The 144,179-nt window shown below is 36.0% G+C and overlaps 5 protein-coding genes across 8 annotated transcripts; 3 read left to right on the forward strand and 2 right to left on the reverse strand.

Moving 5' to 3' along the window:
* Positions 1–5,336: 5,336 nt before the first annotated feature.
* On the reverse strand, positions 5,337–78,180 carry LOC126692543 (protein argonaute 2-like). Of its 2 annotated transcripts, XM_050388170.1 has the most exons (4): positions 77,628–78,180; positions 72,660–73,836; positions 70,487–71,733; positions 5,337–5,775 (listed from the first exon to the last, which is right to left on the reverse strand). In XM_050388170.1, exons 1-4 carry the CDS (start codon positions 78,070–78,072, stop codon positions 5,573–5,575), a joined length of 3,072 nt encoding a protein of 1,023 aa, XP_050244127.1. In that variant the 5' UTR covers positions 78,073–78,180; the 3' UTR covers positions 5,337–5,572. The 2 variants fall into 2 exon arrangements, with proteins under 2 accessions (XP_050244127.1, XP_050244126.1); XM_050388169.1 differs by lacking the exon at positions 5,337–5,775 and having other exon boundaries at positions 69,954–71,733.
* LOC126692544 (protein argonaute 2-like) lies at positions 13,948–28,855 on the reverse strand. Its single transcript, XM_050388171.1, has 2 exons — positions 28,288–28,855; positions 13,948–15,045 (listed from the first exon to the last, which is right to left on the reverse strand). The coding sequence occupies exons 1-2, from the start codon at positions 28,835–28,837 to the stop codon at positions 14,081–14,083; spliced, it is 1,515 nt and encodes a 504-aa protein (XP_050244128.1). The 5' UTR covers positions 28,838–28,855; the 3' UTR covers positions 13,948–14,080.
* Positions 38,875–40,156, forward strand: LOC126692545 (uncharacterized). The gene is made up of 3 exons (XM_050388173.1): positions 38,875–39,146; positions 39,450–39,622; positions 39,711–40,156. The coding sequence occupies exons 1-3, from the start codon at positions 39,036–39,038 to the stop codon at positions 39,799–39,801; spliced, it is 375 nt and encodes a 124-aa protein (XP_050244130.1). The 5' UTR covers positions 38,875–39,035; the 3' UTR covers positions 39,802–40,156.
* Positions 78,181–96,767: 18,587 nt separating the features above from the next.
* Positions 96,768–97,935, forward strand: LOC126690855 (non-specific lipid-transfer protein 1-like). Its single transcript, XM_050385977.1, has 2 exons — positions 96,768–97,195; positions 97,681–97,935. Exons 1-2 carry the CDS (start codon positions 96,852–96,854, stop codon positions 97,688–97,690), a joined length of 354 nt encoding a protein of 117 aa, XP_050241934.1. The 5' UTR covers positions 96,768–96,851; the 3' UTR covers positions 97,691–97,935.
* A 33,787-nt stretch (positions 97,936–131,722) lies between these two features.
* LOC126692546 (non-specific lipid-transfer protein 1-like) lies at positions 131,723–139,645 on the forward strand. Of its 3 annotated transcripts, none has more exons than XM_050388176.1 (2): positions 131,723–132,161; positions 139,394–139,645. In XM_050388176.1, the coding sequence occupies exons 1-2, from the start codon at positions 131,818–131,820 to the stop codon at positions 139,401–139,403; spliced, it is 354 nt and encodes a 117-aa protein (XP_050244133.1). In that variant the 5' UTR covers positions 131,723–131,817; the 3' UTR covers positions 139,404–139,645. The 3 variants fall into 3 exon arrangements, with proteins under 3 accessions (XP_050244133.1, XP_050244131.1, XP_050244132.1); XM_050388174.1 differs by lacking the exon at positions 139,394–139,645 and adding an exon at positions 132,576–132,810 and having other exon boundaries at positions 131,731–132,161; XM_050388175.1 differs by lacking the exon at positions 131,723–132,161 and adding an exon at positions 138,481–138,906.
* The last annotated feature ends 4,534 nt before the right edge of the window (positions 139,646–144,179 follow it).

A 144,179-nucleotide genomic window follows, 5' to 3' on the forward strand; every position in this document is an offset into this window, starting at 1 on the left:
TGGTCCGAGGAGCCATGCAGGACTTGGGTTCTGTTTAAAACTTATAAATAATCGGCTTAAGTATTAATTTCCCCCAAGTCTGTGGTCCTGATGATATTGGCAATACAAGTTCTGATTACGATTGGCAGGGTTTCCAGCCATCTTTCCCGGCCATCTGAAATAGGGTTCATCCCTTACTTTCTCCAGTACTTGTTGTACCGACTCTCTGAATACGGCATTCACTGTTTGCGGGGTGCTCTGCCCAGCCTGTCGCGGAAAATCTCTCCTCGGCTGATCAGGATTGTGACGTTCCATTCTGAAATCATTTGCTTTAAAGGGGATGACCTTCTCCTTTCCCTTCCCTTGCAGCTGATCCTCCTCCACTTTTTTGTACTTGTCGATCCTATCCATCAGCTGTTGGACGTCAGTAGCTGGTTTCCCGGTGAGGGATTTCCTTAAACCATGCCCGGTGGGGAGGCCGCTTGTGAACGTGCTGATAGCAACGTTATCATGGTTGTCATCTAAATCGTTATACACCTCCCAATACCTATCCGAGTGCGCTTTCAGGGTTTCTCCTTCGTGCATGGATAAGGACAGCAGCGAACTGAGAGGTCGAGGGACTCTGGTGTTTGTAATGAAACGGGAGCAAAAAGCCTGAGTGAGCTGCCTGTAGGAGCCTACGGAGTTTGTCTTCAGGCTGTTGAACCATCTCATTGCCATCGATCCCAAGCTAGAGGGGAAGATTTTGCACATCAGGGCCTCGTTTTGCGAGTAAATTGCCATCTTTTGATTAAACTGACTCACGTGCTCCACCGGGTCTGCTTTGCCGTGATAAATGGCGAACGCCGGTTGGTTGAAGCGTCCTGGCATCTTAGCCCCTTCGATTCTATTCGTGAAGGGTGATCTTGAAACCTGATCCAACGCCTTCTTCATGGCGTCGCTCCCCGAACCTTTGCTGGACGGGCGCTCATACTTCCGTACAAGGCGTGGTTCCTTTTCGTAAGAAAAGGTTTCGCTTGGGGGGGTCCTTGACCTTCGTCTGTAACTCACGTCTTCCGGATTAGAAGACTCGCCTGAGTCAGAGGGAGATCGTCTTCGCTGCGCACGTCGTAACTTCCTTTTTAGGTCATCTATCTCTCGCTGCATGGCCTGGTGACTATTTCGCCTCTGAGACACGTGACTTCCCATCTGAGTGTGACTCTGGCTCGTCTGGGTGGTATGCACACTCCCCTCACGATTCCCCCTCCCGCCTGGGTTGGTTGGGTTATTTTGCCTCTGGGACTCGGCAGGTCGTGTTCGTTGGGAGTTAGCTTGGTGAGGATCGTCCTGGTGTGGATCTAGTTCTTCCATGCTTGACTGTTGCACTAGCTGATGCCCTAACTCTTCCCACAGACAGCGCCAATTGTGGTTGCACGATTTTCCTGGCCCAACTTCTGCTGATCAGGCCTTGGCCCAAAGCACAACCCACAACCCACAATAAATACTTGTAGAGAATGGGTTAAAGAACTTGGCCTCAGTGAAACTAGCAGGTCTAATGCATGTAGTGTACTGTTTGCAGAAAGAAATAAGAACGTAAAGAAGGATTCCTCAAGTCTGATTTTATTTCTTTTTTTTTGTTTCTGATACAGTTCTCCCGTCCCCTTCTTTGAGGGACTCTACTACATTATATATTTTTCTTCTTTTCATCCCAGCCTTACACCTGTTAATCATCCAAGCATCCACTCGAGCACCTGTCCCATCAGACGCCCTCATCAGACCCTTTGTGAGTTGCAGAGGCCAAGGCGGTACTGTTCAGGAGTCTTTTCCTCATTAATGCGGCTAAGAGGGTGGTTGGGGCGCAATTAATGTGGTGGTAGCCTTCCGTGAGATATTTTGAATTTAATTCGTTTTATATGTTGGGAAGACGAGCTGAAATGGCTGGGGCAAGTTTCTCGTCTGGGCTTCGCAATGTCCGAGGAGGAGTTACTCCTCGGACAGGTTTCCTTGACGCTATTGGGGTTGAATAGCGCTTCATATGAGGCTTTTCGTTGGACAGGACGCTCCTCGGACGGGCCTGAGCTTGGAATAGCCCATCATTTTTGGGCCGGGCCCCACAGATCTCATACACAGTTTTTTTTTTTTTTTAAATTAATTTTTTATAATATTTTTTTAGAATATCATATACCCAAAGTTGTTCCTATTGATTACACGGGTTGCTTGCAATTAGGATGACTTGTTTTCATGCACAAAAGAATATCAAATGACCTTGGTGGCACTAGTGTGAAACTAGTTTTTAAGTCTTACTAAGAGTCTTATAGTTCAATTAGCATCTTTTGATATTTACAATGGAAACTTTTAGGATTCAAATCCTCCATCATTCAACCATTGAATTATGAAGGAAAAAAAAAATCAAATTAAGTCTCTCCAATGTTTAATTCAATACTCATGGTTTTTCTTTTAACGATAAGGGTAGTTTGGTGGTGTTTTCTCATACCTTGTGGTCATGAAAATAGCAGCATATATATAGAACCTGGGATTTCTTGATCTGTCATGCAATCTTAGCAACTATAATAACTAAGCTAACCTGTGCAATATACTTAATATAGTTAACCAATGTTAAATATCTTTACTTTGTTCAATGCTACAATGTTTAAAAAGAATGAAAATCAATAATTCTAGTTCCAATTAAAAAAAAAAAATTCTAGTTCCAAAGGACTGAATAAAACTGAATAAACCTAATAGGACCAAAGTAGATCAAATAAGACCAAATTAGAACATGTAACACCAAATAGACCGAATAATACTGAATAGAACTGAAGTGGACTAAAATGGACCGAAATTCCTAAATAAGACCAAATAAAACCAAAGCAGACAGAAATGACCAAATAGGACCAAAATAGACTGAATAGAACCAAATAATAATGAATGGACTGAAGTGGAGTTTATAGCACCGAAGTGGCCCCGAATAAGACCTAATGGACCAAACAGAACCAAAGCCGATAGAAAGGATCGAATAGGGCCAAACTGGACATAATGGACAAAATGGGACCAATATGGACTGTATAGGACCAATTTCGACTGAATAAGACATAATGGACCGAATAAAACCAAAGTAGGCATAATAGACTAAATAGGATCAAAATGGACCGAATAAGACCAAAGTAGAGTAAATAAGGCCAATGTAAAAAGAATAGACCGAATAGGACCGAAATGGATAAAATGGCAGAATTGGACCAAATAGGACCAATGTGGACCAAATGAGACTGAATTGGACCAAATAGGACTGAAATGGACTGTAATACACAAGAGAAATATAAGAGAAACAAGTTTGTAGTGATAAAATTTGGTTTAAAAATCAAATAAATAAAATAATGATGCGTGAAACCTTCAAAGTGAGGTAGTAAATATAGATATAGAATACATATGATATTAAATTTTATTTATTAATTCTTATTTAAACATGCAATTTATGCAACACAAATAAATATAGGACATCCAATGTTTGGCACCTTGTTGTCAATGTGAGTTTCGATGTATTTGGCATTATAAAAAAAGGTGAACACAGTTATTATTGTAGTTTGAATTTTTGGTTTGATTGCATGGGTTCTACGCATATTTGGCATGTGATTGGATGATCTTGCACATCACTTTTTTCGTTCTTCCAATGAAATGCCACTTTTTGAGGAGTTGCGGTATATTATTGATTGGGGTCTCCTCTCTCTCCCTTTCTACAAACTTGAGAACCATGGTAATATTGTTGCAACTGTGAGTGTATTTCTTTCTTGTTCCTCAGTTTGTTTGGTTACCACAAGAAAAACCTTCAGTTCCTTCCAAAGAATCTAGGCTGATTGCATATACATGCACCATGGAGCTTTTTTGTTTTTTCCTTAATAACGCATTGCCTGCCTCACAGGGATAGCCTCTTTGGCTCTCTCTATCCGTTTTGTCCAAGTTCATACCTAGTAATTGTTACTTCAAAGTATAACTTATCACTTTTATAAATTTTGTTTCCATACATTCATTCAAACTTAATTTCATGGGTGGGTGGTAGAGTAAAGAGGAGAAAAATGCAGACGAGGAGATAAACTAAAACAATAAGTCGAAAGGTGAAATTTTTTAATAACTTTTCATAATTATTGATGTATTTTCTTGTAATTACTGCATAACAAAAATGTTGGTAATGATAAATCTAGGTAAAAGTAATATTATTTCAATTATAATTTGTGAACTTAATTAACAAGATGCGAGAAAAAAAATTGTATCCATAGAATTTTGGTCGAATTAGAACAAAGTTGTCATTATGATTTTGTTAATGCATTTTTTTTTTTTTTGGTTAAAAAAATAAAAATGACATCTAATGCTACATGTAGAAGTCAAACAAAAAGGATTCTTCTAAAATCAATTCGAGGAGATTGAACCCATTTAGAGGAAATGGACTCCTTGAGAGTGCATCTATCTATTGGGCCGGACTAGAAAGCAAGCCTTAATTTGAGAATGCAGAGAACTGGGTGAGCCCTAGGCAGAAATGGGCTCAACTTGGAATACAATCTTCTGACCCATATATCTTAGGCCTCGTTAGACGCCACTGCCGCTTAACGTGGGCCAGGACCGCTTTGGCATGGGACTCACTGAGCCACTCTAATTCAAGGAAGAAAGAAAAATCATAATTGGGATTTGTATGTGCTCATCCCCGTTGGTTTTTGTTTTCTTTTTGTTTTTACTGTATTATTTTATATTTGCATTGTTTTAATTTATATATTTTTAATTTGCAAAAAATATTGGACGAGAGTAAAGGATGAACAGTTCAAAACGAATAAACATATAGATTTAGTGCCTGGTAGTTTAGTTTTTTTTTTTTTTTTTTTTTTTTTTTTTTTAATCTAAAATTTAGGACCAAATCTGTAAAACGTGGAATTGCATTTTTATTTAGCTAAAATTTAGGAGTTTTAAAATTTTTAATTTTATATATCTATAGGAGTCCAATTAAGGTAGAATTTAATATTTAAGGGTAGAAAAATGAGAAGTCCAAACAAGAGAAATTCATGAAATAGTAGTGTATATATATATATATATATATATATGATGCCAAACATCAAAATATTATTCATACACACGTCAAACCATTGCAATGCATTCTTTCACATGTCACATAACACGTAAAAGAAGAAGAAAAAAAACACATTAAAGGCCACATTGACTCCAAAAACCCAAACACATTTAAAAACCAAATATGAAAACTACAAAAATTCAATCCCTGTCCATTCATACAGATGAGTGATGTTCCACTGCACAAACCATGACAACTAATAGGAAACACAGACTCGAACATAACCAAATTATTCCTCAAAAAAAAAAAAAAAAAAAAAAAAAAAAGAACATAACCAAATTATTACAATAAATCATCCAAACAAACCATCTGTCTTTAGAGGAAACGGAAGACAAGACATACTGAGAATTGTTACCCATTTGCTAGGTTCATTCTCCATTGCCTTCAACTTAAAAAAAAATAAAGAAAAAAAGCGACTAATACCCATTAGATTCACGCACAAACTCCTTTACTAGTTCACATAGGAAAGGAAGGCGTCGGGCACTGTCTGGCCATGATACCGCCAGTTTAGACAAAAAACATTATATTTTCCAGGTCTGCGTGCAACTTGAAGAAATTTGGATCAAGTGATGCTGCTGAAAACGGAGACGATGATGAAGAAGAGGATGTTGCTGAAGCTGGAGATTGCCCTTCCACCACTGCCTCGTAGTATAGTCGCCCTCTATAGGCAACAAGGTCAGCATAGTACACCGGTGGGACCAGTGATACAGGTTTAGTGCACCGAACAAAGATGAAGCACATGTGGTATATGAGCTTCTGCAATTCATCAGAAGTAAATCCATGCTCGTCCTAGAGGACATAGTAGTGCGTGGGCTTGCTTGTCCCAAGTCTTCTACAGTGGCTACAAAGATAGAAATCAAACTCAAATGGGTGAACAATTGTTGTGTCCACAACTGTGCCAGGAGACGCATTGCCAGTGGGACCCCCATCCCTCTCGTTCTCCAGAAATAGACGAGTCCGGTGTCGCTTTTGGGCTACGATAAGTGTGATGGCTGGGGAGTTTTGCAGTGCCATCTTCAGATCTAGCAATTCCTCATTGAAAACCATTTCAAATTGGCTGTCACCTGCACCATCACGAAAAACCACAATATGGTCTGGCAAGACAATATTTAGCTGAGCATACAATTGAACAAGCTCCAAACACATATTCCCAAAATCCAGAATCCTCTCCTTCCGATGGAGTTGTGGGCAGACACGTGCTGCGTAGCGATTTGCAGAAGGCCAGTTCATGGTAGCAACAACAGCTGCGATGGATGGACTTGCGAAATCCCTAGCACCAGGATGACTAACATCAGCCCCCACGAACATTACTTGGCCTTCGCCTCCAAAATGGGGGAGCGGATCATTAAGCTCTACATTGCTGCCTCCAAGCTTGGCATTCATCCTGGTAGCAAGATTTGCAAAATACTGGACATTCGTTCTGCAAGTGGACAGACAACACTGCGTCACTATACCAACCTTGGTCTCAGAGATCCACTTCAAATATTTGTAACCAGGATCCCTCCTAGACATCACACAAAGTAGAATTTGTAAATGTCCTTTGCCTTTCTTATAAGCCTCTTCATTAACACTTTCAAGTAGTTCAAGCAACACATCAACCCTTGAGAGTTTATTCATTGAAGTGCACTTATATATGAGAGGCTCCTCCATGTGGATCCCCAGATTTATGCACCGATTGATAAGCTTTGGAATGAAAAAATCAGGATTCAGACTCGATTTATAATCATTAGAGCTGAAGTCAATAACACCCCACCTGTCAATTCTTTTGCCTTCCACAACCGATTTTCCAACAAGATTCCACTGGCATTTCTCTTTGTCAACTGTTATCTTTATCACTTTGCCGTTCTGAGCATCTAGCTTCAACTCAGGTGGCCCCTTATACCACAATTGCTCACCCTTAGTTTCATAGTCTTGGTTGTTTATGGTTCTCTGAGACAAGGCTTCACGCATGGCTGTTAATGTAGGATCAGCCTTAGCTTCACATCGGACAGCTTCTAGCCAAATAGGCTGTGGGTAGGTGATGGAAGCTAATTCTCCATTTAAGCGAGAGAGAGCATCTGCTGCCACGTTTTCACGGCCGGGGCGATATTCAATCTCATAATCATACCCCATTAACTTGACAATCCATTTTTGTTGGTTCATGGTCGAGATGCGTTGCTCTAAGAGGTACTTCAAACTTCTGTGGTCCGTACGAATGCGAAATTGGCGTCCCACTAAATAATTTCGCCACTGGTTTACTGAAAGAACGATTGCCATGAGCTCTTTTTCATAAGTGGATTTGCCCAAGGCCTTGGTGGAGAGTGCCTTATTGTAATAAGCCAACGGCCTACCGTCTTGCATAAGAACAGCACCCAAACCCGTACCAGAGGCATCAGCCTCGACCACAAATAGCTTGGAAAAATCAGGCAGCGTGAGCACCGGAGCTTGAACCATGGCCTGCTTGAGGTTATGAAAGGCATTCTCTACCGCTTCAGACCAACAAAACCCATCTTTTTTTAATAATTGTGTGAGTGGGGCAGCAATGCTACCATAGCCACGAATGAATTTTCGGTAGTAACTGGTTAACCCAAGGAACCCGCGAAGTGCAGTGGTATTAGCAGGAACTGGCCAAGTTTCCATGCTCTGTATTTTCTTTGGATCAGCAGCAACACCTACGGCACTAATAACATAGCCCAAATATTCCACTTCTTTCCGGCCAAATAAGCACTTAGAATGATTGATAAATAATTGATGTTTCAGCAGAGTACCCAAAACCACATGTAAGTGGGATAAATGCTCCTTCCATGAGTTGCTGTAAATTAAAATGTCATCGAAGAATACTAGAACGTACCTTCGCAGTAGAGGCCGAAAAATGTCATTCATTAGGCTCCGTTTGGGAGGAGGGAATGGAATGGAATAAAAGGAATATTTTTAGAATATTCTTCCCTCCCCTTGTTTGGGAGTTTTAACGGAGGGAATGAAATGTCCATTCCCTTATTTGGGAGTTTAAGTGGGAGGGAATGGAATGGTTAGGAGGGAATGCTCATTCCTCTCTTTTCCCTCAAAACCTCAAATTTTTGTTCCCCTCAAAATTGGGAGGAATGGGAGGGAATGAATTTAGGTTTAATGAAATTTTTGTTAAAATCCCTAAAATACCCCTTTAATATCAGCCTTTTTTTTCTCATTCAGCCGTAAGAAAAATAAAGCTATAATTCTTGCACAATATTGTCTGTCCTCTACAAAGTGAAGCTGCTGCTGCTGGTCTTTTTTTTTTTTTTTTGTCTGCTGCAATTTTCAGATATTGCTTAAACCAAGTAAGTCTATCTTTTTTTTTTTCTTTTCGGTTGTTTGCTAGTCTTTTTTTTTTTTTTTTTTTTAACTTTTATAAACTGTTTGCTAGTGATTCATGAGAGTGATATATAGTGTTTTTGTACTCCTAAAAACCAAAACAAACCACATTCTGTACAACTAAAAACCTTGAAAGTGAAAAGAAACGAAAAAACCTTGAAAGTGAAAAGAAACGAAAACTGCTGTTACCTGTACAGCTAAAAAAAAATTGTATTTAGAAATTTAAAAGTGAGAATTGCTGGAAAACTACTATAGAATTGCTGTGAATTTGAAACTAAGAACCGTTAGAGAACTCAAATTTGCTTTTTACTTTGTTTCCTCTTTGATTCTTCTATTATTTACGAAGCAAGTGGTGTGTTACGTACACTTGCAGTTTTAAGTCAACCATCCAATTAGTTAATAGCTCCAAGGCTTCACCACGTGTCTGGTTAAGAGGAAATGTCTACAAAAGCTAGTGTACAAGTTTAGACAAAAGACAGGTGTGTGGTTAAGAAAAAAACTAGAGTAAAAAAAAAAATTAAATGAGAAGAAACTAGAAAGTAATGCACTGTTGCAGAAAATCATACACTGAGTTAGCATAGAAATTTATTTTTTTACTATTAATGTTGAACATGAAAATGATTCAGCCTAGGACCGAGTAACATGACTTTGCCCAAATTCAAATCAAGGCATTTCATTGAATATATTCTTAGCCAAAAATAATTCAAACAAATTTATTGCCCACTACTTATTCATGAAATCACAATAGAATTCTTGCAATGCAAATAACAAAACCAATATTAGACCAAGATAGTTCCCTTTTCTATCCATCAATCTATGTTATAATTTATCAACGTCAATTCCCTTTCTGTCTAAACAAAATATATACATAATATATTTTATGCATTTGCTTACAACTTATTAAGATGTTAAAGCTAGTGTACAAGGACAGGTGTGTGGTTAAGAAAAAAACAAGAGTAAAAAAAATTTAAAATGAGAAGAAAATAAAATGAAAAGTATTTTAATTAAAATAATAGTAGTTTAGAACTTTAATAAGTTGGAGTAGATTATTTTTAATATAAATTTTTTTATGCCTGAGGCCTACATATTTTTTATGGAAAATCCAACATATAAAGAGATGTTCTTTGGTTGCCCAGATCATGAGCGCAAATGTGTCTTATTGACACTGATGTCTAGGCCTAAAAATTAAAAAAATGTGGGATTTTTTGGCCAACTTAGTTTTGGAATGGATTATGTTATTTTGTCTTGTTTTGGCATGACTCATTACCGGAGTTTTTTTTAAAAAAGATATTTGTTTGCATTGTTAGACAATATTTATTTTGTTGAGAATAAATATGTGATGCGTGAATTGCTTTACAACATAGAAATATACATAACTTGTTTTTTAGCTAAAATAATTTTTTTTTCCTTAATGAAATTGGGAGATGGAGATGTATTAAATTATCAAATCCATTGTAAAGCATACCAGCCAAAAAAGATCCAATCTAAAACTAGCAGCTCCTAAAAAAAATTTGCAAATTGAAATAAAGAAATTGTACTATTGTTAATTTTTCATGCCATTATCTTCATCTGTTAAATTATTGATTAGCGTGATACAATCTATTCACCTTGACAAAACAATATTGTAGTTCAATAATCTAACACAGACCCAATTGTGGCTAACTAGTTTCACATCATCCACTAAATACTAAGCATTTCAAAGCAATTATAAGTTCTCATTGATTATTTTTTATATTCTTTAAAATGAAGGGTATAATAGTAATGTTATTATAAAATGATTCCATTCCATTCCTTCCAATGTCACTCCCAAACGGTGTTACTTACTTTTCATTCCATTCCATTCCTTTATTTTATAACATCCAAACAAGATTTTTAAATCACATTCCATTCCATTCCATTCCATTCCTTTATAAACTCCCAAACGGACCCTTAGAGATTGAAATGTGGCTAGTGCATTGGTGAGACCGAATGGCATCACCCTAAACTCGTAGTGGCCATCATGAGTGCGAAACGCTATCTTGTGCACATCTTCTGGCTGAACCTGTATTTGGTGATATCCAGACTTAAGATCCAATTTTGTAAAATATGTGGCGCCGTGCAACTCATCCAATAACTCATCTATGGCTGGAATCGGATATCGATCCTTAACAGTGACTCGATTCAAGGCTCTGTAATCCACACAAAAGCGCCAGGAACCATCTTTCTTTTTAACCAATAGAACTGGAGAAGAGAAAGGGCTGGAACTGGGTTGTATGATTCCGGTGGAGAGCATCTCTTTGACCACTTTCTCAATTTCATTCTTTTGAATGTGTGGGTATCAGTAAGGCCGAATGCTCACAAGTCCGCTTCTTGGCTTTAGAGGAATGCGGTGGTCATGACTACGGGTGGGTGGAAGTGTAGTAGGAACCCGAAATATAGGCTGCTATTTGTGCAAGAGTGCATCCAAGGCAGTGGAATATGCTGGGTTTGGCTCTTCGACTTTAAGCTCGGTGGGGCCTCCAAAGAGTTGCATCACGCAAAATTTAACGTTGGCTGAATCGAGACGTGCAATAGATTGCAACGACTGGTGTACCATTGTACCTGTGCCTTCTCCCTTAATAATATATTTAGTCTGCTTGTGCCAAAACTCCATAGTGAGATGCTGCCAATCATGTAACACTTGCCCCAAACTTTGCAACCACTGTATTCCCAACACAACATCAGAACCTTGCAAATCAAGTGGATACATATTAGTCTGGAATTTATAGCCTTGAATCTCGATGGGAACTGCCAAATAAATCTCGTCACATCGTAGCCTATCTCCATTAGCCACCATCACCTGAAAAGCTGGTGCTGATGCCTTGCAACAATCCATACGTCTAGCAAATTTTAAGCTGACAAAGTTGTGGGTACTGCCACTATCAATAAGGATGTGTAACTTCCTTCTATGAATCATGCCGGTAACTCGCATTGTTTTGGGTGTGGTCACACCAGACAAGGCATGGAGCGAAATTTCTGGAACTTGCAGATGTCCTTCGTCTTCTTTGAGGGGCTCCACTGTGTCAAAATTCTCATTTGCTCCCTCCATCGTCTCTAAAATAAATATTTGCTGCTTCTTGCATCGATGCTCGGGGCCGAATTTCTCATCACAGTTGTAGCACAACCCCTTTTCCCTTCGAGCTTGCATTTCAGCCCAAGAGAGTTTCTTGAATGTTGGATTGGTTGTAGGTCGCATCCCAGTTGTAGGTGGGAAGGTAGGTTTGACTGGTGTTGGTGTGGGTAGTAAGGAAGGCTTGTATGAAGATGGTTGTGGCTGGGAAAATTTGGTAGGTGTTGGAGCGAAAATTGTGCGCCGCATTCTCTGTAATTTGTCTTCCTGCAATCGGGCTAGGCTTGTGGCGTGAAGCAAGGTAGTGGGTCGAAATAGTTTAACTTCTGATCGTATCTCCTTCTTCAATCCATCCACATAGCTTCCGACTAATGCCCGTTGAGGCCATTGATGGACGCGAGCATCTAAGCGCTCGAACTGCATTTGATACTCTCGCACAGTTCTTGTTTGCTGTAGCTTAGCAAGAACTTCGTCAAAATCTTCAAAATCCGAAGGTCCAAAGCGGATACACAAGGCACGGGTAAACTCCTCCCACTACACATTTGGTTGAGACTACTCATACCATTGATACCACTGCAAGGCTTCCTCCTGTAGGTGAAAAGATGCAAGAAGTACCTTCTCGCTGGCATCCGTCTTCTGATAGTGGAAAAATTGTTCAGCCTTATAAATCCACCCAGTTGGGTTCTCCCCATCAAAGCGAGGGAAATCCAAGCGTGAAAATCGGGTCTGTATGCTACCATGATGTGTGCCGTGACTCTGATGTCTAGAGCATTCTCCAGTATCATGATTTTGGTTAGTGGAACTATTGTCTCTGCCATTGTTGTTGCTGGGCTCATCGATTTGAATACCTTTTCCCTCCATAGCTCTAGTCATTTTGGCAACGGCAATGGTAAGGGCCTCCAGTCCTTCTTTCATGGTAGTGAATTCCTCTTTTTGAGACTCAAATTGTTGTCGAAGAGAATGGTTGCTAACCTCCAAGGCTGCCACACGGTCTTCATTGGTGGTTGATCGTGTATGTGGTGGGTTGGTCGACATTTGGCTCTGATACCAAATGCAATAAACTGCAATCTAATGGATAACTTAGTCATATTCGAGGCGACTACCCTCCTAGAAATTATAGGGAAAGAGAGAGATATTTGGGATTAAAGTTCTTCTTTCCTCTTATTTCACTTCATGCTCTTAAATACAAGATGGATTGGAATTCAAATACAAGAGATAACCCAAATCCTATCTAACAGAGCCTATCGCAAGATAACTCCTTATCCTAATTCATAATTCAAATAACAATCAATAATAATTCAAACGATAACATCTAAACTTGAGGCAATATCCTTATCTTCTTATAATTCTTATCTCTAGCCACTTTCTGCAACTATTTCACTACTTGACTGCACGTGATTCCCATTTGGCTCCATGTGATCTTGAGACATAACACTCTTGTCATGCTTGCGTTTACTTCCATTCCAAAATTTTGAGCCATTCCTCCACAGTATTATTCAAACTGCGTCAAGTGATTCGATGCAATCAATTAATGTAAGGAAATCCATATCAACTAATGAATCTTGAATCTTAAAATCTCAAGATATAGAATATAAAACAATTTTTTATAAGCTTTGTAGTCGGCCAAATGTCTTAAGCTTTTCTATTTTTGTCTATCAGAAGATCAGCATGATATAGGAGATACAAGGTTTATCTGTCCCACATTTATTAGTCCAGTAATAGCAGGTTACTTAATTGTAAATAATCCATTTAGCTCTACATTACTCACAATTCAATCATCATACATGCCTATCATAGTTGGTGTAGTGACCGAATCAATGTCAAAAAGAAAATAATAATGATGCTCAAGTCACTGCTTAGTAATAATTGAAGGTGGCCAGCATGAGTTAATAGTAAAAAATACAATATTAATTTTTTTTTATCAGTAAGTTAAGCATGCATGATGTATGTGGCGGTTTTAGCCCTTTTCATGGCTAAACTATGGCAAATAGTAGGCTACTAACAATTTTCTCTATTCTCCAAATGAAAAAAAGTGCGAAATTTATATCATTTTAGCATTATTTTCAAGTGTAATCACAGTGAAACAACCACCTACTAATACTGACGTCACTCGTGCACCCTAATTTGTTGTTTAAATGCATCAACATATAAAGCAACAATAGAAGTTCCATGCTAATTACATGCTATCAAAATAAAAAGAATGAAGTTTGAATGCACATACCCACAAGGTTCATTTTCTGAGCGTACCACGCTGCATATCTCTCTCTCCCTAACCCTTGGTGGCACTAGTGATAAGTTCTTCAAAATGGTACCCGTATTTCCATCCAAACGCTCCTTTGGATACCTTTGCCCCTCAACTAAGACACAGAACTCCATTGGTACAGCTTTTTGATTACTGGCTTTTCCTAAATTCAAGAAGGGAATATCCTTGTACATAATATCCTTGCCATAGTATGTACAAGGATATTTCCTGCTTGGATTTAGGAAAAGCCAATAATAAAAAAGCTGTACCAATGGAGTTCTGTGTCTTAGTTGAGGGGCAAAGGTATCCAAAGGAGCATTTGGATAGAAATGCGGGTACCATTTTGAAGAACTTATCACTAGTGCCACCAAGGATATTTCTCCCTGAAATAGTCAACAATTCTAACTTGTCTAGGTGGATTCTGGCATTCTGGGTCTTCCTTAATGATTGATACTTCTCGTGTATTCTCCCTTGTTGACCCCCGAATTATGTATTTTTGTCTGTTATTCCAGTGAGTAAAGTTAACTTTGAGACCCCCCAATGCATCCTTTACATCTCTCCTAAACCTTCGGAAATTATCTATATCAAAGTTTGGAATATGCTCCCAGAGGAAATCTAGAACTGACATTTTCTTCTGAAATGCCAGAACTGAGTAGTTTCCACAGAGTGCTAGACCCTGGGACGTGGACTTTAGGCTATGTTGAAATCCTCTAGATGCTGTGATGCCCCACCCAAGATCATCTCCTTCCCTAGGCTCTCTAGGGAAAAAACTCCGCCCAAAAGTGCTCATGTGCCTAGATGGATTCTCCTTCATTACAACATCCATTCCATGTAATACATCTCGGGGGATTGACAAGAGTTGTCCATTTAAGTAATCCTTCAACTTGCCAAACTTAAGCTCATTCACAAGATTTATGGTAACTACGTATGAACCACCCTTCATGACTTCACCCTCATGGACTTCCAGATCAATTTTTTCAGTGGGCAATGGTACGACACTGAATATGTTCTTCACATCATCATATACAGTCCTTGACGAGGGAAATTGTGCAGGATCATCAGAAGATAATTTGTTTCTAATTACTGAAAGAACAGATTTTGATATTCTCACAGGTCGACCATTCCTGGGGGGCACTGCGGGTTTGACATCAACACCATAGTGCATTATAATAATATTTGGGTTGAATTTGACAAGAAAATGATTGGCACAAAGTCCAACAGTCCTTATAGCAAGCATGCCACCTTTATCAGGTCGTTTTAAAGGGATAATCTTCTCTGAATCTTCTGAAATTTCTTTTAATTTCAATTTTTCAACAATAGGATCTGTAGAAGGGGGAAAATGTTGTTAATCACTGCGGCTGCTAAAAAATATTGAATTCAAATTGCTCTATTTTCTGCAATAGAAAGCATTTCTGTTGGCACATGAGATCAAGAAATTGACCATAGCATGAAAATTTTCAAATACAGAAGAAGACTGTACAACTTTCTTTTTTGAAGGAGAGGGGGGGGGGGGGGGGGGGGTGTGAGCCGTGCTTAAGCTCAACACATCAAAACCTCTCTAAGAGAGAGAGCGATAACAACAAAAGAAACAGCTCTCTCCAAAATTGATCACGCACTAGAGCAAAGCATAGGCTGCCCCAGAAAAATAAACACAGACATTATTAACAAAGTACTCATAGCACTGCAAGTGACGGTATATTCTAAATATAAAAATAGCCCATGAGAATAGCTACACTACAGTACATTTGTTTTATTCAATTCGCACTGTTATTCCCTCAAAAAAAAAAAAAAAAAAAAAAAAATCGCACTGTTACGCCTTCTTCTTCTACTTTTTATTATTTTATTTTATTTTTGGTGGTAACTTGCTAATAATAACAACAACAACAACGTAACAAATTGACATAATATTTTCACAATTGTTAAAGTTTTAATTCTTTATATGTCAAAATAAAATAATAAAATATCATATTGAAACTAGACATAATATATATTTTCACAATTGTTAAAATTTTAATTCTTTATATGTCAAAATAAAATAATAAAATATCATATTGGAACTAACCACAGCTAAAAATAAAAAAGTAATATGAAAAAAAAAAGATTATATTCACAACATTTTCATAACAAATTTTAGATAGTAAATTGTTATTCTAATTTAAACTTACTAATGAAATTACTTTTTTTTTTCCCCACTAATAACAACCTGTAACAACCTACTACTTATGATTTATAATAAAAATGTTATAAAAATAGCATTTCTCTTGTGAAAATGTTAAGATATTTTGTTATCGTTATAATATTTTCACAACTATCGAGGTGTCAATTCTTTACAAATCAAAGTAAAATATAACAAAGTTATAAAAATGTTGTGTCATCCTGTGTTTCTAGAATTTTTTTTTTATTAGTCAATTTTTGTTGAGTCAAAATTCACTATTTCATGTACAATTTTCTTTGGTTGAATTTTTGTAATTTTTTTCTTTATGCACAATTTTAAGTAAAAACACATAGTTTTACACACACACACACACAAAACAAAAAACAAAAAACAAAAAGAAAAATTTAGGATTAAAACACTTTTCACCTTTTATGTTTGAAGTAGTTCATAATTCCTTCTTAAACTTTAAAAAAATAAAGCAATTTCCCCCTTAATATTTTGGAAAATAGTAAATATGTCATATTGTTATTCTCTAAATTAAACCCTAATGAAAATTTATGATTTTTAAAATATCTCATTGTGTAATGTTTAAAATACTCCCACTAAATTTTAACATGTCAAAAATTTTCTTCACGTATTTTGAGTTCTACATGATAGTAATGCTCAGAAAGTTGAAATAGTGATATAATGTGTTTTATTTGTTACCTAAAGAACATTGATTTTCTAGGTTTAAATCTTCAAAACTTATAACTAATCTAATAGAAAATTCGATAACATATGCCTTTTCTTTTTGTTTTTGTTTTTTTGTTTTTGCCTAAAATGGGTGTTCATTAAAAACTAACTAAGCTAAAGATTTCATCTAGACTCATGTAGAATGATAAAGAAGAAAGTATGAATGACATAATTTTCATTGTGTATGGTTGAAGGTATTTGATGAAGATCTTCAGTTGTAGCATATGACATCATTCATTATAAAAATTTAAATATTGTGACAATGCTTTAGAAAAAAAACAATTGTTTATTGTTGAAAGATGATGATATTCGTTATCATTCTTAGAAATTTTTAGTGAGTAGATATTGTTTTTACCAAATAAGTACAAAGAAACTATTATAGTAAAATAGATATTCATATGTTAAATAATTACCATAATTTTCTGTGTGATCAAAATTCTTATACGAATGAGATTAACTTTGTATGACATACATTTTTTATGTATATAGTTTCATACTTTTTCAAATAGAAATTTATCTTTATTTTTTCACTCAAGAGGTAGCTAGCATGTGCCTTGCACGTGCCACCCTAACTAGTATATATAAAAAAAAGTCAATACATAAAGTTACAAGGACATGGCTACAGTAAGTTTGGTTTATTCAATTCTCACTATTTCTTTCTTTCTTTCTTTTTTCTTTTTTCTTTTTTTGGGGGGGCGGGGGGGTGGGGGGAATATCACCAATTGAACAAGCTTGTATTTTTATATTTTTTTTAATGTACATATGGGCTATTAGCTTAAAAAAAAATTAACACAACAAATTGTCACAATATTTTCACAATTTTTGAAGTGTTAATTCCTTATAAGCCAAAATAAGATAATAAAATATCATACTGGAATCAACCACAACTAAAAATAAAGGTATTATGAAGAAAAGAGTGTAGCATCCACAACATTTTTCACAACACTTTCATAACAAATCATATGTGGTAAATTGTTATTGGTTATAATTTGAACTTACCAATTAAATTACTTTTTTGCCCACCAATAACAACCCCTAACAGCCTACTACTTATGATTTGTTGTAAAAATGTTGTAGACATAATATTTCTCTTGTGAAAATATTAAGACATTTTGTTGTCATTATAATATTTTTACAACTACTAAAGTGTCAATGCTTTACGAGATAAAATAAAATATAACAAGATTATAAAGATATTACGAAAATATTGTACCATTATGTTGTGTTTCTAGAATTTTTTTTTGGTTTAGTCAACTTTGTTGAGCCGAAATTCACTATTTCACATAAATTTTTCTTGGGTTGACATTTTGTATTTTTTTTTTTTTTTTTTTTGTATTTTTATCCTTACGTGCCATTTTAAGTAAAAACACATAGTTTTACACCCAAAAAAGAAAAAGAAAAAAGAGCACTTAGGATAAAAACACTTTTCATTCTTTATGTTTGTAGTAGTTCATAATTCCTCCTTAAACTTTAAAATCAAGCAATTTTTCCCTTGATATTTTGGAAAAGAACAAATATTTCATATTATTATTCTCTTAGTTAAACCCTAATGAAAACTTATGATTCTTAAAATATTACATTGTGTAATGTTTAAAATACTTTCACTAAATTTTAACATTCCAAAAATGTTCTTCCCGTATTTTGAGTTTTAATTGGTAGTAATGCTTAGAAAGTTGGAATGATGATATAAGGTGTTTTATTTATTACCTAGAGAACATTGATTTTCTAGGTTTAAATTTTCGAAACTTATAATTTATCTAATGGAAAATTTGATGACACATGCCTTTTGTTATCTTCTTCTTTTTTTTTCTTTTTTTTTTCTTCCTAAATGAGTGTTCATTAAAAATTAAGCTAAACATTGCACCTAGACTCATGTAGAATAATAAAGAAGAAAGTATGAATAAAAAAAGTTTCATTGTGTATGGTTGAAAGTATTTGATGAAAAGTTTTAATTATAGCATATGACATCATTAATTATGAAAATTTAAATATTGTGACAATGTCTTAGCAAAACTTAGTTGCTTATTGTTGGAAGGTGATGATATTCATTATCATTCTTAGAAGTTTTTTGTGAGTGGATAGTACCTTTAGCAAATAAGTACTAAGAGATTATTATTGTAAAATAGATATTTATATGTAAAATAACTACCCTAACTTTGTGTGTGATCAAAATTTTTGTACGAATGAAATTAACTTTGTATGATATACATTTTTTATGTATATAGTTTTGTATTTCTTTAAATAAAAATTTTATCTTAATTTTCCCACTTAAGAGGAAGCACGTGCCAACCTAACTAGTTGTAAGGACACAAAATCTTTAACGGCCCGACATGGACGTTGGGCTCGCACACGGAAGGTCCCTCACAATAATATTTGTAGAGAGTGGGCTAAAAAGGCCAGCGTTGGGGCACGGGGCGACATTTCGAGTCGGACTACAGGTGAACTGATATGAGATAGAGCTTTGGGCTGGATATTCAGGCCCATCAATCTTGTTTCTAGGAGGATTTGGCTCCTCGGATCATGTCCGAGGAGCGTTGGCGCTGTCCCCGGTTACCCGTCGAAGGTTTTTTACGTGGTGTCCGGCGTGTATTATCCAGACATTCTCTTTCTTCAAGCCTTTTTCCAGAAGCTAGATGGAGCCCCCCATTCTTGGTCACATAACATTCTCTTTTATACTCGCCTACGTTCGTTGTCCTTCGTCCACGTGTAGGGTTGATCTTTCCGGGGCAGATATCTGTCCCATCAGTCTAATCCCTGAGTTGTGGGAGATGGTCCATAAAGCCTAAAAATCCGGATCTGTTTGGGGCGGTGTCATGTCAATGAAGGGTATTAAGGACTATTTCCGTGAGATATTTTCTGATCTTTCAAGTCTGCCTGCATCCCATTTTCGTTAATGGGGTTCTGGGCTTTCCGAGGACGGAGCGGTCCTCGGACGTGCCCTTGAACCACATCGGGCTCACTGTTTTTGGGCTTGGGCCCTGGCCTCCTTTAGTTTGGGGGCCTGTGGACTCCCTATAAGCGAGCAAGCCGGGCCCATAGACTCTTGGCCCCCACAATAGCCCCTCGAAACCCTGCTGTCCAACGTCCTGGTTGGAGAGGTGGGTTTCGGTAATCGCGAGCTTTAATTGCGGCTCATTTAATTCGGCCCTTGATCCACGTTGGTGACTCTTCACCTCCACGAGGGCTGCGCCGATCTACGAGCCGTTTTTCCTGGATTTACGTACGTTGCCGTTATGCCGCGTGGTTATCCGCAACGTGCCTTTAATCCCTTACCATTTACGAGACCTTCCAGATGTAACGGTTACTGATGGTGTGGGAGAGCGAAACGACGCGTCATACTCTGGATTTCCCTGAGGGTCCGAATGTGTCACATACCCTCTTCTTCATCCCCTATATAAAGAGAGAAGACAGGGGGTGACCTTTTCATATCAGAATCCCTCACGTTCTTCCCAGAGTCCATTTCCTCCTTCCGGTTACGCCCACTTCTATAGTACTTATTTCACAGTAATCCACCATGAACAAATCCCTCCTTTCCCAGAAACGCCATGTCCCAACAAAACTCGAGATGGCTCGGTCTGGGCAAGGATGGCGGAGGCTTAAGATTTGCCTCCCTATTCTTTTAGCCAAAATCCGAAGCAGGGATTCGTCACACCCCACTTCTGGTGTGACTGAGTCGAAAACTTCCCTTGTCATCTCCATCTGCTCTCTCACGAGCATACCTAATAAGGCTCCCCTTCTCCCTCTTTTGCTCCTTTTACTTTCTTTTCATTGCTTCACTCTTCTTCTCCTCCTTCCCGCTCATGTCCTCCATCTTCTTTTTCCCTTGCATTCTTCAGTAACAAGAGCTTGCTGAAGTGCTTCCATGTCTTCCAATTCGTCTTCCTTCTCCTTCATTATTTTTGTATAAGGATCTTCTCCTAATATGAGCAGTACCGAGGCATAGATTTCGGAAAGACTTTGAAGGCGAACACAGAAGGCACCTGATGGTTTACTTATTTGTATTACGGATATTGTTACTGTTTTAACAGTTCATTTTTTGTATAGGCTTGTTTAAGCCCTTCTTTGTACGTTGTAACAAATTTTCATATTAATAAAAGTCAGTGTTACTTTATTTCTTATGTCTTGTTTATATATTTTAACAAGTGTGAAAGCGCTGCTCGGCATAATAATATAGCATTTCAATCAATAATAACTAAGGCTAAAGTAATCCTTGATAAAAAAAAAAAAAATGCCACGATAACTTTAAAGAGATTACTATTCAACCTAGCAATCCGACCAGCGAAGAATGAGACCTATCTTAAAGTTAGCAGTGATGGGTGTTGAATGCTCGATAAGGTGTGAGAAGTATTTTTCCGAGGACATGTTACCCATCGGATGAATGGCCTCCTTAGGTTGACGATCATTAGGTTGCTCTGCCATCTCCATGACGCACAAGCCCTAACCCTTTCCATTATTTAAGCCGAAAAATTTCTTCATTAAGGCAATTGATTTCCCAAGAAGCCTGAGTCCGAGGACTTTGCAAAACCTGGGCTTTGTTCAGGACTTATGCGTTTTATCTTATGCACTTGACTTTTCTCTTAGGCTTGAGTCCGAGACTTGGGTCTTTACCGGTACTAGGTTTTCCCTTTTAGCTTGAGTCCGAGGACCATGCAAGCCTTAGGTTCTGTCCCAGACCATCGTCTGCATTAGTACTTGGTTTTCCCTTTTAGCTTGAGTCCAAGGACCATGCAAGCCTTAGGTTCTGTCCAAGACCAATGTCTGCACCAGTACTTGGTTTTCCCTTTTAGCTTGAGTCCGAGGACCATGCAAGCCTTAGGTTCTGTCCAAGACCAATGTCTGCATCAGTACTTGGTTTTCCCTTTTAGCTTGAGTCCGAGGACCATGCAAGCCTTAGGTTCTGTCCAAGACCAATGTCTGCATCAGTACTTGGTTTTCCCTTTTAGCTTGAGTCCGAGGACCATGCAAGCCTTAGGTGCCGAACAGGGTGTCCCTGGGCCTCCACGCAAAGCGGGCCTGGGCCGCGAATCCACTGGACCCGCAGATTGAGAGATATTTCTGCAGCCTCTGGCCATGCGGTATTTCACTGACGTCCCAAGGATCGAGGCGCGCCTTTACGAGGCCCCTCGAGTCTCTTAGTTGCAGTTGACGTTGGAAGTTGAGCCAAGACCACTTTGTCTGTAGTGCTCCTTGGGACGCCGCGTGAGTTGACTGACATCGTCTTGTCTTTTCAAATAAATAGGAGGGAGAAAAAGGTTGCTTTATATATACACCCCTTCTTTTAGCTTTCTCTTACATCACGCCTCCCATATCCGGAGTCCTCCTTTCTTGGCACAACATGTTGAAGGCGAGGGTTGGGAATAAAGAACTTCCTCCGCCGCGGAAGCACCGTGTCTTCATGAGGCTTATAACAGCAAGGTATGGGCACAGGAAGCACAAGTTCAGGAGAGCACTCCATCTCCACCGAGAGGGAAAGGAATCTTCCCCTCTTTTAGTCAAAATCCGAAGCAGGTTCTGTCCATGCCAGAGTTTTGGTGCGGCAGAAGAAGGGTTTTCCTCCATCAGCGCCTCTGCTTTGCGGTGGGCGTATATTTAGAGAAAGCCTCACCACCTCCAACTCCCTACACCTTTTCTTCAACGGTGTCAGGTTCAAGTTGGGTCTCTTTGGCTGCCTGAGTTATGGGCAGGCAAAGATGCGGGGGAAGAATAAGGTCTCGGAGCTGTAGCCAACCTCTCCTCCGACATACCTCCTCGGCTTTCTACAGCTTTCTTGTATTTTTCTTTTTCTTGCTTATGTAGTAGGCTTCGACATAGGCTGATTTCAGCTTTTCCTTGTACACTATACTATCTCTTCTTCATGATAAGAATGGAAATTTCTTTACTTGTTTTGAGCACTGTTTCTTTGACCACACTGTTTCTTGAATGGGTGTGCCCTCTGTGTACATTTCTTCAAGAGTACTTAGGGCCGTATAACTTGAAGCATAATTCAACTAACTCCAATTTATCGATCATACCAGGCATTACATTGATGATTCATAATAAATGAAACTTAAGAAAACTAACCGAGATATCAGTTGGATATTCTGTGATAAGCGCGTGAATATCGTCCAAGGCTGATGATTTCTAAGCAATCCATCTGAGCCATCGACTGGGATATAGGGGGTTCCGGTGATGTCTTCATCTTTGTACTTGGTTTCCCCATAGGCTTGGGTCCGAGGACCATGCAAGGCATTGGTTCTGTCCGTTACTTGTAAGAGTTCTTTTTGTATTTGGTTTCCCCATAGGCTTGGGTCCGAGGACCATGCAAGGCCTTGGTTCTGTCCATTACTTTTAAGATGTCCTCTTTGTACTCGGTTTCCCCATAGGCTTGGGTCCGGGGACCATGCAAGGCCTTGGTTCTGTCCGTTACTTGTAAGAGTTCTTTTTGTTATTTGGTTTCCCCATAGGCTTGGGTCCGAGGACCATACAAGGCCTTGGTTCTGTCCATTACTTTTAAGATGTCCTCTTTGTACTCGGTTTCCCCATAGGCTTGGGTCCGGGGACCATGCAAGGCCTTGGTTCTGTCCGTTACTTGTAAGAGTTCTTTTTGTACTTGGTTTCCCCATAGGCTTGGGTCCGAGGACCATGCAAGGCCTTGGTTCTGTCCATTACTTTTAAGATGTCCTCTTTGTACTCGGTTTCCCCATAGGCTTGGGTCCGGGGACCATGCAAGGCCTTGGTTCTGTCCGTTACTTGTAAGAGTTCTTTTTGTACTTGGTTTCCCCATAGGCTTGGGTCCGAGGACCATGCAAGGCCTTGGTTCTGTCCATTACTTTTAAGATGTCCTCTTTGTACTCGGTTTCCCCATAGGCTTGGGTCCGGGGACCATGCAAGGCCTTGGTTCTGTCCGTTACTTGTAAGAGTTCTTTTTGTACTTGGTTTCCCCATAGGCTTGGGTCCGAGGACCATGCAAGGCCTTGGTTCTGTCCATTACTTTTAAGATGTCCTCTTTGTACTCGGTTTCCCCATAGGCTTGGGTCCAGGGACCATGCAAGGCCTTGGTTCTGTCCGTTACTTGTAAGAGTTCTTTTTGTACTTGGTTTCCCCATAGGCTTGGGTCCGAGGACCATGCAAGGCCTTGGTTCTGTCCATTACTTTTAAGATGTCCTCTTTGTACTCGGTTTCCCCATAGGCTTGGGTCCGGGGACCATGCAAGGCCTTGGTTCTGTCCGTTACTTGTAAGAGTTCTTTTTGTACTTTTTTCTCTGCACTGATTTATTTTTCGAAGGTCAGCCCCTAGGCCAGGGAGGGAGGAGTTGGCTCGAGGCCGCAAGCCCCTAGAGCTGTCCGCTACGTCGTCAGTGCAAGGCGTAGCCCCTAGACGAAGCTCACGGCGAAGCAACAACTGCACGCCGCTGGAGATGAGAAAATCTCGTGGGACTCTGTTTGCGAGAGGGCTGACTCATGTGCCACTCGTGCCAACGCGCAAGCCTTCCCCACAGACGGCGCCAATTGTAAGGACACAAAATCTTTAACGGCCCGACATGGACGTTGGGCTCGCACACGGAAGGTCCCTCACAATAATATTTGTAGAGAGTGGGCTAAAAAGGCCAGCGTTGGGGCACGGGGCGACATTTCGAGTCGGACTACAGGTGAACTGATATGAGATAGAGCTTTGGGCTGGATATTCAGGCCCATCAATCTTGTTTCTAGGAGGATTTGGCTCCTTGGATCATGTCCGAGGAGCGTTGGCGCTGTCCCCGGTTACCCGTCGAAGGTTTTTTACGTGGTGTCCGACGTGTATTATCCAGACATTCTCTTTCTTCAAGCCTTTTTCCAGAAGCTAGATGGAGCCCCCCATTCTTGGTCACATAACATTCTCTTTTATACTCGCCTACGTTCGTTGTCCTTCGTCCACGTGTAGGGTTGATCTTTCCGGGGCAGATATCTGTCCCATCAGTCTAATCCCTGAGTTGTGGGAGATGGTCCATAAAGCCTAAAAATCCGGATCTGTTTGGGGCGGTGTCATGTCAATGAAGGGTATTAAGGACTATTTCCGTGAGATATTTTCTGATCTTTCAAGTCTGCCTGCCTGCATCCCATTTTCGTTAATGGGGTTCTGGGCTTTCCGAGGACGGAGCGGTCCTCGGACGTGCCCTTGAACCACATCGGGCTCACTGTTTTTGGGCTTGGGCCCTGGCCTCCTTTAGTTTGGGGGCCTGTGGACTCCCTATAAGCGAGCAAGCCGGGCCCATAGACTCTTGGCCCCCACACTAGTCTATATAAAAAGTGTCAATGCCTATATCTACAATGCTTTAGTTTGGTTTAGTCAAGTTCTTGTCTTTTTTCTAAGCCAAAATGGTGTGCTCTGTTTTGAAAAAGCAAAAAGTCACAATTTAGCAAACAAAACTTGATATAGAGTAAAGACATTTCTACAGTAGTTTTGGCCTTTGGTGAGCATAAACTCATCGTTTCATCATGAGCTAGCATTCTTTTTTAAACATATCACCATTCATATCAGTTTTCTTGCTCATTTTAGTTTTTCCTCTTTTAAATATTTATATGTGGTGATAGTGATAGTGTTTTGGTTTAAGAGTTGTTCAATTCCCATTGATACACTTGCCTTATTCTCCTTCTTCTTTTCTTTTCTTTTTTTTTTTTTTTTTTTTTTTTTTTTGGGGGTAATATCATCCGTTAAACTTGCTTATATAATAATAATAAAATATTAACACAACAAATTGCCTCAATATTTTCACAATTTTTGAGGTGTTAATTCTTTATATGTTAAAATAAAATATCATACTGGAACTGACCACAACTAAAAATAAAGGTATTGTGAAAAAAAGTGCTACATCCACAACATATTTCACAATATTTTCATAACAAATCTTAGGTGGTAAATTGTTATTCTAATTTAAACTTACCAATGAAATTACTTTTTTGCCTACTAATAACAATTCGTAACAACTTACTACTTATGATTTGTAATGAACTTGTCATGATCATAGCATTTTTTTGGGTGAAAATGTTAAGACATTCTATTATCGTCACAATATTTTCACAACTGTTGAGGTATCAATTCTTTACAAGTCAAAGTAAAATATAACAAAATTATAAAGGTATTATGAAAATGTTGTGTAATTCTTTGTGTTTCTAGAATTTTTTTTTATTACTCAATTTTTGTTGAGCCAAAATTTATTGTTTCACATACAATTTTCTTGGGTTAAACTTTTGTATTTTGTATTTTTTTTTCTTTATGCACCATTTTAAGTAAAAACACAGTTTTACACACACACAAAAACAAAAACTTAGGATTAAATCACTTTTCATCCTTTTATGTTTTGGGTAGTTCACAATTCATCCTTAAACTTTAAAATCAAGTAATTTCCCCCTTAATATTTTGGAAAACAGCAAATATGTCATATTGTTGTTTGCACAATTAAACCCAAATGAAAGCTTATAATTCTTAAAATATTCCATTGTGTAATGTCTAAAATATTCCCACTAAATTTTAACATCTCAAAAATTTTCACGTATTTTGAGTTTTAGATAGTAGTGCTGCATGTAAAATTGGAACAGTAATATAGAGTGTTTTATTTGTTACTTGGCTAATATTGATTTTCTAGGTTTAAATATTCAAAATTTATAATTTATCTAATGAAAATTTCGATCTTTTTTTTTTTTTTTTTTCCTTTTCTTGCCTAAAATGGGTGTTCATTAAAAATTAATTAAGCTAAAAATTTCACCCAAACTCATGTAAAATGATAAATAAGAAAGTATAAATGACAAAATTTTCATTGTGTATAGTTGAAGGTATTTGATGAAGAGTTTCAATTTAGCATATGACATCATTCATTACGAAAATTTAAATATCTAATGGTAGCCCTTTTTCTTTTTGGTGGCTCCACTCACTTATTAGTAATTTTAATCTAGCCTCTAAATCGCCCCCTCTAAGATCCGACCACAAAGCTGTAACTCATTTGATTTCATACTCAGTGAACTACATCCAATTACTCGACATGGTGGTTAATTTTGATACCAATTGTTAAGACTCAACTAAGATAATCTTGGATTGATAAAGAGGAAAGAATATTTCTGGTTGATTTCAAGGACAACTAGGCCTCCTTAAGAAAGATGGAGAGAACAGAAATGGAAATAGAGACTATTGTAGTGTTTAGTATTCATTCATCAATGATTTCCCTTTCCTATCATTACAATCCGACTTATACTCTCATGCTCACCATTATAGTATAACTAACTCTGATCATTCCTTGCCAACTGGCCTAGGTAACTAACTACCATAACTTCCATGCCATGTGTGTAATACAATTCTACACATGCCTAATACAATGCCAACCAATGTCTTTAACATTTTTTAAAAAACTCAGTTGCTTATTGTTAGAAAATAATAATATTTGTTATCATTTTTAAAAAAATTTAATGAGTAGATATCGCATTTAACACATAAGTAGTAAAATTCTTATACGAATAAAATTAACTTTATACAACATACATTTTTTATACATATAATTTCATACTTCAGGTAAATATTCTATTTTAATTTTCTCACTCAAGCACGTGCTACACACACTGGTGGTACAACAAAAGATGAAGGCGATGATGCCGAGGTATAATAACTTTATAATTAAGCTGACTTTTTAACTTCAATTTTTTGGCACAGCACGCAGATCAATATGGGAAAAGACAACATCTTTCCATTAATGATCTTTTCGGTGAAGTCAAGAACAGTTGAAACGGTCTAACAGTAATGCACGTTTCTATTACTCGAATAGTTTCCTTCTAAGTTCAGAAAAGCTTCTAAAGTACTCAAATTCAAGGAAAAAAAAAAAGTCATAAAGATGAGGAATCTGTTGAAATTTGAATATTTATAATAACTATAATAGTATACTTGAAAAAATAATAATAGGAGAAATAGTAGAACCATATACGGTAGACTGCACTACACATTTTCACCATAAATCCAATCAAAATATAATTATAACTTCTTGGCTTTTAAAGGAAGCAAATCTTAAGGAATTATGGTCAATGTGAATCATTGATATATTAAACTAAGTATAAGAAATAAATTAACCAAGGTGACCATTTTTACAAATGTAATATCATACTGATAAATGATAATTCAGTAAGGCAAATAAAAAAAAGTCTATGAACCCCAAAACCCAATACACAATCACACACTTCATGGAACTTTTCCCCCATATTACACTTTAAATAATAATTTATAATTTCCAGATGAAACATCAATGTAATACACTGATAAAATAGTTAGGAAAATGCTAAAGCTTTTATTTTTCTTTTTAAAAAAAAAAAATTTACAAACTAAAGTGTGAATGAATGAAATTGGTGTTTTAATTACTTTTGTTTTGTTATATGTTTAAAAGTTGACAAGTAAAATTTGTATTATTGCTATCATCACTCTCATATTAGTAACACACCAATATTGTGAAACACCCATTACTATATTATATACTTTGCTTATCTTCAAGGGCATCGCCTCCTAATAGAATTTGATTCTAGAGAAAAAAATTCTTTGTTACAAAGAAACAACTTTAGCACCATAATTTTCCAAGATGGTTTTCCCAATTTTATTAGCATAACCAAAAAAAAAGAAAAAGAAAAAGAAAAAGAAAACAGAAGAAAAGAAAGAAAGGCAGAAAAGAGAAGAGATCCAGATCTAATACCAGTGACAGGAGGAGGAGGCTGAGACTGAGGCTGAGGCCGAGTCTGAGAAGGAATAGATGGGGCAGTGTGTCCCACTTCCACCCACTTATTGTTACCCTGGCTTCTCACTACTCTTCCTCCACTACTACCGCTACCGCTAGCACCGCCAACCTTGCTGGCCCAGCTCGACCCCTCAGACGTGGGACCCACCAATTGACTCCCCAGAGGACCACCACCACCACCAACACCCACATGTGGCTGTGGCTGTGGCTGTGGCTGTGGCTGTGGGTGTCTTGGTCGTGGTGGTGGTTGTTGTTGTTTCGACCACACCTGAGTTGCACCATGCCAAGGAGGACCCCTCCCTCTTCCTCTACCAGCTCCTTCTCCAGCAGCACTTCCCCTAGCACCACCTCTTCCTCTTCCTCTGTACCCACCACCAGCTTCTCTTTCCATTGGTCTCAGGAGGAACTTCGGACTCACAAAACTCGCTTCGCTTGCCCCACTCAGTAAGGAATAATAACAAACCAAACTTTGATTTTGATTTAGAGAAGTGAAATGAAATGAGTCCATGCGTTAAGACCGCAGTCTATATACTATAATTGGGAAAAGACAGAATTACCATTTTGGCATTTGCTTGTAAAAGGAAACGACATTTTGGATTCAATTTCAACTACACAACTGTTTACTTTTCCAAAAGACAAAAGGACACGAAAAAAAAAAAAAAAAAGAGTTGGCGGAAAGTCTAGAAGCCGTTTGGTAGTAGTTTTTTCAAATTCATGTAAGTAAAAAATTGTGTGAAAAAGTGTGTAATGTTGTTTAAAAAATGAAAATGAGTTGTTTAACAACTCTACCAAACGGGGTCCTAACTTTTTAGTTCGATAGTTGTAATTCTAAAAATTTCCAGATGCTTCTATGTAACCAATCATCAGGGGAAGGAAAGTCACACATGTCTCTTTATGGGACGCACACCCGTGCCTATATCCTTTATTTTTTTCTTCTCTTTTCCTCCCACGAGACCAAGTGTGCATTTAGAATGGATGAAATTTTCTATCTTATTTTACCATTCATTTTATTTTTACTACTATTTATGGGCCCCACTACATTTTTTAGTATTATTTATGGGCCCTACTGTACTATTTTAGCTAATTTTTACATTTATTAACAATACTTTCAATAAAAAATTTTTAATTTTAGCAAAATAAATAGATCTTAAACAGACCCCAAATACGCACATATAAAAGGCTTTCAATTTTTAATTTTTAATTTTTAATTTTTTTACATTATGTCACTTTTTGAGACATTATATCTCCATCCATAGTTCACACTCTTTTTATTTTCTCTATTCTTTTCATTTTTTCACCCTTCATAGCATGTAGCCTGCAAAGTAAGGGGCTGTTTGGTGTTTTTTTTTTAATTTTTTTTTTATTACTCATTACTTCTCATTCAATTTTCATCACTCATCATTTAAAATACTCCAATTTCCTAAACCCCACCTGTTTGGCACATATTTTCAGCTTCTCATCACTCAAAAAAAAAAAAAAAATTTGGTGGGACCCATACCTGAGCCTGTAGTCAAACCCTTCTTCTTTCTTTCTTGTTTTCTTTCTTTCTTTCTTTCTAACTCTTCACAATGGTGCTTCTTCTCTCTTCTCAACCATTACTCCAACAACCTCCTTTACTCCTCTCATCCACCTCTCTTAACCTAAAATAAATTTGCTCCATTTGTTTTGCCTTTTCTCTTCCTCATCATCTCTCAAGTGGTACGTTTGGAGTTTCATTTCTTCACAGCCGAAGAAAAGGTGTCCTGTTCGAAGAACCCCAGCCCAGTCGAAACCCATTAAACATCGAGAAGCCTAGCCGAAACTGTGGCACTCTTCAAATCTCTCCCTTGCTCAGCTCGTGAATTTTCTGCCAAAGAATTTGCCTAGGTGAGAAGCAAATAATAGATTTGCGCTGAAATAATCTATAATAAAAACCCAAAAATTTCAGTATGCCAACTTCAAAAATTATATTCAATAATATAGTCAACTGTCCCAAATTATCTACAGATGCTAGACAGAACCGATTCAGATTTGTGGTGGTATGAAAATGGAGTTGTGATCTAGTAGTGTGAAGTGTGAAAAGAACCGTTGAAGAGAGCCATCAAAAGACGCGTTGGTGTGACTTTGCTCTGACTGTGGTTCCTACTCATGTGTGTTTAATTACGAAAATGCCATGAAAACTGAGTTTTGATAACTTGAAAACACTTAAAATGTGTTTTCAGTTTTCATAACTCATCACTAAAAAATTAGAGAATTGAATGATGGAAACAAAACTTGAAAACACATCCAAACAAGTTTTCTCTCCATGGGTCTCACCATTTTTGAGTTATGGGTGATGGAAATAGAGTTATAGGTTATGGAAACACAAAAACCAAATAGCCCCTAACCCTTTCACATTTTCTTTAAAAAGATTTTTTTTTTTTTTTTTGAAAAACAAACAACAATAAAATCAAAACAAAAGCAAAGCAAAAAATCATCATTAATCTAGTATAATCAAACAAAAACGAGCATCACAACCATTCCCATTACTCAAAACCAAACCTTTCGTAGTACACTATAAAGTATAAACACCTTTCAAGCCACTAACATTATTAATTTAGTGTGCACTTGGCGTGGTTTAATTTTGCCAGCTTATTTTACTATTTAACTTATTTTTGTTACTATTCATAGGTCTCACTACACTTTTTAGTATTATTCATGGTCTCATTGTACTATTTCAGCTAACTTTTACCTTTATTTATAATACTTTTAGTAAAAAATTTTCAGTTTCAGAAAAATAAGCGAATTCCAAACAGACCCTTAGCCTTTACTAATCCCGTCAGTTTATCTTCAACCTTTTAGAGCATTCTCATTGGTGTTGTTAAATCACCAAAAATGTTATTTTATCACCTCAAATAATGAAAATCATGCTACATCCTAACTGTTAGAGCATCCACATCCGGATCTTATATTTCATCTTATTTTATTATCCCAAAAAGTTACTTTATCAATTATACCATACCATTTTACAATACATCCAACATCCCAAAACTCTATTATTTTACCATCTTATTAAAATATTGTTCTTTTAATCTTTTTTTATTATTACTTTTCCAACCGTCATTTCTTTTTTCAAAATCAACTATTCCCAACTTTTTCAAATGCTTGCATTTCCAATGGTCATCCTGCCAGCAAGAGAGAGAGAGAGAAGGGTTGAACGGACTGTGCGCTATTAAAATAATTGTATTTTGGATGACATAGCGCTATAGTGCGATCTCATTTGTGATATCGCACTGTAGCAATATGCCAAAAAATTTTGGCCGGTCCCAGGTATAGCTATCCAATTGCTGGAGTAATTTGGGCCAAATGCCAAATATATTTTACAATTTGGCATTTAAGAAGCCCACTGTTGATGCTCTTATATCTATAAAAAAAAATTGCCGATCTGTTATAGTAAACTACTACTAAGAAATTGTTATAGTAAACTGTTAATAGAATGATATGTTGAGTGCAAAAATCAAACCATCGATTCCAAATCAAGTTTCAAAAGACAAAATTGGAGTGAAAATTTATAAAACATTTTGGCGTAAGAAACGGCAGTTTTCACGATGAAGATTGTCAATTCTGTAAAAGTAAAATTCAATTGCTTCGGTCCATCCAGTTATGAATATAAATTCATTTCTTAATGTTTCTCTTTTGACTGAATCCCCACATGAGTTAATTTCTTAATAAGATAAGTTTGAAAGATTGTGGAATCCGTGTTGTAAACCACATGAGTTTGAGAAAAAGACTATAAATCAATCATGTCATTAGCAAAAAAGATATCCTAGTTCAATAGGAATTGTGATTTGTGACGATGTGGTTCAATGATCTGTTTTCCACTTTTTCTTTTCCATGTTGGGTAAACTTCAATTTTCCACCCTTCTCCACTCTCCAAGATTTTTTTATTTATTTTTCCACTCTGTTTATCACTTTGCTTCTTCTTTTTTTCCACATTGAATGTATCGACCAAGCTGTCTTTTTACAGGCTTAAATCTAGCTCAATGTGTCACCAATGTATAGCTTGAATTTAATTGTTGTTGTTTTTGCTATGATTGAATGAAGGTTCTTATTTCCCCAAAAAATAAAAACCTGTTAGTATTACCCGAGACGAATTCACTAGCTAGTATGGTCATATACCCAAATTGTTGTTGAGGTTTGACCAAGATTTGACGAGGTTTAACTGAACTCGATTAGTTGAATTAGATGTTAGAGCATTTGTATTAATCATTGCAAAATAGAAAAATGTATCAATTTTACGTATCCAACACTCAAAATCACCCATATCAGTCAAACTAAAAATGTGTAAGTTTATAAAATTGTTATAATAACTATATAAATTTATATCGACACTATTCACTTTGTGGGTCATTCTACGATACCCACTGTTTTTTTTGGTGGGTACCGTACCCCCATAAATCTTGATCGTTGATTTTATTTGTTTTAATCCTGATCATTTATTCATTCTTAATATAATACCAGTTACCGGTCAAGCAAGTAACGCATAAAATTAAAAACATGTGGAAGAAAAAAATGGCAGCTCCCTGCGGACTTCTCTCTTGCGTTCTCTCTCTCTCGTTTTACGTTCATAGAAAAATCAAAGGGACTATTTTTTTTTTTCTCTTTTGTTCTTTCTTTCAAATTGCTCTCTTGCTTTCAAATCAATATCCTAGGCGAATCTCCTATTGGAATTTGAATGTTTGTTCTCTCTTTTCTTAGATCAAAATAGATTTGTAAAAGGTAAGGATCAAAAAGACAAAACCCTAATTAATGCAAGCACTGAAATCTTTGATTTCAACCGATCACTGCTCTCTCTCTAATTAATGCAAGTGTTCTTCTGCAACTTACTACGATAGAGATAAAGGGTGGGAATAGAAGAAACTATGATAATCTGCTTATCTAACTCTTTTTTGGGGATGGGATTGATAAATATTGATTTTTGGAACTTAAAGACATCTTTTCATTGAATTGCATCTATTCAAACTATCAGTCATCTTGAAATAAAGATCTGTAAATTATCACTTAATTCATAAGTAAAGATAGGTAAATTATCTTCATGACAAAATTTTTTAAAAATTTATAATGATTTATTTTCATTATATAATTTTTTATTTATTTATTAGTTTTTTATTTTTCATTTTTCAAACATGCTTGATTTTTGGTAATACAAGTGGAGCTATGAGAAGGAGAAAATTGAAGAAGCATAAACTATGGAGTGCTGTTGGCTGGAGTACTAGTTAGGCCTCGGATAATTGTTTTCTGCAGAAAGAGAATCTGGTCGTTCTTATCTAATGATTGAATTCCTTTTGAAAAGGGAATATTGCATCTTCATTGTGGAACTTCCAATTCTAATAGTTGTAGAAGATACATTTATTCCATATGATCAACAGCTTGATAGAATGAAATTGTGCAGGTTCTATACAGACAAAAGTTACATGTTTTCACCATATATGCAAGTGAAATGTGCAATTTATATATGTATATATTGTTTAAATTGCACCAGCAAACCTGTGTAGAGTTGTTATATTATATGGTTTGCATCATACGGTTCTCATCAAGAATTTGTCACCCTTCTTCTAAAGTGACAAGAATAAATTAAGTGATAAAAAATTGGCTCATTGGGGCCTAATTTCCATTTGATAGAGTTTACTCTCCACTTGGAAATCAAGCTTTCTTGCATGCTAAAGTCATATATAATTTGCAAAAAGCAGAACCAGGGCTACAGAGAAGAGAGAGAATAATATAACGTTAAAAAATAAGTAGCAATGCGCTACACAAGTGTTAAAAGTAGGAGTACAAAAGTGACCTCAATGATAGCCTAAATGTAAAATTATGGTCAGATGTGATATTGGTAGTACTTATTATGACGATTAAACTGTCAATTGTAAGGAAAAAAATAGGGTACCACTGAATGTGACAAAAGTATGGTCAGGAGTAATGTGAGTACTGCCCAATGTAATAATGGAACGGTCCAATTTGAGAATAAAAAAATAGGGTACCATTGAATGTGACAAAAATAGAGTCAAATGTGATGTTGGTACTACTTAATGTGACAATGGAACCATCAAATATGAGAAAAAAGTAAGGGAGCCACCAAATGTAAGAAAAGAACTGTCAAATGTGATATTGGAACTGCATAATGTGAGGATGGTGTTAGGACATATGTGTTCCATATGTTAAGAACATATGTCATGATTTTATGTAATTGGCTTATCCTTTAACAAAACGCATTTTACTTGTAATTGGATAGATTTATGATATTTTTAATACTTCAAGAAACAAGGGTTCAAGATCAAGTGTTGAAGTCATCAAGTCTGTTCAAGAAACAAACTGAGAAGTGCAAATTCATTAAAGCTCGATAGCTGGCTCGACAGCTGCATCTATCAAGCTTAAGAAAGCTGTTTCAGCCCATGTGCTCGACACCTGCTCGATACCTCCTATCTGTCGAGGTTTAAGAATTTCAGAATTTTGATATGATTTTCTTGGAATCCGTGAATGTGTATTTGAGCTTTCTTTTCTCCTAACCCTAGACATATAAAAGGATTGTTTTAAGGGCCGTCAAACAGTTCACAAGTTGCACAAGTATTGAGTAAATTCTGTTCAAGAAAATTGTGACCGGAGACGAATATTTGAGCTTTCTTTTCTCCTAACCCTAGACATATAAAAGGATTGTTTTAAGGGCCGTCAAACAGTTCACAAGTTGCACAAGTATTGAGCAAATTCTGTTCAAGAAAATTGTGACCGGAGACGAAGTTCTTGCCCTAGTTCATCTCTTTCTCTTGAAGAAGTTGCTGTGTATGTGCATCGTAAGGTTTTGTGACCAAGTATCTTCTTGATCTTCATCGAAAGGGGAACTGTCATTACATAACAAGTCCAATTAGGTATTGGGGTAAGGGTTCAACTGTAAGTTGGTAAGGTACTTGGGATTCCTTTACTTGTAACCACTTGTTGTGATAATAGTGGAGTTTCGAGAGTGATGACCTAAAAATCACCCAGTGGGGTTTTTGCCGTGTAGGTTTTCCCTATTCTAAACAAATCACCGTGTCATTTATTTTCCGCTGCATATTTAGTTGTTTGGTGATTTGTTTGTGCTACCACGCGCTTTGCATGTTAATTTAATTAATTAATAAACTTAGCTAATTAATCAATTAATTACTTACAAGGAGGTCAATTTGTTTTTGGCCTATCAGATGGAACCATCAAATGTGAGAAAAAAAGTAAGAGAACCAAAAAATATGAGAAAAGAACTGTCACATATGATATTGGAACTGCACAATGTGAGGATGAAACCATCAAATATGAGAAAAAAGTAAGGGAACCACTAAATGTGACAAAAGAACTGTCACATGTGCCAAAAATAGATTAGATGTGATGTTGGTACTGTTTAATATAACAATGGAACCATCAAATTTGAGAAAAAAATTAAAGGAACCACTATATGTGACAAAAGAACTGTCAAATGTGATATTAGAATTACACAATGTGATAATAGAACCATCAAATGTAAGAAAAAAAAATAAGGGAACCACCAAATGTAAGAAACAAACTGTCAAATGTGATGTTGAAACTACACAATGTGAAAATAGAACCGTCAAATGTGAGAAAAAAAAAAGGGAACCACCAAATGTGACAAAAGAATTAGCACATGTGATGTTGGAATTGTACAATGTGAGGATGGAACCATCAAATGTGAGAAAAAAAATAAGAGAACCACCAAATGTGACAAAAAAACTAACATATGTGATGTTGGAATTGCACAATATGAGAATGAAACCGTCAAATGTGAGAAAAAAAGTAAGGGAACCACGAAATGTGAGAAAAAAACTGTCACATATGATGTTGGAACTACACAATGTGAAGATAGAACCGTCAAATGTGAGAAAAAAGTAAGGGGACTACCAAATATGAGAAAAGAACTGTCACATGTGATATCGGAACTACACAATGTGAGGATGAAACCGTCAAGTATGAGAAAAAAGTAAGAGAACCACCCAATTTGACAAAAGAACTGACACATGTGATGTTGGAACCGCACAATGTAAGAATGAAACCATCAAATGTGAGGGAAAAAAAAAGTAAGGGAACCACCAAATATAAGAAAAACACTGTCACATGTGATGTTAGAATTGCACAATATGAGGATGAAACCGTCAAATATGAGAAATAAAGGAACCACCAAATGTGAGAAAAAAGTAAAGGAACCACTAAATGTGAGAAAAGAATTGTCACATGTGATATTGGAACTACACAATGTAAAGATAGAACCATTAAGTGTGAGAAAAAAGTACGGGAACCACCCAATGTGATAAAAGAATTATCATATGTGATGTTAGAACCGCACAATGTGAGGATGGAACCATCAAATGTGAGAAATAAAAGTAAGGGAACCACCAAATGTGAGAAAAAAATGTCACATGTGATGTTGAAACTACACAATGTGAGGATGGAACCGTCAAATGTAAGAAAAAAGTAAGGGAACCACCAAATGTGAGAAAAGAACTGTCATATGTGATGTTGGAACTGCATAATGTGAGGATGAAACCGTCAAGTGTAAGAAAAAAGTAAAGGAACCACCCAATGTGACAAAAAAATTGTCATATGTGATGTTGGAACCACACAACGTGAGGATGGAATAGTTAAATGTGAGAAAAAAAAGGTAAAGGAACCACCAAATGTGAGAAAAGAACTATCACATGTGATTTTGGAACTGCACAATATGAGGATGGAACTATCAAATGTGAGAAAAAAGTAAGGGAACCACCGAATGTGAGAAAAAAACTGTCACATGTGATATTGGAACTGCACAATATGAGGATGGAACCGTCAAATGTGAGAAAAAAGTAACTTGATGTAGCAGGTTACCTATTAGTAGGTACCGTAACCCCCCCTTTTTTTAGGGGGTACCGTAGAATTACTCACTTTGCATATAATTTTTTCTTTACATATTTGGAGGTTAAAAAAAGAGAATGGTTGATAGTTGTGTGAAGAAAAAAAAAACAATTAAAAGAATCAAGAAAAATTAATATTTTAATATAATATAGCATAAAATAAATAATCTAATACATAGTGTTTTAAAAAGTAAATATATAAAATTAAAAAAGTAAGTTTTTATATTAAAATAGGCAGAATTTTTTGTACCAGATAATGTTAATGCTCTTAGAGCATTAGCAATGGAAAATGCTAATGCTACTCTATCTTACAATTCTAAAAATTCACTTTATCATTATACTATCCTATTTTACAATTTTAAAAATTCACTTCTATTTTCCTCTTTTACTCATTAAAATAATATATTTACAAAATAAAATAATATATATCAAAATTATATCTTTTCTCTCTCATCTCTCTCCTCTCTCTCATTTTCAGCTCTCTTTCATTTTCATCTCTCTTCCAGATAAACCCCAGAAACCTCACAGGAACCCAGAAACCTCAGCCCCGAAACCTATGGCCACCACCATCACCATAGCAACCCCCCACCTTCACCACCATGAACCCACATGACCCATAATAAAAACCCCACACCCTTCCACCACCCCACGGCAACCCCAGAAATCTCAGCCCCGAAACCCATGGCCACCACCATCACCACGACAACCTCCCACCTTCACCACCATGAACCCACATGACCCATAATAAAAACCCCACCCCCTTCCACCACCACCACCACCACAGCAACCCCCAACTCCACCACCATGAACTCAAAAAAAAAAATCCATCCCAAAATCAAATCAAACCAATAGCAAATTCCAAATCCACAAGATGACCCACAAAAAAAAATTAAGTCAAAATTTACACAAACCCAGCTACAAACCAATCTCGCCGTTGCAAACCACACCGAAAATACCCAGAAATCGCCGCTGACAAACCACACCGGAAATACCTAGAAATCGCCGCTACAAACCAAAAATACCCAGAAATCGCCACCATACCACGTCGATCTGACTTCCCAGTCTCACCTCCACGTCAGACCCACGACCCATGCCAGAAAAGCCCACCGTGAGAGAGAGACGTGATGAGAGAGAGAAGCCGTTGTGGTGAGAGAGAGACATGATGAGAGAGAGAAGCCGTTGTGGTGAGAGAGCCTTTGGGGAGAGAGGAATGAAAAGAGAAACAAAGGGAGAGAGAGAGTCAGAAAATGGGGAATATAAAAATATTATAACTTTTAGAATTGTGCTACATTACTATTTTACCTTTAGAATTGTACTGTAGCACAATTCTAAATATTTTTGCAATACTTCCTTATGGCATTCTCTGATGCAGTGGTTATTTGGTGCATTTATGCTAAAATGCTCTTAGATATGGCATTAGCATCAGAAGATGCTAATGCTCTTATAATGGTAAATTATACTAATCTATATATATATAAAACCGAATCCTCTGAAGCTCCTACAATTTTCCACGTCAGCACAATAAAAAATAAAATTAAAAACTCTATTTTCAAAAACAAAACCAAATACTTATCTTTAAAAAAAAAAAAAAAAAAAAAAAACCGAGCTTAAGAGATACGTTTAGGACTCTTTTCCTATTTCAAACTCTAATGGTGTTTTAGTTTAAAACCCTACACACCAACTTCAGACGCAGCCTCTTCAACAACCAAGTCTTCTTGAGAAATTTTTATCACAAAACGGCAACCTCTCTCCTCGATTGAGTCGCAGAGATCCTAGCCTTTGACTAATTTGAAATCATCCTGATCAGATTCTCACTACAATATGCAAACTAAACCCTCTCAGATTCAACCCATCCTAACTCTAAGGGCCAGGAACGACTTTTACCTGTCAAACATGACATTGCGGTATTCTACGCGTAATTTTGAAAGTCAGGTGAGTTTACTATTAATCTGTAAATATGCATAAAGACTTTCTTCAAATTTCGCTGACACAATATTGCTGGTGGTTTGACGTTGAATTTACTATCTCAATAGTCATTGCCTTTGTCTGTATTGTAATAGAACGGCAGTATAAGGGCAAAACGATAGGTTGAAATCAATTGTGTTGGGATGGAGAGAGAGTTACAAGGGACTTTTTTTTTTTTTTTGTCTTTTTCATTTTTTTCCTATCACTATCTATTTGCCAGATTTTCCTCCAGTTTTTCTCCCATTGACATCGAGTTGTGAGTACTGATAGAGAAACACGCATGGAAGAAGAAACAGAGAGGAAAAAGAGAGGAGAAGAAGAAGAAAAGAGGGATACTGGCAGCAGAAATTTCAGGGATTGTTATTTGCTCCATCACAAATTGCAGAGAAAGGGGCATGGGAGGGATCCTTCTCACAAATCGCAGAAACTCAGGATTTTATGTTGTAAGTGGGGCATTAGATCTTTCATGTTTTTCAATTAATCACAAAATGATTTGTTGATTGATGGATTACAATATGCCTCCATGCTTAGGAACTTGGAGGAAAGAGAGGAGGGAGAAGGGGAAAGGAAGGTTGCAAGTGACAATGAATTGAATTTTAGGTACTTTAATGGATGCATTTGAAGTGTTTGGAAATTTCCTCATGGACTTTTGGGTGTGTTTTTGTTATTTGTTTGTTAGCTTAATTAATGGTATAAGTTGGATGAAAGATGTGGCCATAAAACATGATGTCATTTTTAGTATGAAGTGTTTGTCTTAAGGGTAGAACCTTAAGTAACTCAAACTGAGTGTACAAAGATGGATGACCACATATTGTTTGTGTATAAGGAACGCAACCTGAGTGCATATGTAAAACTATCTTTTAGATTGCTTTTGTTTCTTTTCTGATTTTGTATTATGTATAATGGTGCTATTAATGTTTTCTCTATATCTTTATTTTGTTTGACAAGAAGTAGAAAGACTTATACATTTATACCAAGGGTCCAGCCAATGCCTTAGTAGTTATTACAGAAAAAACTTATCCAATGATCAACAAGGCTTAACCCCCTGTGTTTTTGAGAGATTCTGTGCCCACATAAAAAAATTATCCAATTATGAAGTTGATTCTCTTATTTGTAGCTCATTGAAGTGGTTTTTTTTTTTTCTTCAGTTAAATTGGACTATTAATTTCTCTTTTGGTTTTTCTGTATGCTTTTCATTTGCTTCTCTACCCAGGAACAACCGATTGAAAGTGAGGAGAATTATACACCTCCTCCAAATTGTTTTACTATTGTTTTTTAGAAGATAAAATGCCTCTTAGATTGGTATTTTTGAATGAATTCTAAAGTAATATTCATCAAATCCCTAAAGAAAGGGAAGCAATATTCATAAGGTGTAAATTAGAATTGGTGAGAACCACAAAGAAGCTCTACCTAGAGATGAATGTTTGGAAGCTCACTATATGTTTTGTAAGTAATCAATTATTGAAAAGGATACCCCACACCCTTCATTTTTCTTCCCTCTCAATCTCAGAATCTCAGGCTCTCACCTAACCATTTTTCTCTTCTTTTTTGCTCTCAGCCACATAATGTTTCTTCCAAACCCTAATCTCGCTGAGCAATTAGTAGTGTTTCCCTATCAATCTCAGATTTTCAGGCTCCCACCAACCATTTTTCTCTTCTCTTTTGCACTCAGCCACATAGTTTTTTTCCATACCCTAATCCTGCTAAATAAACAATAGTTTTTCTCTCTCGAATTCTCAATCTTAAACTCCCACCTAACCTTCCACTATTTAAGAACACAAGCTCTTAGTCTCACTCTCAAGACTCATCTCTGATTCTCAATCTCACTCTCTCACCAAAACTTAGAATAGTAATTTTTATAAGTCCAACCCATATAATTGAACGAATTGTGTCAAACCGCTAAACTTAACCGCACCTTGTGTAGACTAGTTCTTACCTTCCAAAAGTGAGGTGCGGTCAAGCATAGGGTGAAACTGCACCCAATAGGTGTGGTGTAGATAACCTCTCCAAAACCGACCGAACCGAACTGTGTACACCCCTAATTGCAACTCTAGTTCATTGGAGAAAAAGGTATGTATGTTGCTGTTACCTATCCTGTCATGTATAGTATCTTTGGTATCTTTTACTGTTTTCCGTCTCTCATCCACTCTCTCACAATCTTTGCATGGTCTCTTGATTAGGAAAGTCATTTTGGTTATAGATGCTCCAATAATTGAATAGATAGGAATAACCTTTTAGCTATGAAAGAATGATATGGCATTTCTTTTTAATTTGAAATAAAACTATAAACAAGTTAATTACATAAATAGTAAAATGAAAAGATTGTCACAGATTTTAGTATATTAGCATGTAGATGGTCTTCAAATGTTCAAGCGCCACACATATGCGGACACCACAGCCAGGCGACAACTTCATTTACTGGTAAAATTATCATTAACAAGGTAGCACAGACATAAATTCAATATAACCCAATGACCAATGTATAGGGATGATAATAATGGAATGGTAGAGTGAAATTTATAAACAGAGGAGATTTGAAATCTATATGCCACAAAGTAAGTGGGAAATGGTTTCAAAGTTCACAAAGAATTCAAGAGTACGGAAGAGGGATGCATATTACATGATTTATTGATAATATCAAGGTAATTGGATATTAAAAACTCACTGACAAATTTTTAGTCTTAAATGAAGTTGGTTAAGTTCATGTATGGGCACTAGTAAATGAGCAATTTCAGCCATATCTTTAAGATGTTTCTAATATGTTCTCCACAAGAAACATGGTTTTTCACAAATGGTTGACCATATTGATGTGATGTTCACTACTCCTCTATGCCTTCTTAACTAGTTCTAAGTTGACTGGTCTATTTGGCTCTTATAAAGAGCTGGAGTGTATATATAAATTTGCTTCCACGGTTCCTTCTTTGTTTTCTAATTTTCCATTCCAATAATAATCCCTAAGTACTAGTAAGAACAAATAGCAGGCAAGGAAACATTTCATAAATTTTTCCCAAGAGGGTGTGGAGTGTTAGTCAAGGGACCAACATCCCAGCTAGGATGCCTTGGTTCAACCATCCACAAAAGCATCATTACTTATCCGAAACATGTTGCTTTTGGGAAAATGAAAGTTTTTAGGGTTTACTCTCCAAGAGTGAATCAAAGGAATTTGCCTTAAAAAAAAAAAAAAAAATTTAAATCCAAGTTGATACACAGAAATGTAATGATACAACTTAATGGACTAATCTTGGGGACACCAATAGAAAGTTCTCTAGAATAATATAACCATCATAAGGAATATGAAAGAAATAGCTAAGCCATGGTATTGAGAATTCCTTTTAAAATATATATATATATATATATATATTGCAAAATATTAAGAAGAGGCAACAATGGAGTAGTTTCAAATTTCTAAAAAATAACCTTTCTATTTTCTCGGGGGGAAAAAAAAACCTAAAAATAATAAGGCACACTTCAATTTCAATGAAGCAAAATTATTTATCAAAAAAAAAAAAAAAATCAACAAAGAAAAATCAGATTTCCAACTAGAAATTTTTTGATATTAAAAAAATTCAAGAGTACAGAAGTGGGATACATATTACATGATTTATTGATATTAAAAAAAAATATTATTAGTCTATAATAATTTTTTTTTGTATATTATTATCTGGTCTGGCTGCATTCTAACTAATTGCTCGCGATAGCAGACCAACGCCATGCCAAATGGCTTACTCTTTGGGCTTGGCACCCACACCCACCTACAGTTACGAGGGAATAAGATAAGATAATACCACTTAGTTACTAAGAATAGTATGTTGTAAAACACAATAAATATCATGAAAATACTTACTTAAATGCAAGTGGAACTTTTGGAGTTGGGCCATAATCAAATCCAGGTGGGGGCTCTATCTTTGGGCACAAGAATGGGAACCTCGCCCATGCCCAATACTGGACCAATTGCATCGCCCCACCAAGAACATCAAATGCACCCTATCTCCTGACTTGTCCTTGAAAATCGTATCCCCTAGTAGCTCTAAAATATATCACCGGGTATACTGATGTATCTAAATTTCAGTTGCATCATCAAACAGTGGGTTTGCAATGTGCTAAAGAAGTCGACTGATGAGAATTCTTTGCCCCACCAAAATTTTGTCATTCGTCGAAACTTGAAAACCAAGCAACTCCTCACACATAGTGCTCCACACCACCCCCCCCCCCCCCCCCACCAGTCGACCTAACCAAGATCTCACCATCTATAGGAAGTCCCAAAATAACCTCCACATCTTGTAAGGTGATTGACATCTCACCATGTGGAAGATGGAATGTATGGGTCTCCAGCCGCCATCACTCAACTAAGGCCGATATTAGGCCATAATCTATCTCTCTGGACGGGACCCTATACAATCCTTCTAAACCCACCAACTTGATAATATCAATCAGTCGATTGTCAAGCATCGATATTTTTGCCATCTCCTTAAAGTGCCATGACAATCAAGTGGCCCCAGGTCCTGCAAAATCGATAAAAATTAAAGTGGTTATTAGAACTAGATATACAATTTTGAAAGAACTTGCTAAAAGTCAAAGAGAACAAAAAAAAAAAAAAAAAAAAAAAAAAAATTAAAGCAGTTGTTAGAACTAGATATTTCACCTCGTCATTCTAAATTTCAGTTGATCGATGATCTGGTTGTTGTGTCAACACTGAGGCATCAATGAGACCAGGGCTCACGATCTCTAGTTCCTCGCTGATCCGAGGATCCATACTGCAAAGAGTGCTAGTGTGAGATCATATAAACACATCGTAACATTTATGCTTGGAACTATAACAGAGGGCTAAAAGAATTTCAAAATATATCATATTTTCATGGAGGGAGGAGGCATGCTGTCTAACCAATTAGTCTGCAGTTTTCACTACCACTTAAAAAAGAAAATATAGTCTTGATCAGATATCATATAGTAATTACACAATTAGTTTTTGTTTAGGACTAATACACAAAAAGGGATTATACATTTTTGCTTAAGGAGAAAAACTTTTAGATCTACTTTGTGGTTACTCTCTCTCTCTCTCTCTCTCTCTCTCTCTAGAGTAATCACTCTTCTAGTAGAATTCAAATTCAGATTTCAACAATCTTGCTCGAGTGAGAGTGGAGCAAGTGTCGTGTAAACTTTCTGCCTATTGTAATCTTGACACTGTACATATGTTAACACAACCTAAACTAATTACAATAGATTTGAACCCTCTGTAACACTATTTTTGTCAACTGGAATTAGCAAACATCTAAACCATAATAATTAATCTCCCCCTTTTATAATTCTGTGACAAAACATCAGATATTTACAAGAGTCAAACACAATTACAAGAATAAATGTAACACAAGTAAATATCATAAACCACAAACCAAACTAATTAAAGAAGCAAGTCACTGTCCATTTAGATTTTTTCTTTTTGCTAGCAGCAAGCAAAATGAAAGATTGCCACCAATGCGTGTATTACCCGAATATTGAATTTGAACCAACCTAAGAAAGTAACGAGTATTACAAAAGAATAGGTATACAATTTTTTTTTTTTTTTTTTTCGATATTCAATAGGTATACAAGACTTTAGTCATAACACACAAAGTGACGAGAACTTGGTATATAAATTGTGGTAATTTTTGAGTGGTAAAATATTGCAGATTGTAAATATAGTAACATTGGCTTATATATATATATATATATATATATATGCATTTTGAAGAGGATAAAATATAAGCCTGACGGGCTTGTGGTAATGGGCCCGACGGATTGGAATTGTTGGGCCGACATAGAGATGATCCAACACTCATTGAAGGCCCATCGCTGAAAGACACAGTAAGGGCCCTTGATCTAAGGTCTCTATCGCTCATTGCCTAAAACGCCTAGAATCCCAAAATGGAAATCCTAGCACAAAGGGGATTCTAGAAGATACGCACACTGAAAGTATATCTCCTCTACAAGGAAAAACCTTGCTCACCACACTCGGAAATATTCAAGTAGAGTTCTATAAGGAAAAGACTTCCACACCAAGGAGGAATAGCCGATCATCTACTACTATAAAATCCCCAATACCCTCGCAAGAGGAGGTACGCATAATTTACCCTCTCTAGCACTCTAGAGTTGTGAGAATAATTCTAACTTGACCTTCGGAGGGTATTTGGCCGGCACCACACCGGTGCTCTCTAAGGTCTTTTGTTATTTTGTTGTGCAGGTTCACTTTGAGTCGCGAGTGCTGTGTGACCTATTGGTGATATTTTTGGCATCATCAGTTGGCGCCGTCTGTGGGAACCATAGTACATTATCGCTTCCTAGACAAAAGAGTTACATGGTACTCACTCGCTCAATGGCGACCACTAACGACGTTCAAGAAGAAGAAGCCCCTACGACTGCTCTTGAGAGATAGGTCAAGACGCTTGCCACAGCCGTGGAGCGCCTCACCAAACAAAACCACGACCTGGAAGAGCAGCTGAACTAGAAAAATGCGACACCTAATAACCAAGGAGCGGATCAAGAAGGGACCAGCGCTGAAAGGAGGAATCAAGAAGGACCACAGGCTAACAACGCCCCAAGCAGACCAGAGCGACGAGACACTAGCCTTCCCTCTCTTGTAGATACGGCTCCACCACCCATCATCGCGGAGATGCAGGCAATAAAGGAACAGATGGAAGTGATGATGAACGCTCTCAAGGGATGAGTGTCCAGTGACCTTGACGACCTTGTCAACAGGACTGACTCACCATTTACGACCACCGTCAACTCCTTCCCCCTGCCAAGTAAGTTCCACATGCCACATATGGATAGTTATGACGGGGTCAAGGACCCACTAGATCACCTAGAGACCTTCAAGACCCTGATGCACCTTCAAGGAGTGGCAGACACAATTATGTGCAGGGCCTTTCCTACAACCCTAAAGGGCGCGGCAAGGATTTGGTTCAGCCGGCTAGCACCCAACTCCATCAGCACCTTCAAGGAGCTAAGCGCTCAATTTACTACGCACTTCATCGGAGGACATCGGTATAAGAAGTCCACAGCTTGCTTAATGAACATCAAGCAGCGAGAGGAGGAAACGTTAAGGGCCTACATATCCCGCTTCAATAAAGAGGCGCTCTCGATCGACGAAGCCGACGACAAGATACTTGTAGTGGCATTCACGAATAGGCTGAAGGGGGGTAAGTTTTTGTTCTCCCTATACAAAAACGACCCAAAGACCATGTCAGAGGTGCTTTACAGGGCCACCAAATATATGAACGCTGAAGACGCGTTGTTGGCCCGAGAAGAGAGGCCCAAGAAAAGAGAAAGGCAAGAAGACACCCGACAGGAACTGGGGCGGAAGAAAGGAAGGGTAAGAGACCGAAGAGAGGAGAGACGCCCTAAACCCATGGGGGGAAGATTCACAAGTTTCACCCCATTAACCGCTCTGATAGACCAAGTCCTAATGCAAATTAAGGACGAAGGGGCCCTGACATTCCCTGGAAAGCTGAAGAGTGATCCCAACAAACGATCTAGGGACAAATATTGCCGCTTCCACCATGACCATGGTCACGACATAGACGATTGCTACGACTTGAAGCAGCAGATTAAAGCCCTTATCCGACAAGGAAAGCTGTAAAAGTTCGTCAGCAAGGAGAGAACAGATCCACCCCCACAAGAACAGCACCCCCAGCGAGAGAACGAGCGACCAAGACCCCACATAGGGGACATAAGGATGATAGTCGAAGGAACAGCTGCAGCCAGGTCTTCAAAAAAGGCTCGCAAAACATACCTCTGGATGGTACAGAGCGTTCAGCTGACGGGCACCGTACCGAAGATAGCAAGAAGAGAAGGCCCCATTATCGGGTTCTCAGAAGAAGATGCACGACGCCTGCATCATCCACATGACGATGCTCTTGTCGTCAGCATGCGGGTCGGAGACTACAACATGCACCGGGTGTTGGTCGACAACGACAGCTCAGCCGATATCTTGTATTATTCGGCGTTCCAGCAAATGAGGATTGACAAGGAGCGATTAATGCCGACGAACGCCCCGCTTGTTGGTTTCGGAGGAAGCCGGGTATTCCTTTTGGACGCGGTCACATTATCAGTGACGTTAGGTGATTACCCCTAGCAAATCACCAGGGACGTAACATTCCTGGTGGTCGATTGCTCGTCTGCTTACAATGCTATCCTCGGACGACCCACGCTCAACTCGTGGAAGGCGGTAACCTCAACTTATCACCTGATGATCAAATTTCCTACGGATTATGGAGTAGGAGAGCTGCGCGGAAGTCAAATGGCCGCACGGGAATGCTATGTGGCCATGATGGAGATGGAAGACCAAATCCAGGCCTTGAACATAGAAGAGCGCAGAACGGTGACGGAACCAATAGAGAAGCTAGAGGAGATAACTCTTGACAGCTCCAATCTGGATCGAACAACCAAGATCGGAACATTCGCTAACCCCGCAATCCGTCAAGAGCTCATAACTTTCTTGAGGAGCAATCAAGACGTGTTCGCTTGAAGTCATGACGACATGCCAGGAATAGATCCCTCAGTCATGGTACACAAATTGAATGTGTTGCCTTCCTTTTCACTCGTCCGACAGAAGAAGAGAGTGTTCGCCCCGGAACAAGACCAAGCGATAGCAGAAGAAGTCCGCAAACTACAAGAGGCAAGCTTCATTAGGGAAGTCTACTATCTCGATTGGCTGGCGAACGTAGTAATGGTTAAAAAAGCGAACGGCAAGTGGCGGATGTGTGTGGACTTCACCGATCTTAACAAAACGTGTCCCAAAGATAGCTATCCCCTTCCAAGGGTCGACGTCCTAGTAGACTCGACGGCTCAGCACTAGTTACTAAGCTTCATGGACGCCTTCTCAGGTTATAACCAGATCCGCATGCACGAAGCTGATCAGGAGAAGACTTTGTTCGTGACCAGTCAAGGCCTCTTCTGCTACAAAGTAATGCCATTCGACCTAAAAAATGCGGGCGCAACGTACCAAAGGCTGATGAACAAGATGTTCGCACAGCAAATCGGGAGAAATGTCCAAGTCTATGTCGATGACATGCTAGTGAAGACCCGAAAGGAGGAAGACCACCTGGAAGATCTTAGAGAAACATTCGGCACGCTTCGATCCTATAACATGAAGCTCAATCCGGGAAAGTGCGCCTTCGGCGTGACAACAGGAAAATTCCTAGGATTCATGGTATCTCAAAGGGCGATTGAGGCTAACCCGGACAAGATCCGAGCCATAATAGAGATGGCTCCCCCCAGAAATGTGAAGGAAGTACAAAGCCTTAACGGCAAGGTAACGGCATTAAATAGATTCGTGTTGAGAGCCACGGACAAGTGTTTGCCCTTCTTTCGCACGTTAAAGAAGTCTTTCAAGTGGACGGACGAGTGTCAGCGAGCATTCGAGGAGTTAAAAGCCTATCTATCTTCACCACCCCTGCTGAGCCCCTCGCAACCAGGTGAAGAACTCTTCCTCTACCTGGCTGTCTCCCTTGTCGCAGTCAGCGCGGCCTTAATCAAAGAAGAGGACGGGGTACAAAAGGCCGTATACTACGCCAGCCGGGTGCTCCGTGGTGCCGAAGAAAGGTACCCACCTATGGAGAAACTCGCCTTTGCATTAGTCACGGCGGCTCGCAAGCTCAAGCCCTACTTTCAAGCCTATACAGTGAACGTGATGATCAACAAGCCCTTGCGAAAGGCGATGAGCAATCCTGAAGCTGCAGGTCGACTGACGTTGTGGGCAATAGAGTTGAGCGAATTTGATATCAAGTACCGCCCACGTACAGCCATTAAAGGACAGATTGTAGTCGACTTCATAGCAGAATTTACTCGTGACGAAGACAAGGGGGTAGAAGAGTCCCCTCAGTGGAGCATATATACCGACGGATCATCCAATAGACGAGCCGGGGGAGTTGGCATCGTACTGCTATCACCTAAAGGAGACAGGATTGAATGTATGGTCCGTCTTGACTTCCCCACCACCAACAATGAAGCGGAATACGAAGTAGTAGTAGCAGGCCTCGACCTAGCTAAAGCCACAGGAGCCGCGAGCGTAGTCGTTTACTGCGACTCTCAGGTTTTGACCAATTAAGTGAACGGAGATTATGAATGCAAGGGTGAAAGGATGAAGAGATACCTTGAACAAGTAAGGGCAAGAATCGACGACCTAGAAGCCAAGATCATCTAAATCCCCAGGGGAGAAAATGAGCTCGTCGACCGCCTAGCCAAAACCGCTTTAGCAGAGCATATGATAAGCCCGGGTAATGTACTTTCTTTTGTCCAACTTTCTCCACTAATAGATCCCGGCAACACGCAGGAGATAAGCTCCGAAAGCACCTGGACCACACCGATAGTTTCATACTTGAAGAACGGGGTATTGCCAGACGAAAAGGAGGTAGCAAGAAAACTGAAGGTCCAGGCGGCAAGGTTCGTCTTGATAAAAGACATCCTGTACAAAAGAAGTTTCTCTCGTCCATATCTAAGATGCCTGGGTACCGAAGAAGCAGACTACGTAATGAGGGAGGTACATGAAGGAATCTACGGGAACCATTCTGGATCAAGGTCGTTGGTGCACAAGCTGGTACGAGCTGGGTATTACTGGCCAACCATGCAGAAGGATGTCGAGGCTTATGTTAAAAGCTGTGACAAATGCCAAAGATTCAACAATATAATCAGGCAGCCAACCGAAGAACTGACCCCGATGACGGCTCCATGGTTGTTCGCTCAGTGGGGACTAGACATTATGGGACATTTCCCAACAACGGTATAACAGCTGAAGTTCCTGGTAGTAGGTATTGACTACTTTACAAAATGGGTAGAAGCGGAAGCTTTGGCTACCATTACGGAGAAGAACATTAGAAGTTTTGTTTGGAGGTGCATCATATGCAGGTTTGGTATTCCTAGAGTCCTTGTCTCGGATAACGAGAGGCAGTTCGACAATGACTACTTCCGGGATTTTTGCTCATAGCTAGGGATAAAGAACCACTACTCATCCCCCGCCCATCCTCAGGCTAATGGCCAGGTTGAAGTCACGAACCGATCCTTGCTTAAAATTATCAAGACTTGGCTCGAGGGGGCAAAGGGCATATGGCCTAAAGAATTGCCGAGCATACTATGGGCATACAGGACAACGACGAGGACCCCAACAGAAGAGACACCATTCCGACTTACGTACGGGAGCGAGGCGGTCATCTCGACCGAAGTTAGGCTCACAAGTTACAGGGTTTACAACCATGACGAGAGCAGGAATGACGAAGCAATGCGGCTACAGTTGGACTTGATAGACGAGATTAGGTCGGCGGCAGAACAAAGGCTTGCTAGATACCAGGATCGCATGGCCAGACACTACAACTCTCGGGTCCGACACAGAGACTTCCAAGTAGGAGACCTCGTACTCAGGAAAGTCATGGGTGCCACTAGAGACCCTACACAGGGAAAGCTCGGCCCCAATTGGGAAGGACCTTATCGAGTTACGTCATGGCAAAGGAAAGGCACCTACCACCTGGAGACGATAGATGGAAAGAAGCTGCCACATCCATGGAATGCTGAGCACTTGAGAAAGTACTACCAGTAGTAGTAACACGGCGAACAGCAACGATCCCCCAATTGACCAGTTTATTTTAAGCTTTTTAATTATTAGTTTTTCTTCAACTATTTTTGCTACAATCTTTTTGTGCCTTTTTAAGCCCAATGGGGTAGGTACTTTTCCTTAACGCATTTCTTTTAAGAAGAATAATCAGATACAGTTTTGATTTTCTATATGGATTTTTTATTATTATTATTGTGTCCACAAAGTGGACAGATCATACTAAGAGGATGACGACTTAAAGTCCAAAATGGACGGATACAAAATAAGTCCACAGAGTGGACGGATCATCCTACGAGGATGACGATTTGAAGTCCAAAATGGACGTATACAAAACAAGTCCACAAAGTGGACGGATCATCCTAAGAGGATGACGACTTAAAGTCCAAAAAGGACGGATACAAAATAAGTCCACAAAGTGGACGGATCATCCTAAGAGGATGACGACTTGAAGTCCAAAATGGACGGATACAAAATAAGTCCACAATGTGGACGGATCATCCTACGAGGATGACAATTTGAAGTCCAAAATGGACGGATCCAAAACAAGTCCACAAAGTGGACAGATCATCCCAAGAGGATAAAAATTTAAGTCCAAAGAGGACGGATATAAAAGCAAGTCACAAAAATGGACGGATGAAAATTTAAAGTCCAATGTGGACGGATACAAGACAAGTCCACAAAGTAGACGGATTATCCCAGAGGATTAAAATTTAATGTTAAACTTGGACGGATGCAGAACATGTCCCAAAGGTGAACGAATCATTTCAAGAGGATGGAAATTTCATGGCCAAAATGAACGGACTTGAAACTATCCCACAGGGTAGATGAGTCTCTGAAAAATGAATTCTTCTGACAGAAACCATCCCCATACATGCCGGACCCAATAGTAACAAATAAGTGGACGGATGTAAGTAGGTCCACAATAACATAATTCAAGTGCAAAATTAAAAAAGTTCAAAAAATTAAAACATTCAGCATATAAAACGGACGCATTCGACAAAAAATAAGCCCTTAAAAGGCAATTTTTACATATCATCATCAATGGATGAAAATTGTTCCCCAAGTACATAAAAAAAAAAAAAAAAAAAAAAAAAAAAAAAAAAAAAGAGGGAAATCTAGCTACTAAACTTGGTCCTCATTAACGACGGACTAAGGGACCATATCCGTATCTGGCTGAGCTTGTGCAACTTTTGCTGGTGCTAACTCCCCGTCACCAAGGGTATCATCATCAGCAAAGAGGTCGTCTGTATTCTCTGAAGCAACAGGCATGACGGATGTCTGAGCTGGGTCTTCAACCTTGAACTTTGAAACGTCCAAATCCGGATAAGCTTGCTTGACTTGACGGATGGCATCCTCGAAACCTTGAAGGAAGGAGTCACCTAGTTCAGAAATTAGGGCGTCGGAGTCACGGTACTCACGAACCGCGACGTCCTTAGCCTGACGGACTTCATTTTTCAGTTCTTCTATCTCCTTGTCCTTGCTCTCAAGAGTCTTCTTTGCCTCTTCCGTCACCTGTTCAAGATTTTTCCTTGCCTTCTCTGAAAGTTCAAGCTTCCTCTCCATCTTGGGTTTCCAATTTCGCAACTGTTTAAGCTCGTCCTCCGTCTGCTTAGCTTTCGCCCGTACACGATCCAGGGCCGTCTCATGGCTGAAGCACCGTCCCATCAACCCCTTCATCATGACCATTGCCTAAAAAATAATAACAATAATGGTAGTTATGAAACAAAGTGGACAAAAAAGAAAAGTAATTAGCATTGGTAAAGTAGACAGGCTGTCTTACCTGTGTAATAGCAAAAAGGCCCGTCTCACCCATGGCTTCCGTCGAATGGTTGCCTAGGTCTTCATAATCCTCCGCCGACATAATGGAGGAAATCTGTTCTAAGGCATGCTTAGAATCCTCCCGAAGAAGGACGGGCGGCTTCTCTTGATCCTTCGATGGCCCCTTCATGAGGCCCTTATCGACCCCATGCTTGATTGGAGTGGTCGTCTTTGGAGGCTCCGCCATAAGTCCCACGACGGGTTCCAAGGACACTTTGGCCTTCTTGGCCTGACGATCCCCTTTGGGCTGCGTTTTCCTCTTGACGGATGGATTGCTTAGGCCCGTCATAGGGGTAGCAACATCGCCAGTCTTCTTTGCGGCTTTGGATTTGATCAAAGCTCTCCTCTTGGCGTCGTCCATTTCTGAAAAGTGGACAGGAATATTAGTTAACAAAATAAGATTCGTAACTTATCAAGAATAGGATGACGGACTTACGCCTTCTAATCTGTTCCTCGTACTTGACGGCAGCTGGTGTTGGTTCTGGTTCGTCACAATACCAATGGATGGTCTTAAGTGACACCAACTTCGCCCAAGTCCTTTCCTCCAACTGGGTCTTTGAGAAGATTTTTTCAAGGAAGGCGAACTCCTTAATGTCCACTTATGGGCGTCATCTAACTGCAAAGGAGGAAGGATGGTTAAATTGTTTAAAAAATACATAATGAAATAAAATTAAATTTTTAGGACGGTCATTACTAGACGGGTGTAATATGCCCCAAGTGGTGTCAACGGGCATACAATCCGTGTCCCCTAGACGACACATCGAACCGTCACCCTCTAGAAAGAAGTAACGGCTCTTCCAATCCCTATTTGAGTCCGGCGTGTCATAGATGACCTTCTATAGCGGACTCCTAGGGACGAAGCTATATATTCCCCTAGACCTATCAATTTCGTCCAGACGGTAGCAATGAAGGAACTCCCTAACCGTTAGCCTCTTGGCGTCGTCGGACATTGCGCCGTACAGAATCTCCATCGCTATGAAGACCCTCCAGGCATTAGGGGAAATCTGGTTCACGGATAGTCCCAAATATCGGAGGAGCTCACTGTGAAGCGAACTCAATGGGAACCTGAGTCCGGCCTTCAACATTTGCTCATATACCCCGACACCCTCTACCCCTTCATAATAGCATCTCTCTGATTTATGGGGTAAACGGATGGAGACATTGTCTGGAATTTGATAGCTATCCCTAAACGTTTTGAAGTACTTTTCTTTGATAACAGACGTAAAGTAATTCACCGTCCACTCTGGTAGCATGACGAACTCCCTAAGCCCATCAGCACCGACGACGGATCTAACAATCTGTTCCTCACTGTCATCAAAGCCCTCTTCTTGTTCAACCACCTCTGTGTCCTCATATGTTGAGGATGAGGAGGAGGAAGACGGGCTCCTATCATCACCAGGACTATCTTGTTCCTTGTGACTGGATGGATATACTTCCTCATAATCCAGCCCGTCACGAACAACCGACTGATTACTGGACGCACTAGACATTTCCTACACGAAACGACAAAAACCTAAGACTCTGACGGGTCTATGTATTCATAACGGGTATGGATAGTGAGGTAAATTAAAACAAAATTGGTCTTGGAAAGAAGAACACTTACCAATTTTATGAGTGAAAGGAGGAAGTACAGCACTGACGATCGAAGCAACTAGACGGTTCTGCCTCTGACAAAATATGATGGATGAGTTCTGACAGGTGTGACGGGTGAGCTCTGACAGGTTAATTTTTGCTGAAATTGGAGAAATGAGAAGGAAGTCTCCCTTATTTATAAGGAAGATGCACGGAAGCTGAAGCGACGCTTCGATTCGAGATAAAACCTAATCAAATTACGACGCGTGTCATCATCATTAATGACTTTCTTACAGCCTGTCAGTAGTTGGTATGGTCGACGGTTTCCTTGCTTGCACCGTCATCCTAACTTGTATGAATCCGTCAACCCATTGTAACTATAACCTTAAAACCTGCTTTAAGTCTCATTGGTTTCATTCCGTCATAAAAAATTATCCGTCACGCCCTTACCTTAGGGTCGTCACCCCATGGTTCCTTTGTTCTAAACTGACGGACCCTTGGGGTGAAGGGGGCAACTGAAGAGGATAAAATATAAGCCTGACGGGCCTGTGGTAATGGGCCCGACGGATTGGAATTGTTGGGCCGACATAGAGATGATCCAACACTCATTGAAGGCCCATCGCTGAAAGACACAGTAAGGGCCCTTGATCTAAGGTCTTTATCGCTCATTGCCTAAAATGCCTAGAATCCCAAAATGGAAATCCTAGCACAAGGGGAATTCTAGAAGATACGCACACTGAAAGTATATCTCCTCTACAAGGAAAAACCTTGCTCACCACGCTCGGAAATATTCAAGTAGAGTTCTATAAGGAAAAGACTTCCACACCAAGGAGGAATAGCCGATCATCTACTACTATAAAATCCCCAATACCCTCGCAAGAGGAGGTACGCATAATTTACCCTCTCTAGCACTCTAGAGTTGTGAGAATAATTCTAACTTGACCTTCGGAGGGTATTTGGATGGCACCACACCGGTGCTCTCTAAGGTCTTCTGTTATTTTGTTGTGCAGGTTCACTTTGAGTCGCGAGTGTTGTGTGACCTATTGGTGATATTTTCGGCATCATCACATTTACTAGATTATTTTGGAGTGTTAGGAAGGAAGCAAGTACATACTCATTGTGAGATAGATAACCACACACTTTAGAGGTTAGATACTGTATCATTGCATTTTCTTTTATATAATCCATAATTTCACTCTTTATTATTTATCTATCTCTACGTTTTCTTATTATAGAGCATAAAACAAAAGCCTCTAATGGAGCTTTATAATGGAGGTACAATACACTTTTCTCCTCTCAGACAAAAATTCAACATGTAATGTTTTATGGAGCTTTTAAGTAGAGGTTCCAAGGCTACAATTAATGAAACAAAAAATTGGTACAAACCAAATAAAATCCATCAGAAGAACAAAGAAATTGGGTCCCTAGTGCTAAAGAAATTGTAAAGTTCACATGAGAGTCCTAATGTTCATTGTTCATAGCCACAAAATTCTTCAACACAAAATGACCAACTCAAAAACCACCAAACCTATCATAGGGTTGACGATTCCCCACAACCAAACCCAAATCTTAAAAATACCACAAGAAGAATCAAGATAAATGAAACCAAAACTGCATAACCTTTTAACTCAATACTCAATTTTCCTCTAACAAAAAGCAAAACCCACATTGTCCAATGACACCCATTTTAGATGCCACATAAAGAGAGAACAAAGCAATCCCATTTTAAATTATAAAGGGTAAAACTTAGGTAAAATTAACATTACATTCTGCCATTAAATTCAAACACATATCTAGCAACAATTAAGTGTACTTGAAAAAATCTACATGGTTCCACGTGGAAAATTTCTCCACGTAACTGTATGAAAAAATCCCAAACTCAAGGATTAATAGCTCGAGCTCTACATTGATCTCAAGTTTTAAACGCTTGAGATGCTATTTTCCGAGATAGTTTTGAAATGTGACAACTAACGAAATTCTTTGATATTTAAGGTTAATTGGAAAAAAAATTCCTTGTAATTAGGAAGACTTGTTTTCATGCACAAATGAATATCAAATGACCTTGGTGGCACTAGTGTGAAACTGATTTTTAAGTCTTGCTAAGAGTCTTGTAGTTCAATTAGCATCTCTTGATATTTATAATGGAAACTTCTAGGATTCAAATTCTCCCTCATTCAACCATTGAATTATGAAGAAAAAAAAATCAAATTAAGTCTCTCCAATGTTTAATTCAATACTCATGGTTTTTCTTTTAACAATAAGGGTAGTTTGGTGGTGTTTTCTCATACCTTGTGGTCGTGAAAATAGCAACATATATATAGAACCTGGGGATTGCTTGATCTGTCATGCAATTTTAGCAACTATAATAACTAAGCTAACGCGTGCGATACACTCGATAGTTAGCAAATGTTAAATATCTTTACTTTGTTCAATGCTACAATGTTTAAAAAAAAATGAAAATCAATAATTATAGTATCAATAAATAAAAATTCTAGTTCCAAAGGACCGAATAGAACTTAATGAACCTAATAGGACCAAAGTAGACCAAATAAGACCAAATTAGAATGAATAACACTAAATGGACCGAATAATACTGAATAGGACCGACGTGGACCAAAATTCTTGAATAAGACCGAATAGAACTAAAGTAGACAAAAAGGACCAAAATGGACTGAATAAAAATGAATGGACCGAAGTGGCCCTAAATAAGACCTAGTGGACCAAACAGAACCAAAGCAGACAGAAAGGACTGAATAGGGCCAAAGTGGACATAATGGGACCAATGTGGACTGAATAGGACCAATGTTGACTAAATAAGACATAATGGACCGAATAAGACCAAAGTGGATATAATAGACTAAATAGGACCAAAATGGACTGAATAAGACCGAAGTGGACAGAATAAGACCAATGTAAAAAGAATAGACCGGATAGGACAGAATGGACAAAATTGGACCAAATAGGATCAATATGGACCAAATGAAACTGAATTGGACCAAATAGGACTGAAATGGGCTGTAGTACACAATAGAAATATAGGAGAAACATTTTTGTAGTGATAAAATTTGGTTTAAAAATCAAATAAATAAAATAATGATGTGTGAAGCCTTCAAAGTGAGGTAGCAAATATAGATATAGAATACATATGATATTAAGTTTTATTAATTAATTCTTATTTAAACATACAGTTTATGCATCATAAATAAATATGGGACATTCAATGTTTGGCACCTTGTTGTCAATGTGGGTTTCGATGTATTTGGCATTATAAAAAAGGGTGCACACAATTGTTATTGTAGTTTGAATTTCTGGTTTGATTGCATGGGCTCTACGCATAATTGGCATGTGATTGGATGATCTCCTTGTAGGTCGTCTTGTTTAGGTGAGGTAATCCTACCATCATGGCTCACTAGACAAAGGACATTAGAGGAATTCATCTTAATCACTACTAATTGCTGTTCTCTTTTGTCAAAGATCTGCATAGCTTTGTGGTACACATTGTGGTATAAATGAGTCCAGCAATATAAGATTTTCACAAACTGTCTTTTATATATATTTGACATGATTTGTTATAATTGGTGCATAAATGTTATAAGTTGTAAGTTCATATAAAACTAACGTTACTTCATGTATAACTTATCAATTTTATAAAAAAATTTATCCTTACATTCATTTAAAGATATACGTTAGAGATGTTTAGAATGTGGGCATATTTTTTGTTCTTCTAATGAAATGCCACTTTTTTGAGGAGTTGCAGTATATTATTGATTGGGGTCTCCTCTCTCTCCTTCCATACAAACTTAAGAACCATGGTATGATATTGTTACTGTTGTATATATAGGTATATACATGGATATGTTGTAATAATGATGTTTGAGTTTGGAGAATATAATTTCATAAAGTTGTTAAAGTGAAAATTCAAGTTCTAGAATTTTCTAAGTGAAAATTCGAAATTCAGCATTTTCGATTAGTCGAAACTTTGGCTCGATCGATCGAAATGGCAAGAAAATAATCTTGGAGCCTCTGGATGAATCGATCGCGATTCAATTTCTGTTCGATCGATCAAAAAGAGCACTTGATTGATCGAAAGGAACTTTCAATCGATTGAAAGTCGTAAAACAGGATTTTCTGCAAAAATTTTTGGAGACTGTTTTGAATATTTGAAGATGTATCAAGTTTTGTGAATAGTTTTATGAAACATTTTGACTCTCCATACGTGCTTTTTGATGAAATATAACCATATGGGTAGAAATAGAGACTTATGTTTACTTGAAAAATCCTGTGGTTATTCTCCAGAATTGCTATTTGTAGAACCCAACATCTTGGTTGTATCTTGGGGATAAATTTGCGATAATCCTTAGCAACAATAGTGTGGGGGCAAATATTGTCTAAGGAAAACGATATTGTGCCTCTAAGTTATCTATTTTCTATTTGTCTTTTGTGTTAACCTTGTTTTTCCATTATTACTTTGTGTAATATCCACAACAGTTGCAACTGTGAGTGTATTTCTTTCTTGTTCCTCATGTTTGTTTGGTTACCACAAGAAAAACCTTCAGTTCCTTCCAAAGAATTTGGGCTGATTGCATATACATGCACCATGGAGCATTTTTGTTTTTTCCTTAGGAACGCACTGCCTGCCTCACAGGGATAGCCTCTTTGGCTCTCTCTATTCGTTCTATCCAAGTTCATACCTAGTAATTGTTACTTCAAGTAAACTAAAACAGTAAGTCGAAAGGTGAAATTTTTTAATAACTTTTCATAATTATTGACGTATCTTCTTGTAATTGTTGCATAACAAAAATAATGGTAGTGATAAACCTATGTAAAAGTGATATTACTTCAATTATAATTTGTGAACTTAATTAACAAGTTACGAGCAAAAAAATTGTATCCAGAGAATTTTGCTCGAATTAGAACAAAGTTGTCATTATGATTTTGTTTTGTTTTGTTTTTTTTTTTTTTTTTTTTTTTTTTGAGACGAAACAATAGTAGGCTTTATTCAATTAATATCATGTTGTACAATGGGAAAGAGAAATGAGGGGCATTCTTCTAACCAAACAATAGCCTCCTCATTTTCTTTTGCAATACTAGCTAAAGCTAGAGCAGCACAGTTACATTTTAAAGGAACAGAAACAAAGGATATACTAACAAATTGTTCACATATAAGCTTAATATCCTCCAAAATCCAAGCCATCTCTAGAGTGCAGATTCTATCTGAATTAATGAAGTCCACCGGCTCGGCAAAATTACTCTAAACAAAGACCTTGGAAAAGCAAGTGTTTAGACAAAACACAAGGGCCTTACGCATGACCACAGCTGCTGTCCACAGAGAGTGCAACTCTTTCCTGACACGCTCACAAGATGCTGCCAACACTTCCCTTTTTGAATTACTAATAAGAAAACCCACACCAACTGAAGCTTTAGACCGAGACTGTGAGAGAGCAAGGTTTAGTTTGAAAACTAAATCAGAAAGAGGAGGAGACCATTTCCTATCAAGTGCTATCGGTACTGCTAATCCAGTCTTATTAACCTCCATGAACTCCATCACATACACCGAAGCTTGAGACCATAACCCATCTGAACAGGGGCTTTTATTTTCAAAGATGAATTTGTTTCGACAGGTCCATATCATGCAAAGCGCTACACACAAAATTTCAAATTCCGGAGAGTGCAACTGATGCAAGGTAGCATCCATGATATCCATAAATTGGATGTGCAAGGGAAAACCAAAAGAGTTCCTAAAAGGAGCTTGAAGCCAAACGGCTTGAGCAAAGGAACATTCCCAGAGAAGATGACTACACGATTCCGCTGCATCTGAGCAAAGCACACAGGAGTAAGAGCTGGATATAAGTTTATCAAAAAGCTTGGTACGAAGAGGAAGACTGTTAGTACATGATCTCCAAATGAAAGATTTGATCTTCGGAGGAATCAAGGAAGACCAGATGCTATTCCAAAAAGAATGCTTACAACCTGAATGTGAAGAAGATGCCAAGTTGCCATAGGAAGCATTCTCCAACTCCCTTTAAGAAAATAAGCACTACGAACTGTGAAGTTTCCAGCCTTATTTTTTGTCCAAATCAGCGAGTCTAGAGGCAGTCTGAAATTTAAGGGGATAGATTTAATGATGTCAGCTTCAAAGGGATAGTAAACCGAATCAATCAAGGTCCCTTTCCATCTCGGCTGAAAGGAAGACGTGTCAATAAGGTCTGCAACTCTAGCTTCTGAAGGAAGAATAGTCCGAGGTGAAATGACTTTCTGATTAAAGGCATAGGCAGCCACTTATCTTGCCATATATTGATCTTAGTTCCATTCCCCACCCTCCATCGACTTCCTTGAATCAAAAGAGTTTAACTCTGAGCGATACTCCTCCAAGCATAAGAAGAATGAGATAGGATTGGCGCATCCAAGAATGAACCATCTGAGAAGTATTTGGACTTAAAACACTTTGTAAAACAAAGAATCTTGACAATGGCAAATCCAAGAATGAACCATCCGAGGTGAAATGACTTTCTGATTAAAGGCCATAGGCAGCCATTTATCTTGCCATATATTGATCTTAGTTCCATTCCCCACCCTCCATCGACTTCCTTGAATCAAAAGAGTTTAACTCTGAGCGATACTCCTCCAAGCATAAGAAGAATGAGATGGGATTGGCGCATCCAAGAATGAACCATCTGAGAAGTATTTGGACTTAAACACTTTGTAAAACAAAGAATCTTGACAATGTAGAAGTCTCCACCCCTGTTTAGCAAGTAAGGCCAGATTAAAACTACGCAGATTACGAAAATCTAACCCACCATCCTTCTTAGAAAAGCAAAGTTGTTTCCAACTAAGCCAATGAAACTTCTTTTCCTCCTACTTTTGGCCCCACCAGAATTGCCCCATCATAGAGTTGATTTCATTACAAAATCCAGCAGGTAACATAAAGCAATTCATAGCATATACCAGGATTGCTTTGGCGATAGACTTGATCAGAACTTCTCTCCCTCCTTGAGAAAGCATTTTGCCTTTCCAGCCACTAAGTTTGGATTGAACCTTGAGTTTGATATCAGCAAAAGCCTGTTTCTTACCCCTACCAATAATAGGAGGAAGCCCAAGATATTTCTTAAAGGGAACTGAGGAAGTAGCATTTAAAAACACTTTAATTTCCACCATCCTCTCCATAGAAGTATTCTTGCTGAAGAAAATGGAGGTTTTATCACAGTTCACCTTTTGTCCAAAGGCCTTCTCATATATATAAAGGATCTCCTTGATAATTTGACATTCTTCAATGGAAGCATTGCAAAATAGAAGTCTATCATCAGCGAATAGCAAATGAGTAATCATAGGAGCACCCCTAGAGATTCTGACACCATGCAAACAGTTAGCTTGAGCAGCTTTTTGAATCAAAGCAGTAAAACCCTTAGAGCATAAGAGGAAGAGGTAAGGAGATAATGGATCTCCTTGGCGAAGACCTGTAGAGGGCAAGATATAACTAGACGCCACTCCATTCATTAAAACAGAATAAGATACTGAGGTGATTCCCACCATTACTAGATCCACCCAAAGGGGATGAAACCCCAGCTGCAACATCAGAGCTTTAAGATAATCCCATTCCATTCTGTCGTATACCTTGCTCATATCAAGCTTGATGGCCATATGTGACGTATTACCCCTCCTTTTAGTCTTCATGTAGTGTAAAATTTCAAAGGAGATTAGAATATTATCTGTGATAACTCTCTCAGGCACAAACGCACTCTGACAATCAGAGATAATCGTCCCCATAATTTTCTTCATTTTGTTAGCCAGAACTTTAGAAATGATCTTGAAAATTACATTACATAAGCTTATTGGCCGAAAATGAGACAGAGAATCAGGATTTTTCCTTTTAGGTGCAAGGGTGATATGAGTAAAAATATCCAAGAAGTATTGGACTGCAACAGCTTTTAGATTAGATTGTTGAGAAACCACAGTCCCATTAATATCTTTAAGCTTAGAAATCACATTGCCACGTCTTCTTTGAGAAGCCACCCCATGGAAAAACTTGGTATTACGATCACCTGACTGTAACCAAGATACTTTAGCCTATTGATGCCAATACGCCTCTTCTTGACAGATTAGTTTCATTAAGTTCAGCTCTTGTAGCATTCCTCAGTTGAATTCTAGAGAAATCCGAGGGGTTATCATGACAATCCCTCTCAAGACTCGAAAGGAGCTTCCTTTTGGCAGCAATAGACTTGAATAGACTTCTAACATTCCCACCTCCCCAATGAAGTAAAGCAACCCGGACAGCTTTAATTTTCTGTGAAATACAATACATAGGAGTGCCCCACTGAAGAGTATCCCAACTACTTCTGATAACCTCTTCGCATTCAGGCATCCTAGTCCATAAAGTTTCAAACCGGAAAAACTTGTGTTTATGTCCTCTAGCAATAAGAGGTACGGCTCCTTTAATTTCAGTCAAAAGAGCTAAATGATCAGAAAAACCAAAAGGAATATGAAAGAGTTTGGAGTTAGGAAAAAGATCCAACCACTCCTGATTGTACAGCCCTCTATCTAATCTCACATAAACCAGATTGCCCCGGAATCTATTATTACACCAAGTGAATTTGGGACCTTCAAAACCCAAGTCTAAGAGAGAACAATCATCAACAACACGTTGGAATTCAGCAATCTGAGACAAAGGTCGTGAACCATTCCCCCAATATTCATCAGGATGTAAAATTTCGTTAAAATCACCCATAATCTCAGCCAAGGAAAATTCCCTACCGAATGTAAGTGACGAAGAATGTCCCAAGACTCACCCCTCTACACTGTCTCTGGGTGACCATAAAAACCAGTAAAATGCCATTGAACACCATCCTTAGTAAGAAAGGCATCAATATGACGAGGTGGAAAGGTTTGCACAGCAAGGTCAATATTCTCATGCCATAACAGAGCATGTCCACCCCCCAAACCATAATGAGGAACCTCCACTCCTTGTATAAAGTCCAACTTTCTCTTCAGATAGGCCAAACCACCTTTATCAAGCTTCGTTTCACAAAGAAATAAAACTTGGGGACCTTCTTCTACTGTTAGACAGTTGAGACTAAGAATTTTCATGGAGTATGAAGGGGAGGCAGAGAGCCACCCCTAGAAATAGGAAGAGGAGAAGAAGCAGTTGAAGATTCAATGGCCTATTTTTTTTCTGATGAGGATGTAAATCAGTGCAGTTATTAGGATCACAGGTTACAGCCAATCTTTTGGATGAAAGTAGATTGGGAAGATCAACATCCCCAGAATTTGAAATTTTCTTGTTACGGATTACTCGTTTCCAAGTACGTAATGTGGATTTCTCCAAATCTATCTTCTCCACTAACTTATCCGAAGATAACTCCATCTTCATATCCTCACAAATTTCAAATTGTTGTTCAGCATATTCCCCAATAACTTTAGAAGAAATTGAGTTAGAGTTGGGAGTCCAAATGCATTACCTTAACAGGATAAGCTTCAACTTCAGGTTCCAACTCCCTGCATAAGCTATCCTTATCTCTTCATTTGAAATTCAAATCTGGAATAGCATCTATCCCTTCGGCTATCCATTGGGCTGGACTATTGGATATGCAACTAAAGGGTTGTAGAATATGATCCATGACCAATCGCAGGCTAGAAAGCAAGCCCTAATTTGAGAATGCAGAGAGAGTACTGGGTGAGCCTTAGGAAGAAAAATGGGCTCAATTTGGAATACAATCTTCTGACCCACGTGCACTATGATATCTTAGGAGGCCTCGTAAGACGTAACTGCAGCTTAACGTGGGCCGGGACCGCTTTGGCATGAGACTCACTGAGTCACTCTAATTCAAGGAAGAAGGAAAAATCATAATTGGGATTTGTATGTGCTTATCTCCGTTGGTTTTTTATTTATTTATTTATGTTTTTACTGTATTATTTTATATTTGCATTGTTTTCAGGACGGCTTGATGCATTTGGGGGCTAACGTGAAAATTGATTATCTTGTATTAGATGCAAAATTATTACTAATTAATATGAACTACTTAGAGTTTTTTCTTTTTAAAAAAATTTTATAGACAGAAAAAGTTTGACAAAATTTTTCATACTTGTTGATGTGGTAGATTGATAGTGGTAAGTAAAAAAGCGGTGTTAGTGGTATACTTAAACGAGAACTAGTAAAAGTTTGCTAACTCAACTCTTATTATTATTTTTTTTTGTTTTTAGAAGTGCAACTTTCACAATATTTTTTATAACAAATCCTAGATTTTAAGTTATTTTTTGTTTTTTATCTGAAAATATCATTATAATTATTTGTTTGCTATCAATAACAACCTACTACTTAACATTAGTTGTAAAAGTGTTGTGAAAAATATTATAGACATTGCATTTTTCTCTTTTTTTTATTTGTTTTTCATTTGGTAAAAAAACATTATTTTATTTATTGATTATTGTAGGGTCACATTCCGCAACGAACCGCAGTAGTGTTGGGTTCGCACATGAATGGGCCCATACAATTGGCGCCGTCTGTGGGGATGGCTTGTGCGTTGGCTTAGGCGGCGGTGGAGTTAAGCTTTTGTCGAGCGGAGGTCTATGACGATGCCTTTATGATCGGCGACACATTGTTGTTATTCCAACATAAGTTCCCACTAGGGGCTATGCCTCTCAGTGTCAATGGCATGGACAAGTCTAGGGGCTTCAAACATCAAGCTAGCTTCCCCCACCTTGTTCGAGGAGATAACCTTCGGAAAATAAAAAATAAAGAGAATACAAGTTTTGGACAGAACCAAGGCATTGTATGGTCCTCGGACCCAAGCCTCTGGGGAAACCAACTACTTACAAAGAGAATACAAGTTTTGGACAGAACCAAGGCCTTGTATGGTCCTCGGACCCAAGCCTCTGGGGAAACCAACTACTTACAAAGAGAATACAAGTTTTGGACAGAATCAAGGCCTTGTATGGTCCTCGGACCCAAGCCTCTGGGGAAACCAACTACTTAAAAAGAGAATACAAGTTTTGGACAGAACCAAGGCCTTGTATGGTCCTCGGACCCAAGCCTCTGGGGAAACCAACTACTTACAAAGAGAATACAAGTTTTGGACAGAACCAAGGCCTTGTATGGTCCTCAAACCCAAGCCTCTGAGGAAACCAACTACTTAAAAAGAGAATACAAGTTTTGGACAGAACTAAGGCCTTGTATGGTCCTCGGACCCAAGCCTCTGGGGAAACCAACTACTTACAAAGAGAATACAAGTTTTGGACAGAACCAAGGCCTTGTATGGTCCTCGGACCCAAGCCTCTGGGGAAACCAACTACTTACAAAGAGAATACAAGTTTTGGACAGAACCAAGGCCTCGTATGGTCCTCAGACCCAAGCCTCTGGGGAAACCAACTACTTACAAAGAGAATACAAGTTTTGGACAGAACCAAGGCCTTGTATGGTCCTCGGACCCAAGCCTCTGGGGAAACCAACTACTTACAAAGGAAAAACTATGTTACGTAGACCTTAGAACCTCCCCGAGGAAAACCCTCCATTAACAACGGGGTTAATTCCTGAACTACATTGATTCTCTAGTTTGCCCTCGGGTCCTCGACACCAAAGGGACCAGTACGGAATGGAGCAACATGTTTCCAAAAGCATAAGCGAAGTCATTCAATGCTCGGTCACCACCTCGGATGAATTATTTAGAATTTGTCGTTCTCAAACAGTATTCTCGCACTTATTACAGAACGTTCAACCATTATCTCGGTTAGTTCCCTAAGTTCAACTTACTATGAATTATTATTATTATGCCTGGTAGTGTCGGCAAATTAGAATTAGTTGAATTGTGTTTCAAGGTTTCTTGCTTTAAATATCGCCGAGGAGAAACAAACACATGGAGCACACCCATTCACAAAGTGGTGTTGCCAAAAGAATAATATTCAAAACAAGTAAATAAATTTCCATTTTTACTAAAACAAGGAAACAGTACAGCGTACAATGAAAAGCTGGAATCAGCTTATGTCAGAGCTCACTACATAACCAAAAAGAAAGAAAGATACAAGAGAATAAGGTAAAGCCGAGGAAGTGGATCAGAGGAGAGGTTGGCTACTGCTCCAAGACCTTGTTCTTCCTCAATGCTTTTACATGCCCATAACTTAGGCAGCAAAAGAAACCCAACTTGAGCCTCACACCGCTGAAGGAAAGGTGCAGGGAGCCGGAAGTTGAAAAGCCTTCACCAAAAATTTGCCTGCGACAGGGCAGAGGCGATGATGGCGGAGAATCTTTCTTCTGACACACCAAAATTCTGGCATGAACAGAACCTGCTTCGGATTTTGACTAGAAGAGGGAGAAACACCCTTTCCCCTCTGTCGAAGCGGAGTATTCTCTTGAATTTATGCTTCCTTTGCCCGTACCTCATTATGCTGAGTCTTAGGAGGACACGGCGCCTCTGAGGTGGAGAGAGTTTCTTCTCCCCAGCCCTCGCCTCAAACATGTTATGCTAAAGGGAGATAGCACTGGATATGGGAGTTGTGATTTGGGAGGAAACTGAAGAATTGGTGCGTAGGTGAAGCAACTTTCTCTCCTATTTATTTAAAGAGATAAGGTGGTGGCATTTAATTCACGCAGCGTCCCAAGGAACGCTACAGACAAGATGGCTCTGGCTCAATCTCCAACGCCACCTGCAACCATGGGATTAAAGGAGTCTCGGGAAGGTGCACCTCGAACATTGGGACGCCAAAAAGTACTGCGTGACCAAAAACTACATAAATACCCTTTAAGTTGTGGGCCTAGTGAATTCGCGGCCTAGGCCCGTTCTGCATGGGGGCCCAGGGACAATGGCCCACGCCGAGGAATAGCCGTTGCCGAGGACAACCTCTTGCTCGGCACCTCGCGAAATACCTGAGGAAATGGAGAAACTGAACTACAGCCTTCAGACTCAAGCTTATGGGGAAACCAACTACCTGGGTGACAAAACTAGGTTTTGGACAGAACCAAGGCGTTGTGAAGTCCTCAGACTCAAACCTATTGGGACGCCCACTACTCAAATGGGGAAAGCCCTCGGCTCAAATACTTTAAAATGTTGAGGCCGATAAAAGTGTTAGGATGATGGCGAGACGCCCCACTATTTGGTAGCCTACGGGAGTTGTTCATTCTTGCGGGAAATATGTCTTCGGATGATTACTTCCTACACCACATAGAGCATCCAGTTCTAATGTCGGCATTGTTTTGGGTAAGTATCGTTATTCACAGATAGGCGTTGCTGTGTCAAATAATGCTATTAAAGTTATGGTGACATCTTTTTATTAGCAAGTATTTCGGCCTTAGTTGTCATTGATTCAAATGCTATATTATTGTGCCGAGCAGCGCTTGTAAACTTGTAAAAACATAGAAACAGAACATGCGAAGTAAAATAACAACAATTTTTATTAATATGAAAAATTATTACAACGTACAAAGAGGGGCTTAAACAAGCCTATACAAAAGGTAAACTGCCGAAGCAACAATAATATTCGCAATACAGATAAGTAAACAGTCAGGTGTCTTTTAAACTCGTCTTCAAAGTCTCTCCAATCTCTGCCTCAGTATTGCTCATATTGAGAGAAGAACTTTCTTTAGAAAAAGTTGAAGGAGAAGGAAGAAGAAAATGAAGGACAAGGAAGAAGAGGATGGAGGAGATGAATGAGGAAGATGGAGGAGATGAATGAGGAAGATGGAGGAGATGAATGAAGAAGATGGAGGACATGAGTAAAAGAAGGAGGAGAAGAAGAGGGAAAAGATGAGAAGGAAGAAAGAGAGGCGGAAGGAGGCGCCAGTGAACGAAGAGAGGAAGAAGCAGGGGCACTTAGTCCCTGCCCCAGTCCTGACTCCTAACACACTGGCGCCGTATTAGATATGCTCATGAGAGAGCGGGTAGTACTGATAATGTGTGTCCTCGGCTCAGTCACGCCAAAAATGTGACGTGACGAGTCCCTGTTTCGGATTTTGGCTGAAAGAAAGACGAGACAAATCTTGAGTCTCCGCCATCCTTGCCCTGATCGAGCCATTTCGAGCTTCGTTAGAACATGGTGTTTCTGGGAGGGGAATAGTTTTTTCATTGCTTATTACTACGGTGAGTGTGTTTCAGGTTAAGGTATGACCGGAGAATAAGAGTAAACTCCGGAAGGAATCTAAGGGTTTCAAATTTTGGTGGGATTAAAGGAATACATCTGTAGGAGAAACAATTCTTGTTTTTTCTCTTTATATAGGGGACAAAGAAAAGAGTACTTAATGAGTTCAAATCTCCAAGGAAATCTGCAAACATGAATACGTCCGTTTCATTCCCCCACGTCATCAAAAACCGTTGAACTTGGGAGGTCTCGTAAAGGGAAGATATTAAAGGCGCGCTTCAGATAACCAAACGGCATAAACGCATCGTGCGCAAATCAAGGGGAATATCTTGTAGACCAGTACATTCCCTGGGCAGGTGAAGAGTCGCCAGCGTCAGTCAAGGGCTGAATTAAATGAGCTATAATAAAGGCTCGGTATTATCAAAACCCCCCTCTCCAACCAGGAAGTCGGACAGCAGGGTTTTGAGGGGCTATTGTGGGGCCCAACGATTTATGGGCCGAGCCCATTTATTCATGGGGAGCCCTAAGGCCCATGCCGAAGAGGGTTACAATCCGAACTCAATAACGTGAAGCACAAATTGGCCCGGAGAAGCAGCCGAGGACAGTACAGTCCTCGGCTGACCCAAAGCTCCACCAAGAATAAGGGCAAAAACGGTATAGGGACAAACTCGAAAGAAAATCTAAAATATCCAGGAAAGGCTGCCCTTACTACCTTCCCCATACCTAGCTCTGCACCTAACAGAGCCGTATGTTTTAGCTTTATCAACCACTCCCTACGACTTTTGTCTTGAACTGATGGGACAAGTATCAGTGTTGGAAAGGTTGACCCTACACGTGGACGAAGGAAAGTGAATGCAGGCGAGTATAAAAGAAAAAATAAGTAATCTAGAGAAGGGGGCTGGGAGGACTGGCCAAAAAGGAAGGGCTTTTAGTCCACCTCCAGGAGAAAGACTCCAAGGGTGAAGGCACTTTAATCACATATGAACACCACAAAAACCCACCGCTGGGTAACCAAGGCCTAGCTTTTCGTACCCACTCTCTACAAATGATATTGTATGGGCCCATTCATGTGCGAACCCAACACTACTGCGGTTCGTTGCGGAACGTGACCCTACAATTATAAATAAACCTATTGGTTAAAATTTGGAGGCCTTTTTTTTACTTGGGGTCTTAGGCGACCGCATTTCTTGCTCTAGCATTCCGCCGGCTTTGAATTTTTTTTTGTTTTTTATTTATTTTTAATTTGCACGAAAAATGGGACGAGGGTAAAGGATTGACAGTTTAAAAGAAATAAACATACAGATTTAGCACCGGATTTTTTTTTTTTTTTTTAAATCGAAAATTTAGGACCAAATCTATAAAACGTGGAACTAAATTTTTATTTAGCTAAAATTTACGAGTATTTAAGTTTTAAATATTTATAAGAGTCCAAGTAGGAATGAATTTAAAAGTAGAAAAATTAGAAGTTTAAACCGGAGAAATCCTATAAATAATATATATATATATATATATATATATATGATGCCAAACATCAAAATTTTATTCATGTACACGTCAAATCATTGCAATGCGTTCTTTCACGTCACATAACGCGTAAAAGAAGAAAAAAAACAAACACGTTAAAGAAGACCACACTGACTCCAAAAACCCAAACACATTTAAAAACCAAGTATGAAAACCTCAAAAATTCAATCCCTGTCTATTCATACAGATGAGTGAGGTTCCACTGCACAAATCATGACAACTAATAAAATACACAGAGATGACATATTAAGACTCGAACATAACCAAATTATTACAATAAATCATCCAAACAAACCATCTGTCTTTAGAGGAAACGGAAGGCATGACAGACTGAGAATTGTATCCATTTGCTGGGTTCAATTTCCATTGCCTTCAACTAGAAGTAAAAAAAAGCAACTAATAACCCATTAGATTCACGCATAAACACCTTTACTAGTTCACATAGGAAAGAAGGGCGTCGGCCATTGTCAAGACAGTAGCTGTCTATCTCCTCACCCGCTTTATGAAAAGAGAAGGAGAACATGGGGCCATGATACAGCAGTTTAGACAAAAAACATTATATTTTCCAGGTCTGCGTGCAACTTGAATAAATTTGGATCAAGTGATGCTGCTGAAAACAGCGATGATGATGTTGATGATGAAGAAGAGGATGTTGCGGAAGCTGGAGATTGCCCTTCCACCACTGCCTCGTAGTATAGACGCCCTCTATAGGCAGCAAGGTCGGCATAGTACACCGGTGGGACCAGTGATACAGGTTTAGTGCACCGAGCAAAGGTGAAGCACATGTGGTATATGAGCTTCTGCAATTCATCAGAAGTAAATCCATGCTCGTCCCAGAGGACATAGTAGTGTGTGGGCTTGCTTGTCCCAAGGCTTCCATAGTGACTACAAAGATAGAAATCAAACTCAAATGGGTGAACAATTGTCGTGTCCACAACTGATCCAGGAGAAACATTGCCAGTGGGACCCCCATCGCTCTTGTTCTCCAGAAATAGACGAGTCTGGTGTCGCTTTTGGGCTACGATAAGTGTGATGACTGGGGAGTACTTGATTTTTTGCAGTGACATCTTCAGATCTAGCAACTCCTCATTGAGAACCATTTCAAATTGGCCCTCACTTACTCCATCACGAAAGACCACAATATGGTCTGGCAAGACATTATTATTTCGCTGAGCATACAATTGAACAAGCTCCAAACACATATTTCCAAAATCCAGAATCCTCTCCTTCCGATGGGGTTGTGGGCAGACACGTGCTGCATAGCGATTTGCGGCAGGCCAGTTCATGGTAGCAACAACAGCTGCAATGGATGGACAGGTAAGATTCCTAGCACCAGGATGATTAACATCAGCCCCCACGAACATTACATGGCCTTCGCCTCCAAAATGGGGGAGAGGGTCATTAAGCTCTACATTGCTGCCTCCAAGCTTGGCATTCATCTTGGTAGCAAGATTTGCAAAATACTGGTCATTCGCTCTGCAGGTGGACAAACAACACTGCGTCACTATACCAACCTTGGTCTCAGAGATCCACTTCAAATATTTGTAACCAGGATCCCTCCTAGACATCACACAAAGTAGAATTTGTAAATGTCCTTTGCCTTTCTTAGAAGCCTCTTCATTAACACTTTCAAGTAGTTCAAGCAACACATCAACCCTTGAGAGTTTATTCATTGAAGTGCACTTATATATGAGAGGCTCCTCCATGTGGATCCCCAGATTTATGCATCGATCGATAAGCTTTGGAATGAAAAAATTAGGATTCAACCTCGATTTATAATCATTAGAGCTGAAGTCAATGACACCCCACCGGTCAATTCTTTTGCCTTCCACAACCGATTTTCCAACAAGATTCCACTGGCATTTCTCTTTGTCAACTGTTATCTTTATCACTTTGCCATTCTGAGAACCTAGCTTCAACTCAGGTGGCCCAAGAACACGTCCTCTAACTCTTGTCATGCTTGTGTTTACTTCCATTCCAAAATTTTGAGCCATTCCTCCACTGCCAATAGAACATAACAAATGAAATAATATTTAATAAAATCACCACAGCATTATTCAAACCGCATCAAGTGATTCGATGCAATCAATTAATGTAAGGAAATCCATGTCAACTAATGAATCTTGAATCTTAAAATCTTAAGAAACAGAATATATAAAACAATTTTTTATAAACTTTGTAGTCGGCCAAATGTCTCAAGCTTTTCTATTTCATCTATCAGAAGATCAGCATGATATAGGAGATACAAGGTTTATCTGTCCCACATTTATTAGTCCAGTAATAGCAGGTTACTTAATTGTAAATAATCCATTTAGCTCTACATTACTCACACTTCAATCATCATACATGCCTATCATAGTTGGTATAGTGACCGAATCAATGTCAAAAAGAAAATAATAATGATGCTCAAGTCACTGCTTAGTAATAATTGAAGGTGGCCAGCAAGAGTTCATAGTAAAAAATACAATATTAATTTTTTTTATCAGTAAGTTATGCATGCATGATGTATGTGGCGGGCTTTGACTCGGGACCTCATCCTTTACTCACATTGTGAGACGTGGAAGTGCCATTTGAAACAGCACTTACTAGTATAAAAAGCTAATAATTATTAAACTCACAATTACAACATGAAAGCCAAGTGCACAATCTGTGAAGTTTTAGCCCTTTTCATGGCTAAACTATGGCAAATAGTAGGCTACTAACAATTTTCTCCATTCTCCAGATGAAAAATGTGCAAAATTTTAAATTTATATCATTTTAGCATTATTTTCAAGTGCAATCATAGTGAAACAACCACCTACTATTACTGATGTCACACATGCATCCTAATTTGTTGTTTCAATGCATCAACATATAAAGCAACAATAGAAGTTCCATGCTAATTACATGCTATCAAAATAAAAAGAATGAAGTTTGAATGAACATACCCACAAGGTCCATTTTCTGAGAGTACCACGCTGCATATCTCTCTCTCCCTAACCCTTGGTGGCACTAGTGACAAGTTCTTCAATATGATACCCGCATCTCTATTCAAATGCTCCTTTGGATACCTTTGTCCTTCAACTAAGACACAGAACTCCATTGGTACAGCATTTTCTTTATTGGCTTTTCCTAAATCCAAGCAGGGAATATTCTTGTACATAATATCCTTGTCATATTTCTCCTTGAAATAGTCAACAATTCTAACTTGCCTAGGTGGATTCTGGCAATCTGGGCCTTCCTGAATGAATGAATATTCATGTGTATTCTCCCTCGTTAACCCCCGAATTATGTATTTCTGTTTGTTTTTCCAATGCGTCACGGTAACTTTCAGTCCCCCCAATGCTTCCTCTACATCTCTCCTAAACTTTTGGAAATGATCTATATCAAAGTTTGGAATATGCTCCCAGAGGAAATCTAGAACTGACATTTTCTTCCAAAATGCCAGAACTGAGTAGTTCACACACAGTGCTAGACCCTGGGACGTGGGCTTTAGGCTCTGTTGAAATCCTCTAGATGCTGTGATGCCCCACCCCAGATCATCTCCTTCCCTAGGCTCTCTAGGGAAAAAACTCCGCCCAAAAGGGATCATGTACCTAGATGGATTCTCCCTCATTACAAGATCCATTCCTTGTAATACATCTCGGGGCATTGACAAGAGCTGTTCATTTAAGTAATCCTTCAACTTGCCAAACTTGATCTCATTCACAAGATTTATGGTAACTACATATGAACCACCCTTCATGTCTTCTCCCGCATGGACTTCCACATCAATTTTTCCAGTGGGCAATGGTACGACACTGAATATGTTCTTCTCACCATCATATACAGTCTTTGACAAGGGAAATTGTTCAGGATCATCAGAAGATAATTTGTTTCTAATTACTGAAAGAACAGATTTTGATATTCTCACAGGTCGACCATTCTTGGGGGGCACCGCCGGTTGGACATCAACAACATAGTGCTTTATAATAGTATTTGGGTTGAATTTGACAGGAAAATGATTGGCACGAAGTCCAACAGTCCGTATAGCAAGCTTGCCTCCTTTGTCAGGTCGTTTTACAGGGATAATCTTATCTGAATCTTCTGAAATTTCTTTTAATTTCAATTTTTCAACAACAGGATCTGTGGAAGGGGGAAAATGTTGTTAATCACTGTGGCTGCTAAGAATATTGAATTCAAATTGCTCTGTTTTATGCAATAGAAAACATTTCTGTTGGTACATGAGATCAAGAAATTGACCATAGGATGAAAATTTTCAAATACAGAAGAAGATTGTACAATTTTCTTTGTTTTTGAAGGGGGGGCTGTGCTTAAGCTCAACACATCAAAACCTGTCTAAGAGAGAGAGAGAGCAATAACATTAAAAGAAACAGCTCTCTCCAAAATTGATCACACACTAGAGCAAATTAAGCGTAAGCCGCCCCAGAAAAACAAACACAGACATTATTAACAAAGGTACACATAGCGCTGCAAATGACGGTATGTCTATATATAAAAAGAGTCCATACGTAAAGCTACAGGGACATGCATGGTTGCCGTAAGTTTGGTTTATTCAATTCTTACTGTTTCATTGGCTTTTTTTTTTTTTTTTTGTTGTTGGGGGGGGGGGGGGGGGGGGCTAATATCACCAATTGAACAAGGTTTTTATTTATTTTTTAATGTACATATGAGCTGTTACCTTAAAAAAAAAAAAAAAAATTAATACAACAAATTGCCACAATATTTTTACAATTTTTGAGGTGTTAATTCCTTATAGACTAAAATAAAATAAAAAAATATCATACTAAAACCAACTACAACTAAAAATGAAGGTATTATGAAGAAGAAAAAAGTGTGACGACTACAACATTTTTCATAATACTTTCATAACAAATCATATGTGGTAAATTTTTATTAGTTATAATTTAAACTTACCAATTAAATTACTTTTTTTGTTCACTAATAACAACCCGTAATAACCTACTACTTATGATAAGTTGTAAAAACGTTGGAAATATAGCATTCCTCTTGCGAAAATATTAAGATATTTTGTTGTTGTTATAATATTATCACAACTACTAAAGTGTCAATGCTTCACAAGACAAAATAAAATATAACAAAATTATAAAGATGTTATGAAAATATTGTACCATTATGTTGTGTTTCTAAATATTTTTTTGGTTTGGTCAACTTTGTTGAGCCGAAATTCACTATTTCACATACATTTTTCTTTGGTTGACTTTTATTTTATTTTTTATTGTATTTTTATTTTTATGCACCAGCTTAAGTAAAAACACACACACAACCCAAAAAAAAAAAACTTAGGATAAAAACACTTTTCATCTTTTATGTTTATTGTAGTTCACAATTTCTCCTTAAACTTTAAAATCAAGTAATTTTCCCCTTAATATTTTGGAAAATAACAAATATGTCATATTGTTATTCTCTTAGTTAAACCGTTTGGATACAACTTATTTTTGTTAAAACTGAAAACATTGTAGCAAAATAATTTTTAAATGTGTAAATAATGCTATGGGACCTATTTTTAATTTTTTTTTTCTGATGAACAGTGCACTGTCTCCTAAAAACTGTTGCACATGAATCAAAAAAAAAAAAAAAAAAAAGGGAAAACACAAACGTAAAACGCAACTCAAAACGTGGATCCAAACACTCACATTATATCGTGTAATGTCTAAAACATTTCCACTAAATTTTAACATTCCAAAAATGTTCTTCATGTATTTTGAGTTTTAGTTGGTACTAATGCTTAGAAAGTTGAAATGGTGATAAAAGGTGATTCGATGACACGTGTCTTTTGTTATCAATTTTTTTTTTTCTTGCCTAAATGAATGTTCATTAAAAATTAAGTAAGCTAAATATTGCACCTAGACTTGTATAGAATGATTAAGAAGAAAGTATGAATGAAAAAAATTTCATTGTGTTTGGTTGAAGGTATTTGATGAAAAGTTTCAATTGTAGCATATATATGACATCATTCATTATGAAAATATAAATATAGTGACAATGTCATAGCAAAACTCAGTTTCTTTTTATTGGAAAGTAATGATATTCATTATCATTCTTAAAAGTTTTTAGTGTGTGGATGGTACCTTTAGCAAATAAGTACTAAGAAATTATTATAGTAAAATAGATATTTATATATTAAATAGTTACCCTAACTTTATGTATGATCAAAATTCTTATATGAATGAGATTAACTTTACATGACATACATTTTTATGTATATAATTTTATACTTCTTCAAATAAAAATACTATCTTAATTTTCTCACTCAAGAGGTAGCACATACCTTGCATGAGCCACCCTAACTAGTCTATATAAAAAGTGTCAATGCCTATATCTACAGTGCTTTGGTTTAGTTAAGTCAAGCTTTTGTCTATTTTCTAAGCCAAAATTGTGTGCTTTGTTTTAAAAAGCAAAAAGTCACAATTTAACAAAAACAAAACTTGATATAGAGCAGAGACATTTCTATAGTATTTTTGGCCTTTGGTGAGCATAAACTCACCGTTTCACAAGAGCTAGCCTTCTTTCTTTTCTTTTCTTTTTTTTTTTTAATTATTTTTTTAAAACATATTACCATTCATACCACTTTTCTGGCTCATTTCATTTTTTTCTCTTTTAAATATTCATATGTGGTGATAGTGATAGAGTGTTTTGGTTTAAGAGCTGTTCAATTCCCACTAATACACTTGCCTTCTTCTTCTCCCTTTTTTTTTTTTTTTTTTTTTTTGCGGTAATATCATCTGTTGAACTTGTTTATATAATAATAATAATATATTAACACAACAAATTGCCACAATATTTTCACAATTGTTGAGATGTTAATTTTTTATATGTTAAAATAAAATAATAAAATATCATACTGGAACTAATCACAACTAAAAATAAAGGTATTGTAAAAAAAAAAATGTTATATCCACAACATTTTTCACAATATTTACATAACAAATCTTAGGTGGTAAATTATTATTCTAATTTAAACTTACCAATGAATTTACTTTTTTGCTCATCAATAACAACCCGTAATAGCCTACTACTTATGATTTGTAATAAAAATGTAGTGGATATAGCATTTCTTTTGTAAAAATGTTAAGACATTTTATTGTCGTCACAATATTTTCACAATTACTAGGTATCAATTCTTTACAAGTCAAAGTAAAATATAACAAAATTATAAAGGTATTATGAAAATATTATGTCATTTTTTGTGTTTTTAGAATTTTTTGTTATTAGTCAATTTTTGTTGAGCTAAAATTCACTATTTCACATACAATTTTCTTAGGTTGAATTTTTATATTTTGTATTTTTTTTTTCTTTATAAACCATTTTAAGTAAAAACACATAGTTTTACACATACACACACAAAAACAAGAAACAAAGAGTAAAAATAAAAATAAAAACTTAGGATTAAAACACTTTTCATCTTTTAATGTTTGGGGTGGTTCACAATTCATCCTTAAACTTTAAAAACTAGTAATTTCCCCCTTAATATTTTGAAAAAAAACAAATATGCTATATTGTTGTTTTCTTAATTAAACTCAAATGAAAACTTATAATTATTAAAATATTCCCTTATATAATATCTAAAATACTCCTGATAAACTTTGTATTATTGCTATCATCACTCTTATCTTATATCGTTGGAAATGCTCCAAGTAAACTTTGTATTATTGCTATCATCACTCTCATACTGTGAAACCCCCATTACTATATTATATACTTTGCTTATCTTCAACGGCATCGCCTCCTAATAGAATTTGATTCTAGACAAAAAAATTCTTGTTACAGAGAAACAACTTTAGCACCATAATTTTCCAAGATGGTTGTCCCAATTTTATTAGCGCGCGAAAAAACAAACAAACAAACAGAAGATAAGAAAGAAAGGCAGAAAAGAGAAAAGATCAATCTAATACCAGCGACAGGAGCAGGAGGAGGAGGCTGAGGCTGAGAAGGAATAGATGGGGCAGCGCGTCCCACTTCCACCCACTTATTATCACCCTGGCCTCTCACTGCTACTCTTCCTCCACTACTAGCACTACCACTACCACTAGTACCACCAACCTTGCTGGCCCAGCTCGACCCCTCAGACGTGGGACCCACCCATTGACTCCCCGGAGGGCCACCACCACCAACACCCACATGTGGCTGTGGTTGTCTTGGTCGTGGTGATTGTTGTTGTTCCGACCACACCTGAGTTGCACCATGCCAAGGAGGACCCCTCCCTCCTCTTCTACCAGCTCCTTCTCCAGCAGCACTTCCCCTAGCACCACCTCTTCCACCTCTATCTCCTCCGCCTCTACCTCTTCCTCTTCCTCTTCCTCTTCCTCTGTACCCACCACCACCAGCTTCTCTTTCCATTGGATCTCGGGAGCTAACTTCGGACTCAAAAACTCGCTACGCTTGCCCCACTCAGTAAGGAATCACAAACCAAACAACGCTGCTTTGATTTTGATTTAGAGAAGTGAAACGAAATGAGTTTATGCGTTTAGGACTGCATTATATATGCTATAATAACTGAAATTGCGAAAAGACGGAATTACCATTTTGGCATTTGCTTCTTGTAGAAGGAAACGACATTTTGGATTTAATTTAAAACTACAACTGTTTACTTTTACAAAATGTCAAAAGGCAAAAGGACACGAAAGAAAAAGAAAAAGAGGAGTTGGCGGGAATATCTCTAAGTTTTTAGTTCTAGAGTTCTAATTCTAGAAATTTTCAGAAGCTTCTATGTAACAGATGAACATGGGACGGAAAGTAACATATGTCTCTCTGTGGGTCCCACACCCGCGCCTATATCCCTTTTTTTTTTTCCTTCCACCAGGCCAAAAAGCTTTTTTTTTTTTTTTTTTTTTTTTACATTATGAGTTTGTATGAATACTGTTTATTGTTAAAAACTGAAAACACTATAATAAAATAATTTTTAAACGTGTGAACAGTACCGTGAGACACATTTTAAAAGTTTTATGTTAAAAAAAATATTTGCAAGTCCCATAAAGAGTGCACAAGACCCACTATATTTCAGCCAAATGTAAGAACGCACGGAAATCGTGCTTTCCAAATGCACACTTTGTCACATTTTGAGACATTATCTCTAGCCTCTAAATTCTCCATCCATAGTTCACTCTTTCAAAAAACATTTTTAGTTTTCTCTATTTTTTTCCATTTTTTCACCCCTTTCATAGCATGTAGCCTGCAAAGTAACCCTTTCTCATTTTCTATAAAAAAATATATTAAAATTTTCTTGAAAAACAAACAACAATAAAATCCAAACAAAACCAAATAAAAAAAATCAGCATTAATCTAGTATAGTCAAACAAAAATGAGCATCACAACCATCCCCATCTACTCAAAATCAAACCTTTCATAGTACACTATATGTAACGACCCAAGAAAAAGCGCTAACCACATTTATGCTATACCTCAAAGAAACTAGTCACAATTGAGACTCCTTATAACTGTTAATAAAGTCAGATCTACCCAACAAATACCCAATGTGAGACTCATCACACACACCCACACACATCATACAATCAATCAAATTGGGACATCACAATCTCTCTCACTTAAATCTCTAACGTCCTCGTTAGGGCCTACTTTGTGGGGTAATGTCTCTGAGCCCACACAAGGTTACCGAGCCGACTCTGATACCATATGTAACGACCCAAAGAAAAGCGCTAGCTACATCTGCGTTATACCTCAAAAGGATTAGTCACAATTGATACTTCTTGAATACTCGAAAATGTGTGCCAAATTAAAGTAACGGCTCTATTGATTTTACTATAACTTAATACTAAGTACGGAATAGAGTAAATGCGAGCGGATAAACAAACAAGCTACTCTAACCCATAAACATTATAACACAACAGTAAAATGAAAGGTAAAAGAGTATGGAAGAAGAATGCAAACACAAGATAACATGCTGATGTGTTATCGAAGAGGAAACCGAAGAACTCGGCGAAAAACTTCTCTACCACTCTCCAAGCGGTAATTGATCCACTAGACAATCAGTTGGGATACATGGGTTAGCAAGAGACCCTCCAAGCCTAATCTACCCGATGTACCTAAACTCTCAAAGCTCCTATTCCAACAAAGCTTCTCGGAACTGTGTTTTATCTAACTCTCCAGATCCCGCAACAAGCACCATGTTGCATCTGCTATCCTTGGTTTTTTCTAATGCTTCCTAGTAGCACCAAAACCTCACTTGACACTCTGAAAGGGTGTGATAAGTGTTTGGGCTATCAACCTCTCAATGATATGGAAATTGAGAAATAGGAGTTGAGGAAAATCTACAAGCAATTGTATAGAGGATTGTGAGTATAGCAATCTCTAACTCTCAAGGTTTGTGGTTAGGGTTTTCTCTCTGAAGCACTCCTCAACTTTTGTGGGTAATGTGGGTATATATAGTGTGGGTACAGAAAGTGTGTATCAGATAGCATAGTTTGGCAAAACAGAATGTTTCACGAGTGTCTCGCGGGAAGACCTTACTCGCGAGCTACTCGCGAAACACAGCTATCTCCATCTGTCCTGACTCTTCGCATTCCAGTCATGTGCAGGGCACATGCATCATTTCGCGGGATGCTTAGTCGCGAGCTACCTGCGAAAACTCTTTTGTCTTCAATTGCTTGAGTCTTCACACACACTCTCTCTCTATTACACAACTCTTACAATTAAATCCCACAATAAATATAGGGTATAAAAGATTGAATAAAATTACAATCAAATTTAACACGGAACAAAAGCCAACAAAACACATAGTTGTAAATTACAACTTTACACTTCTTATAGTTGTTAATAAAACTCAGATCTACTTAGTAAATACCCGATGTGGGACTCATTACACACATCACACAATCAATTAAATTGGGGCATCACAATATATGTAACGACCCAAGAAAAAGCGCTAGCCACATTTGCGTTATACCTCAAAAGGACTAGTCACAATTGAGGCTCCTTATAATTGTTAATAAAACCTAGACCTACCTAGTAAATACCCGATGTGGGACTCATCACACACCCACACACATCTCACAATCAATCAAATTGGAACATCACATTATAAATACCTTTCAAGCCACTAACATTATTTATTTAGCCTTTACTAATCCCATCAGTTCATCTTCGGCCCTTTAGAGCAATCCCATTGGTGTTGTTAAATCACTAAAGATGTTATTTTAGCACCTCAAATAACAAAAATCATGCTACATCCTAACTGTTATATCTAAAAAGAAAATTGCCAATATGCTACCATAAGCTGCTACTAAGATTTGCTACTAAGAAACTTCTACGGTAAATTGCTAATAGGATGATATGTTGAGTGCAAAAATCGAACCATCGGTTCTAAATCAAGTTTCAAAAGACAAAATTGGAGTGAAAATTTGTAAAACATTTTGGCGCATAAGAAATGGTGATTTTCACGATGACCAGATTGTCAACTTTGTAAAAGTAAAATTCAGATGCTGTGGTCCAGCCAGTTATGAGTACAAGTTCATTTCTTAATTTTTCTCTTTTGACTGAACAGTACTGAGTCTCCGTATGAGTTAATTTCTTAAGGAATAGTCTAGAACTACATCATTTTTCACGACTTCTTATTATAACTATGACGTGACAGAGTATAATTGGTAAAGAAAAAATGGTGGGTCCATTTGTAAGTTATAATTAACCACACATAATCTACCATGTCAAAATCGTGACAAAAAAATTATAAAATAATTTATGATCCTAAAACTACTTATTTCTTAATAAGATAAGTTTGAAAGATTGTGATATCCGTGTCGTAAACCACATGAGTTTGAGAAAGACTCTTAAATCAATCATGTCATTGACAAAAAAGATATCCTAGTTCAATAGGAATTGTGATTTGTGAGAGATGCGGTTCAATGACCTGTTTTGCCACCTTTTCAACCGTGTTTAGCACTCTCCAAGATTTTTTTATTTATTTTTCCGCTTTGTTTGTCACTTTGCTTTTTTTGCCTTTTTCCACATTGAATATACCGACGAAGCTGTCTTTTTATAGGCTTACATCTAGCTCAATGTGTCACCAATGTATAGCTTGTACTTTAATTGTTGCTATTTTTGCTATGATTGAATGAAGGTTCTGATTTCCCCAAAAAAATAAACCTATTACTGGGTACAAATTCACTAGCTAGTATGGTCATATACCCAAATTGTTGTTGAGGTTTGATCAAGATTTGACGAGGTTTAACTAAACTCGATTAGTTCAATTGGATATTAGAGCAATTGCATCAATCAATGCAAAATAAAAAAAATGTATCAATTTTACACATTTAGTTTTCAAAATCACTCACATCAGTCAAGTTAAAAATCTATAAATTTGCAAAATTGCTACAGTAACCGTCTAAATTTATACTAACACTATTCACCTTGTATATAATTTTCTTTATGTATCTCGAGGCTAAAAAAAAAATGGTTGATAGTTATTGTGTGTGAAGAAAGATAAACAATTAAAATAATCAAGAAAATTAATATTTTAATATAATATAATGTAAAATAGATAATTTGAAGTATGGTGTTTTGAAAAGTGAGTATGTAAAAATTAGTTTTTCATGTTTGGCTCACTACTACAGTAATTGCTCACTACTACAGTAATTGCTACAAGTAACATTTTACTGTAGCAGTAAGCCAAAAAAATTTAACTATGGCACCATTGATGTAGGAAGGTTTTGCTAATTTTTCGAGGTGCTAAAATTAGCAATTTAGTTTTTTAGCAACTCCATTGTTGATGATTTGGGACAAGCTATGTCGTCATACTATAGCGTGTTGCTAAAACTTAAAATAAATTTTTAATTCAACGATTCAATCTCTCTCTCTCTCTCTCTCTCTCTCTCTCTCTCTCTCTCTCTCTCTCTCTCTCTCACATTTTAATAAAACAATTGTCTAATGATTTGGGATAAGCTATGTCGTGATCATGCCGATCCTAATTGGGAAAACTACAACAAAGTTGATTTTTTTTTTTCGAGGGTCAAAACCCTTGAAAAAAGCATTAAAAGCCCTCAAAAGATATTATTTTGAGGGTTTAACTAACCCTTGATGACCTTTGAAACAAATTCTCTCCAAATGGAAATTTCTACTGCTTTTGTGACCCTTGAAACTGAAATTTCAAGAGCCTACATGACCCTTGAAACAAATGTTTCTTGTAGTGGGGGGAGGGGGGTGGACATGGAACTCACAAGTCAAGAGAGTACAAAAAGATCATGAGTGACTTGTTTGACTTGGATGACTCAATCAAATCAGCCCATAGGTAGATCAGTCCAAACAAGGACACAACCAAGGTGCTAGGATCGAAAAGGAAGTCGAGGGTGAATTTGAGCCATTTGTTCCTGTGGTTTGGGTTTTTGCAGTGGTTGATTGGTTGTTGTGACTAGTGGTTTTGGTGGCTGGTTGCGCAATTGGTGTGTGTGTGTGTGTGTGAGTGTTCTATGGCAGTGGGTATGGATGTTTGGCCATGGGAATGGGTGTTCAATGGTTGTGGGTATGGTGTTTGTAGGTTTTTTCCTAATTGTTTAAAATTATTTATATTAGTTTAATGGGTTTGTACATTAAAACAAGAGACTAAATGTAAAGTGTACTGTTAAGTAATATGTTAAAATAGATCAAATAGCTTTTTAAAATGTTAAATGCTAAATTTATTTAGCATAACATATGTGAATGTTCTTAAGTTTTTCTTTCCTCGTTTACAATTTAATCCTGTACTAGTGAACCTTCAGACGTCAGACCTCGACCTCAATTGGAATCCTTATTGCTAATTTATTTCCCCCTAGCCACATGGCAGCCCTCTACGCATCAACTCATTAAAACCCCCCACATGAGAATTGGGCATTCTTAAATTAAAAGCCCAAAGACTGGGCTAGCTGCCTAATGAATTTAAGGGCTCATGGCCAATTTTTATCTTTAAATTATTGGGCATTAAAATCAAAAGATATAAATCAAAAGACCTCGACCTCAATTGGAATCCTTTTTTTTTTGGGGACCATTTCTCACGTTCTCTCTCTTTCTATGGGTTTAACTCCACAAGGTCAAGGACCACAACCAATAAATTTGTTAGAATTGTGGTATTCAGTTTGTTTCCTACTTACCTTAGTTATAACATGAAATCCTATTTATATTGAATTTTGGTGTCACATTATTAAGTTTTATTGCCTGATTTTTAGCTATCAAGATAATTGTGGAGTTTAAAAAAAAAAAGTTCTAATTCCAAAGGACCAAATAGAACATAATGGACCGAATAGGACCAAAGTCGACCGAATACAGATCAAATTGGATTGAATAAGACCAAATGGACCGAATGGCTTGAATAAGACCAAATTCGACCATAGTGGCCCAAATAAGACCGAGTAGACTAAATAGAACCAAAGCAAACAGAAAGGACCAAAGTGGATACAATGGACCAAATATGACTAATTTGGACCGTTTAGGACCAAATTGGACTAAACAAGGCCTAATGGACAGAATAAAACCAAAGTGAACATAATAGGGCCAAAATGGACCGAATAAGACCGAAGTGGACTGAATAAGACCAAAGTAAACAAAATGGACCAAATAGAACCAATGGGCATAATATAACCAAATTGGACTGAATGAAACCAAAGTGGACCAAATAGAACCAAATTGGACCGAATAGGACTAAAGTGGACATAATGGACCGAATAGAACCGAATTAGACCAAAGTAGACCGAATTGAACTGAATAGGACTGAAGTAGTCTATAGTACACAACAAGAATATAAGAAAAACACGTTTGTAGTTGTAAAATTTGGTTTAAAAATCAAATAAGTAAAATAATGATGTTGTAAAGCCTTCAAAGCGAGGTAGCAAATATAGATATAGAATATATATGATATAATTAATTCTTATTTAAACATGCAATTCATGCATCATAAATAAATATAGGACATTTAATGTTTGGCACCTTGTTGTGAATATGGGTTTCAATGTATTTGACATAATAAAAAAGGGTGCACACAATTGTTATTGTAGTTGAGTTTTTGGTTTGATTGCATGGGCTCTACGCATATTTGGCATGTGAAGATTGGATGATCTTCTTGTAGGTCATTTTGTTTGGGCAAGGTAATTCTACTATCATTACTCACTATAAATTTTTCATACTTGACATGATATATTATAATTGGTGCATAAATGTTATAAGTTCTAAGTTCATATAAAATGATAGGCCAAAAATGTATTGACCCCTTTGGTAAATTAATCAATTAATTATCCAAGTTAATTAATTAAGTCAATTTAACATGCAATAGCGTCATAGCAAAAACAAATCACCAAATAGCTAAATGCAACGGAAAATAAGTTTGACACAGGTGATTTGTTTACGAATGAGGAAAACCACCGAGGCAAAACCACTCCTGAGAATCCACTACTATAAAAAACAAGCGGTTACAAGTAAAAGAAATCTCAATACCTAATACCAACCTACAGTTGAATCCTTACCCCAATACCCAATTGGACTTGTATTGTAGCAGCAATCTCTCCATTCAATGCACGAATCCCAATACATGACTAACCAATGATGCATGGATCCCAGTATGTGACTAACACATCAACTTGAGGAAGATGTTGGTTGCAAAGTTCTTCAGTTCATCCAATAATGAACTAGAGCAATTTTTGTCTCCGGTCACAATATGCATGTATTATTCTTTTGCAACACCTTGCATCCTTTTTTACGGCTCTTAAAATAATCCTTATATATGTCTAGGGTTGTGAAAATAGAAACCCCACACAAATAATCAAGGATATGTGTGTAATCAAATCTGGAAAACTTGATTTCGTAATTCTCGACAGATATAGCTTAAGTCAAGCTTCTGTTGAGCTTCAACATTAAATCTCGATAGAAGTCTTTCTATCGAGACTGCTGTTGAGCTTTAATGAATAGTGCTTCCTTCACTTGTTTTTTGGTCAGATTTGCATAGCTTTAATACTAAATTTGAACATTTGTTTCTTGAAGTACTAAGCCCATCCTAGATCTACCCAATTACAAGTAAAGTGTTTTTTGTCAAAAGATTAGTCAATTATATCAAATATGTCCCTAACTTAAAAGTAACGTTACTTCAAGTATATCTTATCACTTTTATAAAAAATTTATCCTTACATTCAATTAAAGATATACGTGTGAGAGACCGCAAAAATTTAAGGCCTCTCAAAAAAGAGATTTGGGTGCTTGTAAGGGCACCTCTATTTTCAGTAGTGGTGTGGAGTCGCCACTTATTTTTTATACAAAAAATAAGAAAAATAAATAAATATAATTACATGTTCCAAATACTTCGAATGTCATTGATTGAATAAAAAATATACAATTTTGGTAAATTAACCTTACAGATTTTGGGTCCTAATTACAATCTATGCAAAAGAATACAAAGCTTTGGTCCTAGTTACAATCTACCAAAATTAAAAGACAAAACACTAATCTACCTAACCAAAAATCCTAAGCTCGGGGGCTAGTTTACGAAATGAGAAGGTGTTAGGCACCCATTCCAACTAGACAGAGTCTAGTCTTCTAAACTCTAATGACCAATATACCCTTTTTGCATGATGTTGAATGATATGTTGAACACACATGACAGACACTTGACAAAAATAAATTTAAATAAATCTGCCTTATGAATATGTCCTCTTTTTAAAGAAAATTCAGATCTGTTATGAAAATTAAAAAAAAAATAAGACTTGGTTTGTAAAAAACAAAAAATCAGATCTGTTTTTTTGTGTGAAGTTAAAAAAAAAAAAAATGATTTTATCAAGAAAAATCAGATCTTTTTTTAAAAGAAAAATAAGATTTGATTTGTAAAGAAAATCAAATTTTCTTTTAAAAGTTTTTTTTTTAAAAAGATTTGATTTGTTAAAAAAAAAAAAAATCGGATCTGTTGTTGGAAATTAATAAAAAAGACTTTTGAAAGAGGATTCACATTCATGAGACAAACTTATTATGCATGTATCACAATAAAAAACTTTAAGCTAACTTTCAATCCTTTCTTTGAAATTTCAAAATCTGCACTTTTATAACAAAGAAAACTCTTCAGAAAAATTTTCAGATCTATATTTAATGAAAATACATATTAGTTTTGAGTTATAAAAATAAAATAAAAAAAAAAAAATCAGATCTGTATTTAATGAAAATGCAGATCAGTTTTGAGTTTAGAAAAAAATCAAATCTATATTTAATGAAAATACAAATCAGTTTTGAGTTTAGAAAAAAATTAGATCTGTATTTAGTGAAAATACAAACCAGTTTTGAATCTTCATAAAAGAATTTTGTTAATCATTGCAAATTTTGAAGTCAAAAATAAAGAATTAAAATAAACAATCATTTAAGGTATCTAAGCATGGCAATTACATATTAAGAACAAGACATAATAAAACATACTAAACATATTCATGCATAAAAAAAAATAAATAAATAAAACATACTAATTAATGGAAGAAGAAAAGAAAGAAGAAAAACATAATACCTCTTGCATGAGCATTCTCTTCTAATGAAATAATATTTTAGAAATCAAAGAAGTTTGTTCACCTCTTTGAGGTCTAAATTACTTTTCTTACAAAAAAGAAGTTCCTAAAGCAAAAGTCTCTAGAACATCTTTAACGTAAGGGGAATTGAAAAGTCAGAAGAGAAGAGCCCTTAATTCTGATTTGTTTCCTCTATTTATAGAGGTTAGGATGCTTATAAGAATGAGATCAGATACGAATTGGAATGCGTCATTATCTCTAAAAAGTCAAAAAAGATAGGCTTTATCTCAATCAGGGGGTCCTCGGGTAGGGCCAAAAGTTTGGGCCAATCAGCACTTGCCATGTGCATATCGGCACTCCAAGAGTGCTGAATAGCCCTCTTGGGTGCCAAGTCCACGTTTGAGTTTTGGTCCAATTTAGACTCCCTTTTTGAGGATTTTTGAGCCTGGAATTGCACCTAGATGCATTTTAATCCGTATTCTAAAATTTAATCCTTTTTTTCTTGATATTCAGGTCTTTAAAGTGATAATTATATTGTAGATAAATGTTCCAAAAAGACTTGATTATCCACAATTTCTTTGTTATCTGATTATCCACTTTATTTTCATGCAAGCAGGCATATTTTTGACACTAACCAACAACCAATCACAAAATTATTTAATTAATTTTAATTGTTTAACCAATTAGAATTAATTTGAATTAATCACGCGTGATCGGCTCCACCCAAACAAAATGCATGCAGACCGTGAAAACTTGATCCTGTAATATCTTTCAATTTGACGGTCCAATTTGGGAATCGGACATACTATCACGACCATTAGAATCTCAAAATCATTTTTATGATATGCAATTAATAAATTAATGCATGTAATGCAATTCTAATTTTTGGGTATATGAATGGTCACTCTAGTCATCTCCCGAGATTAAATTATTGGTGCAAAATCGAGTATCTACAATGCGATAGAGATGTTTAGAATGTGGTCATCTTGTACATCACCTTTTTTTTTTATCTAAGGAGTTGTGGTATATTATAGATTGGGGTCTCTTCTCTCTCCCTCCCTACAAACTTAAGAACTATGGTATGATATTAGTGTAACTGTGAGTGCATTTCTTTCTTGTTCCTCACGTTTGTTGGTTACCACAAGAAAAACCTTCAATTCCTTCCAAATATTTTAGGCTGATTGCATGTACATCCACCATGGAGCATTTTTGTTTTTTCCTTAATAACGCATTGGCTGCTCACAAGGAGAGGCTTGCTTTGGCGCTCTCTATCCTTTTTGTCCAAGCTCATACCTAGTACACCATAAGGACATTTAGTTGCAGGAATTTTGAAATTCAAACTTAATTTCATGGGTGGTTGGTAGAGTTGGGTAGAGAGAAGAAAAATGCAGAAGAGGAGATAAATTGAAACAGTAAGTCGAAAGGTGAAATTTTTAATAACTTTCCATAATTGGTGACGAACCTTCTTGTAATTGTTGCATAACAAAAATGATGGTGGTGATAGACTAATATGAAAATGATATTGCTTCAATTAAAATTTGTGAACTTAACAAGTTGTAGAATAAAAATTGTTCCCATAGAATTTTGCTCAAATTGGAACATAGGCATCATTATAATTTTGTTAATGCATCTTTTTTTGGTTGAAAAAAGAAGAATAACATCTAATGATACATGTAGACATCAAACAAAAAGGACTATTTTGAAATCAATTGGAGGAGATGAAACCTAATTTAAGAGGAAATGGAGTTCTTAAGAGTGCAGCTATCCATTGGGCTGGACTATTGGACATGCGGCTAAAGGGTTGTACAATATGATCCATGAGTCCATGACCAATCGTAGGCTAGCTAGAAAGCAAACCTTAATTAGAGAATGCAAAGTACGGGTTGAGCCATAAGCAGAAAAAGGGTTCAACTTAGAATGCGATCTTTCGGCCCACATGACTATGACATCTTAGGCCTCGTTAGACGCAACTTCAGCTTAACTTGGGCCGGGACCACCTTGGCTCAGGCACTAAGAGCTATTATATATCTCACCAAATAACTGTAGAGTGTGGAGTGTAGTAATGGTTGCAAAGTAGTCACCGAAAATTTATCATCACTGTCATCGAAATCTAGGGTTGTGCATGGAATGGGTTGTAAAGATTTTTTGATCCAAATCAACCTGACCAAAGAGAGATTATTAACTCAACCCAGCACTTTAAACCATCACATGTGTAGTAATCAACCCACCCAACTTATATAGGACTTGTTGGGTTGATAAGTTTAAAGTTTGGTTTAAAATTAACAAAATTAGACTGTATTATTAGTATTTAATTTGTAAGAATCTTTTATTTTTTGGGTGATAAATTTGACACACATGATGAGAATGCTCTAAGAAATCTTTTTTTTTGAGGGTGGGGGATTTGTTATGCATAATTTTAGTAAAAAAATTCGGATACAAACATGCATATTTTTAGACTAAAATAAGGACGGTGGGGACACACTTATTGAGCCCCGGCCGCACTTGCTTTAGGGATCATCTTTTTTTTTTTTTGGAAGAGAGAATGAATATTATTGAAACATATCAGTCGTGATTGGCGAAAATGATAGAAAACAAGCGTAGAGAAACATCTTTTATCCACACCAAAAAAGTCTTTAATATATCTAGCATATTTAATTAGATTGTAAGTTATAGAATTGCCAAGTCTATGTACATAAGAAAAAGAAATACAGTTGTTGACAGCCATAGATGATTTGGCCGAAGCAAAGATATGGCCAAAGGGGGAAAAGGAATCTGCATCAGCTTTAAAGGTAAAACATCTTTTTACCTTTAAATATGAGTTGGTGAGTTCACCACTGAGTACCCGAATCTAATGAAGACCGGTGATCCATGGTTACTTCCACCGTATGTTGAGATGGGTGCATACATATTTGTTATTTTGATGGCGTACACTATGACAATTAGGGAAAGCTCTTAGCAATCAACATGGCAACACAAATAAAAAATATCATACAAACATCTCAAGACATACATAGACAACCAAACAAACAACAACATCATACAAAAAAAAGGGTAAATAATTGGTCACGTTAAGTCTAACACAAAGCTTAGCCCTCGACTTCCTCAGCAGAGTCGCCACTGTGAGAGACCGCAAAAATTTAGGGCCTCTCAAAAAAGAGATTTGGGTGCTTGTAAGGTTGCCTTTCTTTTGGGTAGTGGTGTGGAGTCACCACTTATTTTTAATACAAAAAAAAAATAAGGAAAAAATAAATATACTTACATGTTCCAAATACTTCGAATGTCATTGATTGAATAAAAAATATACAATTTTGGAAAATTAACCTTACAAGGCTTTGAGTCCAAATTACAATCTATGCAAAAGAATACAAAACTTTGGTTAGGTTAGGGAATGAGAAGGTGTTAGGCAACTATTCCGCCCAGACAAAGTCTGGTCTTCTAGACTCTAATGACCAATATGCCCTTTTTGCATGATGTTGAATGATATGTTGAACACACATGATAGACACTTGACAAAAATTAATTTAAATAAATCTGCCTTATGAATATGTCCTATTTTTAAAGAAAATTTAGATTTGTTTTGAAAATTAAAAATATAAGACTTGGTTTTTTTTTTTTTTTTAAATCAGATCTTTTTTCGTAAAAAAAAAAAAAAAAAAAAAAAAAGTGATTTTATCAAGAAAAATCAGATCTCTTTTTGTAAAGGGAAAAAAGAGAGATTTTATCAAGAAAAATAAAATATGTTTTTTTTTTAAAAAAAAATATATATATATATATATATATATTTGATTTGTAAAGAAAATCAAATCTGCTTTTAAAAGTTAAAAAAAAAAAAAACAGAGATGCTATTGGAAACTAATAAAAAAGACTTTTGGAAGAGGATTCACATTCATGAGACAAACTTATTATGCATGTATCACAAAAAAAAAAAAAAAAAAAAAAAAATTTAACCTAATTTTCAATCCCTTCTTTGAAATTTCAAATTTTGCACTTTTATAACAAAGAAAACTCTTCAAAAAAAAATTTCAGATCTGTATTTAATGAAAATACAGATCTATTTTTAGTTTAGAAAAAAAATTAAATCTGTATTTAATGAAAGCATAGATTAGTTTTGAATTTAGAAAAAAAATCAGATCTATATTTAATGAAAATACAGATCAGTTTTGAGTTTAGAAAAAATCAGATCTGTATTTAATAAAAATACAGATTAGTTTTGAGTTTAGAAAAAAAAAATCAGATATGTATTTAATGAAAATATAGACCAATTTTGAATCTTCATAAAAGAATTTTGTTCATCATTGCAGATTTTGAAGTCAAAAAGAAAGAATTGAAATAAACAATCATCTAAGGTATCTAAGCATGTCAATTACATATTAAGAACAAGACATAATAAAACATACTAAACTTATTCATACATCAAACAAAAACATGCTAATTAATGGAAGAAGAAAAGAAAGAAGAAAAACAGAATACCTCTTGCATGAGTGTTCTCTTCTAATGAAAGAATATTTTAGAAATCAAAAAAGTTTGTTCACCTCTTTGAGGTCTAAATTACTTTACTTACAAAAAAGAAGTTTATAAAGAAAAAGTCTCCAAAACGTCTTTAACTTAAGGGGAATTGAAAAGTCAGAAGAGAAAAGCCCTTAATTCTGATTTGTTTCCTCCATTTATAGAGGTTAGGATGCTTAAAAGAATGAGATCAGATACGAATTGGAACGCGTTCTTATCTCTAAAATGTCAAAAAAGATAGGCTTTATCTCAATCAGGGGGTCCTCGGGCCGAGCCAAAAGTTTGAGCCAATTGGCACTCCAAGAGTGCTGAATAGCCCTCTTGGGTGCCAGGTTCGCGTTTGAATTTTGGTCCAATGTAGACTCCCTTTTTAAGGATTTTTTAGTCGGGAATTGCACCTAGACGCATTTTAATCTGCATTTTAAGCGCGCGAAATAGGGCTTGAAGTCTGATGACATTAGATGGAAAGTACAGTACACATTGGGCTAAAAACCCCCCACACCAAAAAAAAAAAAAAATGGCAAACAACACTATACAAAATCCAAGATTTTTGTGGCACATTATTGGGCTCTTCTAGCCTAGCAAACTAACAAGTTAGTCAAGACTATCTCTCTATAATTTATCTATCTATAATATAATATAAAAATTAAATCATTGAAATGGGTGGATGCACAAAATGATGACACATGTTTCATTCACAATGCAAAAAATAGTGACATATCTCAAATGCCACGTGTTAGTCAACTATTGGTACATGTCACTTATCAAACGCCACGGGACAGACAACTATTGGTATGTTTCAATCTTTTTTGCTATGTATCACCAATAAATAAAGAAACTTAAATCTCCATTATCAATTCCACATGTTGGGTACAAATGCAGTAGCTTCACACAAAGAGAATAAGTCTTTTGGTCTTTGTATCTATGTGTGACAGCTCTTAAAAATAAGCCTTATATATGTCTAGGGTTGTGAGAAAAGAAACCCAAACAAATACACAAGACTAGGCCGAATTTCAAATCTGAAAATTCTGAAATCGTAATTCTCGATTGATTGAGTTTCTGTCAAGCTATCTATCAAGCTCCACATTAAGTCTTGATAGCAAGCATCTGTCGAGCTATCTATCAAAACTTAATGAACAGATTTTTTTCACTTATTTCTTAGACCAATCTTCATGTCTTTAATACTTGACTTGAACAACATGTTTCTTAAAGTACTAAACCCATCTTCGATCTACCCAATTACAAATAAAGTACATTTTGTCAAAGGGTTAACTAATTACAATAAAATATTTTCCTAACACCACCATTTAAATAAATACCCACTATAAACTCTTTAAATTGCTCCATAAATTTTTTACATTCTTACTCAACAAGAAAAGTTCCCCTTAGTTACCTAAAAGCCATCATTTGCAAAAAGTAATATTAAAACTACATTTGATTTGCTGTGTATTGTTCTTGAGTTCAAATCTTCTGTTTCACTTTTCGTGCTTCGCTTTATGTTTCACTAATAAAAATGTGCCAAGTGTCCAGTTATTTAAGTAAACCCTAATTTTATGCATTTTACTCATTTTAGACTTTTAGTTATCTAAATAAAATAAATAAATAAAACAAAAAGAAACCCAACACATTCCCATCACCACCAGTCCACCACCACAACTTTTTCTGGTGCCACTACAAGAGATCATCGGCAACATCAACCCCACCAGTCACGGCCATCCACCTTTGCCGAGTCCACACCACCTCCTCCTTGTTTTCAAATCCATGAATTAATGAGTATTATTATTTGTGATTCACGGAATCACCTGCCAAAATTCCGTGAAAAATCACCATGGCTTATACCCATTGTCCATAAATTGTTCACATGGGATAGTGGACGTTCCACTCGCTGACAATGAAAGTTGAACTTGGAACAAAATTTTTAGGCCATTGTTTTGTTTGTTTGAGACCAAATTGACGAGAAAGAAAGCTATGTGAGAGAAAGTGTCTTTTCTGGATTGCTTTGATTTCTTAGGGTAACATATTTGGATTTGAAAATAAGGAGTTGGTGTGGACCCAGTAGAGGTGGATGGTCATGACCGGTGGGGTTGATGTCGCCAGCAATTCTCTATAGCTTTTGATCTCTTGCTACTGTCTAGCAAGGTAGTGATGGTGGTTGGTCAACACTGACGATGTTGGCGATCTGTTGCTCCTACTGCCGGTGAAGGTGGTGGTGGAGGACCGGTTGTGGGGATGTCTTGGCGTTGGTGGTTTGTTTATTTTAATTTATTTACTGTTATTTATTTTAGATAACAAATAATAAAGGCATAAAATTATAATTTAATTATTTAGGTGGGACATGTGGCAAACTTTTATTGGTGGAGTTTAAAGTAGAGCAAACAAAATGGAATAAAAGATTTGGACTCACTATACTTTGGTATTACGCTTTAGTTGTTTTTTTTTTTTTTTTTTTTGGAGAAAAATTACATTTCAGTTTGTGGGGGAAAACTAAAAAGATTTAAGTGTTACAACATATGAGAGGAGCCTAAAATGATGCTGTTAGTTTTTAGACCCCTTAAAACCACAAACAAATTAACCTATGTAATTAGCCAAGTATCACTTAGTCAAATTAACAGATTTAGGTTAACACAAATATATCATATCAATGTATAGCAGTGGAAAATAAATAACACAACGATATGATAACCCAGGAAAACCAAACCGGTAAAAAACCTGGGGAGGATTTAACCTAACTATCCTCAAGGTAAAAATCAAATCCACTAGAAAGAATCGAAATTCATACAATAAGACTTACAAGCCCCCACGCTCGACTTCTTATTGCTACCAACCAGTAAAACTTACTGACACGACCATGTGCAAGCTCCGAATCCACGGACTCCTTTCTTTGGCCTTTGCAAAACACAAACACCCCCGTTTGTGATTTTGAGATCCCGCTCAAAGGTTTAGCAACACAAACTCTCCTGTTTGTGACTCCAAGACCACCTTTGAAGGTTTAGATCATCAACACCTTTGATGACAAGAGAAGGCAGCAACTTCTACAATACCAGATCTTGAGATTCTTCAAGGAATAGCACCGGTAGAATACATAAGAGAGCTTTTTAGGAACAAAACCCTAAATACAAAAGAGGCACACTCTTTTCTCTCTGAAAAGTCACATAAAAACGTGCTTAGGGTTTCCTTTATATACTGGGAGAAGTAGATTAGAAACCCTAATCCTAAATGGGCTTGAACTGCTGTTTGGGCTTAATTAAAATTCTGCAGATACGACTTTCGATCTATCGAGCCTGTCTTTCGATCGATCGAACCAGACAGATTATGAAATCTTCTTCTTGCAGCTTGTATGTTCTTGAATCTTGACTTGAATCACCTTGAGCATTGTCTAATAATACCTATAGACTCTAAGATCTATATCTAGACAAGTTTGTGTTCACGATTTGCCAATTCTTCTAAACATTTAAAACCTAACAGAAGCTACAATTACAATGCAAAAAATTCAAAAAATTTGACAGCAATAAATCAATTGTCAATGAATATAGCAATTATACAATTCAAGTGAAAAATGAAAATGCAATTAATACAACTTAAATGGAAAGACGTTGCAATTACAATGCTCAAAATTGGAAAAAATTGACAGGAATATATATAAGTTGTCCGTGACCATGAGTATAACAGTTATACAATTCAAGTGAAAAAATAAATAAATAAATACAACTTAAATGAATTCGATTAGCCCACCTTTGATTTCGTTTTTTTTTTTTTTTTTGCTCTTTTTTTTTTTTTTTTCATCTACATCTTTTTTGTTCAATCTACATATATTTAGTTATTGCACTCATATGATTAATTAGCCGTTAAATTTCCTTCAACTCCCAAAATGTGCATACCTTCTCATCTTCCCATATCACTAAGAAAACTGAAAACAGTATAAACATCTAATTTCCATTCTGGCATATATCCAACGCTTCTCTCATCAACAACACCATAGAGAGCCATGGAAAATGGAGCTTGGAAATAAGATCTATGGCTTTATATGGCTTGGGAGATGCGAATGGTAGTAGAGGACATCTAGAAGCTCTTGGCAGATATGTAGAGAATATATGGATGTGGTGTTTAATTGAGTAAATAAGAGTATCAATAACAGGTAGATAGCTTTTAGTCAATAATTTGAAATTTTCATTTTTCCCCTATTAACTTTATTGGGGAAGTCACTCAAGCCCTGTGGTATGATGAATGTGAATATTTTATTTTGTTATATTTTGTTCATGTTGTTTTACAGTAGTTCCATTCAGTGAAAGGTAAAAAAAAAAGGTTTTATAGAATTCATCATTTAGTTTGGTGTGCTAAGCTTTTATTTATGGATTTAAAACGTTACATGATCCAAAATCCATGAACATTTCAAAAGGCACTTATAGTTAGGTACTGATTCAACCCACTTGAGAAATGCTCAAGAAAGTGAAGAACCATGATTAATTGATTATAAAGTAAGTTGTAGAAGAACTTGGTGAATGGCCTTTTGAGGTTAAACTAACGAGTTTCAGAAGGTTGTTGCAGTGACCATTTAATATGCATATGCGTTGTATGGGTTAACAATTAATTTATAAATAAAAACCCAAGCGAAGTACAGGTTAATAACTAGTGTAAGCAATTATTGAATCAAAAATTTCAACAGAAACCTCTTTTCAACAATAGTAATAGTACTATATATACACTTTTACATCATACTTTGCCACAAATTTCATACATGACAAACTGTAAGTAATAGAAAATAAATAATGCATACGTACTTCGCCGCAAATGTCCTACGTAACAGGCAGTTAGTGATAGAAAACAAATTGTAGACTTATGTGATAGAGCTAAATAATCAATAATTTAATTAAAGACTTAGGGTTCAGACTATGAATAGTTTAGTACTTCCTGCCGATGTGCGTTTGCATGTTTCTTAAATTCCGCCAAAGTCTAGAATGTATAATAGAGCATTGAATTTGGCCCAACTACCAACAAACCCACCACCCCATTCCTTTCTCAACACTTCGTGCATTGTTCACAGAACTTCACACCACCCACTTCTCTCTATATAAACACTGCACATATTAACAACAAAGTTACACCAGTCCCAATTAATCAAGCTCAACTTTCCTATTCCTCCCTACAAAAGTTCTTTTCTCAACAATGGCTAGCCTTAACTTTTCATGTGTGCTTTTCTTGTGCATGATAGCTATTGTACCCATTGCCCAAGCCACCATAACATGCACTCAAATTTCAAACAATGTAATGCCATGCGTAACCTACCTTAGGAGCAATAGTGCGTCGCCTCCACCTGAAAACTGTTGCCAAGGGGTTAGAAACCTCAACGGCATGGCCAAGACCACACCTGATCGCCAAGCCGTTTGCAACTGTTTTAAAGCCGCAGCTGGTGGAATTTCTGGACTCAACCCTACTTTAGTTGCTAACCTCCCAAAAAATTGTGGAGTCAATAGTCCTTTCAAGATCAGCCCCTCCACCGACTGTTCAAAGTAAGCCCTCAATATCCTTTAAATTACTGCATATTAATTTTCTAACATAAACCTTTTTTTCAACTTTTTTAATAGCTTAAATGTAGCTCAAATGATCAAATTATTCAGTGCATTCATTGTATCTGCTATCTTTATTTCACATAAAGATGAATTCTTTTTGTGAATTTTTACGTGAGATTTGTCTTTATGTCAGAGGAGAGTGATATACACCTGATTGTACAAAATAAATTATCAGAGCACACCCTATTTATGGAATAATTTCACGTAGCACACCCTAGCTGCCATACCATTTTAGTATAGGGATTTTGTTAGACCTTCTTTATTGTAAGTCATTATTAAAGATAGGCAAAATAGATGGTGTTAATGATAGAATTTATAACTTTATAATTGTGAAAAATCTTGTATATGTAAGATTATTTGTCAAGACAGTACTATTTCATTACCTTTTTTCCCCACTCACTGAAAGCTTTTTGGTTTTGTTGCAGAGTGCAGTGAGGATTATAGAGAAGCAATTTGCGGCCGCAACAATATAAGTAGCATTAAGAATAAAGATGTTTCATCAAATAAAGACACTACGTCAAGTCCAGATGGAGCTCCAATTTAGCGAGTCTCTTCTCTTCGTTGTTATGGTCTAGTCTTGTGATCATCATATCTTGTATGTCATGATCACTATGAGTCCTCTTGGTTGTTTTATGAAATGACTGTCTTTATAAAATATATGTCACTTATTATTACGATAATCTTTCTTTTTTTCTCCATGTGCAACAAACTTTATATTTACCCTCCATTTTCTTCCTCCCCACCATCTTCCCCCCCCCCCCCCCCCCCCCCACCCCCTCTTCTATTACTTCCGTAGAAAAGAGTTCCCACAAAGAAAAGAAAATGTGACAAGTAACAACTAAAAATTATGTAGAGAGTGAATGGATCGGATAACTAAATCTGAAGTTGGGTTGGGTCTTTAAGTTGTTCTTAAATGTTTTCCTTGAAAAAATCGGGCTTTCATTAGATTGGGTTGGATTGATGGGTTGTACTCAAACTTTTATGCCGGGTAAATCATTGGATTTTGATCAACCACTTAAGCACTTCGTTTTCAATAAATTATGATAATTGACCTAATATGCTAAAATCATATTCCAAATTTTTAGATTTACTAAAATACCAAAATAGATCAAACTAAAAATTTAAAATAAACTTAATAAAATACTTGTATATATCTTACGCTAGGTTGGGTTGAATAGATTGAAAAAACTATCAACTTGAGCTCAATCCTAACCAAGACTCAAATAAAATTTCAACTCAATTTAACTCACCAACTCACGAAAAACCAACCTATATATGGCATTAGGTTGGATTAAGGAGTTAGTTTCATTGGGTTTGTTGGTTAGATATACACCCTTACCTTCAAGTGGCACATTTAAACAAATAGAACCTAGAGACTTTAGATGAACATCAATTTAAGCACTCAATAGTATTTGAAAGATTGAAAAATGAAAGTGTACATTTTTTTTTTTGGGTATTAAAAATGAAGTATACATCAAAGCTTAGTACAATTTCCTCCTAGGTTTTTTTTAAAAAATCCCCTCCTCCCTCTTTCAATTTGTATAGGAAAAAAAAAAATATATATATATATATATATATAATTTTACTTATTGGCTTCCTAGGGAAAAAAAATTCTAGCTTTGCCACTCTATTTACCATAGATTTCTTTTATCAATTTCAATCACATGGTTGTATTAATTAATGATGTGTAAATAGTGTTATTTTTCACAAAAAAAAAAATTAAATTCAACATTATTAATTATTAGCCAATATAAAATACAATTGAATTTGATTAGAAAACCTAAGTACAATACTGAATTAAACATGGTAAAAAGACCCATTGCAAATTAAAGACAAGTTTGAAATACATTTCAAACTCAGCCAAAAACCCAAGCTGAGGACACATTTCTATCCACCAATGTTTCCATCCTCCCAACAAAAAAAAAAAAAAACATTAGAATTTTTTATATATATAAATATTTTTAGCCAAAAGAAAGAGCAAAATATTACCACTCAAAAAAAAGAAGTGATTTTATCAAGAAAAATCAGATTTCTTTTTGTAAAGGGCAAAAAGAGAGATTTTATCAAGAAAAATCAGATATGTTTTTAAAATTAAAAAAAATATATCTGATTTGTAAAGAAAATCAAATCTGCTTTTAAAAGTTAGAAAAAAAAAAGATTTGATTTGTAAAAAAAATAAATATCAGAGCTACTATTGGAAAGTAATAAAAAAGACTTTTGGAAGAGGATTCACATTCATGAGACAAACTTATTATGCATGTATCACAAAAAAAAAAAAAAAAAAAAAAAAAAAAAAAAAAAAAAAAAAACTTTAACCTAATTTTCAATCCCTTCTTTGAAATTTCAAAATTTGCACTTTTATAACAAAGAAAACTCTTCAAAAAAAAATTCAGATTTGTATTTAATGAAAATACAGATCTATTTTTAATTTAGAAAAAAATTAAATCTGTATTTAATGAAAGTATAGATTAGTTTTGAATTTAGAAAAAAATCAGATCTATATTTAATGAAAATACAGATCAGTTTTGAGTTTAGAAAAAATCAGATCTGTATTTAATAAAAATATAGATTAGTTTTGAGTTTAGAAAAAAATCAGATCTATATTTAATGAAAATACAGACAAATTTTGAATCTTCGTAAAAGAATTTTGTTAATCATTGCAGATTTTGAAGTCAAAAAGAAAGAATTGAAATAAACAATCATCTAAGGTATCTAAGCATGGCAATTACATATTAAGAACAAGACATAATAAAACATACTAAACATATTCATGCATCAAACAAAAACATACTAATTAATGGAAGAAGAAAAGAAAGAAGAAAAATAGAATACCTCTTGCATGAGCGTTCTCTTCTAATGAAAGAATATTTTAGAAATCAAAAAATTTTGTTCACCTCTTTAAGGTCTAAATTACTTTACTTATAAAAAAGAAGTTGTTAGGTTCTAAAGACTTAGGATTTTATGTATTTAGAACTCTAATTTGTATTGTTGGCAAACCATAATCAAAACAATGTATTTAGAAGTGTTTTAGTCTTGCTCAAAGTTGTGCATTTATGTAAAGTTGGAATCGAGCTGAATGTAGAAAAGATTAATGCATTTCGGTCTGACTCGATCGATCGAAGCTCGGGCAGAATGTTTTTTCTGCAGAATTTTCCAACTCAGTCCTAGGTGTTTTAAAACGTTTTTAGGGTTTTTTATTTGTCCTAAGTATAAAAGGCAAACCCTAGCCACGTTTTAGTGTTACTCATATTACTGTTTGTGTAAATCTCTTGTGAGATCTAGAGGAGCTTTCCTTTACACAAACTTAGGGTTTTCAAGGAGAAGATTTATCTACACCTTGATGATCAATTCAGTTGCTGCCATTGAAACTTAAAGAAAATACAAGCGGGTGTGCTTGTATCTGGTGGTGAATCCAAAAAAGAAGAAGTCCGTGGATTCGGAGCTTGCACGTGGTCGTGTCAATAAGTTCTACTGGTTTGTAGTAATAAGAAGTCAAGCGTGGGGGCTTGTAAGTCTTATTGTATGAACTTCAATTCTTTCAAGATAGTGGATTCAAGTTTACCTTGAGGATAGTTAGGTCAAATTCTCCCCAGGTTTTTACCGGTTTGGTTTCCTAGGTGATCATATCTTGTGTTATTTATTTTCCATTGCTTTGCATGATTTGATCTTTGTTATTGTGATAACCTAGACTTGTTTAATTAGACTAAGTAACAACTTGGCTAATTACCTAGATTAAATCAATTGTTTTAAGGGGTCTAAAAACTATCAAGTGGTATCAGAGCGGGTTGCTCTTTTGTTGTTGATTTTTTGATCACTGAGCTGATCCTTGACCCATGTTGTTATGGAACACGGATACTCTCTAGTTATTCCTCCTCACTTTGACGTGAATAATTATGCTTATTAGAAAGTAAGGATGAAAGTATTCTTGAAATCTATTGATGAGAGAGTGTAGAACTCCGTTGAATACGGATGGGAGAAACCCACTACTCCTGTTAGTGAGTGGGAAACTTCTCAAAAAGAAGCAGCTGCGTTTAATAGCAAGGCTATGAATGTTATCTTTAATGCTGTTTCTATGGAGGAATTTAAGAGAATCTCTAATGTTGAGATTGCTCATACTGCTTAGAATATCCTCCAGACTGGGAATGAAGGCACAAAGGCTGTCAAAATCAATATATTGCAGCAATTGACTTCTAAATTTGAAAGTATTAGGATGTCTAATGATGAATCTTTTAATGAATTCTATGCTAAATTAAATGATATTGTTAATTCTGCTTTTAACTTGGGTGAAATCTATGATCAACCTAAAATTGTTAGGAAGATTCTTAGATCTTTAACTGAAGATTTTAGACCCAAGGTGACTGCCATAACTGAAAGCAAGGATGTGGATTCCATCCCTGTTGATGAACTTGTAGGATCTCTTCAATCTTATGAGTTGGATCTACCCAAAACTACCAAATCCAAATCAATGGCTCTTAAGTCAATTGATGATGTTGAAGGTGGTGGATTTGATGATGAGCTCTCTACTACAGAGATTGCTTACCTTACCAAGAATTTTAGAAACTTTCTCAGGAATAGTAACAGAAAGGCAAAAGGTACAAACACTGTTGAACCTAGAAACTTTAAGAAGCGTGATCCCACTAAGGTTAACAATAATGATAAACCTAGAGAAAAAGTAGGTCAATCTTCCAATAATTCTTTGGGCTCTCAGTGTTTTGGATGTTAAGGGTATGGACACATGAAATCTGAATGTCCTACCTATTTGAAGTCTAAGGGTAAGGCTATGGCTGTAATCCTTAGTGATGGTGAAGTTTCTGATAATGAGTCTGATTGTGATGAGGATGGAAACTTCATTGCTTTCACCGCTACTGCTGTAGTCGATGAGAGCATATCTGTTGAAGAGAACCCTTCTGATGGGGAACTCTTTGAAGATGCAGATCTTCAAGAGGCCTATAATAAACTTTGCAAAGTTGCTGTAAAGGATGCTATGAATGTTGAACTTGGCCTGAAGAAAATTGAATCTCTTGAGCTTGATAAGAAGAATTTGTTTGTTAAACTGTTTGATGCTAATGAACTTTTGAACAATGTGAAAATTGAGAATATGCTTTTGCTTGATAAAGTTAAATTTTGGAACTTAATTTATCTGTTGCTAGATCTGCTAGTTTTAAACTTGATCAAATGTTGAGTGTTCAAAAGTCTTCTTCTGACAAAACTGGATTAGGTTATGTTGAAAGCATCTCTGTGTCTGCTCCCCATTCCATAAAGTTTGTTCCTTCATCTTCTTCTTCTGAACCTTCTATGAGTGAGATAGTGAGTGAAACTGTCAAACCCCCTGTGATTGAGATTGTCAAACCCATAGAAGTTTCACCATCTAAGAAGATTAGGGTTGATCTGAAAGAGTCTAAGTCTAAGAAGCCTACCCTATCTAAGGACAAGACACATGATAAGCCTGCATGGGTTTGTCACTTTTGTGGAAAGTCTGGACCATGGTTTTGAAATCCGGACCGGACCGTACGGTCCGACCGGAAAAACCGTGATCCTCTCAGTTTTACGGTTTTTTTAGCTTCAAGAACCGTTCTATGTGAAAAAAACAGGAACCCGTACGAACCGTGGTCGGACCGTGCGGTTCTGAGAACCGTGACCGGTTTTTGAGGTTCGAACGGTTTCTTCTTGCTTCAGCTTTTCCGATGAATTTTGGGTACACCGGAATGAAGTTTTGATCAGATCTAGAAGAAATAAAAAGAAATGAAAGAACACGAAGAAGAACAAAGATCAGAAGAGATCTGATAATTTTTGGAGGCGCTTAAGCTTCACTGATTCACAATCTTCAAATCTGCTGCAGTGAGAGAGACAGCTTTTCTTTTTCTTTTTTTGATAATCAAGAGAAGGAACTCTTTTTGATTGATAACACAAACACAAACACAAACACAAACACAGACACGAACACAGAGAGACCACTGATAAAAGAGCAAATTGTTGATTGTGGAGAAGAAACCCAGCAAGCAGATGGCGACTCCAGGACGAAGACCAAAGTTGAGACAAAGAGCTCACAGAACAACAGAAAGGAGAAAGATAAAATAATGAATTATGGCTTCACTGCTTCAGCGGCCAAAAGTAAAGATAGAGATGTGGTCAAGGTAGTAGGTGGGGTAAGTGGGTGAATTGAATGGAGTTCCACGTTTTGCCTTGCTAGTGGTTGAAATTTTAACTTTTTATGTTTTGTTTTTATTTTAAAGGAAATAGTTGATTCTTATCTTACCAGTGGGCCACGTTGCATGCAATGCAATACAAATATCATCCGTTCATCACATTAAATAAATACAGGTGTTACGTTCACAATATTTTTACAATATTTTCACAATAAATTATAAGTGGTTAGTTGTTATTGGTTCAAATTTGAACCTAACGCTAAAATTAATTTTTTACTTCAATAATAATAACTAGTAACAATCTGTCACTTAGAATTTGTTATAAAAATATTGTGAAAATGTTATGAACATATCATTTTTCTTAAAAAAATAAATGCATTCGTAATTTTATAAGTGCCATGTTGCGGACATGCAACACAATTACACAAATACCATTTTTAATATATATATTTTTTTATTCTAATTATTATATTATTAGATATTATCACAAATTTAATTAATCAACGTAAAAAATACTAGGATTTAATATTTCTTAAAGTTATGAATTATGATATAGAAAATACATTTGAAAGATAGATTTCTTTGTTTCTATAAAGGAATAATAGATCTCTCTCTCTCTCTCTCTCTCTCTATATATATATATATATATATATATTTGATAGGAATAGATCTCTATATTTAATTGCACTATTTTAGTTAATTTTTTTAATATTTTTACTAATTTAATATAATTATTTATATTTTAAATAATTATTAAATTAATTATGACGTCATCACGGTTCGACCTCGGTTCAACCTCGGTTCGACCTTAAAAACCTTGAACCTCTTCCTTTTACGGTTCAATGAACGGGCCGGGTTTCAAAACCTTGGTCTGGACACATTCATCCAAACTGTTATAAGCTGCAAGCTGCAAAGAGAGCAAACAAACCAAAAGTACCTGTGCCTCAAGCACAAGATCCTATGGTACTTATTGGTGAATTGGTAAAGGCTTTAAACCTTTATTCCAATCCTGGAGTTGGTAATCATTCTCATGTAAATAAGAACTTCAATGCTCATGGTGCATCTAAAAGGTTTTGGATGCAAAAGACTCGAACTAACTGAGTCTTTCTAACATAGTCCTTGTACATCATTGCTCTACCCTTTGTAACCATTGTTCTTTGGTTTTGTTTTTGTTTTTTTTTTTTTTTTTTTTCTAGGATTTACATTGCATAACATTCATGCATTTCATTCTAGGTGTTTTTTTTTTTTTTTTTTTTTTTTTAAATAAAAAAAAATGAAGAAAAAGGAAGCAAATTTTATTTTGTACTATTCTTCTTTGTTTTTGAGAACAAGGTTGGTCAATTTATTTTCACATAACATGTCGTTTGTACCTTGTTTAGCTTTGATGAGCTTACTTATTGCACTTTACTAGTTGAAGTTTTGTAGTGCATGTTGTGTGGGAAAGATGTTTATGGTTTTTGATTACTCTGTCTTAATCTTGAAGTCACATGTTTTTGAATGTTGGACTTGAACTTTTAAAGAAAGGCATAAATAACCATCTCACCATAGTTCACTAGCCAATCATGAACACCTTAGTGCATATCATAAGATTTTGTGCTCAAGAAAGTGTAGCACATGCACAAAAAGAACATAAGGTGAAGCCTCGGTTTAAATTGCTTAATTCTTAAAATTAAAATTGGTGTGTACTATTAGGCTTGATGCCAAACTCACATGACTTAAAAATTGGTATGTATATTATGAGGCATAAATATAAGAAACTTATATAATTGCAAGCTTATGATCTAAGAGATGTGGCAGTTATATGATGTAACTCTTTAAGGTGATAGTCTCTTTTAAAATCTTTGTGATGAATTTTGTAGACTTTGTGATTGATTGCTGTTCACATATCACCTCACATGTATCTCAAGTTTTTGTTAGTTGCACACACTACACGAGTTACTTTTTGCTAAACTTTGTACATGTTATTGTGTGTGTTTATGGTCTGACCAACCAAGTTTTGCAAATACTTTGAATTTTGTGCAAAATTAATTTGTTGCTTGAAAAATTTATGGAGAATGCAAAAAATTTTATTTTTGGGAATTTGGGCTTAAAATTCTTGTTTTTGAATATCACATCATCACATACTCATGCATTTTGTTCTTAAATTTCAATACTTTGAGTTGATTCTAAATGTTTTTCAAAAAACTGTGTTTTTCCTCAAATTTTAGAGTCTCTGCCCATTTTGATCGATCCATTCTGTTTTTCGATCAATTGAAATTTTTTAAATAAGTTAGAGAGAGCCTTTATCTATTTCGATCGATCGAAACTGATTTTCAATCGATTGAAATCTTTTCAAAATGTTTTGTTAAAGTCTCTGTCTGTTTCAATCAATCGAGGCTGTTTTTCAATCGATCGAAACTCGGGAAACATGTTTTTTTAAAAGTCAGATTGTCTTTTTCAAAGTCACTTTTTCAAAATGTTTTTCAACCTTTCCTCTCTCTCCGACTTGGCTAAGGCCCACCAAAGATTTTTTGTCGTTTTCTTCCAAAATTTTTGCAAGGTTTTTGTCTTCCAAGGCCGGTAAGTCCTTTTTGCCCTTCCTTTTGCATTTTATTTCATGATTTCATGCATTTTTCATGCATATTCATTGGGTATTTTCGGCACTTTTCATATTTTGGGGTTGTTGATGATTCAAACCTTTTTTTGGTGAAATTGATCATTGGGTTTTTGTTCTAGGATGTTATATTAATGATCCTTGATGGTTAATTTGATCAATTTTGTGGTTTTTGAAAAATTGGAAATTCTAGGGTTTGAAATTGATCCGAATTGGGGATTTTGTCCAATTGGGTTAAATTGATAAAATTGGCTTGTTAAATTGATGTATTTGGTCATTACCATTTGAACTCTATCATGTCTAATGATCAATCGTCAGTATCTTTCAAATTGATCAAGTGGTTTTCCAAATTTTGGGGTTTTTGTGTTAATACCTCTATGTTCAAGCCAATTTTGTGAATTTGAACTTTTTGGACTTAATTGCACTGCATTAAAACATGCATCATACCATTTAAATTGTTCATGCATCATATAGATTTTTATTCTATATTTTTTTTGTGCTAACTTGCAGTCTGCCCTTGGTTTTGTTTTTTGTGTTTTTTGTTCTTTTGCTCTGTGTTTTGGTCCTTATCCTAGCACCATGCCTAGAAAAACTAGAGCCATTTGGACCCCTTCCACTTCCTCTGTTTCTCCCTCTAGGAGTGAGGTGTTTAGGAATGATAAGTGCAGAGAGGCTTTTGATACCTTGAACAGTAAGTGTAAGATATGGGCTGAGCGAGCTGTAGTTTTAGATGAGATTGATTCGGCCATTAGGGCTAACTTTGAGTCTAGAGGTTGGTTGCCTCTCTTAGAGATAAATCATCCACCCCCGACCGCCCTAATTAGAGAGTTCTTTTCAAACCTCTCTTGCCACGTCTATGATTCCAACACCCTTGTTAGGAGTTGGATACGAGGTGTTGAGTTCCCCATTACCCCTCGGGTAGTGGCTAAGGCTCTTGGGGTTCCGGTTGTTCAGGAGCCTGACTATCCCTATGATGAGTCACCCTCTTTAGATGTTGTCATGTCATATATCATTGGGTCATCTATCCAGTGAGGTTCTGATCCTCGGATCATGTCCGCTGAGCTTACCGAGATTGCCTATCTTTTCTTTAGGATAGCGTGTCATTCGTTGTGGCCTATTTCTCATTTCCACACCATCCCTTTAGAGCGATGTGTGTTTTTGTATGCGTTTGTTTCTGGAACGTCTATCAGTTTTCCTCACTTGTTCCTTCGTTCTTTGAACGAGGTTTATAAGAGTTATGCCGTAGGGCATGCGCTTATTCATCCTATTTTCATTCATAGGATTTTGCTCTTTTTAGGTCTAGATGGTTTTCCATCTGGTGAACCTGTGCATGTTGTTGCTCCCATAGGTGCCACCTTTCTTAAACAGAGGGCTGCTCACTTGAGAGTTGCTCCTTCACGTCCTAGAGGTGCGTCATCTAGTGTTGTTCCCCCTTTTCCCTCTTCTACAGGTGCTGGTGCTGCTGAGACATCGGGTGCTGCTACTAATGCTGATGTTCCTTCACTGACTGCTTCGGATGATTCAGACATTCGTCGTACGTTGGATCATGTCTTGACCGTTTAGGCGGCTCATGGACAGATTTTGGTGGACGTGCTCAATGAGATCCGTACCTTGCATACGGAGTTAGCGCAGTTTAGACCACCTCCCTTTTGATGATGGAGTTAGTTTGCCCTTTGGCATTCCGTCACAAAAAGGGGGAGTACTTTGTAGAGTTTTTGCTTTCAGGGGGAGAGTTTTTCTTTGGTTGGAGCTTGTGGAGTTTAGATTGTATCTAGGTGCTTCACTTTGTATTTTATCTTTTTAGCTCTTGCCATGTTTTTTATGGGATATTCATGTTAGGGGGAGTATATTTTTTTTGGTACTTTATATGTTTCTTGTTTCAAACTGTTTATTGATTTATATTTATGAGTTATTCATTGATATATGTCTTTATTATGTGTTGTTTGAAATCAAGAATTTAATGTGTTTACTTGTATTTTTTCCACACATGCGGTTATGCATTTTGTTTAGTGTTTCAGAAAATATACAGGTTGATTCAATTGAGCTGCTGTCTACACTTGCAACTGATAGATAGTAGTTAGGATTGAATTTGTTTTATGAGCATTATTTTTGTAAATGGCTTTTTTATTTCGTAAACTTTGAGCTTCTAGTTGTGTTTTGTCATGGATTGCCAAAGGGGGAGTTTGTTAGGTTCTAAAGACTTAGGAATTTATTTATTTAGAACTCTAATTTGTATTGTTGGCAAACCATGATCAAAATAATGTATTTAGAAGTGTTTTAGTCTTGCTCAAAGTTGTGCATTTATGTAAAGTTGGAATCAAGCTAAATGTAGAAAAGATTAATGCATTTCGGTCTGGCTCGATCGATCGAAGCTCGGGCAGAATATTTTTTCTGCAGAATTTTCCAACTCAGCCCTAGGTGTTTTAAAACGTTTTTAGGGTTTTTTATTTGTCCTAAGTATAAAAGGCAAACCCTAACCACGTTTTAGTGTTGCTCATATTGCTGTTTGTGTAAATCTCTTGTGAGATCTAGAGGAGCTTTCATTTACACAAACTTAGGGTTTTCAAGGAGAAGATTTATCTACACCTTGATGATCAATTCAGTTGTTGCCATTGAAACTTAAAGAAAACACAAGCGGATGTGCTTGTATCTAGTGGTGAATCCAAGAAAGAAAAAGTCCGTGGATTTGGAGCTTGCACGTGGTCGTGTCAGTAAGTTCTACTGGTTGGTAGCAATATGAAGTCAAGCGTGGGGGCTTGTAAGTCTTATTGTATGAACTTCGATTCTTTCAAGATAGTGGATTCAAGTTTACCTTAAGAATAGTTAGATTAAATCCTCCTCAGGTTTTTATCGGTTTGGTTTTCTGGGTAATCATATCTTGTGTTATTTATTTTCCGCTACTTTGCATGATTTGATCTTTGTTATTGTGATAACGTAGACTTGTTTAATTGGACTAAGTAACAACTTGGCTAATTACCTAGGTTAAATCAATTGTTTTAAGGGGTCTAAAAACTATCAGAAGTTTCTAAAGCAAAAGTCTCCAAAACATCTTTAACGTAAGGGGAATTGAAAAGTCAGAAGAGAAGAGCCCTTAATTCTGATTTGTTTCCTCCATTTATAGAGGTTAGGATGCTTAAAAGAATGAGATCAGATATGAATTGAAACATGTCCTTATCTCTAAAAAGTCAAAAAAGATAGGCTTTATCTCAATCAGGGGGTCCTCAGGCCAAGCCAAAAGTTTGTGCCAATCGACACTCCAAGAGTGCTGAATAGCCCTCTTGGGTGCCAGGTTTACGTTTGAATTTTGGTCCAATTTAGACTCCCTTTTTGAGGATTTTTCAATCGGGAATTGCACCTAGATGCATTTTAATCCGTATTCTAAAATTAATCCTTTTTTTCTTGATATTCAGGTCTTTAAAGTGATAATTATATTGTAGATAAATATTCCAAAAAGACTTGATTATCCATAATTTCTTTGTTATTTGATTATCCACTTTATTCTCATACAAGCAGGCATATTTTTGACACTAACCAACAACCAATCACAAAATTATTTAATTAATTTTAATTTTTTAACCAATTAGAATTAATTTAAATTAATCACGCGTGATCGGCTCCACCCAAACAAAATGCATACAGATCGTGAAAACTTGATCTTATAATATCTTTCAATTCGACGGTCCGATTTGGGAATCAGACATACCGTCGCGACCATTAGAATCTCAAAATCATTTTTATGATATGCAATTAATGAATTAATGCATGTAATGCAATTCTAAATTTTGGGTATATGAATGGCCACTCTAGTCATCTCCCAAGATTAAATTATGGGTGCAAAATCAAGTATCTACAATGCGTTAGAGATGTTTAGAATGTGGGCATCTTGTACATCACTTTTTTTGTTCATCTAAGGAGTTGTGGTATATTATAGATTGGGGTCTCTTCTCTCTTCCTCCGTACAAACTTAAGAACTATGGTATGATATTATTGTAATTGTGAGTGTATTTCTTTCTTGTTCCTCACGTTTGTTTGGTTACCACAAGAAAAACCTTCAGTTCCTTTCAAAGAATTTAGGTTGATTGCATGTACATCCACCATGGAGCATTTTTGTTTTTTCCTTAATAACGAATTGGTTGCCTCAGTGAGAGGCTTGCTTTGGCGCTCTCTATCCTTTTTGTCCAAGCTCATACCTAGTACACCATAAGGACATTTAGTTGCAGGAATTTTGAAATTCAAACTTAATTTCATGGGTGGTTGGTAGAGTTGGGTAGAGAGAAGAAAAATGTAGAAGAGGAGATAAATTGAAACAGTAAGTCGAAAGGTGAAATTTTTAATAACTTTCCATAATTGGTGACAAACCTTCTTGTAATTGCTGCATAACAAAAATGGTGGTGGTGATAGACTTATATAAAAATGATATCACTTCAATTAAAATTTGTGAACTTAACAAGTTGTAGAATAAAAATTGTTCCCATAGAATTTTGCTTAAATTGGAACATTGGCATCATTATAATTTTGTTAATGCATCTTTTTTTGGTTGAAAAAAGAAGAAGAAGAACATCTAATGATACATGTAGACATCAAACAAAAAGGATTCTTTTGAAATCAATTGGAGGAGATGGAACCAAATTTAAGAGGAAATGGAGTTCTTGAGCGTACAACTATCCATTGGGCTGGAGTATTGGATATGCGACTAAAGGTTTCTACAATATGATCCATGAGTCCGTGACCAATCGCAGGCTAGCTAGAAAGCAAACCTTAATTAGAGAATGCAGAGTACGGGGTGAGCCATAAGCAGAAAAAGGGCTAACTTAGAATGCGATCTTCTGGCCCACATGACTATGATATCTTAGGCCTCGTTAGACGCAACTTCAGTTTAACTTGGGCCGGGACCACCTTGGCTCAGGCACTAAGAGCTATTATATATCTCACCAAATAACTGTAGAGTGTAGAGTGTAGAGTGTAGAGTGTAGTTGTGGTTGCAAAGTAGTCACCGAAAATTTATCATCACTGTCATCGAAATCTAGGGTTGTGCATTGAATGGGTTGTAAAGATTTTTTGATCCAAATCAACCTGACCGAAGGGAAATTATTAACTCAACCCAGCACTTTAAACTATCACATGTGTAGTAATCAACCCACCCAACTTATATAGGACTTGTTGGGTTGATAAGTTTAAAGTTTGGTTTAACATTAACAAAATTATACTGTACTATTAGTATTTAATTTGTAAGAATCTTTTATTTTTTGGGTGATAAATTTGACACACCTGATGAGAATGCTTAAAAAAAAATTTTTTTGAGGATGTGAAATTTGTTATGCATAATTTTAGTAAAAAAATTCGGATACAAACATGCATATTTTTAGACTAAAATAAGAATGGTGGGGACACATTTATTGAGCCCCGGCTCCACTTGGCTTTAATGCTTTTTTATTTTTGAGAAGAGAGAATGAATATTATTGAAAAATATATCTAGCAAGTCTAGAGAAACATCTTTTATCCACACCAAAAAAACCTTTAATATATCTAGCATATTTAATCAGATGGTAAGTTATAGAATTGTCAAGTCTATCTACATAAGAAAAAGAAATACAGTTGTTGACAGCTATAGATGATTTGGCCGAAGCAAAGATATGGCCAAAGGGAGAAAAGGAATCTGCATCAGCTTTAAAGGTAAAACATCTTTTTATGCTTGTTTACACTCGTTATATTTCGTTAATAGTTGACACCAAAATGTACTCATGAGAATAAATAAAATTTTAAAAGCGGGTGTAAAAAAAAATTAAAAAGCATTATTGCCCTTATTACAAAGTTCTTTTAAGAACACGAATTTTGTTGTATTTTGTTATTGTAATCGACAATTAGTATGAAGAACCATTTTTACATGTATCTACTGTTTATATATATATATATATATATTTTCTATTATTCATTGTTTACTGGGTCATAAAAGAAAAATTATCTTATGCATTAAACATGTGTAGAGCGTGTTCATCACAAGCATGTGGACTTGATTTTTGCATGATCCATGTGCTTGTGAGAGATGCATTCCATACCTCCGGTGCACAAGATATTGGCTCGTCACAAGCAAAAAAAAAAAAAGGTTAACCCCAAAATTATACTAGAAAAGTTAATAAGTGTTTTAAGGACTTTGATTTAAAAAATATATATATATTTTTAAAAATTTTTATGCAAAAAAAAAAAAAAAAAAAAAAAATCTTCTAACATTTTTTATACATCTCATAAAGTAATATTAAATTTAAAAAAAAAAAAGTTTATTAACTGTCTAATTATATTATACACTTTCAGTGTGGGTTTGGATTTGCGTTTCCAAACCCATGTTTGCTTCTTTTTTTTTTTTTTTTGGAGCAGCACATGAACAGTGTATCAAGGCTTATGAACAATAAAAAAAGAGTAAACAGTATTTTTTTATATATTTAAAAATTATTTTATAACAGTATTTTTCAGTTTTCAACAAAAATAAATTGTATCTAAACGGACACTCAATCTTATATATAAACCAGTTTCTCTACCCTCATATTCATAAATAAATAAATAAATAAATATAAATAAATATAAAAAAAAAGTTTTCCTACCCTCACTTCAGCAAAAAAAAAAAAAAAGTTTTCCCACCCTCACAAATTTTGCCGCGATTAACTGAAGAGAGAGAGAGTGACCTTTCTTGAGACACTCACTGGAGGGACAGACAGTGTGGCAGAGTAGTTAGGTATCAGCTATGAGAAGTGGGCGGTAGTAGTCCTAGACCCTAGCCATGGATGAGTATTAATACATTGAAATTGACAAGAGTGAAAGGACAAACATGCACGTTCGTTGGGTGACTAACCGACATACCTAATGACACGTTTTTTATCCACATGCATGCACCGCTCGTCGTCGGGGCAGCACGTCATCTGATATATCTTTGGTGGTTGTGATTCATTTCTGAATGTGATCATGTCGTTTGCCACAGATTTTCTTTTCCTACTTCAACTTTTTCAGTCATTTGCCTATAATGGTAGGAGCTGACTAATAAATTTCATAAATTGTTTTTTCATTTTCATTGTTGGCTTCTTGATGAATGTAGATTGAAATAATTACTTCTGTTAATATCATTCATAATAGGACAGGAGTATCTCATTGCATGTTCTTGTGCACTCCTTAAAGAAACTAAAAATTTTAGCCAAAAAAGAAAAGGTTATATAGCCTAAATTGGATTGTGTTTGTATTGAAAAGTAGCAAAATATAATGAACAACTCATTTTTAAGTTGAAAGAAACTCGGTTATTTGTGAAAATACAATCGACTTTATTATAAAATTCAACATCGATCAATGTTCTAGATTACTTGTTAATTGGAGAGCAAAAATTAATTTAAAAAAACCAAATATTATTTATATATATATATATATATATTTATATATATAATAGAGAGAGGAGAAAATAGGTTCAAGTACATAATCTAACAATGAAATGCATGTTTAGAAAAAATGTAACATAAATTTATCGAAATTTTCCTCCAAATGAAAATTTATTGAATAATATTGTTCAAAGTTACAAAAATTATAATTTCAAGTTTTCAATACATAACCATACATATTTACATCTCAAAAATATTCTTCTTAAAAAAAATTTAAATTAGAGCAATGTTTCCACCCACAATGGATGGGTAGCCCACAACTCAAATTAGAGCAATATTACAAATACAATAATTTTCATAAAACTTTTTATAAATTTAACAAATTATTATTAATTCTTATATTCCCATCCATTAATACTATTTTATTATATTACCATCCATTATCACTATTTTATTATTTTTCATTTACATGTGTGAAAGAGACTCATCTAAATCGACTTATTCCCGGGAAAACAGAGCACTTTATAGAAAAGTTCCTCTTCAAAAATCCAAAGTCCAACCCAAACCTAACAAAAAACAAATGTGAAACTGTGCCAGAAGATTAATATGTTGTCAGAGTCTTGAAGCTTCCTTGTATTAATGTGACTACCTGACTGGAGTGTCAGAGACCCACACCATAAAAAATTAAAAAATAAATAAATAAATCAACTTCCCACCCAATTTCAATTGGATCGTTCGACTAATGCTCAACTTTCTATGTGAACAGGACACGGCCCCAATGTTGTGGCAGTGCATGCAAGTATGTCACTCTGCATCGTTTACATTCCACCAAATAATGGCACACCTCTAAAGATGAATAGAAGGCTAGAACAATAAAATACTTAGAGCACTCACAGCAGTGATGTTATATAGGTATAATACTATTTTTTAGCTTTTTAATACCCAAAAACCATTACGCAGCAGTGGAGCTAAATCTAAAAGATTTAGTTCCTCAGCTACAGTGCACATCTATCTTTAGATGTGCACTGTAACTCAAAACTAAAAAAAAAAATATATATTTTTTTATTACACTTCTCTCTCCTCTCTAATTAAAATATTCCTCTCTCTCTCTCTCTCTCGCTCTCTCTCTCTCTCTCTCTCCCGCTTCTCTTACTTCTTCTTTCTTCCTCAATTTTTTTTTTCTCTCCAGCTCGCCGGCCTCCCTCATCCCTCAGCTCGCCGGTCATTTTTTTTTTCTCTCTAGTTCGCCGGCCTCCCTCGTCCCTCAACTCGCCGGTCATTTTTTTTTTTTTCTCTCTAGCTCTTAGCTTGCTGGTCAATTTTTTTTTTCTCTCTCTAGCTCGCCGGCCTCCCTCATCTCCCACATCCCTCAGTTCGCCGGCTAGCTCCCTCACCGCCGACCTGTTCCACCGACCCAACTCGCCGACCCTCGCCAAGCCCCATCGCCGATCTCCCCAAGCCCCATCGCCCAGTCCGTGCCCTCCGCCGGCCTCAATGTCACCGGCCCAAGCCCCAATCCGTCGATCCATGCCTCCGCCCAATCCTCCGATCAGACCCACGCCGCCCAGTCCTCCCCACTCCGCCGATCAATGCCTCCGCCCAGTCCTCCGATCAGACCCACGCCATTCTCTTTGCTGTGATTTGTTTGTTTTTTTTTTTTTTTTTAATGTATTTTCATGTGGGAATGATGTTTGATTTTTTTTTTTCTTCTGTGGGTTTGATGGCTGTGGTGGTGGCGATGGTGGTTGTTGTGGCTACGGTTTAGTGGTACGGTGTTTGGTTTTTTTTTTTTTGTGGGTTTGGTTGTGTCTGCTGGTGGTGGTGGTAGTGGTGGTTGTGGGTGTGGCTGATGGTAGAGGTGGTTGTGGATGGTGCTGGGTTGTTTTTTTGGGTAGTGGGATATATTATTTTATTGTAGGTGGTATATTATTTTATTGTAGGGATATATTATTTTATTGTGATGTTTATATTATTTTATTGCGTTGATAGCTAAAATAGATCCACTGCTGCAGCATATGTGTAGGTATAATAGATAAAGTAACTTTTGGTGGAGCTAAAAAGCTAAATTCTTAGCTCCACTGCTGTGGCTCTTATGTCAAGAAAATTAATGGGCTAAGAATGCATTGACCCATTTGGTAAATTAATCAATTAATTAGTCAAGTGAATTAATTAGATTTAATTACATGCAATAAACGTGGTGGCATAAACAAATCACCAACTAACTTAAATACAATGGAAAATAAAATTGTCACAGGTAATTTGTTTACGAATGGAGAATACCACCGAGACAAAACTTTATTGGGTGAATTTAAGGTCACCACTTCCGAGAATCTACTATTATCAAAACAAGCGGTTACAAGTAAAAGGAATCCCAGTACTTAATACCAACCTATAATTGAACCCTTACTCCAATACCCAATTGGATTTGTAATGTAAATTGGACTTGTAATGTAGCGGCAATCTCTCATTTCAATGCACAGCTCCTAGTACGTGACTAACCAATGATGCATAGATCCCAGTACGTGACTAACACACCAACTTGAGGAAGATGTAGGCTGCAAAGTTCTTCAGTTCATCCAACAATGAAGATCAAGAAGTTTCTTGGTTATAAAACTCTTGGTGCAAAGACGCAGTAGATTCTAGAGAGAATATGATGAATTAGGGAAAATTGTCTCCGGTCACAATGTGCATGTATAATCACTTTGCATCATGTTGCATCTCTTTGCATCAAGCATGACAGTCCTTAAAATAATCCTTATATATATCTAAGGTTGTGAGAAAAGAAACCTTACACAAATACACATGAATATGCGTGAAATCAGATATGAAAATTCTAATTTTGTAATTCTCGACAGATACAGCTGTTGTCGAACTTCAACATTAAACCTCGATAGATATTATTCTGTCGAGATATCTGTCGAGTTTTAATGAACAACACTTCTTCACTTGTTTCTTGGACAGATTTGCATGGTTTCAATACTAAACTTGAACACTTGTTTCTTGAAGTACTAAACTCATCCTAGATCTATCAAATTACAAGTAAAGTGCGTTTTGTAAAAGGATTAGCCAACTTACATAACATATGTCTCTAACAATTCTCATATATGTCCTAACAATCTCCCCCTTTGACAATCTGTGACAAAACCAAGACTTCTTATGAGAGAAGTCTTAAATCACTAAACTCATAATTACTTGTTGAATTACAAAACAAATCTAACCCTAACACAAACTCTTGAAAAACTTTGCAAGAAGAGAGTTCATGGCATGATAGATTTTCACAACCTGTCTTTCTGAAACACTTTAAACAAAAATCATTAAGGCATCTTAGTGTGAAACAAAAATAAAGATTGCATACATAAAGAAACATGTGTATAAAGAGATAAAAGAAACAACACATGGAGAGATAGGTGAAGAACAACATACATCATCATATATATATATATATGAAAATAAATACAATGTATGTCATAAATAAATGGTCACAAGACCGGTGTACAAGAGGATAATGTAACCAAAAAGTAAGAAAAGAAAAGTACATAAAATCCTCACTATATCCCTCAAGATTATAAACACTCCCCCCAAACAAAAAATGTCATATGCTAACTCTCCCTCTAAATACAAGACTACTTTCATCCCAAAACTACTTCCCCTTTTTGTCACAAATGACAAAGAGTAAGTCACCGAGAGGTCATTATCTCATCATCACTGGAAGAGCTAGCATCCTTATCCTAATCGTCATCACCATCATCATCATCCTCATCTATCGAAACCTCTGGAGAAGAAGATGGAGAAGCAGTGAAACCACCAAGACGAGCTTGTCATCGTGCAATCAAACCGACACGGGTGTTCACCTGACACAACTCATAAGAGAGAGTGTCAAGGCGAGCATCCATGCATTGAAATTGCACCATGATAGCCTCAAGGCTCACATCACCAGCTGAGGAAGGAGCGGAGGTGGAAGGAACAGCAGATGCTGCAGGACCGGTAGACTCCACACATGGTTGCTTTAGTCGAAGCTGGGTCTCACTCCATCGAAAAAAAACCGACGTCGATGGCACCCATGGTGGTGAAGTAGGGAGAATCAAGAATGGGGATGGAAAAATGGCGAAGGGTCCGCGTGATAGTCGAAGGAAAGATAAGCTTATCACAGGTCACTGTATCCTGATAGATATCAAGGATAGAAATGATGAAATGAGAGGGGAAGTTTATAGTAAGATCCTCAAAGAAGGACAACAAAAATCGAGCACGAGGCTCTGTGATAGAGTTATAGTGAGACAGTAGAGTAAGAACAAATGTCATCACCATATTAAGTAATCTCAGATCTTTTGCAAAGCCCAAGCATGGGGTGTTTTGCTTCCCACCCCATGTGGAAGGTGTCTTACAAAAATGAGATAGAAGCTTGTCTCTGGACACAATCTGAAGATGCTGACAATTGTTGTAGTTAGGATGCGCTACCCTCGAAACATGTAGTACCTCAGATATAAGATCCAAGGTAACTACGATGCATGTACCTCAAAATGTCATGGCAAAACAAGGTACAGAGGTATCGATGTTGTATATGTTGGAGTAAAACTCCTATATAAACATGATGGGACACCTCAAGGGTATCTCACAAAGAGATTCCCAGCCCTGAGTTCGAATTACCGTAGGGAGAGGAGTGTCGGAAAAGTCCGACAGAACAACATGGCATTCCGGATGAATGCCACATTTTTGAAAGTTCTCAAGGAAGTCCTGTTAGGCCTTCCCATCATGGAACCGAACGTGAAGAGGGGGAACGAGAGGATAAAAAGAAGAAGACCCGGAGCCAAGAAGGTTCCGAGTCGGAGTGGATTTGCACTTAGATGCCATATGCAGTCTATCCGAGAGAGAGAGAGAGAGAGAGAAAGAAATAGAACACAATCACAATCCAGAAATAGGAATGAAAGAGTACGTACGCATGAAATATGCATGAACATGTGATGTGCTAAAAATAAATTGCATCATGTTTTGAAACCCAATCCAAACCTACTAGCACACAATTTTCAATAGTCAAGCACACATCTAAATGCATGAAACATTGTTAAAATGCTAGTGGAATGCAATGCATGAGCATATTACACCAAAACAACACATCCCAATCCACAAATTTCACAAAATTCTCAAATATCCCAAAAATTTTCAAAAACCCCAAAACCTAGGTCTAAAATTCATGAATGCATGAAAAATGAAGGTTTTAGGACACTTACCAAGTGATTTGATCTTGGTAGAGGCCGAAAAAACAATGGGTAGAGAGATTTGAGTGAGGGAGATGTGTTTGGGGCGAGAGAAAAGTGTTTCTGTCGAGAGAGAGAAGAGAAAATGAAATCTGATTTTGGCGCTCAGCCCTTAAATAGAAATCGTAGCTTGATGGATCGAAGTATCTGTCAAGTACTAATTCTCAACAGAAATGAATTTGTTGAGGTGCTGTCGAGGATCTTTCGATAGCAAAAGTACCTCGATGGATCGAGAAGCTGTCGAGAATCTATCGACCAAACATAAAATTTCTCGATGGATCGAGAAACTCTAGAGAAGCTATCGAGACAAATTCCAGAAAGCTTGATGGATCGAAATTAAGCTAACTTCTGTCGAGAAAAGAAGAAAGAAGGGCTTGATAGATGTGAATCTGTCGAGGATCTATCGAGAAGCTGTCGAGCTTGAAGAAAACAGGTTTTTCAAAGAGAGGAAAAACACTTAGAGATTAATGCAACAAGTAAGCTACTCAAACATAGATCCAATCAACATATTAAGCTCTAAAAAATATCTCTCAACAAAAATTGCAAAGCATTCAAAAAACCAAAACACACACTCACACACACACTAAACAAGTCTAACCAGTTTTATATTTCAAAAATAAGTTACGACAGTTTAGTGAGCATACATAAATATATGTATTCTTTGTGATGGTCAAATCACATTGTACCTGCACATATATGAAAAGTAGCAAAGAATATGCGTGTTGTGTGTGAAAACATAGCAAGATTGCATAAGTGTCTCATATTATGACAATTTGAGATATGAGAAAATCAAATACACTAACACACAATCATAACTATTTAATGGGAATTATCACCTTCGAGGTACATCCTATAACTCTCACGTCTCCTAGAAACACGCTTGCAACCATATTTAAAAGCATTTTGATTCTTTTTAATTTTGATTTTCTTTGCATATTTTTCTTTTTGAGCATATCATGCATAAGCATATAAGAGAGAGAGAAGAAATATTCAATTATGTTAAGCCACAAACATCACAATTTTGCTGTGCCGAAACACATAGATGTTATACATGATTGGTGGGCTTTAGTGGTGAGATGGTTATCTATGCCTTTTTTTTAGGACTTTTTAGTCCTTCCCATCAAAAAAAGTGATATGAGTGTTAAGTATAAGAGATTAATTAATAGTACTTATCACAAACACAAGCTACAAACCTCACTTACTTAGTTGTGCATTGAGGTGCTCATCTAAACTACAAAAGATACAAAATTTAGAAAACTTTGATTCAATGGTCATCCAAGATACACAAGTACCAATATACACATAACACAAGCTACAAAATATGCTTATGCAACCATATTTAAAAGCATTTTGATTCTTTTTAATTTTGATTTTCTTTGCATATTTTTCTTTTTGAGCATATCATGCATAAGCATATAAGAGAGAGAGAAGAAATATTCAATTATGTTAAGCCACAAACATCACAATTTTGCTGTGCCGAAACACATAGATGTTATACATGATTGGTGGGCTTTAGTGGTGAGATGGTTATCTATGCCTTTTTTTTAGAACTTTTTAGTCCTTCCCATCAAAAAAAGTGATATGAGTGTTAAGTATAAGAGATTAATTAATAGTACTTATCACAAACACAAGCTACAAACCTCACTTACTTAGTTGTGCATTGAGGTGCTCATCTAAACTACAAAAGATACAAAATTTAGAAAACTTTGATTCAATGGTCATCCAAGATACACAAGTACCAATATACACATAACACAAGCTACAAAATATGCTTATGCAACCATATTTAAAAGCATTTTGATTCTTTTTAATTTTGATTTTCTTTGCATATTTTTCTTTTTGAGCATATCATGCATAAGCATATAAGAGAGAGAGAAGAAATATTCAATTATGTTAAGCCACAAACATCACAATTTTGCTGTGCCGAAACACATAGATGTTATACATGATTGGTGGGCTTTAGTGGTGAGATGGTTATCTATGCCTTTTTTTTAGGACTTTTTAGTCCTTCCCATCAAAAAAAGTGATATGAGTGTTAAGTATAAGAGATTAATTAATAGTACTTATCACAAACACAAGCTACAAACCTCACTTACTTAGTTGTGCATTGAGGTGCTCATCTAAACTACAAAAGATACAAAATTTAGAAAACTTTGATTCAATGGTCATCCAAGATACACAAGTACCAATATACACATAACACAAGCTACAAAATATGCTTATGCAACCATATTTAAAAGCATTTTGATTCTTTTTAATTTTGATTTTCTTTGCATATTTTTCTTTTTGAGCATATCATGCATAAGCATATAAGAGAGAGAGAAGAAATATTCAATTATGTTAAGCCACAAACATCACAATTTTGCTGTGCCGAAACACATAGATGTTATACATGATTGGTGGGCTTTAGTGGTGAGATGGTTATCTATGCCTTTTTTTTAGGACTTTTTAGTCCTTCCCATCAAAAAAAGTGATATGAGTGTTAAGTATAAGAGATTAATTAATAGTACTTATCACAAACACAAGCTACAAACCTCATGAAAGTTCAAAAACGTGTACAAAAACACTTTTGAACGTTTAGACCCCCAAAAACCAACTTAACCAACACAAGCAATATGTTAAACAACAAGTGTGCGGAAACTTAACATATGCTATAATATGAAATTGGTTAAACAACTATCTAAGCCATAACAAAATAAACCACAGCAGATAAAGTAAAGGCAGAGATAGAGAGGAAGGAAGATGCAAACACAGAGATAACACCAGATGTGTTATCGAAGAGGAAACCGAAGACCTCGGCGAAAAATCTCTCCGCCGCCCTCTAAGCGGTAATCAATCCACTAGAAAATACAGTTGGGATACAATGACAGCAATAGACCCTCCAAGCCTAATCTACCCAATGCACCTAAGCCCTCCAAGCTTCTTGCTCCAACGAGGTTGCGCCGAACCTTTTTCTTTTCTAGTTTTCCGGATTCCGCTACTACACCGTAGCATCAACCAATGAAGATTGGCTCCTTCCTAACTGCTTCCCAGAACTCCAAACGTCTGTCTCACAGAGATGATAATGGTGAGAACCAGGTTTGGTATAATGCCTCTCAAGGATTTGACAATGGAGAGGAAGAGAGTGAGGGAATTTGATGAGACTCTAAGGTAGAGATTGTGGGTGAAACAATCTGGTTTTTCTTTAGGGTTTCTCTCTCAAAATTCTCTCTGGAAGCTCTCTTTCAATCGTGGGTTAAAAGGGTATTTATACTTGAGTGAAGAGGAATGCGAAACGTCAGGTTTTTCCAAAACAGGGGTGGCTCGCGGCTTGACCTCGCGGCTTGACCAAGTCGCGAGATCCAGTCGCGAGTTAACCGTATGGCCAGTTGTCCTGTTTTGTCCTGTAGTGCTCCAGCTAGCATGACTGTTCATCTTCCAGCATGCTTGGCACGTGTGCATCTTCTGGCGGGTTGAAGCCGCGAGTCCACCCGCGAGTCCCAGCCGCGACACTCTGTTTTCTTGCACACTCTTGAGCAAACTTCACTCTATCTCACTCACTACCCTTACAACAATCCCACCTAAATACAGGGTTACTAAATGCTGAATTACAAGCAAATTTGGCACGGAATAAAGCCAATTAGATGGTTGAATAAATTCAACCTTACACCTCACTTACTTAGTTGTGCATTGAGGTGCTCATCTAAACTACAAAAGATACAAAATTTAGAAAACTTTGATTCAATGGTCATCCAAGATACACAAGTACCAATATACACATAACACACACTATTTTTATATTTTACTGATTTTTCATTTTTTTTTTAATGAAAAACAAAATAAAGCAAAACTGAAAACAAAAATAAACAAAAACGTGTTAAACAAAGCAAAGCATAAAACTAGACTGACTCAAAACAAGAAAGCAAAACAAACAAGTAATGCATAACCATGAGGGGGGAGAGAGAGAAAAAAAAAAGTGACTAAATCACTTTGAGCCTTTTTCCTTCCACATCTTGAAAGAACCTTTCCTTTGAGCAAACATTTGATCCGGTAGTGAGGGAGAAGAATTGAAACTGTTCAAGTTCGAAACGAACATGAGAGCCTTGAAAAGATCTCCAAGAGGAGCAAAAGATGATGGAAACTGATTCTGGTTTATGGACGAGAGCATACTATTGCTTTGTTGAATGGCTAACCACTTGTAGCAATTTAGACGAGTATACCCTAAAGCTCCACAGTGATGACAGAAATGCGGCTTCTTCAGTTGAGACTTTTTGCTGTTAACTTTCTTAGTCTTAGGATTTCTAGTCTCTTTCTTTTCAACCTTAGGGGGTGCTCCAAAAATATATTTGCCTTTATCTATGTTCTCACTAGCTATTTCATTTTTTTTCTTCATCATTCTTAGAATTATCATTATCAACAGATGAGACAAATACAGTTGTACTAGATGAGGCAATATTAGAAAAAGAGAAATCATATCCCAAATTGGTTTTATCAAAAGCAGCTTTCTAAAAACTTAGCTTCTCATCGAGCTTTGCACTGGAAGTCCTTTCCAATTGAGCTCTGACCTGAAATAGTTTTGCTTCAAGCTTCTTTGTCCTTTTAGCAAGGAAATTTTTTTCAAACCGTAGTGCTCCAATGGTTTGATTGGCTTCATCAACCTTGGTAGAGAGCTCCTCTCGATCTAACTCAACATCACTCAGCTTCTTGGTGGCCAGCCAATACAGTTTCTCATACTTTTCAGAAACCTTGTACAATTTTGCATAGGTTGTATGGATGTCATCTTGATCGTCTATTTTCTCAAACTTAGAATCCACCAAGTCTTCTTCATCATCTACTATTTTTGTAACCCCTTCAATAGGATCAACTATAGCAATGAAGGCATTTAAAATTCCCTCGTCATCACTGTCATCTAACTCAATCTCAGGTTTGGTATCACTTAAGGTAGCAGCAAGAGTCTTGCCTTTCCCAGCTAGCTTGAGATATATTGGACATTCTTGTTTCATGTGTCCAAAACCTTGACATCTAAAGCACTTTGGTCCGAAAAGAATAGTGTACTGACCGCCATCCCTAGCATCCTTCATTCCTCTGTCTTGGTTCTTGAATAGAGACAAACTAGATTGCTTACGGTCCTTATCAAATCCTTTCACATTGGCATTCTTCATGAACTTCTTGAATAGCCTAGTGATGTAGGATTTCATCTTCAAATCTTCATCATCAGAAGACTCATTGATCTCATTCCTTTTGGCCTTTAGTTCCATGCTCTTACTTTTGCTTCCTTTCCCAATTCTAGTCAAACCCAATTCATAGGTTTGCAAGTTGCCCATCAGCTCCGTCAAAGGAATAGAGTCAATATCTTTTGATTCTTTAATGACAGTGATCTTGGCATGAAAGAATCTTCAGCATCAGAAGACTCATCAATCTCATTACTTTTGGCCTTCAATGTCATGCTCTTGCTTTTACTTCCTTTCCTGATTCTAGTCAAACCCAATTCATAGGTTTGCAAGTTGCCAACTAGCTCTGTCAAAGGAATAGAGTCAATATCCTTTGATTCTTCAATGGTAGTGATCTTGGCATGAAATCTCTCAAGCAGAGACCTTAGCACCTTTCTTACAACATTGGGTTCGGGAATGGTTTCCCCAAGATTAAAGGCTAAGTTGACTATGTCCTTTAGCTTGTCATAGAACTCATCAAATGACTCATCCTCCATTTTTATCTTCTCAAAGCTAGTAGTGAGCCTTTAGAGTTTTGAATCCTTGACAGCCTTAGTCCTTTTATAGGTTATTTGGGGGATAGTCCATGCTTTCTTAGGAATTTCAGTTGAGGATTTCTTCTTGAACTCCTCATTGGTCATCGCACTGAATAGTGCATTTAATGCTCCTCTGTTGAAGTTTGTTACTTTGATCTTGGCATCTTCCCAATCTACCGACGCTTCCTTTGGCTTAGTCCAACCAATTTCCACAGCTTGCTAGACCTTTTCATCTAAAGACTGCAAGAAAACTCTCATGCGAACTTTCCAGCGTGCATAGTTAGTGCTATCAAGTAAAAGAAGTATAATAAGTGACTGTCCTCTATCCATGACAAACATGGGTCAATGGATCATGCAACAAAGATTAAAACATAATCAGAGTGTGCCCGCTCTGATACCACTTGATGGGCCAAGAATGTATTGATCTCTTTGGTAAATTACTCAATTAATTAGCCAAGTGAATTAATTAGATTCAATTATATGCAATAAACGTGGTGGCACAAACAAACCACCAACTAAGTTAAATGCAGCGAAAAATAAAATTGACACAGGTAATTTGTTTACGAATGGGGAAAACCACCAAGGCAAAACCTCACATGATGAATTTAAGATCACAACTCTCGAGAATCTACTATTATCAAAACAAACAGTTATAAGTAAAAAGAATCACAGTACTTAATACCAACTTACAGTTGAATCCTTACCCCAATACCTAATTAGACTTGCAATGTAGCGGCAATCTCTCATTTCAATGCACGGCTCCCAATACGTGACTAACCAATGATACACGGATCCTAGTATGTGACTAACACACCAACTTGAGGAAGATATTGGCTGCAAAGTTCTTCTGTTCATCCAACAATGAAGATCAAAAAGCTCCTTGGTTACAAAACCTTTGGTGCAAAGATGCCGTAATTTCTAGAGAGAATATAATGAACTAGGGTAAATTGTCTCCAGTCACAATATGCATGTATAATCACTTTGCATCAAGTTGCATCTATTTGCATCAAGTGTGACGGCCCTTAAAATAATCCTTATATATGTCTAGGGTTGTGAGAAAAGAAATACTACACAAATACACATGAATATGCGTGAAATTATATCTAGAAATTCTAATTTCGTAATATTCAACAGATATAGCTGCTGTCGAGCTTCTATCGAGCTTCAACATTAAATCTCGATAGATATTATTCTGTCGAGATATTTGTCGAGCTTCAATAAGCGATACTCTTTTACTTGTTTCTTGGACAGATTTGCATGACTTCAATACTAAACTTGAAAACTTGTTTTTCGAAATATTAAACCCATCATAAATCTACCAAATTACAAATAAAGTGCGTTTTGTCAAAAGATTAGTCAATTTACATAACATGTGTTTCGATTCTCAAAAAAAAAAAAAAAAAAACCATAACATATGTTTCTAACAATTCTCACATATGTCCTAACAAAAATGATGAGATTTTCTCATATGATGGTGTTTACAAATGAATTGCAGATCAATGCTCAATGCTTTTTATCTAAGGACCCCAATGTTTTTGTGTTCAAAAACTTGTAAATAAATCCAATTTCAACTTGACTAATGCTTAAACTTAAAATTAAAAAGAAAATTTTATTTAATCTTTTGCCACCATTAATTTAGATTGATATTTAATTAAGTGATAATTTTAGTGGTAATTGTATCTTTTGTAATATCTCAATGTCTCATATATGTCCCTCCCATCTCTTCCACTATTTACCTATCAAAGAAAGAATGAAACATGGTAAAGTAAGCATTGTAGAGAAAAATCTTAGAAATATAATAGAAATCACATTAAGGATACCAATTGAGCAGTATCACATCAAGGATACCAAACCTACTAAAGTTAACAACCTACTTCCTAAGCTTTTGATCGACCAAGGGTGTTAATTGGAAGCACCTCAAAAATGAAGTCAATGTCAAACAATTTTGGGTGAGAAATATGAATTAGGAAATTGCTTTTCTTATAACACATTAACATGTATCTCCTTTTCAAATTGTTCTACCAAAAAAAAAAAAAAAAAGAAGAAGAAGAAACCAGGGATTGTTTTGACCAAAGTTCCTTTTACGTGGTCTTATGTGATTTGGGACGAAGCCACATGGCAGGAGTAAAACAAACCCATGCATGCAGAACCGGCATGTATGCAGCATTCAACTGCCTATTTCTACACGTGGAACATCATAAATTGCATGGTGTATCATGTATGACATTAAGATGGAACATTTTCGACCCCATTTTTTCTTTGAGAGACACAACCTTTTTTATGATTTATTTATCACTTCAATTTGTTAAAATGTTAAATTGTAGCTGGTACAATATTATGCCCTTACGAGGAAAAATGTGAAAATTGTTATAGAATTCCAATGCATATTTTTATTAGGATAGAGTTTGTGTTGAGTGCATTAGTGCACCAAAAATGTTAGGATAGGACACTTGTTTGTATCTCAATATGTCCAGTGCATTAGTGCACTGGATATAAGCTCTTCCATTTTTATTATGTCGGTTACAATTGTTTCTTGATAATTGTTTCTTTCATATCAAAATTTGTCATAGAATTCCTGTTTTTTTTCCTTCTTCTTTTGGAAAGTCAAGTGCATCCCATAAAATGAGTTATTAGGTCAAACCGACCTCATCCATATTGGGAAATGGGGTCAGAAAGCCAGAAACCATTTGGCTAATTTGTTGTAAAACTCAAACTAGAGTTAAGTAGGGAATGTAATGACGGGTTTGAATTAGGGTCTCCTGTCCATGCTTTGTTCCATCTTAGGTGGAAAAATTTTGCATCGATCAAGTCGAGAGAATGACTGGTTGAAGGTATTTTTTCATATTTAATTAAGTTTTGATATTAATAAAGTAAAGATGAAAAAGAAGAAGAGAAATGACAACTTTGAGAGTGCTAAAAGGGAGGTAAAGCAAGTATTTTAAGGTAGAGCAAAAAGAAAAAAAAAAAAAAGAAAAACACCCTAAAGAATAGTTTAAATAGAGCCATATATAAAAGCACTCAAATCTTAAAGTTTCAAAATTTTAACTTTATGTCCCAAACAAAAAATAGTCAAAAATTCAAACACATAATCATTTGAATTAAAAAAAAAAAAAAAAAAAAAAAAAAAAAAAAAAAACCACAATCATTTGATTTATTTTTTAAAACCAAACAATTGATACGCATACTAGTAATATTTAAAGGATTTGTTATGTAAACTGAGGTTTTGTTTTTGGATAGACCACTAACTATAATGTAATGGCTATGTTGACCTTTTTATTTTTGGGGTTCCAATTGTTAATTGTGGAGGGACAAAATAGTATAATTTTAAAAACATTTAGAGATCTATGAATTGTTTAGTGCCTGCGGATATGGGTCTGCATATATGCTTCTTAAACTCTGCCAAAGTCTAGAACGCAATAGAACATTGAATTTGGCCCAACCACCAACAAACAGCAAACTCACATACCCTTCGCAAGACTCAGTGTTTGAAAACCGCAGCTAGTGAAATTTCTGGACTCAACCCTACTCTAGCTGCTAACCTCCCTAAAAAATGTGGAGTTAATGTTCCTTACAAGATCAGCACTTCCACCGACTGTTCAAAGTAAACCCTCGATATCCTTTTAATTATAAGTACTAATTAATGGGTAATTAATGATTATCACACATTTCTTATTGCAAGTACACACTGCCACGTGGGCTAAAATTATATTGAGTGTATACCTAACACACAATTGCGTATAACAAGATTTTTACCTACTTAAATTCCTTACATATATTTTTCAATTTTTTTAGTAGTTAGCTAGCTTAAATGTAACACAAAATTGAGTTATTTGATGCATTCGTTGTATTACCTTCCTCTAACAAAAAGGTGAATTCTATTTGTGCTCTCCTAGTTTTACAAAAATAAATTCTCAAAGCACACCCTAGCCGCCTAACAATTACAAGTGCAGGGACTTTCTTAGATTTTATTTATCAATAAGTCATTGGGTCATGTTAACAGATGTTCTTAGGATAATGATTAATAAACTATAACAAAAAAATTTTGACACCACTTTCATAAAAAATTTAAAAAGCTATTAACAATATTTATTTTTTTTATTATCCCAACAAAATGTTTCCCTAAATCATTATCAATGATTGTCAAAAAAAATGGTGTCAGTAACAGTTCATTTGAGAACTAACAGCTTTAGAAGTTAACCGTTGTGAAAAATGTTGCATAAAAGATTCCTCTTTCTTGATAATACTTTTATTTTTTTCCTCATTAGAAGTTTTTTGGTTTGGTGTTGCAAAGTGAAGTAAGGACGATCAAGAAGCAATTTGCAGCCACAGGGATATAAGTAGCTTTGAGAATAAAGACATAGCGTCGAGTTCAGATGAGTCTCCACTTTAGCGAGTCTCTTCTCTTCATGGTTACGGTCTTGTCTTTGTAGTCTTTGTGATCATCATATTATGTATGTCATTACTGTGAGTCCACTCAATAGTCGTTTTATGAAATAACTATATTTATAAAATATGTCATTACTATGAGTCCACTCAGTCGTTGTTCTATATTTAAAAAATATGTGTCACTTGTTATTATGATGATAATCTTTCTCGTTCTACATGTGCTACAAACTTTACATTTACCCTTCTTTTACTTATATAGAAAATAGTCCCACACAAAGAAAAGAAAATGAGACAAGTGTATGTACTGGCCGGCAGCAGCTGCGTCGCTTATATTCCACCAAATAATGGCACATATATATAGCACATCGTAGAGATGCAAAGAACAATAAAATTGACATGTTTGAATAGAAATGCTTTCGTACTTATGCCAAGAAAATGAGATGTTATCATATAATGGTGTTTACAAATGAATTGCAGATCAATGCCCAATGCTTTTATCTAAGGACCCCAAAGTTGTGTTCAAAAACTCCTAACCAAATCCAATTTCAATATGAGACATGCACAAACTAAAATATTTCATCAAAAATTTATTTAATCTTCTATCACCACAATTTAGGATGTGGGAGTCTTAAGTGAAAACTCAGTAATAATGATATCATTTACATATAGGCGGTTTGAACTTTGAGCCTCACCTCCCACTTCCCTTGAAAATCTCGGAAATAGGAAACACACTAAAAAATACCAATTTAGCAATATGTTAAGCAACCGAGGGTACTAGACTTTGATCAACCAAGGGTACTGATGGGAGGCACTTCAAAGATTAAATGTGTTAAAAATTTTGGGATAGAAAAATGAATTACGGAAATGCATGTTTTTATTATAACAAACATCATTTTTTTTTTAAATTTGTGGGAGTCGAATTCAAAATTCTTATTCAAGGACAAGAATTTTTATCAATAGGCTCACAAAAAAGATGCCGATTGTTTTAGAAAGATGATGTTTAGACCAAAGTTCTTACGTGGGCTTATGTGATTTGGAACGAAGACACATGGCAGGAGTAAAACAAACCCATGCAGAACTGGCATGCAGCATTCAACTACCTATATCTACACGTGGAACATAATAAATTGTTTTTTTTTCCTTTTTAGAGACACGACTTTTTTAATAATTTATTTATCTCAATTTCTTAAAATGTTGAACTGTAGTTGGCAGTACAATATTATTTTAATGGAAAAATTAACTGATATCTTAAAATATTGATTTAAAAATTTTTTTAGAAAATTTTTATGGAAAAAAAAAAGTTTACTAATTTTTTAGGATGAAATTTGTGTTTAGTGTCTTTTTGCATTGGACACGATACAGTTTAAACAGTGTTTAGTTTTAGACACATGTTTGCATCGTTATGTGTCCAGTGTAAAAATGTATTGGACACAAGCTATATTCTTTTTTTTTCTTTTTTTTTTACAGGATTTTATATTTTCTATTAGAGTGGTATCAAAAAGCTCCTAAAATGGTCTATTAAAATTTTTTTTAAAGGTACCCATTTACTAGACCTTTTGTTTTAAAACGTTTATTAGTTGCACTATTTTTATTATTCCCTTACAAGGAAAAATGTGAAAATTTTGTATTACTAATTTGATTAATTTTAGAACTCTTGTTCGCTTGGTAATGACATTGAATGAAACCACAGCTCCTGCTTAATCATGCAACCTATTTTCATCATTTGATCGAAAAACTGTTTGTTAAACGCTTCAAATGTTAAACTAAATCCAATGCATATATGAATATGATGTCCTCATTCTCTTAATCAAAATCATCTTAGTCTTCAGAATGTAAGCTTTGATGTGGTTGAATCAAAAAATCAATTTTAGATCACCAAGCAATTGAATTGACTACAATGGCATATAATACTAGAAATATATGTCGTAGCTTCCAAGAATGGGCATGGTAAATAATTGGTGATTTCAATGGATTAGGGAGATTGAACAATAACATTGAACACACTAGTACTAGTTAATTATGTAATTACTTATTCAACCCCACCCCAAAAATACCAATCTTTGAAGTATGCCTCTAGGGTGAGTATTCAATATTTCAATTATATGGGTGTCGGCATATTTCTTGATAATTGTTTCTTTCATATAAAAATTTGTTATAGAACTTTTTTCCCCTCTTTTTGAAAGTCCAGTTCGTCCCATAAAAAGAGTTATTAGGTTGACCTGATCGACCTCACCCATATAGGGAAATGAGGCCACAAAGCCAAAAAGGCATAAGCCCTTTGGCTAATTTGTTGTAAACTCAAACTAGACTGAAATTTAGGGGCAGCAATAGAGGGGTTGGATTAAGAGTGTCCTGTCCATGCTTTATTCCATCTTAAGTGGGAAAAGCCTAACTATACGGGTCAATTTGGGAGTATGATGAGATCGAAGTATTTTGCCATACTTATTAGGCTTTGATAGTAAATAAAAAAGCAAAGGGAAATGACAACTTCAATTATGAGTACTAAAAAGAGAGGGAAATCAAGTATTTTGAGGTAGTGCTAAAAGAAAACACACCCCAAGGAATCGTATAGGTAGATTCATAAAAGCACTCGATCAAATCTCATTTGAATTTTTTTTTTTTTTTAATAAAAAAAGCACAATCATTTGATTTTTTATTTGATTTTTTTTTAACTAAACAATTGATACTAGTAATATATAAGGATTTGTTATGTAAACTTAGGTTTTTGTTTTGGGAGTGACCTCTAACCGTAATAATGGGTATGGACTTTTTTATTTTCGATTCCAATTTTGAATTGTGGAGGGACCAAGTAGTATAATTTTAAAATAATTTAATTAAAGACTATCTATGAATATTTTAATCCCTGCCGATATGGGTTTGCTTGCTTCTTAAATTCTGCCAAAGTCTAGAACGTAATAGAGCATTGAATTTGGCCCAACCACCAACAAACCTCCCATTCCTTTCCCAACACTCAGTGCATTGTTCACACCACCCACTTCTCTCTATATAAACACGGCACCTGTTAACACCAAAGTCACACCACTCCCAATTCAAGCTCAACTTTCCTATTCCATTGCTGCCAACAAAAAAGCTCTTTTCTCAACAATGGCTAGCCTTAACTTTGCATGTGTGCTTTTTTTGTGCATGATAGCTATTGTACCCATTGCCCAAGCCACCATAACATGCACTCAAGTTTCAAACAATGTTTTGCAATGCGTAACCTACCTTAGGGGTACTGGTGCTTCTCCTCCACCTGCAAACTGTTGCCAAGGGGTTAAAAACCTCAACGGCATGGCCAAGACCACACCTGATCGTCAGTCCGCTTGCAACTGTTTGAAAACCGCAGCTAGTGAAATTTCTGGACTCAACCCTACTTTAGTTGCCAACCTCCCTAAAAATTGTGGAGTTAATATTCCTTACAAAATCAGCACCTCCACCGACTGTTCAAAGTAAGCCTCAATATCCTTTAAATTACTACTAATTAAATACCTAACATAGATGATTTTTCAGCTTTTTAATAGCTTAAATGTAACACTAATCAAATTATTCAATGCATTCCTTGTACTATCATCGTTCTTTTTGTGAATTTGTACGTGAGACTTGCCTTTACGTGAAAGGAAAGTTATATACACTTGATTGCACAAAATGAATTATCATAGCTGCCTAACCATTTTAGTGCAGGGACTTTGATAGACTTTCTTTATCAGTAAGGCATTATTAATGATAGGAAAAAATTTTTGTTAATGATGGACTTTATAATTTTATAGTTGTGAAAAATCTTGTATATGTAAATATTATTTGTCTAGATAGTACTATTTAATTACTTTTTTTCCTCATTAGAAGCTTTTTTGGTTTTGTTGCAGAGTGAAGTGAGGATGATAGAGCAGCAATTTGCGGCCGCAGGGATACAAGTAGCGTTAAGAATAAAGACATTACGTCGGGTCTAGATGGAACTCCACTTTAGCGAGTCTCTTCTCTTTCATTGTAATGGTCTAGTCCTTTGATCATTATACCTTTTATGTTATCACTATGAGCCCTCTCGGTCATTCTATGAAATGACTATCTTTATAAAATATGTGTCACTTATTATTATGATAATCTTTCTCATTCTCTATGTGCAAAAACCTTTACATTTACCCTCGATCCCCCCCCCCCCCCCCCCTTTTTCTCTTTCTTCTTTTACTTCCATAGAAAAGAGTTCCCACAAAGAAAAAGAAAAGAAAATGTGACAAGTAACAACTAGAAATTATGTAGGGAGTAAATTTGAAGATTCGTTTTTTAACTAAATCCAAAGTTGGGTTGGGTGGGCAAGTTGTTCTTAAATATTTTCCTTGAAAAAATATGACTTTCATCAACTACTTAAGCACTTCTTTCTTTTTAAATAGATTATTACAATTCATATAACTATAAGCACATGGATCGTATTGGGTTTGGTGGATGTATTGCGCTTAAACTTTTATGCTCGGTAAATCATCAGGTTTCACCAACTACAACATTTCTTTTTCAATCAATTATGATAATTGACGCAATATGCCTAAATTATATTTCAAATTTTCATATTTATCAAAATACCAAAATAAATTAAAATAAAAAATTAAAATAAAATTAATAAAATACTTGTATATATCTTAGGTTATGTTGGGTTGGATAGATTGAAAAAACTATAAACTTGAACTCGATCATAACCGAGACTCAAATAAAATTTTAACCCAATTAACCCACCAACTCACGAAAAACCAAACATAAGGCATTAGTTTGGATTAAGGAGTTAGTTTCATTGGATTGGTAGATTGGATACACACCTTTATCTTCAAGTGGTATATTTAAATAGATAGGACCTAGAGACTTTAGATGAACATTGATTTAAGTACTCAATAGTATTTGAAAGATTGAAAAATGAAGTACACATTTTTTTTTTTTTGGTAGTAAAAATGAAGTATACATCAAAGCTTAGTACAATTTCTTATGTACATGTGTCTACCCATTGGCGGAGGGAAGGGGGCAAGCAATGCCATAGTACGCCCAGGTTTAAAAAAAAAAAAAAAAAAAAAAAAACCCTCCTCCCTCTTCCAATTTGAAATATATATAAAAACTTTACTAATTGCTCCCTAGGGGAAAAAAATATAGAGCTTCACCACTCTATTAACCATGGCTGAAATTATTTATAAAAGAAAAAAATTATTTTTTTCTAATGCTCTGTTTTGTTGAGAGGATGGAAACATAGGTGGATATATAGAAATGTATCTTCAGCTTGGGTTTTTGGCTAAGTTTGAAATGTATTTTAAGCTTTTCTTTAATTTGCAATGGATCTTTTTACCATGTTTAATTCAGTTATATTTTATATAAAATTTATATGGTTTTTAATCAAATTCAATTGTATTTTATATATAATTAATATGGTTGAATTTAATTTTTTTTTGTGAAAAATAACACTATTTACACCACATTAATCAATACAACCATGTGATTGAAATTGATGAAAAAAAAAAAAAGCAAAATATTACAACTAAAAAAGAAAATGAAAGAAATACTATGAAAAATTATCAGGGAAAATATGATAAGCGCGCGAAATATGGCTCGAAGTCTGATGACATTAGATGGAAAGCACAGTACACATTGGGCTAAACACCCCCCCCCCCCCCCCCCCCCCCCACACAAAAAAAAAAATGTTAGACAACACTATACAAAATCCAAGATTTTTGTGGCACGTTATTGGGCTCTTCTAGCCTGGCAAGTTAGTCGAGACTATCTCTCTATAATCTATCTATCTATAATATAATATAAAAATTAAATCACTCAAATGGGTGGATGCACACAATGACGACACATGTTTCATTCATAATGCAAAAAATAGTGACATATCTCAAATGTCACGTGTTAGTCAACTATTGGTACATGTCACTTATCAAACGCCACGGGACAGACAACTATTGGTATGTTTCAATCTTTTTTGCTATGTATCACCAATAAATAAAGAAACTTAAATCTCCATTATCAATTCCACTTATTGGGTTAAGATAGCTTAACTCCGGTTAATTAATTCAATTACCCAAGTTAATTAATTAGGTTCAACCGGATGTAAAATGTGGAGGCACTAACAAATCACCAAAAATACTAAGTGCAACGGAAAATAAATTGAACACAGTGATTTGTTGACAAATGGGGAAAACCTTGCAATGCAAAAACCCTCCCGGATAATTTTAAGATCACCACTCCTAAGAATTTACTAATCAACAATCAAGCGGTTACAAGTATAAGGAATCTTACCAATTACCCTAGCTTATCCTGAAATACTAACCTATGGTTGAACTTTTGCTCCAATACCTAATTGGATTTTATCTTGTAGTAGTCTTCTTTCCTTTGATGCACAAACCTCCAATTTGTGACTAACCCTTTGCACGAATCCTAGTATGTGACTAACTTCAGCAACTTGAACAGATGTTGTTGGCTGCAAAGTTCTTCACTTCATCAACAATGAAGATCAGGAAGCACTTGGTTACAAAACCCTATAGGTACAAACGCAGTAATTTCACACAAAGAGAATAAGTATTTTGGTCTTTGTATCCATGTGCTACAGCTCTTAAAAATAAGCCTTATATATGTCTAGGGTTGTGAGAAAAGAAACTCCAAACAAATACACAAGACTAGGCCGAATTTTAGATCTGAAAATTCTAAAATCGTAATTTTCGATAGATCGAGTTTCTGTCGAGCTATCTATCAAGCTTCACATTAAGTCTTGATAGCAAGCATCTGTCGAGCTATCTGTCAAAACTTAATGAACAAATTTTTTTCACTTATTTCTTAGACCAATCTTCATGTCTTTAATACTTGACTTGAACAACATGTTTTTTAAAGTACTAAACCCATCTTCGATCTACCCAATTAGAAATAAAGTGCATTTTGTCAAAGGATTAGCCAATTACAATAAAATATGATCCTAACACCACCATTTAAATAAATACCCACTATAAACTCTTTAAATTGCTCCATAAATTTTTACATTCTTACTCCACAAGAAAAGTTTCCCTTAGTTACCTAAAAGCCATCATTTGCAAAAAGTAATATTAAAACTATATTTAATTTGCTGTGTATTGTCCTTGAATTCAAATCTTCTGTTTCACTTTTCATGTTTCACTTTATGTTTCACCAATAAAAATGTGCCCAGTGTCCAGTTATTTAAGTAAACCCTAATTTTATGCATTTTACTCATTTTGGTTATCTAAATAAAATAAATAAATAAAACAAAAAGAAACCCAACACATTCCCATCACCACCAGTCCACCACCACAACTTTTTCCGGTGCCATTGCAAGAGATCGTCGGCAACATCAACACCACCAGTCACGGCTATCCACCTACGTCGGGTCCACACCACCCTCCTTGTTTTCAAATCCATGAATTAATGAGTATTATTATTTGTGATTCATGGAATCGCCTGCCAAAATTCCATAAAAAATCACCATGGCTTATACCCATTGTCCATAAATTGTTCACATGGGATAGTGGACGTTCCACTTGTAGACAACGAAAGGTGAACTTGGAACAAAATTCTTAGGCCATTGTTTTGTTTGTTTGAGACCAGATTGACGAGAAAGAAAGCAACGTGAGAGAAAGTGTCTTTTCTAGATTGCTTAGATTTCTTAGGGTAACATATTTGGATTTGAAAAATAAGGAGTTGGTGTGGACCCAGTAGAGGTGGATGGCCATGACCGGTGGGGTTGATGTTGCCGGCAATTCTCTAAAGCTTTTGATCTCTTGCTACTGTCTAGCAAGGTAGTGATGGAGGTTGGTCAGTGATGACGATGTTGGCGATCTGTTGCTCCTACTACCGGTGAAGGTGGTGGTGGAGGACCGGTTGTGGGGATTTCTTGGCGTTGGTGGTTTGTTTATTTTAATTTATTTACTGTTATTTATGTTAGATAACAAATAATAAAGGCATAAAATTATAATTTAATTATTTAGGAGGGACATGTGGCAAACTTTTATTGGTGGAATTTAAAGTAGAGCAGACAAAATGGAATAAAAGATTTGGACTCACTGTACTTTGGTATTACGCTTCAGTTTTTTTTTTTTTTTTTTTTTTTTTGGAGAAAAATTACACTTCAGTTTGTGGGGGAAAACTAAAAAGATTTAAGTGTTACAACATATGAGAGGAGCATAAAATGACGCTACAATTACAATGCTAAAAATTCAAAAAATTTGACAGCAATAAATCAATTGTCAATGAATATAGCAATAATACAATTCAAGTGAACAATGAAAATGCAATTAATACAACTTAAATGGAAAGACGCTGCAATAACAATGCTCAAAATTGGAAAAAATTGACAGGAATATATATGAGTTGTCCGTGACCATGAGTATAACAGTTATACAATTCAAGTGAAAAAAAATAAATAAATAAATACAACTTAAATGAATTCGATTAGCCCACCTTTGATTTCGTTTATTTTGCTTCTTTTTTTTTTTCATCTACATTTTTTTTGTTCAATCTACATATTTAGTTATTGCACTCATATGATTAATTAGCCGTTACATTTCCTTCAACTCCCAAAATGTTCATACCTTCTCTTCTTCCCATATCACTATGAAAACTGAAAACAGTATAAACATCTAATTTCCATTCTGGCATATATCCAACGTTTCTCTCATCAACAACACCATAGAGAGCCATGGAAAATGGAGCTTGGAAATAAGATCTATGGCTTTATATGGCTTGGGAGATGCGAATAGTAGTAGAGGATATCTAGAAGCTCTTGGCAGATATGTAGAGAATATATGGATGTGGTGTTTAATTGAGTAAATAAGAGTATCAATAACAGGTAGATAGCTTTTAGCCAATAATTTGAATTTTTCATTTTTCCCCTATTAACTTTATTGGGGAAGTCACTCAAGCCCTGTGGTATGATGAATGTGAATATTTTATTTTGTTATATTTTGTTCATGTTGTTTTACAGTAGTTCCATTCAGTGAAAGGTAAAAAAAAAATGGTTTTATAGAATTCATCATTTAGTTTGGTGTGCTAAGCTTTTATTTATGGATTTAAAACGTTACACGATCCATAATCCATGAACATTTCAAAAGGCACTTATAGTTAGGTACTGATTCAACCCACTTGAGAAATGCTCAAGAAAGTGAAGAACCATGATTAATTGATTATAAAGTAACTTGTAGAAGAACTTGGTGAATGGCCTTTTGAGGTTAAACTAACGAGTTTCAGAAGGTTGTTGCAGTGACCATTTAATATGCATATGCGTTGTATGGGTTAACAATTAATTTATAAATAAAAACCCAAGCGAAGTACAGGTTAATAACTAGTGTAAGCAATTATTGAATCAAAAATTTCAACAGAAACCTCTTTTCAACAATAATAATAGCATCATGTATACACTTTTACATCATACTTTGCCACAAATTTCAAACGTGACAAACTGTAAGTAATAGAAAATAAATAATGCATACGTACTTCGCCACAAATGTCCTACATAACAAACAGTAAGTGATAGAAAACAAATGGTAGACTTATGTGATAGAGCTAAATAATCAGTAATTTAATTAAAGACTTAGGGTTCAGACTATGAATAGTTTAGTACTCCCTGCCGATGTGCGTTTGCATGTTTCTTAAATTCTGACAAAGTCTAGAATGTATAATAGAGCATTGAATTTGGCCCAACCACCAACAAACCCACCACCCCATTCCTTTCCCAACACTTCGTGCATTGTTCACAGAACTTCACACCACCCACTTCTCTCTATATAAACACTGCACATATTAACAACAAAGTTACACCAGTCCCAATTAATCAAGCTCAACTTTCCTATTCCTCCCTACAAAAGTTCTTTTCTCAACAATGGCTAGCCTTAACTTTTCATGTGTGCTTTTCTTGTGCATGATAGCTATTGTACCCATTGCCCAAGCCACCATAACATGCACTCAAATTTCAAACAATGTAATGCCATGCGTAACCTACCTTATGAGCAATGGTGCGTCGCCTCCACCTGAAAACTGTTGCCAAGGGGTTAGAAACCTCAACGGCATGGTCAAGACCACACCTGATCGCCAAGCCGTTTGCAACTGTTTTAAAGCCGGAGCTGGTGGAATTTCTGGACTCAACCCTACTTTAGTTGCTAACCTCCCAAAAAATTGTGGAGTCAATAGTCCTTACAAGATCAGCCCCTCCACCGACTGTTCAAAGTAAGCCCTCAATATCCTTTAAATTACTGCATATTAATTTTCTAACATAAACATTTTTTTTCAACTTTTTTAATAGCTTAAATGTAACTCAAATGATCAAATTATTCAGTGCATTCATTGTATCTGTTATCTTTATTTCACATAAAGGTGAATTTTTTTTGTGAATTTTTACGTGAGATTTGTCTTTATGTCAAAGGAGAGTGACATACACCTAATGGTACAAAATAAATTATCAAAGCACACCCTATTCATGGAATAATTTCACGTAGCACGCCCTAGCTGCCATACCATTTTAGTATAGGGATTTTGTTAGACCTTCTTTATTGTAAGTCATTATTAAAGATAGGCAAAATAGATGGTATTAATGATAGAATTCATAACTTTATAGTTGTGAAAAATCTTGTATATGTAAGATTATTTGTCAAGACAGTACTATTTCATTACCTTTTTTTCCCCACTCACTGAAAGCTTTTTGGTTTTGTTGCAGAGTGCAGTGAGGATGATAGAGAAGCAATTTGCAGTCGCAACAATATAAGTAGCATTAAGAATAAAGACATTACGTCAAGTCCAGATGGAGCTCCAATTTGGCGAGTCTCTTCTCTTTATTGTTATGGTCTAGTCTTGTGATCATCATATCTTGTATGTCATCACTATGAGTCCTCTCGGTTGTTCTATGAAATGACTGTCTCTATAAAATATATGTCACTTATTATTATGATAATCTTTCTTTTTTTCTCCATGTGCAACAAAATTTATATTTACCCTCCATTTTCTTCCCCCCCCCCCCCCCCCCCCTTCTTCTTTTACTTCTGTAGAAAAGAGTTCCCACAAAGAAAAGAAAATGTGACAAGTAACAACTAAAAATTATAACTAAATCTGAATTTGGGTTGGGTCTTTAAGTTGTTCTTAAATGTTTTCCTTGAAAAAATTGGGCTTTCATTAGATTGGGTTGGATTGATGGGTTGTGCTTAAATTATATTTCAAATTTTTTGATTTACCAAAATACCTAAATAGATCAAACTAAAAATTTAAAATAAAGTTAATAAAATACTTGTATATATCTTACACTAGGTTGGGTTGAATAGATTGAAAAAACTATCAACTTGAGTTCGATCCTAACCAAGACTCAAATAAAATTTCAACTCAATTTAACCCACCAACTCACGAAAAACCAACCTATATAAGGCATTAGGTTGAATTAAGGAGTTAGTTTCACTGGGTTTGTTGGTTAGATATACACCCTTACCTTCAAGTGGCACATTTAAACAAATAGGACCTAGAGACTTTAGATGAACATCGATTTAAGCACTCAATAGTATTTGAAAGATTGAAAAATGAAAGTATACATTTTTTTTTTTTTGGGTAGTAAAAATGAAGTATACATCAAAGCTTAGTACAATTTCCTCCTAGGTTTTTAAAAAAAATCCCCTCCTCCCTCTTTCAATTTGTATAGAAAATATATATATATATATATATATATAATTTTACTTATTGGCTTCCTAGGGAAAAAAAATTCTAGCTTTGCCACTCTATTTACCCTAGATTTCTTTTATCAATTTCAATCACATGGTTGTATTAATTAATGATGTGTAAATAGTGTTATTTTTCACAAAAAAACAATTAAATTCAACAATATTAATTATTAGCCAATATAAAATACAATTGAATTTGATTAGAAAACCTAAGTACAATACTGAATTAAACATGGTAAAAAGACCCATTGCAAATTAAAGACAAGTTTGAAATACATTTCAAACTCAGCCAAAAACCCAAGCTGAGGACACATTTCTATCCACCAATGTTTCCATCCTCCCAACAAAACAGAACATTAGAATTTTTTATATATATAAATATTTTCAGCCAAAAGAAAGAGCAAAATATTACCACTCAAAAAGAAAGTGAAAGAAATTAGTACTACCAAAAATTATCTGGGAAGCGCGTAAAATGGGCTTCGAAGCCTGATGGCATTCAATGGAAAGCACAGTACACATTGGGCTAAGAACCCAATAAAAATGGCAGACTACACTCCACAAAATCCATGATTTTTATGGCACGTTTTGGGCTTTTCTAGCCCGGCAAACTAACAAGTTTAGTCAAGGCCATGTAAACAATCATTGACTCAAAAATTTCGACAGAAGCCTCTTTTCAACTAGAGAAATGACATGTTTATAATATTTTTTATAATATTTTTACAACAAATTATAAGTGGTAGGTTGTTATTGGTTGTTATTGTTAAGGCAAAAAAGTAATCTTAGTGTTAGATTCAAATTTGAACCAATAACAACTAACCACCTATGATTTGTTGTAAAAATATTGTAAAAATGTTGTGGACGTAGCACCTCTCTTTCAACAATAATGATATTTGCTACAAATGTCCTATGTGGCAGACTATAAGTGATAGAAAAAAAGAAAAAAATAGACTGATGTGATAGGGACAAATATTCAATTACGAGGTCATATATGTTATTTATGTTACATGTATCCTTCCTCTCACATGAGGTGGACTCCACAAGTGTGAGATCCACCCCCATGTGAGGGGGAGGTTACATACAACAGAAACAACATGTATTTTCTGCTATACAGGACAGTTGTAACAAAGTATGTAAGAAAGTTCAACAAACTCATCTTTGGCCCACCTAACTTTTGAAAATCCCTTAAGTTTTTGTTTTTGTTTTTGGTTTTTTGTAATAAAAGTCTGCCCAAGTATTGTAGCTCAAGTCTTTTGGTGACGATGCGAGAAGTGTTCAAGAGAAATTTCCAAAAAAATTGGCAATTTCTCTAAAGAGCTTCAAAATGATCCTTCGATATGGAAACATAAAAGATAAAATGAAGGGTAAGGATTTGTTGCAAACTAAGTTGCAGTAACTCCTATAAAAATGCACATGTGTCAACGCCTTAAATAAATACATATCTAAACTTATATTTAAATGAAAATTTCCTTGTCAAGATTAATTTTTTTACCAAATGACTACTTAACATGTGTATTTTGCCAGAGTTACTGCAATTTAAGGAAAAGAAATCTACAATTTACTTTTCATGCTTAATGCTTTATTAATCTAAAAAAAATTTACTTTTTAGTTTTAATTGTAATTTTCCAAACGGTCATAACATTAAATGTGTTTCCATTAAAAGCTCTGTTTCACAAAGCTCTATGGTTAAAAGTCTGGGACAGACGGGACAGTAGACTTTAAGTACAACCTCACATAACTTCTAGTAGCTTTTAGGTGGTGGGTGTCATAAATCAATAAATACCATGCACCAAGATTTTTTTTTTTTTTTGAGGAGATGCACCATGAATTTAAACTTAGAACATTGCTCCAATCAAACTAATATAATGGAAAAAGTTAACGAATATTTTGATTTAAAAAATATTTTAAAAAACTTTTTTACAAAGAAAAAAAAAGGAAAATATTTTTTTATAAAAGTGATATCAAAATTTTTCTAAAATTGTCAAAATAAGAGTAAAAATTTTTTCTATATATTTAAAAAATATTTTTAAAACTTTTTTACAAAGAAAAGAAAAGGAAAATATTTTTTTATAAAAGTGATATCAAAATTTTTCTAAAATTATCAAAATAAAAGTAAAACTTTTTTCTATATAAAAAAAAAAAATGTCATTCTCTCTAATAAACTCTCTTTTTTTCTTTTTTTTTTGGGAGCAAATCTCTCTAGCAAACCTTTGGCCTTATACATGGGGCACCCCTTTGAGGTTTCTCGCTAAGTAGTTTGGCTAATTGACCCTATACTAATCACTTGAACATTTTAGGAGCCAATATATTGACTTTTGGGAAATTTATCTTTCTCTTAATGATATCTTGCGTGATCGTTGCATATAATTTGTAAGAGGAAAGTTACTCTAACAAGCAGTGGCGGAGCCAAGATTTCAGTCTAGGGGGGCAAGATTAAAAGACAGTATTAAAAGAAAAATAATTTAGATATATTAATCCATAACAGTAACAAAATAAATTGTAAATAAACAATTGTAATTACAAGTATATGTTTCATATTGTTAAAAGAAAGAAACAAAAATAACCAATTCATAGTTACTAATAGTTAAAAAAAGAGATTAATGTAAATCTATAAAGTTTTTTATTTTTATTTTAGAAGAATAAATACATAAAGTTTAGACATCTAATTTGATTCCTTAAAAGAAAAAAAAATCATCTATAAGTTTTTTATTTTATTTTATGAAATCTAAAAATATTAAAAATATAGCAAGTACTTTTAAAGTTGTATATATGTTTTACTGTCTGATTGCTTATTAAAATATGTTAAATTCAACATTTATTTTTCTATCCATCTAAGTATTTAAAATTTAAGTTTATAACAAAAATTCAAATTTTGAAATTGTAAAAAAGTTAAGAAATAATGGCATTTCATCATTCATTTATGGGATAAGTTATTTATGAGATATGCAAGAAAGGAATTGTTGTGAATAGTGAAATTGGTAAAAAATAAACTTGTAAAAAACATGATACAGTATAAAAACAAAGAAAAGAATAATATAAGGTTAGGACTTAGGCATGTCAGGGGAGCTCTAACCCTTATTTTTGGTACGTTTCTTTAAGGTGAGAGTGGGCCTGCCTTTTTTTTTAATCAAAGGGGTCAAAGTGTCAAACTCTCTAAGAACGTATCACCAATATAAGGCATTTTAACAGAGTCAGGGGGGGCAAGATCATTGATGTTTTCTATTATTAGTAGATTATAATTTTTGGTTATGTAGACATTAAAGAATTGATGGGTAACTAGTAACTGTCCCAATAAATAAAAGTAGCTAACATCTAAACAAAGAATTAAATTTAAGGGCATGAGGGTTGGCAAAATTCGACACGATCCGTAAACTTGACATGACCCAACACGAACTTAGTAGGCTATGAGTTAAGGCCTAATGAATTCGTGTCATATTCAAGTTGACACGACTGACCTGTTTAATAAACGAGTTGGGTTAGTATTCATCACATGAAATCTGTTTGACCCATTTAATTAAATGATATTTTACCAATATACCCTTCAAATCCTAGATATATAAACTTATTAGTTGTTGTAGTTTATTTTCTTTCACATATTATGATTGATTATTTGTAATATTGAGATATACTTTAGTTTTGAATGATTATTTGTGATTTGCTAGGGTCCTCTTCTCCTATTGGTTGCTAGTCCCGGGCTTCTAGGACAAAGTGTAAAGAAAAGAGTTATAGTTCTTCTGATTAAGTATAGAAAGAGGAGTTTCAGTTACTCGTCAGTTCTGAATTTTATATTAAAAATATTTGTTT

Source organism: Quercus robur, chromosome 7 (assembly GCF_932294415.1).
Source record: "Quercus robur chromosome 7, dhQueRobu3.1, whole genome shotgun sequence".
Taxonomy (NCBI): domain Eukaryota; kingdom Viridiplantae; phylum Streptophyta; class Magnoliopsida; order Fagales; family Fagaceae; genus Quercus; species Quercus robur.

Coding starts and splice junctions, on each gene's coding strand:
- LOC126692544 (XM_050388171.1), bottom strand. CDS start 28,837: ATGGACTCATTTCATTTCACTTCTCTAAATCAAAATCAAAGTTTGGTT. Junction 15,046..28,287: donor GCCTCCTCCTCCTGTCACTG/GTATTAGATCTG, acceptor CCCCTTCTACAG/ATCCTATTGTTGAAAAATTG.
- LOC126692545 (XM_050388173.1), top strand. CDS start 39,036: ATGCAAACTAAACCCTCTCAGATTCAACCCATCCTAACTCTAAGGGCC. Junction 39,147..39,449: donor CGCGTAATTTTGAAAGTCAG/GTGAGTTTACTA, acceptor GAGTACTGATAG/AGAAACACGCATGGAAGAAG. Junction 39,623..39,710: donor GAAACTCAGGATTTTATGTT/GTAAGTGGGGCA, acceptor CTCCATGCTTAG/GAACTTGGAGGAAAGAGAGG.
- LOC126692543 (XM_050388169.1), bottom strand. CDS start 78,072: ATGGAAAGAGAAGCTGGTGGTGGTGGGTACAGAGGAAGAGGAAGAGGA. Junction 73,837..77,627: donor TCCTCCTGCTCCTGTCGCTG/GTATTAGATTGA, acceptor CCCCTTCCACAG/ATCCTGTTGTTGAAAAATTG. Junction 71,734..72,659: donor TCAGAAAATGGACCTTGTGG/GTATGTTCATTC, acceptor TTCTATTGGCAG/TGGAGGAATGGCTCAAAATT.
- LOC126690855 (XM_050385977.1), top strand. CDS start 96,852: ATGGCTAGCCTTAACTTTTCATGTGTGCTTTTCTTGTGCATGATAGCT.
- LOC126692546 (XM_050388176.1), top strand. CDS start 131,818: ATGGCTAGCCTTAACTTTGCATGTGTGCTTTTTTTGTGCATGATAGCT.